Here is a 144179-nt window from a genome sequence, read left to right on the forward strand (position 1 = left end):
ATTATTTGGATAAAAATTCATAAGTCATCAAGATTCAATTAAAAAAAAAATCACATTTGTTTAAAAAAAAACAAAAAGATTCACATTAATTACAATGTAAATGACGTATAATCATCTATACTAGAGTATATTCGTGCAAAATGCACGAGATATATATCACATAGTAAGATATTAAAATAAATACAGTGTAGGAAGTTTTTTTAAAAAGGAAAATTGTGGGGCTTATGCTAGCGTGTTTTCTGTGTGTTGTAACACCGTAGGGTTACTGGTAGAAAAATGGAGTAACCTGTATTATATTGAAATGGTAAACCCTTATTATACTTTTTGAGTAACCTTAACAAAGTAACCCCTAAAACACTGACATCATAACCCCTATATTATTAACTAAGTAAGCTCTATATTCGTAACGGGTTAACCATTATAACACTAACCGAGTAATGTCATAAAGTGGCCAGTCAAAAGTTAGTGAAATTATGGGGGGTGTTTCGGGGTTTTCTGATGTCCTGCGGGAGAGTTACAACACCGAGACTGGAACCGGCCGCCTGTACCTGCAAAATAACGGAGACTCCTGAGAGCTCCGCCTCCAACGGTCAAGTTAGTACCTGATTAAGGAGTAATTAATACGGAAATTAAAGTGGTTTAGTCTCTCTAGGTGAGAGTGTTTAAAGTATAATCCGTGTGCTATTAGAGTTCTCTCTCTTTTTCTCTCTCCTCTTAATGAGGATTAAGAGGAGTATTTATAGTCTTGAGAAGCGTGCCACTCTCTAGGTTTAGGGTAAACCTAGGGCTGACCGGGCCTCTAAACAGGATTGGGCCTTGGTGGCCGGTTTTCCCATTTGGCATGGGTGGACACGTGGCGTGTCTCGATTGGTCCGCAGAGGACGAGTCTGTAATTGACACGTGGCAGGCTCCTATTGGCCTACGTGAAGGACACGTGGCGGAACCTGGTTGGTCCACTTGTCAGACGGTGATTGGAGGATAAAAATCCCCTAATCATTTGCCCCTCACAGGTGGCACGTGACTGGTCACGTGTCGCCTGTGACAGGTGTCGCACGGTGATAGGCGACGGCCTGCTACAGGTGTCACCTTGCAAACGGCCGAGAGATTTTCCCGCCCAAATTTTGAATTTGGAAGCGACCCTTCGCCTTCTCACTTTGCCTATATAAGGAAGTGCTGACTTCGGTCATTTTCACATTTGAGAACTTTGCGAGAACATTCGGACCCCTGAACTTGCTCTGACATTTCGGACCTTTTCTGCCTACCGCCTGTTCTGACAAGCCGACTGCACCGGACTTCCAGAACTTCATCAACCGTCACTCGTTCAGGTAACTCAGTTCTCTTACTCTTAATTTTCTTTTTATTTTTTGAAATGGCACCACGGAAGCACACGACACGACCTAAGTTAGTGATCAGCCGGTCACCGGGGACGGCTGAATCTAGGACTAGGAGTGCCGCCTGCCCTTTTCTGGACCCATCTTTGCCCTTTATACAAAGTCCGACTGTATCTGTGTCTATGCAGAACGTGATGGCCAGAACAAAAAAGACTGCCATGATGTCAAACTCAGACGGCTCCTCCAAAAGGGTGCTCCTTAGTGAAACATCTGACCAGGCGCCAGATGTAGAATTGAAACGAGGCGGCTGCCAAGCCGACAGTTCTGAGAGAGGGGGCAAGGTGGTCCCTTCCCATCTTACCGTTGATAAGTCTAATTTTCCTCCTGCTCCTTCTAAGGGAGAGGAGGCGGGCCCCTCTGGGAGAAGGGAGAAGTCGTCCTCTTCGGGCTCGTCAGAGGACGAGTCCGAGTCCAGCTCTTCTGGCCACAGTTCTCCAGGCTCAGAAGAAAGAAATAGTCGCCTACAAGAGGCGAGGCTTTCTCATGCAGTTGAGAAAGGGGACAATTGGGCGGAGCCGTCCGCCTCTCACAGAGAGGAAAACACCCCCTAGTACTGCACGGTACCCCGGGGCCGGATCGCAACCATGCAAGACAAAGTGGAGAGCTTTATAGCTAACCACAGAATGGGCCCGGAGTTTTTACTGTTCGTGCCGGATCCAGAAGACACTGTCGTCTGGCCGGCTGGTACCAGCTATGATGACGGCTGCTTTGGCTGCTATGTGGCGGCCATCAAAGCTGGACTGCGCTTCCCATTACATCCGGCTGTTCAGCGGATTTTAGATGGGTATGATTTGGGGTTATGGCAGTTAGCCCCCAACTCTTGGGTAAACGTACTTGGCTATGTGGCCGGGTGCGAAATGTACGGGGTGGAGCCAAGCTTCGAGGCTTTCGCCCACATGAACTATCTCAGCCGGACCCCTAAGTCGGGCGGTACCGGCTGGTATCAATTAACAAGCCACAGGGGCTACCTCATGACGAGAGGTAAGGCGAACAAATGGAAGGATTGGCGGAACACCTTCCTTATCATCGAGGGTTCAGACACGGAGCTGAACAAACGCTTTAACAAGTGGAATAGGGATCCGCCTCTTCTCGCAGGCGGCCGCAGCATGCCGCCTGTTCCCCCAAAGGCTAAAAAAGAGATCCTAGACAAAGGACTCTTCAAAGTAGAGACTAGGGTGAACTCTACTTCAGGGGTACGAGAGCAAGTACCCCTGAACTGCGTCCCGAGCTTTAAGTGGCTCTATGACGAGTACTTTTTGGCCGCCTGTGGCCTCAGCAGTCGGTGCTCTAGAGGTAGCCGGCCTGACAAATACTCTGTTTTTTCACGCCTTGTTTACTTGAGATTTTTACTAACTTTGCTGTTTATTTTTTGCAGCTGACGCCATGAGCAAAATAACAGCATCCAAGACTGCAGCGACCATGTTGCGGGCCTCTCTCATGAAACAGTCCTGTACCGACTCCCCCAACAAGGGGGCACCCTTGGTAGGCCTCGAAACTCTTCCTCTTTTAGGAGTTGTTGTCTTATGCATATACTAACTTTTTTTTTTTTTTTTTTTTTTTTTTTTCAGTCGGGCACTCCAAGAGCTTCTTCCTCGCAACAGCCGGACCCCAAGGCCCGGAGGACGACTGTTGCAAGCTCTCCTGGGTCTTCCAGGAAAACAGTGGCGGCTGAAAAGCAGCCGGCCACTTCTTCAAAAACTCCGGCGGGGCCGCCTGGAAGTATGGACAATTACTTGTAAAAACTTTCACTTGCTTCCTTCTTGAGTAGGTCTAACTTGCTTTTTACGCTTGATGCAGCCGGCCCTCAGGAACCTGACTTGGTAGAGGTAGCCAAGTCCATGATCAAAGCAGTTCCTCCATCTGAAAGGGAGGCGGTCAGGGGTGTCGGCACCCTTGACCTTGATGGGATTGCAGGGGTCCTTGCTGAGGTATACTTAGCATTTTTTGTATTTGAGTTCCAGGACGCCTGTTATCTTGTTTGGAAACTGACGTCTGTTCCCTTTTTACTTAGGCCCTGCTCCGAGTGAACGGCCTTCGCAAGCCGCTTGATCGGAAAAACAAAGAGGTAAAGGCTGCAAAAGCTATGGCCGCCTCCAACTGTGATAAGGCAATGTTTCAAATTTCCCAAAATGAAGTTCTGACAATTGATATTCTTTATTATCAGGCGCAGGCTACCGCCGCTATCCGGGCCCAGTTAGAGGCGGCCCAGAAGAGGAACAGCGAGCTGGAGGCGACCGTCTCCAACCTCAAGGCCGAGCTTAAACCTCTCCGCCAAAAGATACTCTCATACGATGCCATGGAAAAATCCTTGGCCAACGTAAAAGAACGCCTGGTGACCCAGGAGAAGAGTCTAACCAAAGAGCTCTCGGAGAAGGCTGATCAAGAGAAAAGAGAGCTCACGGAGAAGGCTGAGCAAGAGAAGAGAGAGCTCGTCCGAGAGATGATTGAAGACTCTTCCCAGATCCAGCGCATGACCTGGAGCCGCCTCTTCCCCAGTGCCGACTTTGCCTCGTGGGAAAAAACGTACCGCCAGTGTTCTGAAATGTATAATCAAGAGATCCTGGCGGCTGCTGAGGACGAGGCGTTGGAGGAAGCCTTGGTTGAGGATGAGCCGGTTGTGGCGCTTGTGCCACTTGGGGGTAAGGTATCAACAAAGGATGCAGCTGAAGCCGAGTCTAGCAAGAAGAGTGTTGACCAGGCGGCAGCTGCTAATACCGAACTGCCCCCTTCTTAAGCTTAATGTATTCTTTCCACGGCCTGCGTGCCGTTTGCTTTGTATTTACCCGGCCAGGGGGCCGGGGTTCTGAATATTTTTATCTTCATTAATGAAATCATTTTTTGCTTGAAATTTGTCTAAGTGTTGAATATTTGATATTGCATTGTACACTATATCGACTGTTTTGCATGGCCGTTTGTAGACAGGTACGGATGGTCCGCCTATGCCCCTGGACGACTGGTTGTCTGTTTCCAAGCTGGGTGATCAGTCGGCCATTTATTCAATCGGTCTGACCAAGTAAATAGGATTACCTAGTCGCCAAGGAATTAAGTAGGATAACAAGCGGCGGGTACCGGTTGTTTCCCTTTATTGCCAATGTTGGCTTTCAACTCGTAATTTGTTAACCTAGCAAGAGTAGTGGTTGAGAGCCCCTGTTTGTTAAAAGCAGGCGGACGACTCATACCTTTTAGGCTCCATACTAAGTTCGAGTGACTATTAAGTTAACATAGGAGTTACTTAGTCTTCGTCACAATCTAGATTGAGTAGTAGAGGTACCAGGCGACGGAGGCCGGCTGATCCTCTTGATTTGCCAATGTTTGTTGGCTATTAACTAAATAGGTTACCTAGTAGGAATAGGGGTTTGAGTGCCCTTGTTTGTTTAAAACAGGCGGACGACTCAAACTTTTTAGGTTCCATACCAAGTTTGAAGGAGTGACTATGAGTTAACGTTGGAGTTACTCAGTCGCCGCCACTTTTGTTTGAGAAGTAGAGGTACCAGGCAGCGTAGGCCGGCTAGTCCCCTTGATTCGCCAATGTTTGTTGGCTATTAACTCAATAGGTACCCCCTGCACTTATCCCAAGTAATAGAGGCGGTCATCTGACTCAGATGTCAACTGCTACCACTGGTTTGGTTAGTGATAGAGTTATCCTTGTCTCAAAAACGGCTACGTGGTTGCCCTTGGGGACAGTCGTATAGGTGCCGTGTAATTAGTTTATAGAACAATGTTCCACCCAAAAGGGAGCTGCTCTCTGCGACGAATTTCATCCGGAGGGATGCCGTCGGACGCCTGCTATGATGTTGGGACAGGTCGTATTAGTTTTGTAAATTGATCAGGTGACTTGGCGCCTGGTCTGATCATTCGGCCTGTGGCCTTGGTAAGTTCTTGGTGAACGTAGGTGCTAAGTAAAAGAAGGGTAGCCGCCTGTTAGGCAAAGGGTCGGCCAGGCCCTAATCTTTTTAGCTAAGTATTGTGAGTAAAATACTCAATGGAGAGTAGCCGACTGTAAAGGAACAGACGGCATGCCCCTCTGAAGATGAGTGAAAAACTCAATGGAGAGTAGCCGACTGTAAAGGTACAGACGGCATGCCCCTCTGAAGATAGGGTGAAAAACTCAATGGAGAGTAGCCGACTGTAAAGGTACAGACGGCATGCCCCTCTGAAGATAGAAAATTGAATAGTAAGTGCAAACTTTATTAAGTAGCTCTTTACTTTACATCATTCAGAAGAAATATTTTTTAAGGTTATCTACATTCCAAGTTCGAGGCAACGGTTGTCCATCTGGTGTTTCCAGACGGTAGGTACCGTCCCTGACTTCCTCATAGATTCGGTAGGGTCCTTCCCAGTTGGGAGTTAGTTTGCCAGACTCATTAGCCCTACCAACTGCTTCCATTTTTCTAAGTACAAAGTCCCCTACTTTGAGTGGACGCCTGTGTACTTTTTTGTTGTATGATCTAGTCATTCTCAGGCGATAGATCTCATGGCGCAAAACAGCATTGCCCCTCTTTTCAGGAAGTGAGTCTAATGCCAGGCGCATGGCTTCCCAGTTTGCCTCTTCGTCATATAGCATTACTCGAAGAGTCGGCTCGTAGTGTTCTATTGGAAGGACAGCTTCCGCACCATAAGTTAGGAGGAATGGAGTTTCTCCAGCCGCCCCTTTTTTAGTCGTCCTAATGGCCCAGAGAACATGTGGTAGTTCATCCGCCCATAGGCCGCCTGCTCGTTCAATCTTTTTCTTCAGACCGTCTGAGATGATTTTATTAAAGGCTTCTACCTGGCCGTTTGCTTGTGGACGGCCGACAGATGCAAAGTAGTTTGCAATTCCTTGGTCACCCAACCAGCTTTTGAGAACAGGCGTCTCAAATTGGGGACCATTATCAAAAACCATAGACATGGGAACCCCAAACCGAGTGATGACGTTTTTCCAAATGAATGAAATTACATCTTTCGTCTTTATTCCCTTTACAGCCTCCGCCTCTACCCATTTAGTGAAGTAGTCAACGGCAACAAGTATATACCTTCTGCCGCCTGTAGCAGGCGTATATGGACCCAGAATGTCCATGCCCCACTTAGCAAACGGTAGTGGGCTATGAATGGTAGTGAGGTCAGTAGCCGGACGGTGAATTAATTTGCCAAACCTTTGGCACTTGTCACATTTTTTCACCATCTCCATAGCATCAGCTTCTAAGGTAGGCCAGAAGTAGCCCTGGCGCCTTGCCCGTTGAGCAAGCGTCCTTCCACCTATATGTGAAGCACAGTAACCAGAGTGGAGATCGTCTAGTATCTCTCGTCCCTTTTCTGGAGTAACGCACTTTAAGAAGGGTTGTAGGTACCCCCTTTTGTGAAGTTCTCCCTTTATCATTTCAAAATTGGTGGCTCGTCTTTTCAGTGCTGCCGCCTGTTGATGATCATCCGGCAGTGTACCGTTTGTCAGATATGCCCTGATTGAATCCATCCAGGTTGAGCTTCTGTCTAGGATTCCAATAGGGTTTTCCTCGATGCTTCTCTTCTCCATTACTTCCCAAAAAACAGTTCGGGGAGTATCGGAGGAGGCGGATGATGCTAATTTTGACAGTGCATCTGCCTGGTTGTTTTCTGATCTCGGCACTTGGATCAGATGGAAATCCTCAAGGGAGCCGACTGCTTGTCGGACCGCCTGTAAATACTTGATCATGGCCGGATGGGTTGCTTCGTATTCGCCATTGTACTGACTTACTATCAATTGTGAATCAGAACAGGCGTCTATTTTTCTTGCCCCTGCCGCCTTGCACATGCGGATCCCGGCTAGTAAAGCTTCATATTCTGCCTCATTGTTTGAAGCCTGAAAACTGAAGCGTAGAGCATACTCGAACCTGTCGCCCTCTGGAGATTGACATACGACGCCTGCTCCACAACCATTTGAAGTAGAGCTTCCGTCCACATATACCTTCCAGACTTGGTCTGGAACTTGAGAGTCAAGAGGACGAGTCATCTCTACAATAAAGTCAGCAAAGGCTTGCCCCTTCACTGCTTTTCTAGGCTCGAAAGTAACTTCGAGGCTCTGAATTTCTATGGCCCATTTGATCATTCGTCCTGATGACTCCATGACAGTAAGGGGCCGCTTGATTGGTTGGTCGGTATACACGACGACTGCTTGATTCAAACCTTGCCTTTTTCTTAATTGCCTGGAAAAAGTATAGGCATTTGTCGCCTGATCGGCTTAGGAATCTCCCCAAGGCCGCCAGACAACCTGTTAATTTCTGAACCTCTCGGACGGTACGGGGCGACTGCATGTCGATGACCGCCTGCACCTTCTCAGGGTTCGCCTCTATTCCTCTCTGATTGATAAGGAATCCGAGAAATTTCCCAGACTCAACTCCAAATACACATTTCTTGGGATTGAGCATGACATGGTGCCGCCTGAGTGTGGCGAAAGTTTCTCGGAGGTCCGTCAGATGATCTTTCTGAAGTTTAGTCTTGACAATCATATCATCAATATATGCCTCAACATTTCTCCCAATTTGATCAAAGAACACTGTGTTTATCATTCGTTGGAAGGTAGCCGGGGCATTCTTAAGACCAAACGGCATGACAGTGTAACAGTATAACCCCTGATCAGTGACGAAGGCCGTCTTCTCCTGATCTTTCTTCCACAAAGGAATTTGATGGAAACCAGAGTAGGCGTCCATAAGGCTCATCAAAGCATGGCCGGCTGTTGAGTCGACCAGGCTATCAATTTTAGGCAGAGGGTAACTGTCTTTGGGGCACGCCTTATTCAAGTCTGTGTAGTCTACACACATTCGCCAGGTACCATTCGGCTTTTTAACAAGAACCACATTTGCAACCCAGTCTGGGAAGTAACATTGCCGAATGAACCCTGCATCAAGTAATTTTTTAACTTCGGCGGCTGCCGCCTGACTTCTTTCTTCGCCATGGTTCCGCTTCTTTTGCCGTACCGGCTTCTTTTTCGGATCCACAGCGAGTTTATGTACTTCCAGATCAGGACTAATGCCTGGCATTTCATGGACTTCAAATGCAAAGATGTCCTTGTATTCTTTCAATAGGGTGTGAAAGTCGTCACCAAGGTTTCTCAGAGCAGTCGTCCCAACTTTGACTGTTCGGTCAGGACGTGAGTCGTCTAAGATCAGGTCCGCATGCTCACCAGCCGGCTGAGGGCGGAACTCATCCGGTCGCTCCTCTGCCAATGATTGCTATTTTCTTGCTTTTCTTGCGGACTCTTTCTGGGACGCCTTTCTCTTTTTGTCGCCTGTTTCTTGAACAGGCGCACTCTCCTTGACATTGTCAAGGTCTGTTTTTTCTCCACTTGACCCAGTGGCCATAACAGTGGGCTTGACATCCGAGAGATAGCACTCTCGGGCCATCCTCTGATCTCCCCTTAGGGAGCCGACTGTTCCATTATCCCTCTCAAACTTAAGCAGCATAAGAGACGGGATTATAACAGCTTTGGAATTATTCAGGGTTGGTCGACCCAGAATCATGTTGTAGGCCGAGAGTTCCTCTACTACTAGGAACCGGACTACCATGTGTCGTCCTTCCCCTTTTTCGCCCAGGCGAATGGGTAGATCTACTCGTCCCAGTGGGTGGACGACTCCTCCTCCAAACCCTATTAAAGGGTGAGAGGCCGGATGTATGCAGTCCGTCTGATATTTCAGTTTTGACAGACATTTGCTGCTGATGAGATCTGAGGAGCTCCCGGTATCTATGAGGATTCGGCCAACTCTCTGGTTGGCCACTTTACATTCAATAACGAGAGGGTCGTCATGCGGCCCCCTTACCCCTCCTAGATCCTCTTCAGTGATGACAATCTCAGGAAATGTATATTTGGACGGCCGTTCTTGGTGAACGGAATTTACATCTAACCGCCTTATATTATCTTTGTTGCCCCTAATAGTGGGGCCACCTCCTGAGAAGCCGCCTGCAATGGTGTAGACGACTGCATCATCTGTATCGGAGCTGTCGGCCTGTTGATTCTTTTTTGCCGACTGCTTTTTGGAGGAAGTGTTCCCCGTAGATTTCTTGACATAAGTGTCAAGATCACCTTGCTCAGCCAAGCGGTCTAGGTACCGCATGAGACTGATGCAGTCATTGGTGTGATGACCAACGTCATCATGATAAGCACAGATTTTGTCTTGGTTCCGATTGTTTGCAGAACCCTTCATGGGGACCGGCTTCTCAATTGAGAACCGTCCCTTTATTTCTTTTAGGATAAACTGGTTATCTTTGTTAAACACATACTTTGGGGAGTATGGTTTGAATTCTTTTTTCTTCTTCTGGGCCGGCTGTTTAGAGGAATCGGCCGCCCAGACCTCTTTTCTTTTCTCCTCTTTGTTAGACGACTGTTTCTGTCGTCCTTCTCTTTTGTCGAACCTTTTCCCGTCCGACTGTTTTATCGTACACAGATCAGTCGCCTGTATATAGGCTTCTGCTTCAATCAAGGCCTCTTGAAGAGTCGCCACCCTTTTTCGAACTAAGTCAAATTTGAAGGTAGACCCGTCTTTGAGACCTCTAAAAAAGTCAGTATAAGCTACCTCATCCAGTAACCCTTGAATCTGTATTCTCATCAGGTTGAACCGCCTGATGTAAGAACGAAGCCCTTCCTTCTCGCCCTGCTGAATTGTTCCCAAATCAAGGGTCGTTTTCTTTGCAGGGATGTTCATGGCGAAGTTGGAGGCAAATAAGTAAGCAAGCGTCCTGAAGCTGTTTACACAACCAGTCGGCAGGTTGCCGAACCATTGCTGTGCGATTCCCTTGAGAGTCGCTGGGAAACACTTGCACCAAGTGGGATCATCCAACCCTTGAAGGTACATCAGGTTGGTGAATGCCATCAGATGGTCTTCGGGGTTAGTAGTGCCGTCATAGGCGCCTACTAGTACATTTTTTACTTTGGCCGGCTGAGCGGCTTCAGTAATTTCCTTGGAGAAGGCCGACGGCTGTTCACCAAGTCTAAGCAACCGTAGCTGCCAGTCCATAGGTTGGACGTTTTTTGCTGCAGGTCCGCCAAATGGAGGTGGCTGCATAAAATACTGTTGTTGCGGTACAAACGGTGGGTTTGGTACCGCCTGGTCGCTATGAAAGCCTGACTGACGGGAGGTGCCGCCTGACTGACTCTCATGATACAACTGGGTATGCCTCATCGAGGTATTTTGTAAACTTTCTTGAAAATTTGAAGTAGAGGCCGACTCTGACAGTCGGTCACTCTTCTTCTGTTCTAACAGCAGACGAGCGTCTGTGTATGTTTTCTTCGACCCGTCCGCCTGAATGTGACGAACAGGTTTCCTATTTCCCGTAGGATAACGGAATTTTGTGAAATCAAGAGCAAGTGGCTCCCGCTTCTTGGATTTAGGATGAGGAGTCGCCTCTCGCCCTTGAACTGGCTTCCTCTTCAGTGAAGTGGAAGGTTTTTTGGCCGACTGCTCTCTGACTGAAGCAGGCGGCTTTTTGTTGATCAACTCTTGAATCTCTCCCTTGAAGTCCCTCATGAAGGTCATGAGTTCGTTCCTTGTGATGGGAGCAGACCCATCAGTCGGCTGTTGCCGAGCAGGCGGTGCGCCTGCTGGCTCGCTTCCTGTTTGAAGATGCTCCCGTTCCCTCCTTTCGGTATGACGGGTACGTCGGGCCCTTAGGGTCCCGTCTGGAGCTGTATGAGTTTCCACTTCAAATTCACTTTCAGTGTCATGGTCCGACTGAACTTGAGGGTCGTTTAGGGGACGCCTCTCTTCAGGAGTCGGTACAGACTTGGATGCCATCTCAGAAGTACTGTCCCCACAGACGGCGCCAAAATGTTTCGGGGTTTTCTGATGTCCTGCGGGAGAGTTACAACACCGAGACTGGAACCGGCCGCCTGTACCTGCAAAATAACGGAGACTCCTGAGAGCTCCGCCTCCAACGGTCAAGTTAGTACCTGATTAAGGAGTAATTAATACGGAAATTAAAGTGGTTTAGTCTCTCTAGGTGAGAGTGTTTAAAGTATAATCCGTGTGCTATTAGAGTTCTCTCTCTTTTTCTCTCTCCTCTTAATGAGGATTAAGAGGAGTATTTATAGTCTTGAGAAGCGTGCCACTCTCTAGGTTTAGGGTAAACCTAGGGCTGACCGGGCCTCTAAACAGGATTGGGCCTTGGTGGCCGGTTTTCCCATTTGGCATGGGTGGACACGTGGCGTGTCTCGATTGGTCCGCAGAGGACGAGTCTGTAATTGACACGTGGCAGGCTCCTATTGGCCTACGTGAAGGACACGTGGCGGAACCTGGTTGGTCCACTTGTCAGACGGTGATTGGAGGATAAAAATCCCCTAATCAGGGGGTATATTATTTTTAAAAATAAATAAAAATGCCTATAATTTTAAGATTAAAGTTTTCAAGAGTTGGGATGATACAAAATTAAAAAATGAAACATGCAATTATAATATAAATTCCTTCCAATATTGTGTTATAAAAAATTAGTGTGTATATTTGTAATATTAAGTAAAGTGGGTAGTTCCATCAAAAATTTTAAAGTAAAGTGGGTAGTTTATGTATTAACTTTTTTATAAGATGAAAAAACATAATAAATATGCTTGTAGTTGAAATGTTCAAAAAATGTGCAATTATATTTGGAGATATATATTGTATTGTAAAATAGTACAGTAAAAGCGAAAGTGATTTATTTATTTATCTAAAATTTAGAGAAGTGGAAGTTATTGACAGCCAAAAAAAAAAAGAAAAAAAGAAAAAGAAAAAGAAAAGGTAGGGTAGTTATTTTCCAAAAAAAAAAAAAATTTCCAAAAAAAAAAAAAAAAAAAAAAGAGAAAAAGGAATGAAACAAAAAAAAAAAAGTGCACCAAATTATAGGAATGGGGTTTTGGAGTGATGTGGTTATGTGTTGGGAAAAAAACTCTACAGTTATATATTAGATACACTACAAAAAGATGAAATTACAGTTGTTTAACAAAAGATAAAATTACACTTTATTATAGAATAAAAGATAAAATTACATTTCACTATGAATTTTATTTTTTTTATTATTAAAAAAAGAGAAATTATGCTTGTATTTATTTTCCCTATTTTGTACAATAGGAACCTTGAATGCCAAGCCTTCTTTTCTCCATTAGCTATAAGAATAACGACATAACAGAAAAAATACACCAAGAAAAGAAAAAAAACAGAGGAAAACATAAAGAAAATGGAGAAATCACAATTGTTGTCTTCTTTAATTAATGCTGAATTCGACACTGGAATGCAAGGCAAAACCCAACAAAAGGCGTATTTTTGTGTTAAATGTGGCGGAAATACAATTTCGGAAATAGAAGTGGAAGCAGAGCATAAAGATCACAGAGTTTTTAGAACAAAGAAGAATACTTATAAGTATTGCTACACAAAACAAGATATACTGAGTTTAGGGTCTGATATTTTGGATGCTTCTAAGATTCAATGTTACATCGTTAATAGTACTATATTATATTAAATCAAGATCATCTAAGAAGCAAGATCATAATTTGATTGGAATTCCTGGGAGTTGTATTACTTGTGGATATGGCATTGGCACTTGTTCATTGTTCTGTTCGATTATGTGCAAAGTAGAGTGCAGTAAAGATTGGGAAGAACTCGATACGACGCGGGTTATCATGGAGCAACAAAATGTGGGTGATTCTTTGAGGAAGAAGGTGAATTAGGAGTCTGCAGTACAACCATTACATGAAATAAAATAAAGGAAATTTTGCAAAAAAAAAACAACATTTTAAATCTTATTTTTTGCATATAACCACCTTTTAAAAAAAATGTTACAAAAGACCACAAATTTTAAAATTTTTGTTGCAAATTACCACTATTTCAATGTAAAACAATTGATAAATTTGGCTTAAAAAGTGGTATTTTGCAATAAAAAATTTAAAATTGGTGGTCTTTTGCAACATTTTTTTAAAAAGGTGGTTATATGCAAAAAAAAAAAAAAAAAAAAAAAAAAAAAAACAAGATTTAAAAAATGATTTTTTGCAAAATTTCCTAATATAAAATAGATCCACTTAATAATCATCAATAATAAAAAAAGAAAGTCATAAAGGAAATGAAAATCAAACAAGGATCGCGTGGTGGAACTTCACTTATAGCAAGCTAGATACTAAATTTGTATAATACCATAATAATGCACTCATGTTTGGGACAGTGCAAAGGAGTAAGGAGGTGCATGAAAGTCATTGATCAAAACAAAATCCAAATTAACATGTTTTCCCAGCAAATCCGAGGAGGTTTGGGATGTAATTTAGATTACATTTACTAATTTGAATTCAGTTCAATTCAAAAATATTAAGTAGTTCACTTCAAAGTCAAGTACAATTTACTTCAGTTCAAAACAATGTGGCCTTTCTTATCTTCCAAATGTTGCTGTCAATTAACAATACACACATCAAACACTCCAAAAGCAGTATCATAAACTCAACCATATAATAATTAGTTATAATACTGTGAGATGAAATGTACATACAGAAAGGCATTCCCTGTATTTCTCTGCATACCACCTGAAAATTTAAGATACCCATATCATAAAAACTGGGAAATTATTGAATTCAAGCAATTTTTCCCATTAATTTATACAAATATGAAAAGGGGTTCTTAATTTGACCCCAGTTTGATTAGCTAATATGCTCTTAACTAGGTTAAACCCCGTGTAAATGCACGGTTGTTGAATAATTATGATAATAATATAATTATATAAAAATTAATGAATCGATTCATCAGGTATTAAAGTGCATGAAATATGTTAAAACAATTAAAACATGTGAGAGAAAATATTTATAGTTATAATGTGCAAATTGATATTTTAGGAAGTTTATTTTAGATTTTATAAAAAAAAAATAAAAAAAAGGTCATAATCTAAATGCAATCTTTATTTTTATATAATAACGATTTTATTTAGAAAGTAATTTTGGCGGGAATTTTTTTAATAATATGTTGCCAAGTGTTTCTACGGATTCGCTTTTAGTAGTATGTAATTGATTTGTTCTATATTAGGCAATTAGAAGAAATAGATGAGTAAAAAATATCACCTGTTGAAGAAACTAAAATCAGTAATTAAAATAATAAATTAAAGAAAAATCAGTTAGTGTAGGCGTATGGAGAGAGAAATGGAGAATTGAGCTTCAATAATGGAGAGAGAAAGGGGCTGAGCCGAGCCTATGTTTTGGAAGCTCGCCGAGCGTCCTTTGAGACAAACGAGCTCGAGCCGAGCTTTTTTTTTTTGAACGCTGAGCCGAGCTTCCTTTAAGACAAACAAGTTCGAGCTGAATTAAAAAAAAAAAGTTTTTCTATATAATAATCTTGTTATTTTCATTTTTTTTACGTTATACAGGTACAGACAGCTGTACTATACTTGGTACAGAAAATTTATTTATTTTTGGTGAAAGAGAGGGGCAAGCCCCAAAGAAAACAAACCAAACCAAACCAAACACAAAACAAAAAAAAAAAACAGAAAGCAAAACAAAGCGAAAACAAAGCAAAAAAAAAAAAAACTAAGTTAAAACTAAGCTCTCCCTAAAGGAACAAGCCTAGCTCTAGCAACTCCACTTAAATCCTCCAATAAAACGGCCTGAAGATTCCGGGGGACCACTTCAAAAATCACTATCTTCCGATCCGAGTTGACACCAAAGTTAACTAACCAGTATGCCGCCCGATTAGCTTCCCTATAGCAGTGACTAATCGTCACACTCTAACCTTCACGAGCCAAGATAGATTTGCATTGCCGAATGATGTGAATATAAGGGGAAGTAGGAGGACAAGGGTCCACCAACAAGCGAACTACAGTCTCTGAATCAATGGATAATTGAACTTTTCTATGCCCACCATTCCAAGCCACCACAAGGCCACGCATAACTCCAAGAAGCTCAGCTTTCGTATTCGAACAAATCCCACAATTAGAAGCAAACAATTCAAAAAGCTCGCCCCCACTACCTCTGATCAAGCCATCAGCACCAGCTTTGCCCGGATTTCCTCATGAAGCACCATCAGTATTGAGCCTAACCCATCCCTCACGAGGAATCATCCACATGATGAAAATCTCTTCTCGTCTTTGATTCTTCTCTGTATCAAAATTGAGAGGGTTCACCATTGCCCTGTTAATGTCACCTACTCTTGCCATAATGAAAGAAATATGGTCAAAAGGAATATCCACATCTCGAGCAAAGCACCTTTCATTTCTCCATCTCCATAGCCACCAACAAGTGACAATAAATGCTGAAAGAACGTGTAAATGTTTTGTAAAGTACATACAATTGTTTTGTAAAGAACATCAAGTTTTATGTTTTTTTTTTGTTTAAATATCTAAAAGACATATGTAATATTGATAAACATGATAATATTATGTAATGAACATTATTTATACTACCCACTTTAATTTGAAGATAAAATTCAAAGAACATTTCACAATAAGCAATGAACATTATGACATAAATAAAAGTACATGGAACTGACAATCAAATAACATGGACATATGCTGACAATCAAATAACTTGGACATATTTTTTTTCACTCTTTTTTGGGGCAAATATGTTCTTTTCGCTCTATGTATATGTTTCAATACAATTCTCCTTTTACCAAAAAAAAACTAAAAAACAAAAAAAAACAAAAAACAAAATTGGAAAAAGGTGATTATAAAGCTCATAAACCGAAGAAAAAAAGAAAAAAAAAACAAACACCATAAATGCAGACTCTAATAAGCAGCAGCGAGCTCGGCATCTTGGGCGAGCTTCTATGCTCTGCTCTTTCCGAGCTCAGAAGCTCGACTATAACCCTAATTTCAGGGGCGGATCTATTAAGGTGCACAGTGAGTCACGTGACTCACCAGCACAGGAAAAAAAAAATCTAAGAGACCGCCTATTACAGATAGGGGGTCTCTTTGTTGCTTCTATTTGAGATTAGCCCACTGTCAGTTTTTTAAATATCAAAGAGACCGCCTATTAAAATATCAGATAGGTGGTCTCTTTGTTGCTTCTCTTGCCACCACGTCATTAGAGACCTGTTCTCTAGATAACATGTCTCTTTTTGTCAGCCATTGAATTAGAATAATTTATTGCGCTGCTTTTATTAAAGAGACCTGTTATATTTGATAACCGGTCTCTTAAGTTATCTTACTTTTTTTAAATAATTCTTGTTTTTAAGTAAAAAAAATCATAAAGTTAGTTTAATGTAATACTTTTATAGTATGTATTTTCATATCCTATTTTTGGATTGAAATCATTTTGGTGAAATATAAATTTTATTTTTTTTATATATAATTTTTGGATTGAAACAAGTGATCAATTATTGATGGTGACTCATAAGTTCGAAAATCCTAGATCCGCCACTGTCTAATTTCCCAAAAAAAAAAAAAAAAAAAAAAAAAAAAAAAAACTATAAATAGACTCTAAAACATGAGCTTCCCTAGTTTTCTTACAAATTCATTCACACCACCTTCCCTTGTTTTCTTTCTTGCTAAACAATGTCAAATTGGTCTGATCTTCTACGACCACTTTCCCGAGAAATCTTTGCCAAGCTCCCTGAAAATCCTGAAGATAAGGGAAATTTCAAGCTAGTGTGCCGTAATTAGTGCCTTTCATGTTACCTCCAAAGTGGCTTTCACAGGGTCACACCCCTGTCTCCATGCCCTCTCATAGGTAATTTGTGTTATTAATATTCCCTCCTTTCCTTATACTTTGCTCGGGACTGTAACATTGGGTTGCTTATTTGATAATAATGTAGCATGTTTTCCTATTCCTATGTATTTATCGGCATTTATTTGTTATCTTTGACAATTGACATTGTATTCAATCTAGATTATGCAGGGGACCTATTGTGATCCGACAACGCGGTTTCAAAGTCCAAAGCTCGAGTATACAACCCGTTAAGCTCCTATCGGCCAGTAGAGAACCTACACAAAGAGAAAGGATTAGCTAGCCCCGGGGTGATCCAGGGATAACCAAAATTTTGTCAAGTAGACCTGTCTGCTATCGGCAAACAAGGTCACTTGGGGGAAAAACGGAGTTTTTTCGCTCCCACCTTTTTTTTAAGTAGACTTGGTCTGCTTACGGAGTTACGGCACACAAGGTCACTTGGGGGAAAAACAGAGTTTTTTCCCTCCAAAATTTTTGTCAAGTAGACCTTGTCTGCTATCGGCAAACAAGGTCACTTGGGGGGGGGGGAACGGAGTTTTTTCGCTCCCACCTTTTTGTCAAGCAGACCTTGTCTGCTATCGGCAAACAAGGTCACTTGGGGGGGAGGGAAACAGAGTTTTTTCGCTCCCACCTTTTTGTCAAGTAGACCTTGTCTGCTATCGGCAAACAAGGTCACTTGGGGGGAAAAAACGGAGTTTTTTTCGCTCCCATTTTTTTTTTTTAACTAGACCTTGTCTGCTTACGACACACAAGGTCACTTGCATGAGACCCCCTCCCTAGAGGAGGACAAGCCACCCAGGCGGGAGATTCTGCTCCTGAAGAATTTGTTGCATCAATGCAACCATTTCCTCCTTTCGGGTGGCGTAATCAGGAAATTGAGTTACGGGCGGCCCGCGCCGGGGCCTCTTCTTTGGTCTTGCCTCCTCTGATGGACCACCTGGCTGCCCATCCTCATCGTCGGGAATCAGATACGGATTCTCAAAGGATCCCGGTGGGATACTGGACCCCCCGGGGGGGAAACGGAGTTTTTTCGCCCCAAAATTTTTGTCAAGTAGACCTTGTCTGCTATCGGCAAACAAGGTCACTTGGGGGGAGGGGAAAAACGGAGATTTTCGCTCCCACCTTTTTGTCAAGCAGACCTTGTCTGCTATCGGCAAACAAGGCCAGTTGGGGGGGGGGAACGGAGTTTTTTCGCTCCCAAACGGAGTTTTATCTCCGAGAGTTAAATACAACGGTAAGAGTATACAAACCAAGAAATTTCAATATAATGTTAAATTACAACTTCCAAGAAGTCATCCTAAATATTACAGTACATAATTTCGGAAATACGCTCGACAGAGTACAAGAAACATTATAATTATACCAAATCTGTTTGTATTACACTTCAATTCTGGAAAAAGAAAGCCTGAACATATCATCATATTTAGGGATGGAAATATTCAAACCCAGATTCCTAAATGAGAAGTAGAACCCAAAGTTTGTTCAATATCCTAAAGTGAGAACGTCGATCTATAATCAAACGTCCTTACTTGAGGGGCTAGTTGTATGGGATGATAAGTGAAACAGACCGACATCTTCATAAATATGGATATGAACCCAGCATCACTGTTAAATAGGCTGATATGTTCCATAAAGCAGACATATCGGCTTGTCGGTACTCGGCACGTGGCAACAATAGCTTGACACTTGGCAAGAAAAGCTTTGCATGCTTTGTAGCCACCTGTCATGAGATTTATTATAAATAGTAGGTTAAACTTCATTAATGGTAAGCATTTATTAGTCTCTCTCTCGCTCTCTAAATCTCTTTCTCTCTCTTATTTCTCTTTCTTAAACGCTTTCTGTTTTTGTCATCAGAGTGGTTATCCCCGGATCACCCCGAGACTAGCTAATCCTTTCTCTTTGTGTAGGTTCTCTTCTGGCCGATAGGAGCTTAACGGGTTGTATACTCGAGCTTTGGACATTGGAACCGGGTTGTCGGATCCTTGCAGGAACACCTATAATGACTGATGAGATCATTGAGACGCTTCCTTCTTCAAACAATCTGGAAGGCTGTAGTTTACAAAAGCGTACACAGAAGGGTGATTCTGTTTATGCTAATATGAGGAAGAGAGGCAGAAAAGGAGTTTCCAAAAGAGCGCCTTTAATGTAATCTAGAGTAGTAATGTAATGTAGAGTATAGATTAGCGATGTGATTAGAGTGATTAGGATTATAGTTGCTTTGAAGAGCTAACTTGAAAGCTAACCTAACTGATTTTGATCGTTGCATGATTTGGATCGTCAAGAGCAATGCAGTATCTTTTTATGGAATCATATTTCAACTATCACTGCTGTATTATTGTACAAATTACAAAAGAAATGGACTGTTTTCTTGCTAATTTAAATTGGCTTGTTCTAAGGCTGGACTTTTGCGAGTATTTTAGACTTATGGTATATACTCAACTATGGTAGAATTTGTTATATATACCAATGGATAAATTACCCAGGTGTACTGTACACCCAGTTGTACAGAACAAGTTCTCCAACTATGGAATTGCCATGTCTTTGCCTTTGAAATTCTATGCCGGTAGAAGTTGCCGTGTCATGATTCCGGGAGCAACCAAGCTCACATCTAGTAAGGAAAGATCCTCTTCTCTTCTGCTAACGAAATTAAGGTGATGGGTGTTCTGTGGTCATTGTCTGACTTAAGGATGCATCTCTCCGTTTGTGACTTGGTGTAGGATTGAAAGAAGGGATACTCTAAAATAATACGAGTACAAGCTATCTCAGTAAGGCATTTTGTTCATAAAGAAGAAATAGTGCAAAGAGTAAAGAAAACTAGATAGAGAAGAAATGAAGGGAAATCACATGTTGAGGGGTTATGCCACCATTTATAACGTACATTAACTCTGAGCATAGTTACTTAATTGCTAACTCCCCCTTGAACCTTATACAATTCACTAATCTCTGCTCAACCAAAACAATCGATTATACATGAAAGTGGTACATGTTAGCTACATTTGGAAAGTGAGAAAAGGAAAACTATATTACAATTTAATTTTGGTACGCAATGACACAATTTTACATAACATTGGTTGATAACAATATATCTGTATATGTATTCGCGTCTATTCAATAATCACATTATACAAAGATACAATTAATTCATATCCTCCTCATCCAATGTTGGCTTCGTGATGGGGATTGACCATCTTCCTAAATGGGCAGTATAATTCATGCATCGAATAATGCCTTTTCCACTTGGTCCATCCGGGAAGTCAATGACGCTAATACTACCTTCATCAAGATGGAACGACCCTAGCCACTGTTTCGATAAATTTAGACAATGCGTCATCAGTGCAATGTGAAGAGTCGGATGTCCGACAACAACCACCACTTCTGAAGAACCGGATAATTCATCTAATAGAGTTTGCCATACTTTTCTTGTCTGATCCCATACAGGACTAAAATTTGGTACGAGTTTTGAATCGACAACTGCTCCTGTAATTAACGGAGGAAGAGAAGGAAATTAGAAACTGTAAAATTTCTGTTGCATGACTTGCATTGCAGCCCTCATTTTTTTTTTTTTTTTTTTTTTTGGCCTTCATTTTCTTTTATGGATGCTTACTTGTTTTAACTGGCCAAGAATGGTTTCCACAGCAAGGTCCTTCATCTCTTTAACATCCACATGTTGGGGTACACTATCAACTCCTAAGCTCTCTGCAGCTTCTTGAATCTAATTAAAAGAATCAGATCGAGGTAAGTAGTTGCATCTCTTAAATGCAGAATAAAATCTAATACATGTAATGACGTCAAGAAAGATGAAATTGAGATAATGGCCTCGAAAACTTCGATCAGCTTACCTTGGATATGATTTGTGCTGCCTCCATTGAGGCCTTTCCAGGGCTGCTAACTACTGTATCCACTTTCAAATCAAGAAGTAGCTCTGCAGTTTTCTGTAACTGTTATCATTCAAGAATCAGTTTATGTAACAAGCATAGATAAACACCTGACATAAGGCAATCAAGTTTGAGTCACCTGAATACGGCCAAGCGCACTCAAAGGTTGATTCCCTAAAAGAGAGAGATTAGCCTGTCGAAAAAATTACCTGAAGTTCAGAACTAAATTTTCAGAAAAGACCTACAAAAGTTGTAAGAGACTAGACATCTTTAAATTTAATCAACTATGATGAAATTTCAGGGTGAAACAGAACAAAATTTGATGATTTAAAGATTTAGAACCCTTCTCTACACCTCCCAAGAAAATATGCATATGAACACGCAATTAGTATTTGCTTCTTAATCGCCAGGTCAGCTGATATATTATATACTATCTTGTAGCCTTTTTCCAAACATCATATCTAGAAAACCATATTACAAGCATTTACTTGAATCACAATAAATTTATGAATAGCTTTAAGTTCAACTGCATGGAATCCATACGAACTTAGGTATATCCTTGTTTATAATGATGAGAAACAGATGCACAGATATACATAGTAAGTTACTTGCGCACCTCCTCATTGTTCACTAATGATCCATGAGAAACTAGGATGATGCGCTTATTGGCTTTCCGACCTGCAGAACTTCCAGCAGCAATAGGTGAATTAGGAGTCTGCAGTACAACCATTACATGTCATAAAATAAAATAGATCCACTTAATAATCATCAATGATGAAGAAGAGCTTCATCAAGGAAATGACAATTAAACAATGCTTACATGGTGGAACTTCACTGGTAGCATTCTAGATACTAAATTTTATAATACCGCGTACGAATAATAATGCACTCATGTTTCAGACAGTGCAAAGGAGAAAGGATTGCATGAAAGTCATTGCTTAAAACAAAACCCAAATTAACATGTTTCTCCAGCAATTCTGATGAGCTTTGAGATGTATTTTAGATTACTTTTACTAATTTGGATTCAGTTCAATTCAAAAATATTAATTATATCAGTTCAACTAAATTAAATTAAAGGGGGTTTAAAAAAAAATTAAATTGAAGGGCAAAAAGTGAGGTCAGATCAGGTCAGTTCACTTTAGTTTGATTCAGTTCAATGCATCTTATGCTTACATTCAATTACATTCCAGTTTAGAAAAGTTAAGTACAATTTACTTCAGTTCAAAACAATACAGTCTTTCTTAAATTTGACATTTGCCACAATACTACTAGACCTAATGAGATTCAAGGGGATTTACTGCTTTCCTTGGCATTTTTTTGCCCAAATGTCCATCACAAAGCCCAAGGCGTTCAAAGCTTGCTGGAGGCAAAGGATGAAAGACTGGAGAAATGTGACGATTTCATATAGCAATTTACTAAATACTTCCTTGTTGTTTTTAACAAGCCAAACAGTTAGCAATAAGAGAAAATAAAGCATGTTCTAGACAATATGTCAAGTAAAACGTCAATTACTTACTGAACTACAAACAAAAGGCTCACTGACCAAAGGTATTTAAACTAGAATTAAGAGCCATAGCAGTCAAATGTAAGGCTTCTGTACCTGATTTAAACGATTAAGGCAGATATATGGAGACTTGTCCTCTGCCTGAGGAATGAAATCTAACACACTCACACCACAGTTGCTCTGAAGTAAAACTCTGAAATACTCAGTTCCTAATCCTAATAAGAGAAAAAGACATGACAAGAATTTAGATAACATGCGTATGTATATCTGAACATCACACAAGAAAATAAAAATTTACCGATTGCTGTTGCAACAAGAGCTTGATTCACTGCATTGTGAGCAACAATAAGTACTGACTTGCTTTCATGAGCTAAAATTCTGTCCCAACAGCTTCTGGCACGTGTCCACAACTCCCTGACTGGATAATGACCATCTATGACAAAGTTTGGAGCATCTAGCTTCCATTGACGAAATGCAGTACCGAATTTCTCCTCCCCCTCATGTTTTAAGAGCCCCTACAGACAATCAAATGCATCAATAACTGGAGTTACAGGATCATGACAATCCAAATTTTATTGAAGGTTCCATCTACTTAAACTGGAAAGTCAAACTCAACTTGAAAAGAATACAGGTCTATTTCCCTCAGGTCAACATCTGGGACCATAGGCTCCTTACGGTTACCCCAAATAATTTCAGCTGTTCGCTTTGATCTAGTCAGAGGACTGCAGCAACAAAATAAATAGCAGTCAGGAAATAACCTCAAACTGAGAGCAGAAAAATGGCAAAAAAATTGTGGTTGTTCAGATTTTGGGACAATATCATTTAACAAATTCCATGTTGCTTCTGATATTACACCTCAAGCCTCATAGCCAAAATGATTTCTATTGATAAAAAGGCAAAAGACGGGAAGCCTATGTCCTCAAAATTTTGACTTTATCGCTGGCCATATCCCATCATTTACTGTCTTTGTGGCACTCACTATAGCTTTGACCTCAGAATTAACCAATCACCACCTAAACAACCTATGCTTATTACCACCGCATTACTCAAAGTCTCAAACAGTTCATTCAAAGTCTAAAATACCTTCATCAAAATTCTCAAAGATTCAAACACTTCTTATCAGAGATTAAGCTCGTGGAACTTCTGTAAAATCCAGATTTAACCCTCATACCATAATACACACAACACACCTTGTACCCAAATTTGAACAAGGGTGACTTTGACTTTCACGGTCAATCATAATTTCTACCTTTCAACCAAGCAGCCACTCCACCCCCCCCCCCAAGACGTGCATGTTTGGAAATGTACGAAGCAGTTTACACACATGCCATGTTGTATTGCAGCCAGACAGGAAACAGGATCCAAAAACCGTTGGAAGCAATACTAATGCCTGCTCCTAAGATCCGTTCATCAGCAATATTAGCTATCCAACCAATCATTGATTTGAAGAGTAACAAGAACAAAATTACCCTATCTACATATCCAAATCCATTTCTAGATCAAAACCAAAATCACAAAATTCAATATCGCGTAAAGTAGGAGCATTAGTTTTCCTGTCAATGACTGGTCTAAGTGCAACATCACTGAGACATTGCGGTTTCATTCTTATGATAGTGTTGTGAGCCTGTTTGGTATTTTTGGATGCATCAATATGAGTGAAATGGCTAATATGTGTGCCGTAAGTCTACTTCTGGATTTGGGATACTTCATCAATGGAGGCGTTTTTTTGTTGCTATGATCTGTTGCTGTTCAGTACTTGACTAGTCTGGATCTGGGACGATATACATTCCGACAGTGGCAGACTATCAAGCTACAGCTAATGCATACCCTTGCACCCCACAGTACTTATCCTAGCCAAGTTTTAAAAATTGTTAAGGTGCGTTATTGATGAGCAGAACTTAACCAACAGTGTTTTAGCATTATGGAAAAAGGGAGTATGATTAGGCGAACATGTGTTTTTAAAAGCAAAGGGATCAACTAAGGGCCTGACACAATCTCTTTGGATAGGATCTATGCTTTGTAGATCTAATAGAGCTGACCTAGTTATGATTCATATGAGCTGAGATAGTCAAGATGCAGTTCCAAACCAGTACTATGTTGACTCAATCAGAGTTGCTTAGAATGGATAGGTTAGCACACTTAGGTTACTCCTCCCCGAAGTTAGCCTCACTGACTTTCAAATTTAAGTCTTTTCATGCCCTAGATAAATAGAATCAAATTTGCAATATTAGACAGTTCATGCATAATTGACTAAATTAGGCTTCCTTTCTTATAGATACTTACAGCTGTATATAAGGTTACATGATAGATACTGAAGAATGAAGAAAAGTTTACAAAAGGGGTAGAAGTTTGCAAGGTGTTCAAGCGCAGTGGTATAACACACTATACAGTTTGAGAAGGCTACTAAAACAACAGGACCTTAGTCCCTCGTCAAATATGAAAAATATTCTTTGACCATCTATAAAACCACAAAATTCAAAATCGCTTCAGATTCTGACTACATTTACACCCCAGTGAACACTTTGCACTTGCAACAAACTTCCACTAATCATTGTCCACCAAGTTTATCTATTGTCTCATAAAGTATTGAAATTAGTTGAATTTACTTTCGAGGATGAGGTATCAAAACAACCACTCAGCATTTCAAATTATGCCCCCATATAATAGTCACATGTATAGTTTTAGAATGTAAGAAAACAATTGTCATCTTAAAAAAAAATAGTACTTGGTAGTTAGTAATACAATTGTTCATGATTAAATTTCCCAAAATAACCCAAATTTGACAGAGTTGTAAAAAGAGTATACAAAATACACACTCAAGACAATAACTCTTATTAAATAACCATTAAGCAATCTAGATCATCAGGGATAGTAACAATACTACAATAATTTCCATTTTCCAACCCAACACGATTACTCAATTCGTGGCTGTTATTCAAGTCACTTAGTCATCTGTATTCGGACTGCAGTAAAATCATACCATTCTACTATCTGGAACGTGATTTTAAAATCAATTACTAGTTTGCTACTCCCTCTACCCCATTTACTTGCAACATTTTAATTGGATATGCTTGCCCATGCACAAATTTGACCGTCAATATCTTTTATTATATAATTATAAAAAGTTTATATTAAGAGACTATACATTAAAATAGACTCAACAATATCTTACATAACTGAATTGGCTTTCATATAATAGCTAAAAAAGATGGTCAGAGTGAAAGTGTGAATAGGGTAAAAAGTCAAAATGTTGCGAGTAGTTTGCGACGGAGAGAGTTCTACACATGAACTTACTCAACTCAGCCTACACTTCAGTCAAAGCATTACTTGAAGAATACATATATTTCCCATATAATTCTAAACCCTGAAATTCTAATTTTCGAACATTATAACATAAAATCAACGAAATCCATAAGATCGAAAAATTAACCAAGAAAATGGAATTAAATACCTAGTAAAGCAGACATCAAAGGAATCATCGAGAAGCATCTGGCGAGAAGTTTCAGCTTGAGCTTCACCCTTAGTAGTAAGAACAGAGAAATTCGAGCTACCTTGAATTCTTCCCTCAGCATTCCACGTACTCTGTCCATGTCTCACCAACACCACCCTCTTCGCCGGAAAATCCGACCAAGATTCTGGTTCTATCTCTTCCAAAACTGCATCATTTACGGAGGAAGATGATCGAATTATCGAGAATTTAGGGTTCAATGCTGAAGAAATTCTACATTGGGAAGATTTTGGTATGATCAAAAAGGAAGAAGGTGAAATGGCGAGCATTTGATGGTGTGGAATAGAAAATTAGGGATTTGTTTTTGATTAATTTTGGCGCTAAATTGGGGTTTTTTGTTGGTTTTTTTTTTTTTTTTTTTTGGAAGTGTTGTTGCGGTTTTTTTTTAAATCGTATGGTTAGTTGGTTACCAATGTCGCTCAACGTTATCCTTAATTTTTGTATCATATGGATATGAATATTTCAGGGGAAAAAAAACGGATTTCCCTTACTGTCCATCCATGTAGGATTGGTACCAGGTTCGTTAATTTCTTTTTTATTATTAGTTTAGTAAAGAACCGCTAACGGTATAAACCGCTAACACCTTTAGTGGTTATAATAAGTAAATAGCTATTACCACTAGCAATTTTATTTTTTTTAAAAAAAATTAACCTATAAAACGCTAATGCCAGTAGCAATTTATATCTGTAAACCGCAAAATCTAAAACCGCAAATGGCATTAGCAGTTTGAACCTGTGAATTTGTCAAAGTACACAATAGTTATCTCCAATATAAATATGAAGCTGTAAAAATCCACAAGGCACTAATATAAATCCGTGACAAATCTGAAGGATTCATATCTTCGTCGTGTACAAATACTAGATATATAAATGTGTCAAAAAAAGGGATCAAATTATGGAGATAATTAAGGGCATGTTCTCATTGACTGAACTCAGCTGAACTGAACTGAACTGAATTGAGCTGAACTGAACTGAACTGAACTGAGCTGAACTGAACTGAGCTGAGCTGAACTGAACTGAACTGAACTGAACTGAATATTTTATAAGAGAACAAAATTAGGAGCTGAACTGAACTGAACTGAACTGAACTGAATTGAACTGAACTTAATTTCAACGTATGAGAACAGGCCCTAAGGGCCTTTCTCATACGTTTATTTTCAGTTCAGTTCAGCTCATTTCAGTTCAGTTCAGTTCAGTTCAGTTCAGCTCCTAATTTCCTTCTCTTATAAAATATTCATTTCAGTTCAGTTCAATTCAATTCAGTTCAGTTCAGTTCAGCTTAGCTCAGTTCAGTTCAGCTGAGTTTAGTCTATGAGAACAGGCTGGAGTTTGTACATTTGGGTCGTCGTCATATCATAACTAGAGGTACTAACAATCTTTGGGCTAGTAAAATAGACCAAAACCCAATTGGACGGATCCTATAAGGTCACACAAATAGCCTAGGTTGAGCATTAGAGGACGAGGCCCATGACGGGCCTCATCACTCTAGGTGGGCAACCATAGGGATAAATAAGGAGAGTTTTGGGTTTCATGACCTAGTCTAATTATAATAGTATTATAAATAGACTAGATGGCTAGGGTTTGAACATAACATTCTGTGATTAATTTGATCAATCCCTAATTAGCAAACACGAAACCTAACCCTCTCAAACTCCTCTATCTCTCTCTCTCTCTCTTTCTCTCTCCTCGGCACCGGTTCGTGGTGGTGGTGGTTCGAGCGGTGGTCGATAGTCCGTTAAAGGTTGTGATTGTGGTTCTTCCCCTTCACTCGATCAATCTTGTATTGGTGGACGGCTCGTTCGAAGCTCGTGGACTAAGTAGAGGAGCAACGCTTGGGGCTCTATTCTCTCCTTGATTTGCTTGTTAAATAGCTTCGTGGAATTTACGCTTCAAAGGTATAATTATGTGTCTTGTGTGTTATGCATGTGATCTTGGTATTAGGTACTTTATGAATATTATTCATGTTTTCCGCACTATAATACCTATAAAATCCTACAAAACCAACAAAAAATGCCTTCATCCAAGACATATAAAAAGACAAAGATCATAGCAAAGAGCCAAAGAGTATCCGGTTTAATATATACATAAAAAAAAGTCAATATGCATTTCTCCAACACAAACTAAACATAATTTAATCAAAACCTGAGCAAAATGTTATTTACATATAAGTTAAGACCAAAAAATCGCTTCTAGCTATCTAACACCTATGATACACGTTGCTTCTTTGAAGTATGTTCTGATGATCCAAATGCAGATTCATTAACCTATGTAATGGGTTAAAATAGTAGAACTCGAGGTGCATGATCGTCTCATGTAGGTTAATGGCAGTTGAGGAGTACAAGATTGAGGAGGAGAAGACTCATAATTCAAAGAGAATGGAGATGGGGTAGGTGTAGTATGTGGTGATATGAGAGAAGTAGGTGAGGTAGGATGTTGAAGAAGAGAAGTAGTAGTAGCAGGAGGGGCAGAAGCAAAAGAAAGAGTGGCAGTAGTAAAACAAGGAGTAGCAGTAGCAGCAAAAGCAGTAGGAGTGGCATTGTCATTAACAATAGGAATGTCAATGGCATTAACAATAGGAGTGGCAGCACTAGAAGTAGCAGTTTTAGTAGGAATAGGAGCGGAACCTACATCATGCAGCATGTATGCTTTGCCAATCAAGTTTATGCAAGGTCTCGGTGCAGGAACTTGCCAAACTTTGCAGGGTGTGCAATGCCAACTCCAAAGCTTTGTAATTAGGCAAAACGAGCTCCTTTCATCACACCATTGAAGCACTTAGACATATTTGTGGTTCGAATACCGTATCTAAAACCACCATCATGATGGATTAACCACTTATACAATGGCTTCTCTGCCAACCATTCACGTGCTTCCAAGTTCAATGCACCAATCCTGTTAAATTGGTATATGAACTTATTCTTTTGACGTGCATCCGCAACACGACCAAGCAGGTTTTTCAAGTGAGCATTCTTAAATTTGGAGTTGAAATCGGAGGCTAGATGACGAATACAAAATCTATGATGAGCATGTGGTTCTTCCCATCCATTGCCCAACGCGGTCATTATTTTCAAAATCGAGGCATGCCTATCTGAAATGACACAAAGACCCTCTCTTTGAGTGATAAATTGTCGTATGCATAACATGAACCATTCCCATGCATCACCCGTCTCACCTTCAACAATGGCAAAAGCAAGATCGAGGAAACAACTATAAATTAGCATCTGTGGACATGTCAATTAGAAGTGTCCCCTTGTCTTTTCCATAAAGATGGGTGCCATCAATGGTAATGAGTGGCCGACAATGGTTAAAACCATCAATAGATGGCTTAAAAGCCCAAAAGACTCTCTGGAACACATGAGTGGAAGGGTCTAATATTGGTGTCGTACACCGATGAACCATTGTACCCTCATTTGACTCTTTTAAAGCTTGCATAAATTTGGGTAACTCTTCATATGATTCATCCCAATCCTCAAAAATAGTAGTGATTGCCTTGTGCTTGGCTAACCAAGCCCTCTTGTATGTTATGGTATATATAAATCGATCTTTTATAACTTGCACTATAGCACAAATTTTCAGCTCGTATGAGATAAAGTATAACACCACACTCAAAATGGTCAATATTATTAACGGCTATTTCACCAAATGCCACTAATTACTTACAAAATTCACCAAATGTCATCAAGGTTTTCAAAATTCACCAAATGCCATCGAGCTTTTAAAAATTCACCAAATGCCATTAATGACTAACGGTCGTTAACTCCGTTAGTCATTAAGATTAAATCTTGACAAGTGTCATAATATGATTGGTTCATTTTAATTATTTATTTTAATTAATAAAAATAATTTTTTTTTTCTTCATTTCCGTGGTAAAAATTACTCGGGTATAGTTTTGAGGGTCATTTTGACCCATGAACACAAATTAAGCTCGGAATTGACAAAAAAAATAACGTAAATGCTCCGTTTTGTGTGTTGAAAATATTTCGTTTAGCGTGTCGTTATTTTTTAACCATCAAAATTGATCGGATAAGGTTTTGGGGGTCATTTTGACTCTTTATGAATAAAAATTAAGATCAGAATTGACAAAAAAAAATAGCATAAATGCTCCATTTTATGTGTTGAAATATATTTCGATTAGCGTGTCGTTATTTTTTAACCATCAAAATTGATTGGGTAAGGTTTTGGGGGTCATTTTGATCCTTTATGGTAACAAATTAAGCTCGGAATTGACTAAAAAATAACATATATGCCCCGTTTTGTATGTCGATAAAGTAATTTTTTTCGAAAAAATGCGAAACGGGGTATTTACGTTTTTTAGCCAATTTCGAGTTTAATTTGTACCCACAAAGAGTCAAAATGACCCCCAAAACCTTATTAGAACAATATTCATCACAAAAATCGAAAAAAAATATTATTTTTATTCATTAAAATGAATAATGATTGTGTATTAATTTTAAAAAGTAACGGTATTTGGTGAAATAATTTTCCAAAGTAATGGCATTTGGTGAAATAACAATTACATTAACGGAAAACTTACGTCCATATGCTATTAGTGGCACGAGGTGTCATTGTATTATTTGTCAGTGGTATTTGGTGAATTTTGAAAATTTTGATGGCATTTGGTGAATTTTGTAAGTACTTAATGGTATTTGGTGAAATGGTCGTATTATTGATTTTACCTACACTTTTGCTTGCATGAGGTCTTCGTACTTCACAACTCCAAATGTGGGAAGTTCTGGTAACTTGCATTGATTGCACGCAACCTCCAAGGACATTTGCACTTTTCCTTTCTTATGCACTCAACATATTTTTTAGGTTGCACTTCCTTCACTCGAAAAGTTTGATTTTTGGTTATAGAGTATTGTTTAACGGCGTCTTTTAACTGCTACAAAGTATCAAACTCTTGACCAACTTTAAACTCACCCTGAAGAGAAAATTTGTTTTTCCCCGACCAAGTTCTCCCAGAATCAAGCACTTTTGGGTCTAAATCTAGAACATTGTTAAAATCCTGTGTTGGTGCACTTTCCTTAATAAGAATCTCACTAGCTTCTCTCACATCATCATCTTCACCCTCATCACTATCCACCATAACATCATCACCTAGCATATCTAGCTCGGGGTGTAATGAATTATAATCACTAAAGGAAGCAAAGCCTGTATGAGGTGAGGGAGTTAGAGAAGTCACATTCGATAAATGATCATCAGTAAGCATTCTTGTAGATGATACCCTCCCTTCATTAGGAATTCTTCCCGGCGAGTTTGAGACCATTCCTGATAAAGATTGAACGGCAGGTAAAGAACCCGTGTTATCCGCCACACTTGCTTGCTTGGGAACCAATTCTATATACAACTGAATATTAGACATTGAATATTGTCTTACAGTATCCCACATGTTCTTTAATGAGCTATCACCATTCAATCGAATGACTACATATGAGTTGTGTATAGGATACCTCATTCTAATCTTAAACTCAAAATATCGAGAATCACACCTGCAACTTCATATATCTTACTCATAATCTCCGAGAAACACATAGAACTACTAACAAGTAAAAATCTATTCTCCCCACCAATATATGACACGTCACCTCCTGTTTCTACAAGTTCCCCGCGCATAAAACAGAGTAGAGGGAAATTTGACATCTCCATATTCTAAATAAAAAATCCAGCATGCAATTTAAAATTATAACTTGATAACCAACTTAAGAATACATTAAGTGAAGAATTACTGCATGCAATGATATTGTTTGAAGAAGCCAAATTACTAGAATAGAGGTCGCACATGAACAAATTTCACCACTCCAGTAAAGTATCAAATTTTACTCATAAAAACATTGCATTATCACCATGAAATTTTAGAAATTTATGCTCATACATACACCTAGTATTAAATTAATTTAGGAATTAAACTACAACATACATGATAAATGAAAAATAAAAATAAAAAGGAAAATTATGGCTAACCTCTCACAATTGATGGTAGAAATATACAATTAGGACAAATTATGGGCACCGAGCCGCTGCCGTGAAGGTCGTATGGACGTCGCCGTGAACCGTTGTCGTGGTGGTCATATCTGGTGGTCGTTGTGGAGTTTGGGTGATCAGCTCTCCTTTTTTGTTTTTGTTCTTCGTACTTCCTCCATTTTTATTTAGTTGACGCGTTTGATTTAGGCACATATATTAAGGAGAGCAGAGAGAGTGAGAGAGAATTATAAAGCAAGTGGGATAGCTTGAAAATACAAGGTAAAAAACTTACCCCAAAAGAAAACGTGTCAACTAAAAAAATTCCTAAAAAGGAATGTGTCAATTGAAAAAAAACGAAGGTAACATAATATAATATATCAGAAGCAATTACAAACAATATTATAAGTGAGTGTGAGATAACATTATAAGTGAGATATTATTTAATTAGGTAAGAATTGCTAATGGTGTTAAGGGCTCATATTTAAGATTTGCTAATGGTGTCAGTGGTTCTTTGCTTAACTAAATAATAAATAAATAAATAAATAAAAACGAACCTTGTAGCGGTCCTACGTGGATACTGTTTTAAAATAACGTAGTTGGGGAATTAGTTTATAATTAAACAATTTCTACGAAAATCGTTCGAGAAAAAAAATTATTAAATAACTATTGCTAAAATAAAAGTGGTGGTTGTTATGATAATATCTAAATATGGATGACTATTATCCCATGTACAATCTAGAATATTTTAGAGTTGGGTATTTGGTCTTATCCATTGATGGAACCCTAGGAAATGTACATTATATATATCCCGTACTAGATGGAATATGAAATACAACGTAACAATCTTCCCTCATCTCTCTTTATTTTCTCTTCCATATTTAACACGTTATCAGCACCATTACTAGTCAACTGAGTAGGATTACCAAACATTTATCTAGAATCCCATATTATTATTATCATGTAAGTATGATCGCATCCCATAACAATTATAATTTAACATTTATCTACTTTTACATGCTTATTTATTGGAATACCAACATATATAACGAATACAGAGCATGATGTAGAATTTAAGGTTCCATTCTTATTTTTCTCCATGCTAACGTTCTCATCTTCTATTTCGTTCTTATTTATGCATGATTTGTATCAGGTTTATTTATGCATGATTATAACGTTTAATACATATTTTTGAATACTATTTATATATACTTATCTTTTAATATTATTTTGTATAGTGAAAAATGTCGAACCTTGCCAAGCTCGAATTTGTGGCCCTTGATATTACCGGAAAGAATTATTTATCATGGGTGTTAGATGCTGAAATACACCTAGATGCTAAAGGGCTTGGTGAAACAATAAAAGAGGCTAATAAGGCAACACCTCAAGATAAGGCTAAAGCCATGATTTTTCTTCGCCATCACCTCCATGAAGGGCTCAAAAATGAATATTTAACTGTGAAAGACCCACAAATCCTTTGGAGTAATCTAAAGGAAAAGTATGACCACCAAAAAAACAGTGATACTCCCTAGAGCTCATTATGAATGGTTAAATTTGAGATTGCAAGATTTTAAATCTGTTAGTGAATATAACTCAGCTATGTTTAAAATAACTTCTCAATTGAAATTATGTGGAGAAAATATTACTGATGCAGAAATGCTTGAAAAGACATACTCCACTTTCCATGCTAATAATATTGTCTTGCAGACACAATATAGAGAAATAGGTTTTAAAAAATATTCTGAATTAATATCTTGTCTTCTTGTGGCTGAGCAAAATAACGAGCTGTTAATGAAAAATCATGAATCACGTCCTACTGGCTCTACTCCATTCCCTGAAGCGAATGTGACAACCCATAACGGGAAAGAAACTAAAAACAGATACCATTCCAGCAGTAGTGGTCGAGGTAGAGGTCGAGGTCGTGGCCGGGGTCGTGGACGTGGATATGGTAGAGGTCGTGGAGGTCATTTCACAAACTCACATTCCCACCAGAAGTGGGAACGTAGGGATGAAAAAGAGAAAAGTGATAACAATATATGTTACCGTTGTGGAGGAAAAGGTCATTGGTCTCGGGTTTGTAGAACTCCAAAGCATCTTATTGAACTTTACCAAGAATCATTGAAGAAAGGAAAGAAAGTTGAGGCAAACCTTGTTCTTGAAAATAGTGAAGGTGATTTTGATTTTGACAATGCCAATCAATTTGATGTTGGTAATTTCCTTACTTCCCCGGAAGGGAATAATTTTGATTTTGGCAGTCAACTCATTTAGAAGTTGTCGATTTCTTCACTGCCTCAGAAGGAAATAATTAAAATTATATTGTTTTATGTCAGTTTTAAGTATTAGACTTATGTTTGCTTATTCTAGTGATTTATTTAAGTTTATTTCTTTCGTTGCAATAAGGATTTTTGCTTTATAAATTTATGAACTATTTAAGTGTTTTTATTGATTTATTTGTTTTATCATCTTTATTTTTATGCTTAATATTTTGACATGTATTTTATTTCATGAAGAACATGGATATTACTCAAGTTCAATTTGCTATGAATGGTGAAGAATTATGTCTTGCTGACAGTGCAACTACACATACAATACTTAAAAATAAAAGTCTTGCTGACAGTGCAACTACACATACAATACTTAAAAATAAAAAATATTTCTCTCATTTGATGATGAAAATGATTAATGTAAGTACCATATCAGGTAGTACAAATATCATTGAGGGCTCCGGAAGAGCCACTATAAAGTTGCCTTGGGGAACTGAAATTAAAATAATTGATGCTTTATACTCCCCATTGTCTCAAAGAAATTTATTAAGTTTTAAGGATATTCGCAACAATGGTTATCATATTGAGACAATCAATGAAGAAAATAACGAATTCCTTCAAATCACAAATATAACTCAAGGCTCAAAACATGTTTTAGAGAAACTACCTACATTCTCTAGTGGTTTGTACTACACAAAAATCAATGCTATTGAAGCTCATGCTATAGTAAACCAGAAGTTTACTGATGATTTTGTTATTTGGCATGACCGGTTAGGCCATCCCGGTTCAATATTGATGCGAAAAATAATTACGAATTCATGTGGACATTCTTTGAAGAGCCAGCAGATTCTTCATAATAATTTTTCATGTGTAGCTTGCTCGGAAGGCAAGTTGATTATTCGCCCATCACCAGCTAAAATTAATTTTGAATCAATTAGTTTTCTGGAACGTATACAAGGAGATATTTGTGGGCCCATACATCCCCCATGTGGACCATTTAGATATTTTATGGTTTTAATTGATGCATCAACTAGATGGTCACATGTGTCTTTGTTATCAACTCGTAACCTGGCGTTTGCGAGATTACTTGCCCAATTGATTAAGTTACGGGCACATTTTCCAGATACTCCCATTAAGACTATTCGGCTTGACAATGCTGGTGAATTTACATCTCAAGCTTTTAATGATTATTGCATGTCCATTCGGATAAATGTTGAACATCCTGTAGCACATGTTCATACACAAAACGGTCTAGCAGAGTCATTAATAAAACGTATTCAGTTAATTGCTAGACCATTGCTTATGAAATCCAATCTCCCAATTTCTGTTTGGGGACATGTTATATTACATGCAACAGCACTAATTCGCATTAGGCCAACAAGTTATCACAAGTTCTCCCCATTACAATTGGTTTATGGTCAGGAACCAAATATTTCCCATCTAAGAATTTTTGGATGTGCGGTTTATGTTCCAATAGCTCCACCACAACGCACTAAGATGGGTCCTCAAAGGAGGATGGGGATATATGTTGGGTTTGAATCCCCGTCAATAATTAAATATCTTGAGCCTACAACAGGGGATTTGATTTCGGTTCCATGTAATTCCAGACATGATATAATTTATTGAAATTTCTTCATTATCAAGTACCTGAATTTCTTCTTGTATCATGTCTAAAGTCTCTTCTGGAGATCCTTCGGAAATTATTTCTTCAATTTGACCATAATCAATCAATACTCCTTTTCTTTTCCGAGGATTCTTATCTTTGGAACCTATTGGTCTTCCACGTTTTTGGCGTGGTTTAGACTCATTAGCAATTTTATTTTGTCCTTCCGGGACATCTATTTTAAATGGAGCATTAACAGCTGGAATATGTGACTTGGTCACTCTTTTTGGGTCAGCAAACGAGTCTGGCAATTGATTCGCTAAACTTTGTAAATGAATTATCTTTTGAACTTCCAGTTCACATTGTTTAGTTCGAGGATCAAGATAGGATAATGATAATTCATTCCATTTAATTTCATTTTCCAGCTCTCTCTTTTCTCCCCCTAATGTTGGGAAAAGTGACTCGTTAAAATGACAATCTGCAAAACGAGCCGTAAATCGTCGATGATGTTTTTGCATGCAATGTAGCATTAGATGTTATGGATAATAATGAGGATCATGAACCAAAATCCATTGAAGAATGTAGACAAAGAAATGATTGGCCAAAATGGAAAGAAGCAATTGAAGCAGAATTAAAATCTCTTGGAAAAAGAGAAGTATTCGGACCTATAGTCCGTACACCTGAAGGTGTAAAGCCAGTGGGATATAAATGGGTCTTTGTGCGAAAGAGAAATGAAAAGGGTGAAGTTGTAAGATATAAGGCACGCTTAGTTGCACAAGGATTCTCACAAAGACCTGGTATTGATTATGAGGAGACATATTCTCCTGTGGTGGATGAAACTACTTTTAGATTTTTGATTAGTCTGGCAATAAGAGAAGGACCTGACTTACGTTTGATGGATGTAGTCACAGCTTATTTATATGGCCCACTGGATAATGACATTTACATGAAGCTCCCAGAAGGATTCAAGCTGCCGGAAGCAGAAAAATCTAGTTCTCGAGAACATTTTTGTATTAAACTGAACAAATCTCTTTATGGATTGAAACAATCTGGGCATATGTGGTATAACCGTCTAAGTGAGTATTTGTTGAAAGAAGGTTATAAGAATGATCCTATCAGCCCATGTATTTTTATAAAGAAATTTGGATTAGGATTTGTTATAATTGCAGTGTATGTTGATGATTTGAATATCATTGGAACTCCTGAAGAGATTTCAGTGACTGTCAATTATTTAAAGAAAGAGTTCGAAATGAAAGATCTAGGAAAGAAAAAATTCTGCTTGGGGTTACAAATAGAGCACCTAGAAAATGGAATCCTTGTGCATCAATCAACATACATAGAAAAGGTTCTTAAAAGATTTTCTTTGGATACAGCACATCCATTGAGCAACCCTATGGTTGTAAGATCACTTGAAGTAGAGAAAGATCCATTCCGACCTCGGGAAAATGATGAAGAAATTCTTGGTCCTGAAGTACCGTATCTTAGTGCAATTGGAGCACTAATGTACCTTGCAAGTCATACACGACCTGATATATCATTTTCAGTTAATTTATTAGCAAGGTTTAGTTCATGTCCAACCCGAAGGCATTGGAATGGGATTAAACATTTACTTCGTTACCTTCAAAGTATGAAGGATATGGGTTTATTTTTCCCAAAGTTGTCCAAAGAAAATTTGATTGGTTTTGCAGATGCAGGTTATTTATCTGATCCTCATAATGGTCGGTCACAAACTGGATATGTGTTCACATATGGTGGTACTGCCATTTCTTGGCGTTCTATGAAACAAACCATTGCAGCTACTTCTTCCAATCATTATGAGATTTTAGCAATTCACGAGGCTAGTCGTGAATGTGTATGGTTAAGGTCGGTAGTTCAACATATAAAAGAAGTTTGTGGTTTATCATCTGGGAAAGAGGCACCAACAATTTTATATGAGGATAACGCTGCTTGTATTGCTCAACTTAAGGAAGGATACATCAAAGGCGACAGAACAAAACACATCTTACCCAAATTTTTCTTCACTCATGATCTTCAGAAGAATGGAGATATAAATGTATTGCAGATTCGTTCAAGTGAGAATTTAGCAGACTTATTTACTAAGGCTCTTTCGACAGCAACATTCAAAAAGTTAGCTTACGGCATTGGATTACGTCGTCTTAAAGATCTCAAGTGATGTAGTCATGAGGGGGAGTTAATGCGCGCTGCACTCTTTTTTCCTTAACCATGGTTTTTTCCCACTGGGTTTTCATGGTAAGGTTTTTAACGAGGCAGCATCTTATGCGCATTATAGTGTATTATTTTGTACAGGTTTTGTAGTAAATGTTAATTATTGTTTTATTCAATATATAGTCATCCAAGGGGGAGTGTTATGATAATATCTAAATATGGATGACTATTATCCCATGTACAATCTAGAATATTCTAGAGTTGGGTATTTGGTCTTATCCATTGATGGAATCTTAGGAAATGTACATTATATATATCCCGTACTAGATGGAATATGAAATACAACGTAACAATCTTCCCTCATCTCTCTTTATTTTCTCTTCCATATTTAACAGTGGTGACACATTTTTATTTTTCATTATTTTTTATTTTTCGTTAACGCATTAATAATTTCTCTTTACAAAAACACTCTTTCATATGATTTGTCGCATATTGACTTTGTTGCACGATTTTAAAATATGTTTTAATTTTTTTTAATCGTGCACCGCACACTGTACGAGTACTGATCTAGTACAACGTACTTGTATTAAACTCTAGCCTCACAAAAAAATTCTTGATGTTTTACTTCTTACTTCATAGAAGTTAATTGCAGTAATTCGTTTATTTTTAAATATTGCAGCAATTGTCGTTTAAGAAAGTTATAAATGTTTTTTAAGGGTATATTGAGAGAAATTAACAAGAATCCATACAATGTACTACGAAGTATATTATTGTTAAAGGTGTACATCCTAGAAAAATAAACCAAAAAAAAAGAACTAGTACATGTATCAACCATTCAACAGAAAGCATACTAATATTGAAAATTTTGCCAACAGCTACCATTTAAATAACTACTTTTGACAACAATTACCATTTTTTTTAAAAAAAAAAACACAAAAAGTTTGAGTATCACTACCACATTCATTATTTCCGGCAAAAATCTCCGTTTTGGAGCATATTTTATAAAATTTTCCTCTAAAAAACCTAAATTAAATGACATTATTGCTCTACATTAACCTTAAATAGGATAATACACTTCAGTTGTCCCAAATCTCCCAATTTTGTAAAGCCCTCAAGTCAGTTTTTTGACCATAAACCATGATTTCAAAATTTTAATTGAGAAATTAAATCGACTATAATGCAAAATTAATTATAATTGACCTATAATTGTATTTGATTATCGAAATCTCTTGTTTTTAATACCACAATTGATTGAAAGTTTATAAATTAGGCTCTCAACCATAATTTTTAACTGGAAAATTAAATGTGGTAGTGCTACTCAAAGTTTTTGTGACTTTTTAGTGGTTTTTTAAAAAGAAAATTTTAAATGGTAGTTGTTCTCAAAAGTAGTCATTTAAATGAGTAAAATTTAATATCTGACCATTATTATTTAATTTCAAAAGTAGTCATTTAAATGAGTAAAATCTAAGTAGCCACTTATAATATAATATCTAATTTTTATAATCTAATACCTGATTTTTATAATCTAATGCTCCCTCCGTTTTAAATACTTGCTCCATTCTCCATGCGCGGAGTTTTAGGAGAAATTGAAGAAAGTAATAAAATATAGAGGTATTGGGGTAGTTGAGAGAATAAAAAAATTGTAAAAAACAAAAGTAGTAGAAGAATAGGAGGAGAGAGAGTATTATGTTGGGTTCATTAACTGTGAGAAATGATTTAAATATTGTAAAAGCTTTCCAAAAAAAGAAATACAGCAAGTATTTAAAAACGGCCGGAAAAGGAAAGTGGAGCAAGTATTTAAAAACGGAGGGAGTACCTGATAAGTAAAATCTAATATCTGACCATTATTATCTAATTTCTGACACTTTTAATCTAATTTATAATATTTATAATCTAATATCTGACTATTATTATCTAATTTCTGATAATTAAGATTTTTTTTCTTCAATTTTTTTTCCAGTTATATGAGGATTCGCGTGAATCCGTTCAACACAATACGTTGTGGCAAGAAGATACTATGATATATTGAGGTTCCAAAATCAGACCCGAAAAAGGAGCTTGTATACTTGGAAATTGTTATAATTCTCGTTCATGAAAAGGTTTAATTAGGGAAAAAATTGAGCTTTGTTGACGGTCTTTTCGAGTTGAGCTTCATTAGATCAACCGTGCATAATTTTCAAACTAGCTTTGCTCAATATATAATAATCCGTAACTAATACTCCGTACTAAAACAAAATATGTTGACATCATCTTTATCTAAATTAGTATACATGTTGCTTTCTCATAAAAAAATCTCCCGCCTAAGTACTTTAATGACATTATCTTTAGTTTTTTACTAGATTAACTTCGTGAGTAGCACAATTTTAAAATAAGAATTGAATTATAAACTTTGAACACGTACTGAAAGAAAATAACTTCCTCATTTTTCCTAACTAATTTCTAATTAAATATGAATATACAATTCCCGAAAGTGCATAATTTTCATGTTTAATTAAGAAATTTCAATTAAATTATATTATTAACTATTGTAAACATCTCGTAAATAACTAAATAGAGCATATATAATATGTAGAAAACCCAAAATTTAATATTTACAAATTCTAATGGAATATATTTTCAAATCTATGGTTAAATAGGGTAACTTAAAAAGGGAAAAAAAAATATGACATCATCATTGCATTTTGGAGGAAAAAAATAAATAAATAAGTGACACATAGACAATGATAATATCATCGGTTGTTATGTTGGTATATATAATATAAATAGATAGATTTTTTTTAAAAGCTGAACTACTCTATTTTTATTAATTTGAAAATTGTTTGTGAATTTTGACTAAAAATCAAATAGATGCTTCTACAAACTACTATACAAACTGTTAATTGTTGGAAGCTTAAAATTTTTGATGACATTGGATAACCTAGTATCACCTACTAACATGAGACTGAATGTGAGCAAGTATTTAATGTTTGATGAGCAATTCTGACAAAAAGCAAATACTACCTCTGATTTTATTATTTACAACAAAACAATATTACTTGTGAGATATAAAATATTTCTTTTGTTGTATAGTATATAACTGCAAGTAATTGAAATGAGCAGAGTTAAAAATGTATCCACTAAGGGGCCATAAGGCCGGTACAACCAAAAACTCCTGAGATATGAGCTCAGGAGCTAGCCTGGGCGATAAAAAGGGAAAACTCTAGGCGCATAGTCCCTATGTATTAAGGATGCAAATAGAATGACATTTTTGTAAATAATGAGAATCTGAATGTGAAAAATATGATAACAAAAAGTATCACTCATACATAATAGTACATAAAAATACTATTCAAATAACTTATACTTTAATGGTACATTATACATGTTTAGTAGTACACAAAAAGTACCACTATACTAAAATAAAAGAAAAAATGTACCACTGAATTCCACATTGTCTCCCTATGTGCATGCTAAATACATAGGCCCTATGCGCCTAAATGCGATAAAAAGCTCACATTCATCCCAAAGAGAAGCATTGCATTCATCCCAAAGAGAAGCATCTCAATGCGCATCGTTGGCCACTGGGTGTTCAACTTTCTCTTACCACATGCACTAGACATTCAGAATCATAAACTGCAACCCAACATATCACGAAAAACCAGCAAAAAATGCAGGCAACCTATCTCATACACGTTGATAGAACTATTAAAGCTCAGTCCGGCATCGATATTTACGAGTTTGGAGAATTGGAGTAAAATTCATCAAAACATCAATCAACAAAGGTTAAATACAATATTAATATAAAAATGAAACAAAAAGAAAACTCTTTTGAGTACGACCAGTGTATCAACTGAAGATCAACAAATTCATAATATTCAGAGCATTACAGGTTCGGTTAAAGGCTACTACAAAATTGAACCACAAGTTGTAAATTACTTCTATACCCAGCCACAGACAAATTACTCTTCCATTGCAAGATTTTCTTGTTGATTTGAAGTCTTGGGGACTTTGATCTTTGGTAAAACAAAAGAAGGGTCTTCTTTTCGAGTCATAGGATTGGAGACCAAGTCGATGCCATGTATTAGTTCGTTCTTTGCTCTCTCCCTCTCTCTGAGTGGGTTTCCCTTCATCCTGCAATAAAAAATATATATATTTATATATATGAAAATTAAAATAAAAAACAATTAAATAAAAACAATTTCTATACAAAAGAATGTACAAATTCCGACTTGTCTGCTCAAGTAGACACTGATATAGAAGAACGAGAACTGACCTCTTCTTGATATGACTCTCAGATCGCGATGTTCTGACTTTGTCAATAGTTTTAATTGCCTTCAAAGTATTCTCAGCAAGAGACCTGTCGTATCTTTCTGGCCTATTACGCTTCCTCTCAAATTCAAAAGTAGAGTCCTAGGGAACCAAATAAACACAGGCAAGATATAGCAACAGCATTAATAAACCATACAGAGAATATTGAAATTTACTGTAATAGTCAGTAAATACCAATTGCAACAACTATCATACCTGTGTCATATCCTTTCCATGCAATCTTCGGTAAGCTTTGGTCCACTGAACCTTGCGAGGATTCCTCTTCATTTTAAAGTTTTTGTGACATTTGGATCTACAAAATCTAAAAATCTGGGAAGGAAACAATTTGAAAAAGAAATAAGAAAATGAACCAAGTAGCAATAAGATAGCATTTTTAAGTAAACATGTAGTCCTTAGGGATTATAAATGAAATAGGTAGTCAGTGGGGCAGTTTTAATATAAAATGCATTTAATAGTATCACTTTGCAGTGATAAAAACTAAGCTTGAGAACTAATTTTCCATTCAGTAATAACTGTTTAAAATTAAAGTTTCTTATGCATAGTTTACGTGTTAGCCTAGTGAGGACAAAAACTCAAGAATCCCCCGAAGAGTACAACATCTTTATAGAGCTAAAGAGCAAACTCAGCGGCTTCACACCTTTGTGTTATTTCAACTATTCATTTACATTATGAAATTTAGAGCCAAGAGAAAGCGAGAAGCATTGACTAACACAGGCTAGTAGTCTACTACTTGGTAATAAATTAATTCAAAGTGATTAACACATAACAGCAATATTGTTCAGCTACACGATGCAATAGTAGCCAAGTTTTCTTTGATCAATTTCTGATCAAAGTTTAGCAGTGATCTTTGATCCTGCATCACTGGTATCAGAGCCACACTCCATTACAGTTCCAGTTGAATCAAAATTCTATTTATTCTTAGATTGAATCAGAACCACAGCAAGTTCTTTTAAGATTCTGGGCAATAAGGAATATACCCCCAAACTGTTTGATCAATTGTCAAGGTAAAACAATTTTTCAGAAATCTTTCTGGGTAATTTGCGTACATTCATAAAGATTGGTGCTGTTCTTAAGAAGAAACCAAACATGGAACAGCAAATCAAAGCATTGGAGAGCAGAATGAAAACTCAGGAGCAATAGAATTCTGAAATTTTGAAGAAAATGGATGACAAATTCTGGAGAATATAGACAAGTTTGTGGAACTATTCAAGTTGTTTCAGACAGTTATTACGACAGCTCTGGTTCAAAGAACAGCCCTTCAGCATCTTCTTTAAAAGACACGGCAATTGGTGACAGGGTCAATACTGACACACCCATAACAACCATGGAGCAGAATTATGACGGTGCCTTTAAAATAAATGAAATTACCTTGAGAATAAGGCAAATGTAACAAAAAAAAAAGTCAGCATCATTGAAATTACAGGCAACCTAATGATCTGATGTTGGAAACAATAGATCCAGAATGTGATGAAGATGTATACATGAAAGCTGTTCGGATACAAGAATGGTGACACATGCAATTCAGCGAATAATTGTTGAAAGAGAAATTTATGTTAAGAAGTTTGAATTTACATTCATCAGAAGAGTCAGGACCCCACCAATGCCGCCTCCTTCGTGTTTTCCTGTGGCAGCTATTATTCATTGGTTTCATATACCAGTTCTTCACTCGGCTATAACATAAGCTAAGGGACATTGATGTAACTGAATTTTAATACATCAATTGGCCTTTGTTCTGTTATAATCAGTTGTTGTAAGGTCTACAAATACTCCTTTAATTCTATTCATTCACAATATCATTAAAATTCCTTTGTGAATACTAACAAATCGTATAACATAACAACAACAACAACAAAACCTTAGTTCCAAAATGATTTATGGTCGGCTAACATGGATCGTCATAATAATAATACCTCCGTTACAAGTTATGTGCAACGATTTGACATAAAGCTGAGAGTGAAAATATCTAATCGTTGCAAATAACCTGTAACGGAGGTAGTAATAATAATTAAAAAAGTGGTAATACCTTAGCATCATTACGAACAAACTGAATTCCATGGCCGGGGTATATCTGGGAAGAACAGAACCAGCACTTTTCAATTCTCATTGCGAAGAACAATCAAAACACCCCACCTACAGAAAAGCAACCAAAAGAAAAGATTATTTCTTTATCACAAATAACACATATTCAGAATCATAATTATGTTTAACATCTCAAAACATTACAATGAAAGTGAGACCAAATGAAGAGAAATGGAGGCTGGGACTCTGTAAAAATATTAGGGTTTTGTAACTATTCATATATAGGGTTTTGGACCGTCTTAATGAAAAAAATAAAAATAAATAAATAAATTAAAGGGTTGTGCGATATATTAGCAACCAAATTTGATACGAAAAATCACATAATTTTAGGAATATTTTATTCAATAATCAAATTAGTCTCATAATTTTCTTTTATTTTGGTTATCTTAGAAATTAGAAGCAATAGCTGAGAATTTATAACCCTAGACTTAATTAAATTAGATTAGATGAAAGATAAACCCTAGATTGTGAAATTGATAGGATGATTGATAAAAAAAACAAACAACTTACCTCAGAAGCTGCTTCAATGGGATTCAACGAAGAACGTTGAGAGCGCTTTAATGGAGAACTGAGAGAGAGGTAGGTTTGGAGGCAGGAGGCCTTGTAGCCCTATTAGAAAGACATGACCCGCCACGATTATAAATGGGTTGATCCGTCTATTAAGTAAATGGGTCGGGTCTGTAACACAATAAATACAAGCACTCTTAAGAACAGTAAATGGGTCGGGTCTGTAACACAGTAAATTTCTTTGTAAAAGTTACAAACACTCTTAACTTTGATGACTAAGGGCTTGTTTGGCATTAGTTTTGGTTTTCAGTTTTCAGTTTTTTTTAAAACCAGAAACAAGAAACAAGAAAAAGGTGTTTCCACTTTTCTGTTGTCAGTTTTCAAAATTATTATAATTTTAAGGAAATTTTAGATTTTAACACCTCACAAAAACGCAAAAATTGATTTTAACACCAGATAAATTTCTACAAATTTGGTATTACCACCACTTAACTGATTCTGTTTAGGAATCCGTTAAGTGGGTCCATAAGCCACGTGTCGTGTTATTATTGGCCAAATAAAGAAAAAAAAAAAAAAACCTAAAACTACCCAGCCACTTCCACAACACCACCCCTGCGCCACCGCCGCCTTCTCCCCAACTCACCACAGCCCTCCCCGAAACCACCACCCGTGTCACACCACCACCCCCAACCCACCTGAACCCTCCCCTTCCTTTCCCGCAACCGTATCGCCCCCAAAAACCACCAAACCCAAAACCCTTGTTCCCCAAAACGGCCACGAATCTGGCCACAAATGGCCGAAATTAGCCGGTTTTTGGGATTAGTGGCCTTAACCAGCCGATTTCGGCCTTTTAAGGCCGGATTCGTGGCCGTTTAGGGGGACGAGGGTTTTGGGTTTGGTGGTTTTGGGAGCGTTACGGTTGCGGGAAAGGGAGGGGGAGGGTTCAGGTGGGTTGGGGGTGGTGGTGCGACACCGGTGGTGGTTTCGGGGAGGGCTGTGGTGAGTTGGGGGAAGGCGGCGGTGGCGCGGGGGTGGTGCTGTGGTGGTGGCTGGTAGTTTTAGGTTTTTTTTTTCTTTTTTTTTATTTTTTTAATTTCTCTTTTTTGTAACAAATAAAATACTGACACGTGTTACTGTGGGCCACACTTAACGGAATTTTTGGATGGAAACCGTTAAGCGGTGGTAATACCAATTTTTTGGAAATTTATCTGGTGTTAAAATCCTTTTTTTATGGGGGTGTTAAAATCAATTTTCTCGTTTTTGTGAGGTGTTAAAATCTAAAATAACCTAATTTTAATAAGTATATGTAACTTTTGATTCATTATGGGACACATATCATATACTTTTAGAAAACAAAAAACCAAAAAACAGAAAACCACAGCAATGCCAAACGAACCCTAAAATATTGAGTATAGTGTTAAACTAATGATAAATAATGAAGAGTACAGTGCATGACACAGGATTTAACTAGGTACAAATATTATATCTAGTCTAGTTTTAAAATAATGAAAGATTAGCAATAAAATTAAGAAAAATTGGTCTCAACACTCTGAACTATGACTTAAGTGCACCCTGCATTATGAGTAGTAGCAAAAACACCACAAACTAATGAATTGGGTGTGCCTTTAATAAGTTTTCAGACCACCCTTCTCACCGAAGCCGGTGAATTAAATTTTTATATATTGTCAAATTAATTGTCTTAATGCAATTATTTTAATTATCATAAAAACGTGAACAAGAAAAATATTTAATTTGGTAATCACTATTCATTGGTTCTAGTTTTCGAGTTTAGTATTTTATTAACTCTAAGGGTCTGTTCTCATTATTGACTGAACTGAACTGAGCTGAATTGAACTAAATATTATATAAAAGGAAATTAGGAGCTGAACTGAACTGAACTGAAAATAAACGTATGAGAACAGACCCTTAAACTTTTAGTTGTCACAAATTGTGTCATGTACTTTGTATATGTCTTGGAATGCAAAAAAATTCCCTCAACTTGGATCCAATCATCGTGGAATTCATTAAAATATGGTCAGGTCTAGGGATGGTAATGGGTCCTAAACCCGACCCAGACCCGGTTGGACCCGATCCGTATTTTAGGGTCTGGGTCCTTAAATTTTAGACCCGATGGATCTGGGTTGGGTCTAGGTCTAAGTTTGATGGTGTAATACCCCGTATTTTTATGTATTTTTATAAAGTATTTAAGTATTAATAAAATGTATTGTCAAGGGTTCAAGTATTTTAATTAAATATTCTAAAGGGTTAAAGTATTTAAAATATAAAGTTTTATAAAAGTAAAAAATGTTTTGGGCCAAACGTTTATTAATTATTGGGCAATGTAAATTATTCCTACATACTCTTATTAGAATAACCCATTCCAAAACCCATAACTTAAGCCCTACCCCTTAACTCAAGCCCACATTTTTATAAGCCCAAATTTAACCCTACGCTCTCTACTCTATAAATACCCCATGAATCCCCAAAAATTTCCCACACAAAAAAAGGTTAGTCTTATTTTCTCTCTCCTTTGTTTTATTAATTTGTGTAATTATAATTATCGATTTATGGATTTTGATTTTATTGTTTGAAATTAATTTAATTAGTATCAAATTGTATTTTGATGATTAAACTTTATAATTTTCAGATTTTGTAAATTTTATAATCTAGGGTTTTTAATTATTGAAAATCATGATTTTAGGGTTTTAATGAAGGAAAAATTGCTCCCATTAATCTGAACTTTGCCTCATCCGCCGAAATTAATCCCAACTTCAGTTTATTATCTATCACTCCCAACTTTGGGGGGTATTAATTTTCGTTGCACCCAAATGACTTTCAACCGGTCAATCAGGTAAACATGTGTGAATTAATTTTTTTTGCACACGTGTCAATATGTAATTGGTTGAAAAAAAAAGAAAAAAAAAAGAAAAGAAAAATGTAAAAAAAAAAAAAATCCTAAAACCAAACCCAGCCACCCCATAGCAGCCCGCTGCCACCAACGATCACCCCGCAGCAACCCACGACCAACCCACGAACACCGTTCCCCTCGAGCGCCGGTCGCCGCCCAATCATCCTTCCCCTCTCCTAGTGTCGACGCCCAACGTTCGCGTTGGCCCGACCACCTCCCCTTTCCCCTTTAAATCACCCACCACGAAATTCAACTAAATCTTTCAAATTCCAACCCCCAAATCCCAAACCCTAACCCTAACTTTCAATTTCTGGCAGTAGGAGGCTAGAGCGGAGAGAGAGAAAAGGAACAACATCGGAGGCTACGGCTGCGGTGAAGGGAGATGGCGGCTCGTTGATTTCCGGCGATTGGAGGTTATTTAAGGTGTTTTTTCGAGGGGGAGGGGGAGGGGTTATGAGTGGTTTTACGGGGAAAGGGGAGGGTCATCGGGGCGGTGCAGTCACCAAGGGAGGGAAAGGGGGTCTGAGTGGCATCCGACGTTCGAGGGGACGGGGGTAGGGTTGGCCGTGGGTTGCAGCGGCTGGTTGTGGGTGGTTGGATTGGTGATTCTGTTTTTTTTTTTGTTTTTAAAAAAAAAAAAATTAAGTCAATCATACGCTGACACGTGGCTAGGTAACCTGCTACATCAGGTTAGATGACCTGTTGGGTGCAACGAAAATTAATACCCCCCAAAGTTCGGTGCAATAGATAATAAACGAAAGTTGGGATTATTTTCGGCGGACGAGGCAAAGTTCAGATTAATGGGAGCAATTTTTCCTTTAATGAATAATTGATTTAGGGATTTTATAGTAATGATGTTTTGAATTTTTGGTGATTATAACTACTAATTAGTTTAACTTAATTCCAGATTATTTTGAACACGTAAATTCATGTTTTAAATATTAGATTTCCGTTCGTTAATATTAATCCCGTTTTAATCTCGATCAGGGTATAAACTCCTCCGATTTTGATAAAAAAAAGTAGTGTTTTTCGAGTGGAAACAACGTTTTAAGAAAGAATCACTACCTTTGATAGTGAGCACCACCCTCCCGTGGCCAAATTCAGCTTCTAAATACGATTTTCGAGCAGTTTTTGATTTTTAACGAAGTTTTTTTTTTTTTATGCTTTAAATTTTATGTTTGAGTTTAAAAGGGGTAAGAGATAATTTAATGTTTCTATGGATAATTTAAGTATAAAGATGTATTTTGATGAAGTTTTAAAGGATTTTTTATTAGTTTAAAATGTTGGAATTTTATTTAAAGTAGTATAATTGTGATTTTTAATAAAAGGGTGTGATTATCCATTAAAAAGGAGTTTAATTAGGGATTTTTAAATAGTTTTCAGATTATTATAAGTTATTTAAAGTGAGTTTAAGTTGCTGGAAATTGTGTATACAAGGGTAATTAATATAGTATTATTGTCCCTTTATGTAGGAGACTTGGTTCGAGAATTGTTGTAGAGTACTCGGTTATTTTAACAGCTTATTTGAGGTACGTACGCGTACTTAGCATATTTTGATGATGTAGAATCATGCTAGGTTTGATTTCAATCACTTACAAGTAGTATCATGCTAAGGTTTATGTATGGAATTGTGAATTTATGGTGTTTGTGATTGAATTGTGAAGCATGAATTATTTGTGATGGTTATGGATTGGAAAACTATATTTTGGGCATGTTGGGTTTGAACCACATTTTTATTTATGGCATGTTATAAGGCATGATTAATTAAACTACATGTTTAATTATGTTTGGAATATTGAAAAGGAATTTTATTATGGTTTAAATAATTTTTATTGATGCTTTAAACATGAGGAAGGAGCTATATAAGTGTCTATGTACACAAGGAATAAATTGTATGTTGGTGCCTTTGTGCACCTAAGGTGTTTTTAACACCGAGGGATAGGATTTTTGGCGCTTTATGCGTTTAAGGTGTCTTTGACACTGAGATAGAATTAAAAAGGGTTCAACATTAAATAATATGTGGTCACTACTTATTCAAGAATTAAATTGGTATGTTTGTTTGATTGAATAATTATTGTTGATTGACTTATTATGCTTTGAGAGTCATCACTAAGTATAATAATACGTAAATAACGTAAAGTGAAAGAGATTACGCACCAAAACTCTTGGAACGTATATACCTTGAGTATGAATAATGGGGGGAGTTATGGGGTTTTATATTTAACCATAACTTCTAATGGAGTACAGGACACTGTATATTCCTTTTTTTTATTTATTATTATGCGCAGGAATTCCGCCACCTTTGAATGGTTTTGTCGCTGGCATGGTTAGCTCCCGTGTCAGTTAACCTTAAATTTATTTGGGGGAGGTTAGGAGGTGGAAACCCGTTCGATGCGTAATCAACGCAAAATGAATTAATTAGTGTCTAGTCATTGTGTCTTGTTGATTGGTGTGTATGCTTATGAACAGGTGCAATGAGGTAAGTGTGTGTTGATAGGTGAAAGCATGTTAGTGTGTCTAATTTACGCTTATGTACTCTGCTTTGCTGATTGTGTGTGTTTGTGTATTTGGCCATGTCTTTACTTTGGCCCTACGACGACCCATTTTCTAATGGCGAGTAGTGAGGACAAGTAGAGAGGAGGTTTTCAGGTGATGAAGCATATTCATGAATGGGCGTGGGTGAAGAGCGAATCATGCTAGTTTCTATAAGTATATGATGTGTTTAACGCTTTAATTATTTATGATATTATTATCATGCATGACTAACGCAAAAGTTTTAAAGTCGGTTTGGTTTTAATAAGGGCCTACAATGGTTCCAAGTTGTAGGTAGGGCTGGCAATCGGATCAGGTCGGGTTCGTGTTCGGGTCAGCTGATTTCGGGTCAACTACCCCTTGACCTGAACCTGATCCATTTAACATTTCGGGTTAAAAACCTCAACCTGAACCTGAATTTTTCGGGTTCGGGTCAACCTGAAAATGACCTGATTTGACCCAAAACTTTTTTAGGTCTTAAAAAAGGTTGATTTATTTGGGTTGGGTCAACCCATCCAATCTGATTTATTCATTCAAAAGATTATTTTTTTTTTGCAGTTCATTCAATTGCATTTTAAATTCTCAAGCAAAACAGAGATTCAAACCCAAACAAAATTGTCTAACAAAACTACTTAATAGATTACAAACCAAGTAGTCTACTTAACAAATTACAAATTGAATATCAAAAGCTATAGTGATTTAAATAAAATCTTCAATTCTCTTGGTTATGCCCACCCTCCATAGTGGAATGAATCTTCTCCTCTCTGTAAAGAAAGATGGATTTGAGTAGTCGCAACTTGCTGCCATAAAAAATAACACAAACAATAATTAAGAACAAAATTTCGTATGTAAAACCGTACAAATACAACTATTGATATTAATTAGCATGATAAATTCGTATAAAAACATGCAAAACAACAATTAACAACAGAAATCATAACAAATCAACAACAATTTAAATAAAATAACAACTATTATTAGCATATAAAACTGTACTTTAGCATGACCAAACTGTATTTTTCATAAAACAAATACATATAAAACAACAAATACCTTGAAATGATGAAGTAGATGTTGAGAAGAAGGTGAAGTGTTTAGCAGGAAGCATAGATTGATGAAAATCCAAGGATTAGAGAGGAATTTAGGGGATGAAAAAGATTAGAGTGTAGTTTAGGGATTTAAGAAAGAGAAATTTTAAGAGAGAGAAAGGGTGAGAAGCGGCTGAGTGAAGTGAAAAAGAAAGGAGAAGTTTAGGGTTTTTGGTTTTATTAGGTTGGCTCATTTCGATTTGGGCTGTAAGTTTTCTTTGGGTTTTTTTATATATAAATAGATATTTTTGTTAACTTAAATGAGTTTGGGTTACCTATAATGATCTGTTTTTTTTTTTTCGGGTTATATGGGTCATTTTCGAGTTAGGATTTCCAACCTTAACCTAACCCATTTAAAAATCAGGTCGGGTTCGTGTCAACCCATTTAAGTTTTCGGGTCGAAAACCTCAACCCTAACCCGCTATTTTCAGGTCGGGTTCGGGTCGTGTTTTCGGGTCGGGTCAGATTTTGCCAGCCCTAGTTGTAGGATGGTTTTATTTTACTTCGTTTGACTTTGGTTTTGACTTTACTTTCGTTGGTTGACTTTTCAAGTTGACTTGTTTTGAACGGTTTTGAAGTTAGTCTTCCGCTGTGTGTCTTTGATGGTTGCCTTAGCCATTTTCACGATGGCGGTAATATCTTAGATATTCCTATTTAAATTTTTAAATAGGGAAAAACATGTATTTTGAAAGAAAGGAATTTCTAGGGTGTTACAAATGGGCCGGATTTGGGTCTGGGTTTACACTTTTTTTACCCAGATCCGACCCATGGACCCGTTTTAATTTTTATTTTTTTATTTAAAAAAAATGTATATTAGACATACTATTATTAAAATAAACCACTTAATTAGATATATTAGATTAGTAATATAGTACGTAATTAGAGGTTGAGAAGATATATTTTAGAGAAAGTACGTCACCAAAACAACAAGCAACCAAGAATCTTAGTTTTTAAGTTTTTTTTCATGCATTGTCTTTACTTTTTAATAAACAAATCATTTGTGTATAAAAAATATGAACAATTTTTTAATATGCATCTTTTATTATATTAGGTAGTAGTATAGTTATAAATTTATAATATATATATATATATATATATATATATATAAATATATAAATTATGCATATTAAAAAATTGGACCCGTTTTAGACCTGAGACCCACTAGACCCGATGGATTTGGGTCTCATTTTTTTAGACCCGGTGGGTCTGGGTCGGATCTAAATCCACCTCTAAAATTTTGGGTCCGGGTCCCAGTGGACCCGACCAAGACCCGACCCATTGCCATCCCTAATCAGATCCCACAATTTTGGTCCAATCATCAATTGAAGTTCTTAAACTTTAGCAATTAAATATGAATAGGTCCCTAAACTTTGGTGAGTCATTGTACTAGCCACAAATGAAGACCCATTGGTGGTTGAGGGACCAAATTTAGCCACTTAAAACTTTTGGTACCAAATCCAAACTTCTGGCAAAGTTTAGGGACTGTATTTTGGATTTACTCGTATTAGATTTAATGTTAGTTGTCATATAGCTAGTGAGGTAATAAACTAATAACCAAGTTGCGTCAATGTTAGTTGTTGTAAATGAATAGAACTTGAATGAAGTAGATACATTCGATCGAACAACTAATGTTTTCTCTCTTTAGCTTCCTTTTCCTCTATCAAAGGTCATCAAGGGTTTCCCTCCTTGCTTAGGTAAAGAGGCCTTGGGAGCCTTACTCTGGGGATTAGTAGGCTTTCTTCCTCAAATTGTTTTTTCTTTACAGGTGTTCAATCTTCGAGTTCCTCGTTTTTGTTCTGTCCTGTTCCTGTCTTTTTTCCTCTTTATTTAGTTTTGTTTTCTTTAAGTTTTGCTTTGTGTCTGTAATGGACTCAAATCAAGACATGGATGGTGTTAGAAGCTCTGAAGGAAAGGAAAGTGCAATCAATCTGATTAATATTCCTATTGATCTAGATGATGCAAGTATAAAAAAATTTGGATATAGTTATGGACCTACAGAATCTTCTGATATGGATAAGGTCGTTCCATTGAATGTTCCATTGAATGTTCTTCCTAAGAAATCCTTTAGGGAGGCAGTTCAATCTTCATCTCAATGGTTCTCATCTGAAGCCAGAAAAATTGTAATTACCTCTACGGAATGGGAGGATGATGTTTTCTCAACTCCTGATCCATCAAAGGCAGTCTCCTTTGAGAAGGAAACTTTAAACAAGCTTAGGAAACCTTGGACACTTACCCCTATGGGTAAATGTTTGGGAATTTCAGTTCGTCCATCGTTTATAACACAACGTGTTAGAGCTATGTGGAGACCCAAATGATCCCTTGAGGTTATTGACCTAGGAAAATATGTCTATCTTTTTCGCTTTTCAATCCAAGACGACTATTAAAGAGCCCTTCTTGGAGGCCCTTGGTTCATCTTAGATCATTATTTAATGATCACTAAATGGAAACCTAATTTCCGTCCTTCCATGAATCCGTTTGGTTCTATGACTGTATGGATCCGTTTTCCGGAATTACTAGTTGAATACTATGATAAGGAGGCTCTTTTTGATATTGCAAAATTAGCCGGGAATCCCCTAAGGGTTGATTACGCTACAGATCATTTAACAAGACCAAGGTACGCAAGGGTCTGTATTAATATTGATCTTACCCTTCCTTTGGTTACAAATGTTTGGGTTGGAAATATTTGACAATGTATCGAATATGAAAATATTCATACTTTATGCTTTCTTTGTGGAAAGATTGGTCATACTAAAGAAAAATGCAACCAAAAGCAAACTAGCATTGAAACTAATGCTTTTATTGACAAAGGAAAAAGCATTATGCCAACTTCCTTTATTCAACCAAATGGGAAGACTTTAGAAGATAATTCCTTCCACCCAAAATCCTAGGGTCAATGTTTCCAACTCAAATGCTGAATATGGTCCTTGGACTATAGTGTCAAAGAAAAAAAGGCCTAGCCAATCCAAATCTCTAACTAATGCCTCTTCTTCTAAAACCCCATTTATAGCTCCTGTTAACTCCAAGCCCAGACAAAACTCTCAGACCAGTCCTATATATTAAGCCCAGATAAATCTCTCAGCCCATTACCATTTCTAAGCCCAACCCAACGACAAAAAATAATCACCCCAATAATGAGTCTAATAACTCTACCAAAAATAGAGCTTCTTCAAACTCTTTTGCTCTGTTGGATACCGCCACCATTTCCTCCCCAAATCAAAATTTAGATCTTATTTTATTAGAAGGCAATGATGAGTTAAACTTTGAAAATTGCAAAAGCAATCCCACAGATCCCTCTTCTAATCTTCTATTCCCACACACTTCTCCTTCCCCTTCTTTTCTCCCTCCCAAAAGATCTCCTTCGCCATTTGGCACTTCCTCACTCGAGTACAACAATGGCAACCCATGCAAACCCTTCAAATTCCCCTATTTTAAACCCCAATTCAGAGTTCATTTATTCACAGACAAACCAAAACACAGAATTAAACAACAAGGAAATTGAGAATTATGGAAAAAAGCAAGGCGAAGCTAACGCCGGTCCGCCCACCACGGCGGCCGGTGAGGGTTTTTTAGAGGGAAACTCAGTCGACCAGTCAGAGACTAGCGCTCAATTCCCCCCTAATCTCTATCCCGCTCTCATCTTATTCAAGGGGAGCTAATTATTTCGGCGTCTCCTCTGGCAATGAGGATGCCATCATCCCCCTTCCAGCATCCTCCACCTCCTCAATCCCTCTTTCCGTTCTACAATCATATGACCCCGGCCCAAATTCAGGAACTAGTTCAATCCCCTCCTCAAACTCCATCTCCAATGCAATGGTCATCGACCATACCTCCGATCCCCCAATTTCGACACCTCTGCTATGGTCGTCGATCGAATCACCTCCATCTCCGGACAAAATTCAGCTAATGTACAACACTCTTCTTCAAATCAACTCCCTTTTAACAAACCTGAACAGCCTCCGCCCTTAATCACCGTCTCCCCCACCCCCACCTCCTCCAACCTCCCAGCCTCTTCGCCCTTGGTACCAGCAGTAAGTCCCTTGGCCGAATTACCCTATCCACAACCTTGTTCCTCCTCCAAACTATCCCCCAATAATCAATCTCTCTTCGGCAAACAGCGAACAAGACTTAGAAAGTCCAAATCACTATATGAAAGTGTTTCAGATTCGAAAAGGAGTGGTGGGACTCTAAATCGATGTCAACTTCTGGGAGACAACGAATACCATAAGGGAACTGAACTCGATGGTCATCCCACTCAAAATGCACGATGTAGTGATGATGGATCGTGTGGAAACATGGAAATCTTGGGATAAATTTGATCCCCTTTTCTGCAATGGAAAGCCGATCCCTCCTTTTCCAGACCTTGATATGAAGATCGTTATGTAGAATGTTCGAGGTGCTACACGGAATGAATTTATTCCTCATGCTTGGGAGGTAATTTCTACACATAAACCTAGTATTTTCATTTGGTTAGAAACTAAGAGTGATGGTATTAGGGTTGACCAAGTCTCCAAGCTTTTGGGATTTGACAAATATGAATTTGTAAAGCCGAATGGCCTTAGGGGCGGTATTTGGTTACTTTATAAGAATGAAATTGAACTGGTAGACTATATAGAGGGTCATACTAGGAATTATTTTCATGCTCTATTTAAATTCTCACTTGAGAGTAAAGAGTTCTGGTTACTGCTGTGCATGCTCCATCTTCTATGACACTCCATGGCTATTTTTAGGTGACCTTAATGAGGTCACAAAACCATCAGAAAAACTGGGAGGTCTCAAGTTTAGAGCTACTCAGTGCTCTGACTTAAACAAACTTGCGGATGCTGCTTGCATGGTTGATTTTGGGTTTTCGGGCAACCCTTTCACTTGGCATAATGCTAGAGAGGATCTTGACATTATTCAGGAACGTTTGGATAGAGTAATGGGGAACCCAAGCTGGTTGAACACCTATCCAAACTCTAAGGTATCTCATCTTGCTAGAACATATTTAGATCATTGCCCTATTTTAATTATTGTCTTTGATAATTGTGTTGGAGGTCCCTATCCCTTTAGATGTAAAGCTGCTTGGTTGGAACATCCTGAGTTAAAAGATTTCTTTTTGCACAATTGGAATGTTCGCAATTTAGATTTCTTAAAGGGTAGAGATGAATTTTTGTCTAATATTAAAACCTGGAACCATAATGTTTTTGGTAACATAACTAGACAAAAAAAAAAGGTTAATTGCTAGAATTAATGGAATTCAGATTTATTTAGCAAAAAGATACTCTACTTTTCTTGTTTCTCTTGAAAAAGACCTTCTTTTTGAATTGCATCACATCTATAAATTGGAAAGGATCATTTATGCTCAGAAATCTGGTCTTAATTGGTGGGAAAATGCTAATTGGAATACTAAGTATTTTCACCTAATGGCTAATATTAAAAAAAACTAGGGGAAAAGTTTTGACTTTGCAAGATAATGATGGTCTTTGGATTACTGATATGAGCTCTTTGAAGAATATGGCTAGGGATTATTTTATTAATGTCTTCAAAAATAACTCAATTTGATTTACATTCCCTAAAGTCTTTTCCATTACCCTAAAAATATAGATATTTGTTCTGCCCCTTTATTTACTTCTCCTCCTTCTTCTGATGAAATCAAACTCCTCCTTTTCCAAATGGACCCTATTAAATCTCCTGGCCCTGATGGCATCCAACCAATTTTCCTGCAAAGAAATTGGAATGCCCTGGGACCATCTATCACTGATTTTATTTCTGATTGTTTTGACAAAGGTTCTATTCCCCTTTCTATTAATAATTCTTACATTTCTCTTATTCCCAAATGTGATTATCATGTTTCTATGAAAGATTTTAGACCCATTGGGCTATGCAACTCTATTTATAAACTTTTAACTAAATGTATTTCTAATAGGCTTAAACCTATCATGAATGACCTCATAAGTCCCTTTCAGTCAAGTTTTATTCCAAATAGATCTATAGAGGAAAATATTATAATTATAAAAGAAGTAGTTCACCATTTTAATAAGGCTTCTAAAAAAGCTAACTTGATGGCTTTAAAAATAGACCTAACTAAGGCCTTCGATAGTCTTGAATGGGATTTCATTAAGGACATCCTTTTAAGCATTAATCTCCCTAGTAATTTAGTTAATCTTATTTTAAGTTGTATTTGTTCTCCTAAGATTTCTCCTCTTTGGAATGGTGAAATTACTGAGTCTTTTTCGCCATCTAGAGGAATTAGACAAGGTGATCCTTTATCTCCTTATATTTTTGTCCTTTGTCTTGACCGTCTCTCTTGCATGATTCAAGATAAAGTCAATAATGGTAATTGGAAACCAATGAAAATTGCTAAGGATGTCAATATTTCTCATTTATTCTATGTTGATGATGTTTTCCTTTTTGGAAAGGCATCTCCTCACAACATAGAAGTAATGATGGAAGTTCTGGATCAATTTCAAAATATTTCAGGTCTTTCCATAAATGTCCTTAAATCTTCAGCTATTTTCCCTAAGAAAATGAATTATAATGTTAGAAAGTCCATTTGTGAAATATGTAATATCACCAATACCACTAATTTTGGTAAGTACCTTGACATTATTGTAACACCCTAGAAATTCCTTTCCTTAAATTACCTCTTTTACCCTTTTAAAAATACAGAATAGGAATATCTAAGACATTACCGCCACCGTGAAAACGGTTAAGGCAAACATCAAAGATACACAGCGAAAGACTTAAAATCAAAACCATTCAAAATAAGTCAACTTAAAAGTCAACAAATGAAAGTAAAGTTTAAAACCAAAACAAACGAAGTCAATTAAAATCAAACTACAACTTGGAACCATTAAAGGCCCTTATTCAAACCAAACCAAATCCAAATCCAAATCCAAATCATTGCGTTATTCCACATATAAAATAACACCATAAATATTCAATGCATAAAACACATCGTAAACTAATATAAACTAGCATGATTCGCTCTTTACTCATGCCCCGTAATGAATATGCTTCAATATCTGAAAAGCTTATCTCTACTTGCTTCCACTACTCTCCATTAAAAATGGGTCATCATAGAGCCAAGATAAAGACATGGCCAAAACACACAAACACACAAACACACACAATCAGCAAAGCTGAGGATATAAGCGTAAATAAACACACTAACATGCTTTCACCTATCAACACACACTTACCTCAATGCACCTATTTACAAACACACACAACATTAAACAAGACACATTAACTAGACACTAAATAATTCATTTAGCGTTGAATACACATCGAACGGGTTTCCAACTATACCTCCCCCAAATAAATTGAGGTTAACACTAGGCGAAAATTGCTAATGGCCACCGGTTGAAAACCCCCCATTGCCACCGGTTTTGAACCGGTGGTCATTTGGGGGGTGGCAATAAAGCATCGCATGGCCACCGGTTCAAAACCGGTGGCAATAGTCTTCATGGCCACCGGTTAACCGGTGGTAATAATAATTATGGCCACCGGTTAACCGGTGGCAATAAAAAATGGCGCGGTTTTTTTTTTGTTGCTGAAGGCTGACTATTGCCACCGGTTTGAACCGGTAAACCGGTGGCAATAAAAGGATCTAAATTTTTTTTTTCCCTGCAATTATTCCTGCAACTGATCCTGCTATAATATTCTGCCATATTATTGCTATATATTCTGCCATAATATAATGATTATTTATTATCATAACAAGAATTAAAAATATATATTTAGACTTTTATAATTAAAAACCAAATGCAATACAACAAATTAAATAAAGTGTGATATATAAATAAATTCAAATAATACTAATAACTAGTCAATATTGTAGTTTAAAAGTTAATAATTAACAAAGTATAAATTCAAAATGATGCCACATTTACAAATTGAAGGTGATGAAAGATGCCAACATGTCTCGAACTTCATTAAGCTCCTTGCTTGTTAACGGATCTCCCTTTTGCACCTTGCAAAACTTGGAATATATATAAATTATGTTAGAATAAATTAAATTAATATGTAAAAAATTAAATACTTGGGAAAATTAAAAACAGTCGCATTTTCATCCAAAATAGCCAAAATAAGGCCTATTTGACTTCTACTTGCCCATTTTCTACATTTTTAAACAAATGACCAAGTTCTTTCTCATAACATGTCAATTATACTTAGTTATAGGTGGCTAAGCCTTGAAATCACAGAAAAAAGGCATTTTACTAAGTTTAAGGTCGCATTTTCATCCAAAATAGTCAAAATAAGGCCTATTTGACTTCAACTTCAAGTACACATCGTGAATATACCATTCATATAGTGAACAAATGCATGTTTCCAAAGTGTCCTTATCACTCCAACCTAACCCATCCTTGAATGTCTACTCTCACTAGTGAATGTATGTCAACTTTCCAATTTTAAGGAAAATCCAGCAGCACTTCCCCCCAGTTCTCCAAGTACAAGATGTAGATAATTACTTACCCACATATGTACCCAGAGAACATGGAGAAGAAATGGACAACCAAGATGTTCCTTAAAATCGAAAAAAAGACATACATTCACCACCTAAGTGAGAGTAAACATTCAAGAACAATCCTAACCGGGGACTATTCAAGACTTTCTCCTAATGAGAAAGCCTTGAACGGGTATCCAGGCATATGATGATGCAAACATTCAACATATTATTGTAATTATTTATTATTAAACAAGACACAACTTGTAATATCATGAACAAACTTTTATCAAATAGATAAATAGAAAGAAATATATATAGCTCCATAAAGTTTATAGTTCATACCAATATAGCAAGTATAATGGATGTAATGTCTCGAACTTCCCACTTGAATAGCTAATAAACTTGTGCTTTACTACATATGAATCTACAAAAATAAAAAATAAAACAACAAAATAAAAGTTAGTAATTTTGTCAAGAACTATAAAACAACCTAAAATTACATCAACGCTTGCTATATTTATGTATTTTAAAGGTACTAATTAAGCCAACCAAATTCTGAGGTAATATAACTCTGAATCCCTACTAAAGCTTCTGATAAACCCGGGTATCTCATCAACGCTTCAACCATAAAAAATCTAGGTTCAAAGGAAATACAACAGTAAGCAACAACAAAAAAAACAAAGCCTTAATTGTATGGGTTGGTTACATGAAAAACTATCTCATTTGGTCATCCACAAAGATTCACTTCCTCCAATCAATTCATCCTTGAAGATTATTATCATGAATCTGCTCTACCCTAGTCAACACTTGACAAAGAAACTCACGATCTGCAGCCTCATTATCAAGGGAGCTCTTGTAAAAATATCAATAATCATTTTACACTGACCACCCAGCACACACATTATACTCCATCATGTGTTAATAACTAAGTGTAACATATTAACATAAAACTCCTTATTGTCTTGGTCTCATATGGTTCATGTAGAAGAGCTATGGACTAACTAAAGAAAAAGGCACTTGTGTACAGTAACTTAATATCTATGGATCTTTTTCATCTTCTCATCCGATTATATCTCCATTCTAAACCACAGCCACAAGGATTCTGGCACCAAATATAACCATTTTATAACATTATATAATATGCAATGTACAAATATTTCAAATCAGTGTTTAATTTTTCTCTTCGGCTATTGTACAAACCTGCTCTCTTTATCTCTCCTCAACTGCTTAAAAATATCAAATGTAAATATATTTCCCTTTGCTCTCTCTTTCTTCTTCTATAATATGCATATAAATATATGTAAAAATAAAAACCGGAGCCATAATATTCATCCCAAAGAAAGAACACTTTCTATCATTGGAAGCTCTTCTAGAAACCAAGTCTCTTAGATCACTTGAAATCCTTATATCAAGGTTGTAAGAGCAAGTCAACACTTCTAAATGCATGGTAGATTCCATTGCTTAATAAATAGTAAGGTGTCTGACTTGGATTTGGTATACGTTTAATTTTTTTATCAATAAAAGAATATAACTTGTGAATCTAAGAACAGCTCAAGGATTGAAGAGAAACTAGACTGAACAAGAATTTTGTGCCGCAAAGTGAAGCAACATGTATAGAATATAGAGTATATTTGGTACTACTTTACAACAGGGCCAGGAAGATGTAGGCTTGATCCCATAATTTACTGGAGTTACTCACACTGAAGGTCTGGGAGTTGCTTCTCCAAATCACAAAACAGCAGCATTCATCATAGTATCATACATTTTATACTTGAAGCATTCATCAAACATCCAACAACAAAAGAAAGCCAGAAATTCAGAAAAAATTACGAAAAATAAACCAAAAAATTATAAAAAAAAAAGCCAGAAAATTCCGAAAAATAAACCAAAAAATTACCTATTTCATGAACAATTAATCAATTTCTTGCAAGTTTAAGATGCATTCTCTCAACTTTTAACCCTACCAACAACAAAAAAAACCCAGAAATTCAGAGAAAATTACCAGAAAAATAAGCCTAAATTTCGGACGGTAGCTGTGGGATGGTGGTGCGGTGGCTGTGGGATGGTGGTGCGGTGGCTGTGGCGTCAGTGCTGACAGGTGGTGGACGGACCACGCACCTGGTCAGTGGTGGAGGAAGCTCCCTCGAAAATTCGAATTTTGCTCCTCCCCGTGGCTGCTTGCTGCTTTGCTCAGTGGTGGAGGAGGTTCGGAGGGAGTGCGGATGATAGAACAATGTATACTACAAGAGGGGGGGTGAATTGTAGTGTATGTAGACTATGGTAAATTTTGCGGAATTAAATCTACTACTAAGAGAAAAGACACTGAGATAGGCAATGAATAAATTCACTATGTAAAAATGATTTACAATCACTAATACGTTGCCTAGACTCAAGTTCCGTGAGGAACTCAAGTTACCCAACTGTGATCCCTCAATCACAGTTTCTCACACTTTGTGATTCTACTCCGAATCACTTGTACAGTGTAAACAACTCTCTCAAGTCTCACACTTTACAACTCTCACAACCCAAACCCAATTACACAATGATTACAAGTATTTCCTAAAGAACTTAAGAGACTAAGGATGGAAGGAACTTCTCGTTTTAAACACTTTGAAACTCTACGCTCAGAATACTTAAAATTGTTTTTCCACACTTTCAAAAAGCCACGTTGATCTATTTTTATAGGGAGATTATCCAAGCTTCTATCATTTTTCTACTTCCCCCTCAATCCCACGTTCACCTATATTGGGAAGTTGGGATGTAAGTGGAGGAAGTTGAGAAACATGATTTCACTAACTTGACTCCCAAGTCCAACGTGCATCCTGTTTTTAAGCAAACAGAATTTTACCAAGTCAAAATCAGTTTAAAAGAATATTTATTAAAAAGATAAATATTTATTTATTAAAAAGATATTTAAACAATTAATTAATTTAAAATAAATTTATCTTTTAAATTAAAGAATTATTTAGATTTTATTTATTTATAAAATAAATCTTTTCAACTGATTTTATCCCAATATTTTCAAACTGATTTTATCTCTTCCTTAAATTAAGGATTTTGAAAACTGTCAAAAACTTTTCTGAGTCATCCGTCAAGTTCCTTCAGGAACTTCAGGTTCCTTCAGGAACTTCAGGTTCCTTCAGGAACTTCAGGTTCCTTCAGGAACTTCGAGTTTCTTCTTAGTTCCTTCCAACACTTTTGTTTCTTAAGTTCGTACACTGAGTAACTAAGTATATAGAGTCGTGAGGATATCTTGAAAGCTTGCATTCATCGTCAAGTCTTCCAAACTTTGTTGTTCCTACTCCGGAACATATTACTTCAAACCTGAATCTTCTGCTTAACCAAGACTCTTTAAACATCATTAGTCAGAGTTTGTTTTATGTAAGTCAATCATCAAAATATAAGGTAGTCAATTCAACAATATTCCCCCTTTTTGATGATGACAAACAAAAACAAACTCGGTTAAAACAAAATAATCATCCAGGCAAATGTCGTAACCATTAACTGAATAAACTAATTATATAAACAAAACAGTAAAATAAACTAAGTATTAAGAAGTCTGCATCATTCATGAAATTAATAAATTATGAAATTTATACCTTTGTTTAAACGATGAAGACTTGAAGAGGAGTCGGTTTGAGTCCAGCTTTCTGAGTTTGTTCTTCTCTTCCCCCTTTTGACATTATCAAAATGATAGAAAGAGCATGCTATATATAGTACTAAACTACGGAGGGAGTAGTAAATCTGAATTCATGAACGATTAAGCATGCGCACACAGTTCATATGCAACCAAAATGAGAATGTCAATTCCAAAGAGAAAACTGAGCCAGTTCCATTAGTACAAGCCGAAAGAAAAAAAATTGTGCTAGATAAAACAGAAAATAAAAATTAAAACAAAAACATCAATGTTCAATATAAATTGCAAAAGAGGCTAAGTGATGTAAGGTTAGGCTGAGGGTGTTGTGGAGGTTGTTTAGGTTTGGGCGAGGGTAGATATTCACGAAATGCAGTAAAGCCAAATGGAGAGAAACTAAGTAGGTCAGGATAAGGAACTTGGGGATGTTTCTTTTGAAAAAGGAACATGGTGGTTAGGAATGTCATTGGGATTTTTGTCCTCTGAGTCAGATTGATGAATTAAGTGTATGTGAACTTCATCCCTTCTTCGCCATCATATCCTTTGTCTCCTTCTGTTCCTCAATCTCCTTAAACTTTTTCCCTCATTACTTCCTCTGTATTTCGCTTTTTTTTTTTTTTTTTTTTTTTTTTTTTTTTATACACCATCAACTTCCTCTTCTAACTCATCTTCTCCCTCACAAAGATCATCCCCACTTTTGGCCTCATCTTCTTCAACAATATTTGATTCCCCCTCAGTTTGTTCCCTCGGATTTTTAACAAAAAAATGTTACACCATTTTCTACTTTATGACTCAAGGTGGATGATCATTAATGCAGGGAAATTAATTTGCATTGTATTGGCTAAGAAGAAGATAATTGAAGGTGGGTTTTGATTGGGTTGTTACGGTAGGGTTTTTATGGAGGTTTGGTGGTAATTTGAAGAGGTGAAGGTGGATGGTTTTGGTGAACTGATGGTTTTAGGTGACTTGAATTTAGGTGGAGTGAATGTGGGTTGAGTGTATGGGGAGAGAGGGAATTATGGAGTAGTGGTATTGATGTGATGTGACGGTTTAGGTTTATGGAGAAGTGGGTTTGGGAAAATTGTGGGTGATAATTTATTTTGCAATCATAACAAACAATAACTTAACAAAAATAAAAAATTAAACAAGGATAAAAAAAAATTAAAGGATTAATAAAGATAATGAAGATGAAAATAAGATAAAGAAAAAATAAGATAAGAACAAATATTTTTGTATTTTTGAATAGGAAGAATAATAATAAAAAAAATAGAAAAAGATAACAATAAGAAAATTACAAAAATAAAAAGATAAATAAAAATGGAAAATAACGAAAGAAAATTTCCAGTAAATTACGTGAGGTGATCTACTAGTTGACATGTACAGAGGTTTGTAACTTTAGCAAAAGGAACTTGGAAACAACATGGCTCAATTTGTCTTCTTCATCGACATAATCATATGATCACACACAAAATAGAATTGCACACTCTTTCATTGCAAGATTCAAGATTATGTTTTTCACACCAAGGTTATATATAGCAATGCTCAGTCGTTTCACTAAGACATACCTTGGGGTTCCAAGAAGAACTGCTCAATTCAGCTTTATCATTCCGAGTTCCAATCGCATCTTTTCGAATTTTTCTCTACTCAAAGGCTTTGTTAGAATGTCAGCAATTTGATATTCAGTTTGTACAAATTCTAATTTAATAGAGCCTTTTTCCACATTGTCTTTTAGAAAGTGATGCCTAACATGAATATGCTTTACACGTGAATGATGTACTGGATCTTTTGAGATGCAAATAGCACTAGTATTATCACAGTATATAGGAACACATTCTAAAATTATGCCAAAATCACGCAACTGTTGCTTTATCCATATTAATTGGGAGCAACATGCAGCAGCAGCTACATATTCTGCTTCAGCAGTGGATAGAGCAACAATGTTTTGTTTCTTGGAACTCCAAGAAACTGGACAAGAGCCTAAGAATTGAACCATACCTGACGTGCTCTTGCGATTTACTAAGTCTCCGGCATAATCTGCATCAGCAAATCCTTTGAGATCGAATGTATCACTTAGTGGGTAGAATAAACTCAAGTCTGCCGTTCCTTTAAGATATCTCAGTATTCTTTTTACGGCAGTTAGATGCGACTCTTTTGGATTTGATTGGAACCTAGCACAAAGACCAACACTAAAAGAAATGTCAGGTCTACTTGCAGTTAAATATAATAAGGAACCAATCATACCTCTGTACATTGTCTGGTCCACACAAGTTCCTGAGGGATCTTCGTCTAATCTAGAGTTAGTTCCCATAGGAGTGTGGTTAGTCTTTGCGTTGTCAAGGTTATACTTTTTCAGGAGTTCCTTGACATATTTTTGCTGATGTATAAATATTCCTGATTCTGTTTGTTTGATCTGCAGTCCTAAAAAGAAATTGAGTTCCCCCATCATGTTCATTTGGAACTCACTACACATCAAGTCAGCAAAGTACTTGCACAAAGATTCGTTAGTTGCACCAAATATAATATCATCAACATAGATCTGTACAACTAAAAGATGAGTTCCTTTAGATTTTAAAAACAAAGTTTTATCAATTTTTCCTCGTTTAAAATCATTTTCCAAAAGGAACTTAGACAATCTTTCATACCATGCTCTTGGAGCTTGTTTTAGTCCGTAGAGAGCCTTATCAAGTTTAAAAACATGGTTTGGAAAATTTGGATTCTCGAATCCAGGGGGTTGATCGACGTAAACTGTTTCTTTTAATAAACCATTCAAAAACGCACACTTTACGTCCATCTGATACAGTTTAAAACCCATAAAAGCAGCAAAAGATATTAAAATTCTAATAGCCTCAAGTCTAGCAACAGGAGCAAATGTTTCCTCAAAATCAATACCCTCCTGTTGGTTATATCCCTTTACAACCAACCTAGCCTTATTTCGTACAATTGTACCATATTCATCAAGTTTGTTTCGAAAGACCCATTTTAAGCCTATGACCTTTTTATCTAGTGGCTTAGGTTCAAGATGCCATACCTGATTTCTTTCGAATTCATTGAGTTCCTCTTGCATGGCTATAATCCAGTCAGGGTCTTCTAAGGCTTCTTTGTGGTTGCGAGGTTCCAAAGTAGATAGAAAAGCATTGAAGGCACAGAAGTTCCTCATTTGCGATCTAGTCTGAGTTCCTTTGCATAAGTCACTGATAATTTTGTCCAGTGGGTGTGACTTTTGGTGCTTCCAAGGTTTGGGCTGGAAGGTTTGGATAGGAACTCGACTATTCTGATTTCCTGAGCCTGTTGCTTCTTCTTCAGTGATTTCCTCTTGTGTTATTGGTTCCTCGGCAGGTTCTTCATTCTGAGGCTGTTCTCTCGAAGGAACTTCAGTCTGTATGTCGAGTTCCTTCTCTGGATTTTCATGATTTTCATTTAATCGAGTTGGCTGCTTATTTGGAATTACTGCATCTTCTTCTTGTTCTTGAGGACGTACTAGACCAATTTCAAAGTCATAGTCCTCATGTTCCTGTGTACATGGAAGTGGATTAGTTTCATCAAATATAACATGCACACTTTCCTCAACACACATAGTGCGTTTATTGTAAACTCTATACGCTTTACTGTTAGTAGCATATCCAAGAAATACGGCTTCATCACTTCTTTCATCGAATTTTCCTATGTTCCTTTTACCATTATTATGCACAAAACATTTACAACCAAATGCTCTCAGATGAGATATATTCGGTTTTCTGCCTTTCATAAGTTCATAGGGTGTCTTATTTAATATAGGCCTTAGCATGACACGATTTATAATATAACAGGCTGTATTCACGGCTTCTGCCCAGAAGTTCCTTGGAAGATCGCTGGCTATTAACATGGTTCGAGCCATGTCTTCTAAGGTTCTGTTCTTCCTTTCCACAACTCCATTTTGCTGTGGAGTTCTTGGAGCTGAGAAATTATGACTTAAGCCTTGTTCCCTGCATAAATCATCAAATTTAAAATTCTCAAATTCAGTGCCATGATCAGATCTAAGGTGTATCAGTTGATGTCCGGTGGACTTTTGAATTCTCCTGAAAAATGTGACAAACTCATCAAAAGTCTCATCTTTGCTAGACATAAAAATTACCCATGTGAATCTAGAATAATCATCAACAATTACTAAGACATACTTCTTTCCACTTCTACTTTGAATCCTCATAGGACCACACAAATCCATATGAATTAACTCTAAAGGTTTCGTGGAACTCACCATTTTCTTGGATTTAAAGGATGATCTGACCTGTTTTCCTTTCACACAAGCATCACAAATTTTGTCACATAGGAACTTGATTGAAGGAAGTCCCTCTACCAAGTTCCTTGTTCTTAATTTATCAATCAAAGAGAAACTTGCATGACCAAAACGTTTATGCCACAGTAAAGGATCATCCTCAATGATACTGAGGCAAGTTAAGTTGTTCCTCGGAACTGTATTGAGATCCACTGTATAAGTGTTCCCTTTTCGAGTTCCTTCCAGCAAAACTTTCCCAGTGTCATTCTGAATGATGCTACATTTTTCAGAATCAAAACTTACTGAGTTTCCTTTATCACAAAATTGTGATATGCTTAATAAGCTGTGTTTGAGGCCCTCGACTAAAAAAACGTTATCAATAGCTTGGGAACTTGACCTTCCAACTTTTCCTACGGCAACAATGCTGCCTTTCTTATTATAACCAAAGGTCACAGTTCCTCCTGTATAGGCCGTCAGTGAGAGAAATCTTGATTCATCTCCTGTCATGTGCTTGGAACAACCACTATCGAGGTACCATTGGTTGTTCCCCCTCACTACGACCTGCAAAAGAAACTAAGGGTTAGATTAAGGAACCCCATCTTTCATGGGTTCCTTCGTTGATACAGCAGACTCATTTTTCTTTTGCCATACATAAACTATATTTTTAGTGGACTTAAGTTCCTTTCTTTTGCATTCAGTATCTTTGTGTCCTGACTTGCCACAGAAGGAACACACAGTCTCACTAGGAAGTTCCACATAGTTTTTCTTTTTACTACTACTCTTCTTTTTGTGGTTGAAACCCAAACCTTCTGTCCTTCTGGTTTGAGCTTCAAGTATCCACTTTGGAACTCCCATGTGGATTACACTCTCATTGTTTCTTGCTCTTTCTAGATCCTTTTCAAGGAACTCATTTTTGTCTTTAGTAACCTGCAATTCTTTTTTCAAATTTTCAAGATCATCATTAAAGGTTACTAAAGGCAATTGAAGAGCATTATTAGAATCAATGTTAGTGCATAGCAATTTATACTGAGTCAATTCAACAGCGGAGGTGGTGGATGGTGGTGCGGTGGCTGTGGCGTCACTGGTGGTAGGGTTTGGATGCAATTAGATTTCGTTGTTGCAGCGGCTCGAAGGTTTGGTCGAAATAAAACAGTGAAGCTAATAAGAGAATGGGGAAAGAGAAGAAGAAGGGGCGCGGTTTTGTATTTTTTTAAATATTGCCACCGGTTCAAAACCGGTGGCCTTGATCATTATTGCCATGGGTTCAGTCGAACTGGTGGCAATACTATTTTCCTTCTGCGCGGCCATTTGTTAAACCACCGGTTTACAAAAACTGGTGGCCTTTAAGCGTTGGCCATGTCAATTTTTCTACTAGTGTAACTAACACGGGAGCTAACCGTGCAAGCGACAAAACCACTTAAAGGTGGCAGAATTCCTGCGCATAATAATAAATAAGAAGGAATGTACATCGTCCTGTACTCCATTAGAAGTTATGGTTAAATATAAAACCCCATAACTCCCCCCATTGTTCATACTCAAGGTATATACGTTCCAAGAGTTTTGGTGCGTAATCTCTTTCACTTTACGTTATTTACATGTTATTAGACTTGGTGATGACTCTCAAAGCATAATAAATCAATCAACAATAATTATTCAATCAACCAAACATACCAATTTAATTCTTGAATAATTAGTGACCACATATTATTTAATGTTGAGCCCCTTTTAATTCTACCACAGTGTCAAAGACACCTTAAACGCACAAAGCGCCAAAAATCCTATCACTCGGTGTTAAAAACACCTTAAGTGCACAAAGGCACCAACATACAATTTATTCCTCGTGTACATAGACACTTATATAGCTCCTTCCTCATGCTTAAAGCATCAATAAAAATTATATGAACCATAATAAAATTCCTTTTTAATATTCCAAGCCAAATTAAACATATAGTTTAATTAAACATGATTCTATCATGCCATAAATAAAAGTATAGTCCATATAATCATGCCAAAAATATAATTTTCCAATCCATAAACCATCACGAATAATTCATGCTTCACAATCCAATCACCAACACCAATACTTCACAATTTCATACATAAACCTTAGCATGTTACTACTTGTAATTGATTGAAATCAAGCCTAGCATGATTCTACATCATCAAATTATGCTAAGTACGCGAACGTACCTCAAATAAGCTATTAAAATAACCAAGTACTCTACAACAATTCTCGAACTAAGTCTCCTACATAAAGGGACAATAATACTATATTAATTACCATTGTATACACAATTTCCAGCAACTTAAACTCACTTTAAATAACTTAAAATAATCTGAAAATTATTTTAAAACCCCTAATTAAACTCATTTTTAATGGGTAATCACACCCTTTTATTAAAATCACAATTATACTAGTTTAAATAAAATTCTAGCATTTTAAACTAATCAAAAACCCTTTAAAACTTCATCAAAATACTTCTTTATACTTAAATTATCCATAGGAACATTAAATTATCTCTTACCCCTTTAAAACTCAAGGATAAAATTTAAAATATAAAAAAAAAACTTCGTTAAATATCAAAAACTGCCCAAAAATCATATTCAGAGGCTGAATTTGGGCACGAGAGGGTGGTGCACATTACCAAAGGTAGTGATTCTTTCTTAGAACGTTGTTTTCACATGAAAAATACTACTTTTTTTTTTATCAAAATCGGAGGAGTTTAGAACCTGATCGGGATTAAAACGGGATTAATATTAACGAACGGAAATCTAATAATTAAAACACGAATTTACGTGTTCAAAATAATCTGGAATTAAGTTAAACTAATTAGTAGTTATAATCACCAAAATTTCAAAACATCATTACTATAAAAGCCCTAAATCAATTGTTCGTAAAAACCCTAAAATCATGATTTTCAATAATTAAAAATCATAGGTTATAAAATTTACAAAATCTCAAAATTATTACATTTATAAAATATGAAATTATAAAGTTTAATCATCGAAATACAATTTGATGCTAATTAAATTAATTTCAAACAATAAAATCAAAACCCATAAATCAATAATTATAATTACACAAATCTAATATATAATTGTAGAGTTTTTTTTCCAACTTTTATTTACAACACTTTAATTCTTGAATGGAGCAATTCTAAGCATTCTAATTTTTTTTTTTGATTTTTTTTTTGATAACTTCTTCTCCAACTTCCACTTTTTTTTGGAGGAAAATAACTACCTTATCTTTTTTTTTGTCAATAACTTTTAATTCTCTAAATTTTAGATACAAAAATAAATAAACAATTCACTTTCACTTTTACTATTTTACAATACAATATATATCTCCACATATAATTCACTGTAGCACTCAAAATCCCAACATTTCACTTTTTTTTAAACTCTACGTACTAAAATTTCACTTTGTTTTACGACTATTTTTTTGGTACATAGTATAATATATGTCATGCATTACCACGAGTATACAGTTTCGTTATCAACCATTCACTATAGTACTATAAATCTTCAAGCCTTCAATTATATGCATTTTTTAGGGACTACCCTCCAAACGTTTTCCGTTTCTTTAATCATCAAAAGCAAAAAAAAAAAATGTACAACACGTTTTTGTGGAACTAGCCTCAGCGAATAACTACTTGCAACAGAACAAAGTATGTAACTCCTAGAGCAAGACACTAACTCATATGACACTAACCAAGTAACACGAGTAACCCCTATAACACTGAATGGGTAACCTCTATAACTTTGAAAAGGTTAACTTCAAAATAGCATTGCGTGACCACCGACATAAAAGAGTAAGACCCTATTTTTTTGATCTTCTAAGCAATTAAAGCATTGAATATCATATTTCAGCATAGCACAGCAGGTGTCATCACATAATTAATACGATTATTAAAAAAGCTAATTAGGGTTTAACAGAACCGACCAATCCAAAACCGACCATTACAGCTCAAGTCTAAATTACAACATCAAAATCAACTTTTTATATTTTAAATAAATTTTTTCTTATATATCCCGTGCATTTTGCACGGGTACACTCTAGTTAATAAAACAAAGGAGAAAGAAAATAAGACTAACCTTTTTGTGTGGGAATTTTTTTTTGGGGATTCATGGGATATTTATAGAGTAGAGAGTGTAGGGTTAAATTTGGGCTTATAAAAATATGGGCTTGAGTTATGGGATAGGGATTAAGTTATGGGTTTTGGAATGGGTTATTCCAATAAGAGTATGTAGGAATAATTTACATTGCCCAATAATTAATAAAAGTTTGGCCCAAAATATATTTTACTTTTATAAAACCTTATATTTAAAATATTTTAACCCTTTAAAATATTTAATTAAAATACTTGAGCCCTTAACAATACATTTTATTAATACTTAAATACTTTATAAAAATACATAAAAATACGGGGTATTACAATTATGATATCCCATAAAAGATTGAATCTTCTTTATTAATTTCCCCTTTTAGATAAGACTTGTTCTAAGATTATAGGTTGGCAAGCTAAACTTTTAAATATGGCTGGAAGATCAACTCTTATTAAATCGGTTTTGAATTCTTATCCTGTTTATTGTATGCAAACCAATGTTCTCCCTAAGGCTGTCCTTTCTGATCTTCAAAAACATTATAAACAATTCCTTTGGAACAGGGTTAATAGGACTAGATTCATTCCTAGAACCAATTGGAAGGTAGTCTGTGATCCGATGGCCAAGGGAGGTTTAGGAATTAGAGACCTTAGTAGATGGAACCTTTTGTTTATGGCTAAATTAGGATGGAAGATTTTAACTCAGGGTCATAAATTATGGGTAAAAATTCTTGTTAATACATACTTAAAATATTCTAACTTGCTAGATTATATTGTCAAACCTTCTGACTCTATAACCTGGAAAGACATTATGGCTGGAAGAGATATTTTAAAGAAAGGATTAATTATCAACATAGGTGATGGGGAAGATACCTCCCTTTGGTATCACCATTGGATAGGTGACTGTCCTATTTACCTAATTCCTAATGTTTCTATTCCTGATTCAAAAGGGAACTGGCGAGTCTCTAATATTATTAGAAATAATGACTGGTATTTAAATGATGTCTTACACATGTTACCTTCATATTTATGCTCTTTAATCCTTGCTTATCCTCTGCCCAAACTTGTTTAGGTTAATGATAGATTAAAATGGACTTTAGATAAATCAGGATCCTTTTCCATTAAATCAGCCTATAGTTCTACTCTCCTTCCTAACAACCTAAATTCTACTTTCCTTTCTTCCTTTTCTTGGAAAAATATGTGGAAAATTAGAGTTCCTTATAAATACAAGATGCTCCTCTGGAATCTTGTTAGAGAAATTCTGCCCGTGGGTTCTATTCTCAGAAAGAGAATCCCTTTTTTTGATCCCATGTGTATGAGGTGTGAATATCACTTAGAAGACACTGTTCATGTCTTCGGAGACTGTCCCAACTCTTGTGTCTTTTGGTCTCTTATTTTCAAACAATTTGCTTATTTAAAAATTGATCTGCAGAAGTTCTACAATAGCAACCTCTCAGATTGGTTATCTTTTAACCTTGCAAATGTTTCCACTTGGAGGATTATTTTTACAGTTGGTATTTGGCATATTTGGTCTGCTAGAAATATGGCAGTTTTTGAGAAGAAAATGCTTCTTATCCAATCTACATTTAACAAGTTCCTTTTTTATTATCACTTCTCTTTGACTTTAACTCAGGGCACCATAGATAGGCCTTCCTGTTCTTCCAACAATTCTTCAAGAATGTGGGCTCCACCTCAGAAGGGATACCACAAATTGAACACTGATGGTTCATGGATCAATGTTGACAATGCTGGAGGTAGGGGTGTTATGAGGTGTGAGAAGGGGATTTGGGTCTCTGGCTATGCAATGAAATTTAATGCAATGACTGTTGCCTCAGCTGAACTCATGGCTATCAGGGAGGGGCTTTTGAGAGCTTGGAGCAAAAACATCAAATTTCTTGAACTTGAGACATATGTTGATGCACTAACTAAGATGCTCAAGGATCCAAAGTCTTTTGAGGATGGTGATTTAGGCAATTTAATTCGAGATGTTGCTTCCCTTTTGGAAAGGGATTGGACTGTTCAGATTTTCCATACTAGTAGATCTGTCAATTTGGTTGCTGATAAGCTTGCTTATATGGGAAGGACTAAGTTCAAGGCTGGAGAATGTGTTCCCTTTACATACCCTCCAGCTGACTGCTTCGACCTCTATGCTACTGAAATACCTGATATGGTTCCCTAGCTTCCTGTCTTTTCTGTTCAAGTCAGTAGCTCCTTTTGCTAACCTTAGTCTTCTGAAGATCTTACTTACTACTAGTCAGCTGCTGCAGTGTATTAGCTCTAATTCTCTTAGCCTAATTTTATACTATGGCTCATATGCTTGTAACTCAAAACTTAATCACTTTCTGTACTTGCATAAGTACTCTGAGTGGTTCTCTTTTGCTCTGAGGGCTTTTGCCTTCAGTAACTCTAAGATATAATATAATATATGGGGTTCCCTTTTGTGTTAAAAAAAAGTTGTTGTAAATAAGATACTTGAGTAAAAAAGTAAACCATTTTGAACTTTTTAGTCCATTAGAAACCAGTCTACCACCCAAAGAAAATGACGAAAGGGAGACATAAAGATACCAACACTAATTTCCATTTTTAGAATAGATTGCTCACAAACTTTTATTTTTTAGTATTGTCAAACCATTATAAAGGATTAATACTCGTTACATTTAAAATTTTGGAGGAAGTACATGTATACAACTGACTTGTTATGTTAGAAATGTGTTGTCAAGGATTTTATCTCATTATACAAGTACATTGATATGATATATGCTTGTTGATTATGGTCCAATAACTATCCTCATCGTATAACGGTGGTAATTTGGTTCTAGATATCCTTCATATCGGGAGATGATACACATAGACTAAGCCTACATAGATATCCACCATCTTTTTGACAACACTTCCTTCATAACAAATATAAGGGCCGGAGTTAAGAGCGGTAAAATTTTAATGAAATCCACAATTATTGAAAAAAGAGGGAAATTTAACGCTCAAATTTGGTGAAATTTTTTGGTGTTGAAATTTGACAAAAGTTTAATCTCAACTTCAATTTTCAATTTAGTTTGTTAAATTTTAAGCAACCATCAATGGCTATTGAAGTTGAAGATATTCTCAAAGCTGTTAGAATAGGAGCCAAGCAACATTCATCTTCTTGTTGTCATAAGTAATCTAAATTTGAGGTAATTTAAAAACAAAATACAAATTACTAACTTGAAAATTGCTAATTAAACCATAACTACCATAGTTTAAATGGTTGTAAGTCAAATCTGATAGAGTTTGATGCAGTTGAAGAACTAGATTTGCAATGAATTGTAATTGATTATACTTAAAGTTTGGTGGTGATAATTGTAAATTAGTGATTTAATACACCGTAGTTGAAGATAAGGATTATTAGAGTATTGATTTATAATGGTTGGTCAAATCTAGATTAATGTATTTTGGCTTAGCAAAATATTTTTTATAAAATGTGTTGCAATTATGTTAGTGTCACACGAATTTTTGTAGCATCAATTTGATTAATGTTGGTATAATTGTATGATATTTGGTATTATTAAGAAATATATTTATATGAGCTGCATAAGCTATCAAATGTTTTGTGATAATTGTAGAGAATTTATATCTTAATGGATAATCTTAATGGCAATTTGTATTGAAAAGGACAATGTGTTATTATTATATGATCTTTATGAAGTTTCTAAAGGAGAGTGAGGAGGAAAAGGTAGATCTGCAGATCTCCAAATAGCACACGCCCCACAAGTTGTAATGGGGTGTGAGGAGGAGAGGGAGGGGGGTCAGTCGATGGTGGAGATGGGTTATGGGTGGGGGGTTTGGAGTGGTGACTCGAGTGGGGGAGAAGAGATGCTCGTGGAGAGGGGATGCTCGTGGAGAGGGGGTAATTGGCTAGTGGAGGTGATTGTGGTTTTTTTTATTTATAAATTAATTTAATTGTTAAATATTTAATTAAGTTAAAGGTAGAAAATATATGGGAAATTAGAGGGTAATTGAGTGAATTAGTACTTATTGGTTGTCTTCGTCTAAAAAAATTTACAATTAGGTTTTAACTCAAAAAATATATTTTTAAGGTTTTTCTGACAAAAAGTTACAATAATAGGTTTTTTGTAATAAAATTTTCTAATAATAAAAAACAATATTGTAATCATAAAATAAACTACTAATGATACAAATATCATTTATATATAATCATATTAGACTTGAATGGAGCTTTTTAGACAAGACTGAAACTTTAATGGAACTTTATTAAACCTTCTTTGACTCGACTATAATTTATTAAAAGTTATTAAACTCATTAAATTTGATAAAATCCTATCGGAATTTATTTAAACTAAATAGACCTAAAACTTATTTAATTAATAAAGGTGAGCCAAACGCACCATAAATTCTGTAATAACTCAGAGTTGTCCAATGGATTCTACTTTACATTGTAATTATTGTCTCGGTTATTGTGTTCGAAATCTTCTTTATTTGTGTGCAAAAATTGCTCAGATTAATAACACAAAGTTTTATATGTAGCTGGCCACACCATGTAGCCAGAATTACTTGATTAGGGGCTACTTGGTCGGTCAGGGGTTACTCAGTCATGGGTTGCTCGATCAGGGGTTATTTGATTGGTGTTTTGGTGTGTATTAGCCAACCACACAAAAAACAAGTTGTTTTCTATTTGTAGTTGTAAAATATTATATTGATTTTGGGAGGAATAGGTATCTTTACATTAATATTATTTTTTTAACATAAAAGATCGATATGAAATTTTTGGAATGATATATAATTGTAATTATTGTGGACCAAAGTCTATACCTGCACAATTAACATATTGTTAAACATAATGACCCTAATTTTAACATGGTATCAGAGTCAAATTCAACCTATTTTTGTTCCATAACAATGGCAATGAGAAATCAATTTCGATCTTCCACAATTATTGTTATCAAATGATAATTATTTTACTATACATATGGGTTATCTTCCATCAATTTTCAGTCATCCTCATGATACAAACTAAAAAACGAATTGAAGGCTTGAAGCAATTTCAATTCTTTGCTCTGTGCTCATCGAATCGTTTAGATGTAAATCAGTTTTTGTTTTTTTTAAAATTTTTTTTTTCTGGTTTTGATAATGAATTGAAGCAATTTTTAATTGTATTTTATACACAAGTTGATCTGTTTATACTATTGAAAATCTGTTAATAATCGTTTAAAGGTAAATCTATTTTGATGATATGTTAATTACATAATCTGTTAATTTTTAATAGTATTTTAAAGGTAAATCTGTTTTGATAATGAATTGATAATCGTTTAAAGGTAAATCTATTTTGATAATCTATTAATTACATAATAGTCATAATTATTGATGAATTGTATACACTTTGATTTGTTTATACTACTTTGTATCTAAGCAATTTTTTTTGAAGGTCGAAATTCTAGATAAAAAAATAGTTCTAGATAATTTTATTTTTTTTTATATAATTTTCACATTATTAAGGGCCCTTTTTTCGATTTGGAACAGAGCCCCTAAAATCATTGCTACGACCCTGGTATGCATAGACTATGTCTATGTGTACCATTTCCGCTTCAAATTTGCTCACAATCTTCGGAAATTAGATTATTTCCGACCCTTTTTCTTTAATTTGATTTAGATTTTTGTTTTGCTTTACATTTTGTTTTGTTTTGTTCTCTCCATCTGCGAGAGTCTGTCCCAATTTTCTTGGATTTTGATTTTCATCTATGGATGAGAATTTTAATTTTAGGGTTCTTATAATAATTGGGAAGGTGATTTGGATTCCTATGGGTATGAGATTTGTCATCAACTGGTTGATCAAAATATCAGCGCAGATTGCGGAGGTCTCAACTTGAAAAGATGCATAGATATCGAAAATCATTGCTCGCATCAAGCTTGAAGCGGTGGAGTATGAGCTATGCCAAATATGCAAATTAGTTATGATTTTGATTATAAAAGTTAGGAAAATTTGAAAATTACCACTAACTATTGTTGCCAAAATTAAAGATACTACCTCAAGTTTTTTATTTATTTATTAATTTTTTTTTTAAATTTTACCACCTAGTTTTTTCCAAAAGTTTTCAAATTCCCACTTTTTGTGTGACATGACGTCATCATGGGCGCACACTTCCATTTTCCCTCTCTCTTCCCTTGTTTTCCCTCTTTCTTCCCACGATTTCCTTCCAATTTCATCTTTAAATTTGATTTCAAATACAAAAATTTCGCAAATCTAATATATATATATAAAGGGGAGTTTTTTCCCGAGTTTTTAGAGAACCACGTATGATCTAATTTTCTCACCGCGCCATGTAGGATTATAAATCTTAGTAGTAGCCAATTAAATAAGAGATTATTAATTTCTTTTAGAATTAAATAATTTAAATGCCATGTAAGCAAAATTGGCGAATGAAATTTTTAAGTTTAAATTAATTAAATATTATATATTATCTTTTAATATTAGGAATTTTATCTAAATATATAACAAATTTTAGGCTCATAAATACAAAAAAAAACATTATTTAAAAAAAATCAAACAAACCGTGCATCGCACGGGCTTCATCTAGTTAGGTTATAGTTGCTACAATCTAACCTACAACGAAACAAATTAAGTAGTTTAATTAGGGTTTGGGTAATCAATTGGGGGGTTTTTACTCAATTCAAAAAATTAGGGTTTATGAATTGATTAATTTACTTTTGGAAAAAACTAGGTGGTAATTTTTTTTTTTAAAACTTGAGGTGGTATTTTCAATTTTTGCAACAATAGTTGGTGATAATCATCAAATTTTCCTAAAAGTTATGATATATTCTCTAAATCTGTGGTTTACAAATCTTTATTTTTTTACGGGTACAAATCGTTATTATTGTAGATGCCGTATGACTATTATTTAATGATATTATTACTTCCTGTTCAAAAAAAAAGGGGTTAGAATAGAACCTAGTTCTTGTGTTTCTCTTGGTTGTACTTGTACCATTCCAAAAAAATAAAAAATAAAAAATAATAAAAAAAAAGGTTAAAGAATAAAAATCACAAAAAAGAAGAAGAGGGGTTTAGTAGAGGGTTTTGCGGTCAAGCATACATCTGCTAAGCAAACAACAATGGCAGCAGCTTCAATCGGCGGAAGATCTACATTCATACGCACAATTTGCAAGAAGAAAACTCCATTTTCAATTCCATCTTCTTCTTTTCCTCGATTCTCCATTAATTCATCTCCTCCAATCTTCCTTCGTCGTACTCCAATCTCCCCTTCCCCCTTTCCTTCTTCATTCAGGTACTCCTCTCAATCTCTCTCTAACTTTCTCTCTCCAATTCCATTGAATTCTGACATTGTATGATATTTTCTTTGTTAGAGTTCGCCGTGAATTATGCTCGCTTATTCCTGCTTATAGCGCCATTGCTTCGGCTTGCCTTGTTTCCAGGCTTCCTGATGGACTTGATTCCTCTGCTGAATGTAAGTCATTTGTATCGGTATTCGATTTCGTTGATGTCGTTTTTCAGTGATTGGATCTAGCATTCTGGTTAATTGATTGTTTTGATTATGATTTAGTGATTATTGATTAAGTACATTGGTGATTGTAGTGAATTTGGCTGAATGAAGTTTCGGTAAGTTTTCGGGTGTATTGTATTGACTAGGTTTATGACCGGTAACACTCGGGTTGTAATGTTGTATTGATTTAGGGAAGGAAAATATGGAAAAATGAGTATTTAATAGGGAATGTGACATTGAATTCATATAGCTCCGAGTAGCATTGAGCAACCTATTAAGCAGTTTTTGAGGATTGAATTTAGTTAGTTAATAGTTCTCATCATTTTCTGCACCCTTAATTATGTTTAAATGAAATCTTGAATTAAAATGGAGGGAGTAATTATCATGTCCTCAGTGACATTTGCATACATATAGGAATGCCTTTTTATCGCAGATAGAAGGCAGTGACTTAGCTGCGCATAGTACCAAAATTGCCAAGTCTTTGATGATGCTTATCTATTTAAAATGTGTATGGAAGGTGCTTTTTTCTGTGTAGGCGGGAAGTTATCAAACCATCTTAACTATATTGTAGATTGTTCGAATCACTACTACTCCTACTACTCCCAATGTATATAATTTCACACAAATGTATATTCTTCATTATGCGTCATTGGTGTATAGAGTGAAAATGTTGATCTTCCTTATAGTTCAATTTAAAGAAACAGAAGGAAAGAACTAGAACTTCTGTTATCTTTTTTATTGGTCGCAAAAGGATTGGATTTAATCACCATTTTGTGGTCTCAACAACCTCCCGCCATCAATTTCTCTCATTGCCATTACTTCTCCATCTCTTGTTCTCAATCTTATATCACCATGCCGAAGCTCAATTTCTCCTTTCCTCTCTTCCACAGCTCCACCACTTTATTCTCTTCCACCTCCTCTCCATTATTGCATCAACACGCCCATCTCATATTGTCACCATTTGCCACCTCTACCTTGGACAATAACTGCTCAAATTTCAACTATACAGGCCATTGATGTGATGAATTGGTCTATATTCCAATTTTTGGTGGTTGGAGATGGCCAAAAGTTTCAGAATAAGTCTGACCACCAGGTGGCTATATGTAAGGCATCTCTGACATGAGAAAAAAGGTCCATTTGTGTACAATTAGGAATACCCTTTGTCAGACATAGACGGTGTCTTAGTTTCACACAGTGTCAAGATTGCAACTCTTTGATGGTGATCATCTGTTTCTTGTGTATGGAAGAATGGAAGGTTCCTTCTTTATAGGCAGGATGTTATTAAACCATTTTTATTTTTTCTGCTAATTGCTATAAGCACTACTCAATTATTTTCTCCAATGCACAAAACTTCAGGCGAATGTATATCCTCCATTATGTCCCATTAAAGCTGTAGAGGGAAATGTTGATGTTCTGTTTAATTCATGATAGAAATCAAGGAAAAGAACTAGAAAACAATTCTGTTTTCTTTTTTGTTGGTAGGCAGAAGGATTGGATTTAATCTTCATTTGTGTTTGTTTGGTTGTCAAATATTGGTAAAAATAAATATACCTATCCTCTCATCACCAGCTACCCTTTAGCATCAACAATCTCATCACCTCCAATTCCTTTAGTTGCCATTGCTTCTCCATCCCAATCTTGTATCATCATGCTTAAGCTCAATTGCTCCTTCTCTCTTTTACCACTTTCTTCTCTCCTGCCCCAGCTCCATCTCATGTTTAATCACTCTCCATCTCGTAGCTTGGACAATAACCTCTCAGATTTTAACTATACAAGCCACTGATATGATGAATGGTCTAAATTCCGATCTTTGGTGGTTGGAGATGGACAAAAGTTCCAATATTTGGCGGCCAAGTCTGACTATCAAGTGGCTAAATCTAAGCCATCATTGACACAATATAAAGGTTCGTTGATTGTTGCCCTCTATTCTGTTCCAGGTCTTGGTTGGATGCAATGGTGTTGAGGACGTGAGGTGTGAATTGCTGTCTAAGTGTATTCCTAGAAGACACGCAAGTGGTGAGAGTGGGGGGTTTCGTGTGGAGGGAATGTAGTGATGTTGCTTGGTCCTTGGTGTTCTGGGACTGGGAAGAGGGTTTTTTAGGTTGGGATTGCTAACAAAAGGTGTCATGGTGGGAATTTGGATGGCAGTTCCTCCGGATGACTGTGCACTTGGTATTTCAGTGGCTTTGGCATTGTGGTAATATGTGACAGTATAGTGTGTAAGCAAAAATTAAATTTGGGGTGTCCATGTCCCCGGGAATGGTGGGAAAATCAACAATAAGGTATTTGGGGTAACGGGCAACTCTGTTCATGGAAACTGGAGAACGGAAACAAATATGAAAAACGTGAGCAAACAGCAAGAGGTTAAAGAGCAGTTCCTTTTCTCTTAATCAAAGACCCCAACCAAACAGATCCTTTATCTGTTGTGCAAAGTGACTATTTTTTTTTCTTTCTCAAACACTTTCATCATATATGCTATTTACTGATTCATAAAAAAATCATAGCTTTGTGATTCACCTTTGTTATTTTCTCTTTTTATAACAGTACCTCTGTTATTTTCTCGTTTTATTGTCCACTCCATTCACAAGTTTTGTGATTCACAGCTTTGGATCTTGGGTGATTATCTTTTTTTTTTTTTTTTTTTTTTTTCCTTTTCTGTTTGGCTGTGTAAAGGAATCCTACTGTGCCTGTTGGGGATCTTTCCCAAGTTTATAGCTTAATACTAAGCCCTAGAACACTCTAAGTTCCATTTTTTTTTAATGCTGTGGCGGGATTATGAAGGGAGAGTTACCTAATCTTAGTTGGAGCAGCTGGTCACGGCTACATGCATCCACTGGTTGCAATTTTTTGGGTGTGCTTAACACTATATTTGGGAAACAATAATGAAGAGAAAGTGAAGGGAAAGAAAAAGAGGAAAAAGAAATTGTGGGGTGGGGTTAGGAAACTAGGGAACGGAAATACTAACTTTCCATTTTCTTTTCAAATCTCTCCAACAATGAACGGATTTGGTTTATTAAAAAGGGTATGGATCCCTTTATTTCCTTTCCCTTCCTTGTCCAAATAAGGGAAGATATGTACTCATCTTTTTGTCCAAGCATGGTGTAGGTTTTGAAAGATTTGCATATTTGTAATTGTGACTTTCCATCATGTAGTCATACAGTCACGCAGTCATACCTTCGTCTCAGTCAGTTTGATAATCCTGTTATGTACATTAAGAGTTGTACTCTGTTATTTAATGAGTAAAAGCTTTCATGCTCTATTTATCTGATTACGATGCAAAGCCATAATACCTGTCCTTTATGGAAAGATGCTATTGCATTTAGGTCTCATCTAACTATCTATTTGATTGAAAATTGGGATCACTGGTTTGTCCTTAATTTTTCTCATTTATGTTGAGGTCAATCAATCAAACAAAGCCTTAATCCCATAAGTAGGGTTGGCTACATGAACCAATAGTGATTTTTCCGTGTAGTCATCGACAAAATTCTTCCTCCTCCATTCCTTACGATCCAATGCCTCATCCTCATGCAAATCCATATACTTCATATCCTTCCTAACTCCTTCCAACTAAGTCACTTTCGGTCTCCTTCTCCCTCGTTTAACCTCTTCATGGTCCCACTCTTCCACTCTTCGTACCGATGCACCATCAGGTCTCCCTCCGCCTTAGATGCCCAAACCAACGTAGACGATTTTTCCTTAGTTTTTCTGCAATGCCTACCACGCCTACTTTCTTGCGAATAAACTCATTTTTTATCCTATCTCTTAGAGTGTTCCTGCACATCCACCTTAACATGTGCATAACATGTGCATTTCTATAACCTCCATCTTTTTAATGTGCTCCTTCTTAGAAGCCCTAACACTCAGTACCATAGAGCAGAGCAACACTAGTCTTATGGCAGTCCTGTAGAATTTTCCCTTCAACTATAAGGGAATGTTTCGGTCACATAACACTCCCGTGGCCGCTCTCCATTTAAGCCACTCCAACTTAATCATGTAGGCCACGTCTTGATCAATGTCATCATTTTTCTGGATGATCGACCCAAGATATTTTAAACATTCACTCACGGTCAAGTCCTTTCCATCCAAACTCACCACATCATCGCTTGTCCCCTCTGAGTACCAAAGCACCAAAGAAACAAACCAAATATTCAGTCTTACTCAAACTTAGCTTTAACCCTCTAGATTCCAACCTTTGCCTCCATTGCTCCAATCTACCAAAATGATTTCATCCGCAAACAACATACACCATGGAACCTCATCTTGAATTGGTCTGGTTACTTCATCCAGAACCGTTGCTAAAATTTATCTTAGCTTGGCCATCATTAATGAAAGAATTGAAGGGAAGAGGAAGATGATTTTGTTTAATAAACTGTAATTGCAGAACAATACGAAGTATTCAAGCTTTCAAGAGGCTTGATTCTCTCTCAAATAACAAGCTAGTCGCTAAACACATTCTCATCAATATTCAACACAACTTCTCTGCCTTTCCCTAACTAACTAACAACCTTTTTCTTTCAGGCTATTATCAACTTATTAAGATTTAAGAAGTATGCCTACCTTGCAGATTGATGCTTAGAGTTACCAGCCTCTCAGATTACCACCCTGCCCTGTCTTCCTGTACCACATTGGCTTGTGTGTGTGTGTGTGTGTGTGTGTGTGTGTGTGTGTGTGTGTGTGTGTGTTTGTGTGTGTGTGTGTGTGTGTTGTGTGTTGTGTGTTGTGTGTGTGTGTGTGTGTGTGTGTGTGTGTAGTGTGTGTGTGTAGTGTGTGTGTGTTGTGTGTGTGTGTGTGCGTGCGTGCGCGCGTGCGTTTGCGTGTGTGCGTGTGAAACAGCTTTGTTAGTTTTGAATAACATACTAGAACTAAGATGACGAATGTATTATCAGTAGCTCACATGAATTTGTGTTCTGCTACTTGTCCATATATTGAAATCTAGTCTGGAATAGAAAAAAAGCCCCAACACTTTCTTTGAAATTGAGATTGACACTTTTGAATCTGTTGGTTTTACAAGATTTATCATCTGTGGCTGTCAGTGGAAGAACCTACAAGTTTACAGGACTACAGAATACTTAGTAGTCTTAGTGCTGATATAATCTCAAGTTGGGTCCATATTTTTGCCTGGTATTACAACCTCGCAACGCGATGTTTGAAACTGTACCATCTTTCTTTCAACACCAGCAAGCTCACGACCATTTAACATTACGAATGGCAAGATTTAAAGTGTTTTACTTTGGCAGTGATATTGCTTATTTTCTGGCCTTGTGTTTAATCACAGCTTCTGCCTAAGATGTTTTATGAGGAAGTAAATGCTTTGTTATATCAGTGCCATACTATCCAGGATAATATTGGGAATTAGGTGTTGAAATTACTATAGATTTTGGATTTTTATTTTTATTTTTTGTGGTGTGGAGAGAACCACAAGCAACTAATGTAGGCGGTATTATCACCCCCTAAGACTTTTAACTAATTAAGCTAGTTGAAATCCATTTAATATTTACTCTAATATTTACTCTCAGTAAGTGCTATAGTGTGCAATTGGACATTGCTATACCCCTTTCACTGTTTGAACACCAGTTTATTGTAGCATGGCTACTTTAGCTTCGTTTGCATGCACATTATCTCTTCTTTTTAGAGTTTTGCATTACTGGAAGTGTTTAATGTACTATCACCAATATATTATATTGACTTGCCAACTTTAATTAAAATGGCTGTATTTTATTCCTAACAGGTAGATTTGCCAACTATGTCAGTCCCATCTAGAAGCAGACTAGTCAACTGGGTGCTCCCTTCTGCAAGTAAAGGAGCTCTTTCTTTTCTTCTATTCTAGTTGTACTAAGGTATCTTTTATATGGCCTTTTGATGTTATTGTTTACTATGAAAATTAAATTTTAGCTTAGAAATATATTCTGACAAGCTATTAGGTAGTGAGCATTTATGTATACAGTCCAATTTGGCACAACAAATGTCATTTGAAGATAGAGACTTTACCAAATGTCAAGCCAAATTATATTTTTGAGCTTCCACTGCTTTTCTTTATGGATTAAACCTCTTGCGAATAATGTTTATTGAAGAAGTCAGTAATTTTCTTTCCATTTAACTATTTACCTTGTTTTGATGGATCAATTTGAGTAGCTTTTTTCTGAGTTGTTTCTTTGCAAGCTAGTTAGAGTACTGGTTCAGACATGGGTTTGGAACTTTGACACTTCATTTAGGACCATAAACATAGATGGTTTTTATAGTATAGCCTAGCCCTACCCCTGGACATATACCCACTTCTATCAATATCAAATGTTGTGATCCCAAGGTAAGGATTATAACAAACGTGAACAAAATATACTCCTAAAAGCAGTGATGTAAAGTTGTAAACCACGTGCCCCTAGTTAATAATCAGCTTAGTGGATGCGGCATTTTCAGCTGTGAGAAGTTTGAAAGAACTGTTGCATTGAGTTGTACTTACAATGTGACTTAGGATTCGTGAATCATATGGGGATAGATGCTTTTGCCTGGCAGCAAATCTCTGCTTTCACATTGGATTTGATTTAAGTTGTTTGATATGTTGTGTCTTGGAGCCCATCTAGAAATTTACTAATGTTGTCTAGACTATTGAAAGTAGGCTCCGCTGAATTGTTCTAGTATTTAGGCGATGAAGCTCAATAATGTTATCCTAATTATTGTGTTGCTCAAGGAGATTGCATCAGAGCTGATTACCATTAGGTTGCTTGAGACTTAAGAGCATGAATGACAGTGGGCCATGCTGTCACTTCCCCAAATCCTTGGTCTAGACTCAGCCCAAGCCCCGTGGCTAACATCTTTGCGCCTTATGCTTGGCCGTGCCAAATTCATGCTTACGTACCTGCTCAGCCCAGTGGATTCACTAGAGCTGATAATGACATTTGAGGCCTGATAAGGAAATCTTAGTTTAGCTTGTAGTAATTGTGAAGTCAGTATGTAGAACCCAATCAAACAATGCAAGAAAATGAGAGAATTGATAATAACGTCAAAATCTGATTATAGATTCTATATGGCAATGTAGAAATTGGCACAGGTTAATTTACAAAGTGTAGACATCTTTTATATTCTTTCTTATATAAATTATATACTAGTATTTATATTTTTAATTTTGATTCTGCTGATTTTATTATTAGAAATTTAGAACTAGGCAAAATTTCATCTAGCACTCGTAAGTTTATTTTATTATTATTATTTTTTTAAAAACCTATTATTGCTTCATTACTGTCTTTTTTGCTTCAAGGGTATTTTTGTCTGTTTACAATGTGTTTAATACCCAACATGTTTAGTATTTACATATTTTCATAGTACAATATTTTAATAAATCTTAGCTGATTTAAATTTGCCATAACTAAGCTACTATCAATGTCAGGAAGGACTGCTATCATATTATAGCAAATAAGCAAGTACTTTTTGGATTGACTATATTATACACATTTGCTTAAGTATTAGATTCTGAGCATCTGCAAAATCATAATGTTATCGGTTTTTCCTGTCCAAAAATAATTTTCATATTATTTCTAATCATTAAAAGACAAGAATATATATAATTACTGATTTTTGTTTCTCATCTGCTCCATTAATTTCATTAGAGGTATTTATGATTTCAAACAAGGATTGTTTTTTAATTTTTGAAATTGCAGCTACTTTTTTTTTTTCCAAACATCTATATGGCTGTTTATGTATTATTAAGTATATTTTTGTTTATGGATAGTTATATATTACTAGTATTAATTTTTTTTGTACTTGGATCTGCCTCTAGCTTTGTGCAACAGTGCTTTGGAGTGTAGTGAACGATTGAAAGCTTTAATTAATGCAATTAAGTACATGTTCATTAGAAGCATTGTTCAAGTGTCTGAAAAATAATGCTGTAAAGTTAACTTTCGCAATTAAAGATATATCATAATTTCCCTTAAAGACCATTTATTTCGTAAAGTTGATATAGATTTTAAAAATTGGTCGTCTTAGAATATAGTACTTCGTAGAAGTTTATCGTTATGTGACTACATTTATATTGGAATTATGCAAATGAAAGTAGTTATAAGCAAGTCTGTAGTACACTTATCTTAGTTTTCGAAATTGTTACTATCTTCTTGGGTAATAGAATAGGGAGTAATATGTAAGTTGTTCTTGTTAAATGGTTTGTGTATAGGATATAATGTATATGATTGTCTTTTAACAGTCATGAATGATTGAGGTGGTAAAATCATTTTATCACTCTATTTAGGGATTCTGGGAGGGTTAGGGTAAACGGTTGTTGTTTTATGGCTGTCATGTTAAATGTGTGTTCGGCAGTCCGGCTAGGGTTAAAAAAATGTAATTATTTGTTGATGTATTATATAATGCTTCATTCATGAGCGATTAGTCATGCTTATGAAGTAATTAGTAATTCAGAGTAATTAAAAAATGATTATGTACACTAGAGACAATCATAGATGTAAAATTCAGGGTCTCGTCAACTTAGCTATCTAGTACATTCAAGATTCAATGAAATAGTGTAAGTAACAATCAGATTTTTAATAAGAAATTTGACTTGGTTGATCATTTATGGTGTATTAAAGGGTAGGGACTAGATTAGTTTACTCACGTTCTCTAATCAAGGTTTTTAGCCTTGGGGACCAAACCTTTTTTTTCATTCTAGCATCTGTATTACAAGCCTATTAACCATTATTATGAAATTAAATTGTTCCGTCCGAAATTAATTTACTAGTGTATGATTTCAATTTTTAAATGAATATCCTTTTATGATAGTTGTATCCTTCCTATCCTCCTCTCATTTTAGTTAAGATCATTTTATTTTAGGCCGTATGTTAAATTTTACGAATAAATCCAAAATAGTGTATGTCAGTATTATTTTCATAAGGAGAATAATTTATTTTATTTGTTAGTTGATTCATAAGACTTTAGGTGGGCATTAGGAAATGATTTTATAGCTTGCTACTGCATAAATCTCTGCTAATAATGACACTTGAATTTTAGTTTGACAATCTCAAAATTTAAAATTAAGAAAACTCACATGTTTGTACAATAAAATATACAAAGTATTTGTTTAGTTTAATTTGGTTAAGTTATGCAACGACAAATGAGAATTAGCAAATTGATTAATTAAAGGATGCTATTTGTGTCTAGAGTGTTAACTACAGGGCTAACATGCCAGATTGACTGCAACTTTTTAAATCTATATATTTATTTACAAATTAAAACCAGTTCAACTAATTAAGTCATAAGATTATATTTAATATCGTTATTTAATAAATCCTGTACCTTAATTATAATATGTGTCCCAGTATATGACTCTTAAATAAAGTATTAGAAATTTAATGCTAGATGGTTTGACATTCCTAACCACCAAACACTGAAAGCACTTGCTGATTTCCTGCCCTTTGTGAGCTTTGGTATCTGATTATTTGTCTTATTTGAAGCAAGACCAGAAATTTCTATATTACACCAAAGTTTATAGTCTTATGTACTGGGTCTAGTTCAATAATGTCAAGTGCAGTTTGCACTGGTATAAACTGCACTGGGACATCTATCTTTTTACTTACCTTCGTCTGTAATCACGGTCACATAGTTACTCCGTCTAGGGTACTATTTTAGGTTCCCGTCACGATTAAGGTACCCAATATGTGACTTCTTAAGTAATTAATGTGACTCTTTGTGAATTACATTGTAATCTTGGTTGAAAAGTTGGAATTTCTGATAATTAATTTCAAATAGAAAGAATACTACTGTATAATACAACCAGGAATTTTAAACCATAAAATTTAAGTACATTTTACACCAATGGTTGAATAATGACTAAATGAAGACCGTGGGATTGACAGAATAGCACCTGTGGGAAAATGAACTTAATTTTACAGATTAATTATTAATTTTTGTTTCTAAGCCTTAATTTGTACCCTCTTTTAAATTTTTTTTTTAATTGTTTAATAATTAAAATTTGTTTCCCTTCAAATATCTCTCCTTAGTATAGGAGGAAGGAAGCTAGCAGCTTGGCATTAAATTCGATTATAACAGTTGGCCACTGACAGTTTGAAGATTCTTCTCTCTCTCCGGCCTGCCCACTAGCAACATGTGTTTCATTAATTTATTTATTGTCCCATGATATGTTTTCACATTATTTTACTTGAATGCATCAAAATTCTTTTTACCCCTTTGGCTTCTTTTATTTACTTTCTCCGTTCCTTTTTAATTACTACTTAGGGAATACACGGTATTTTAAGATGAGAGAGAAAAAAAGGGGTCTCATGTGATTAGAAGAGGTGCCTTGGGGTCACCAGTTGGGGTTCAGGTTAGGTCTAGTCAGGCTAGGTTTAGTCGGTTTGAGTCATGCTAGATGATTGTGTTTATGTGGATCAAAGTTCGATTCGGATTAAGTCAAGTCTAGTTTAGTGGAGTGAGTGTTTGACACCTCTAGAGAATATGAGAGAATCATTGTAATAAATTTGCAACTTTTGGGGAAAAAAAAGTGATTTTCAAAAGGGAAACTACAAGTATGAATTGCAAGATGTTATTCAGAACTTTTTATGTGGATATATTTTGTTTTTGCTATAGTGTGAAGATTTTAAAACTATTCACAAATTATGGTGGGCGTATAAATGGCTGTCAACATGAGTTGTAAAATGCGAGAGGGAGTGCTTGTCAACTTCCTGTTCTCTTATTTTGGTGGATCCTTTTGTGTACTTGGGTTAAATTTATTTGATCTCTTGCAAGTGTTGCTTATGCACAGACCATCAAATGCTATTTCTGTTCCATCTCTTTCGTTCTTGGTTTTTGGTTTTTTGTCACTTGTACTATAGTGGAAAGGTTAGCGTTAGTTTCTCTCTTAGCTGTTGAGGAGTCCTCTTTGTGCCTCATCTACGTTTCTCACGCTGTTGCGTCTAACAGGCTAGTATGTAGTTATCGACTTATCAGGTTTAGGGCTAGGAGAAATGAATGTAAGTCCGCTAGCTAGGATTTAGCACAATGTGATAATTATACATGGACGAAGGGAGTATATTATTAACACGTGTTTAATTAATGGCGTATTGGGGATAATACTACTATTTTTTTTTTACTATTTATTTATTTTTATGGTACAAAGGGAAACTTGAGGAGGAAGGTAAAGGGAAACCCTCAAGTGATGAATCCCATGAAGTTTAGTGCCTACTTTATAAATATGAGGTGAGAGCGATACTACTACACCTCAATCGGGATAAAAATACTATTGATATACTCTATACATTACTGCTACTTCTGTAAATCTTTCAAAGTTGCGCTGAGATTTTTGAAGTTTATCAAAAGAGATCTTTGAGTGCACTTCTATTTTGACAGCAATGCTTTACCAAAACAATTCCAACCCTAAGACTCATCCGTAGTGGAGTAGTTAATGTGTTCCTAGCTCGACCTATTTCTTAAAATTGGGATTTACTTCTCTAGGAAATTGCCTCAGCCAATGATTTTGGTACATAGCTTAATGTATAGGCGTATAGGCCGCATTAGAAGTTAAAATGTCTACTATAGCTAAAACTGTGTGCTTATCTTTGCTATACAGTTGGGATTTAGGCAATTTACAAGAAATTGGTTTTTGTGCTTTGTAGTAAATATAGAGACGGCAATCAGGTCGGTTGTATTGGATTCAGGTTGAGTCATGTTTAGTGGATCGTTTAGATCGATTCGATTCAATTTGATTCTGATGGGATCATATCATGTTATATTACCAATATGCTTAATATGTTATAATTATCATTTTTATATGAGTCATTTTTTATCAGAAATGTTCAAATAATTTGAACCAATTTAAATAAGGCCTAGTGCTTTGATTGAGAAGTTTCCTTATATTGATGGAAGTTTCGCCATATGTGAAAAATTTTAGTGATTGAAGTTTATATTAATTGAGAAGCTTCCTTATAGTGAAGGAAATTCATCCTCTTATACAGTTATACCATTATTGAGAGCTAAAGGCTGTAGAGAGGTAATTTCGATTAGGGCTAGTTTGGCTCAGTCCAATTATAAGCATATATTTAGATATTAAAAATTGTCGATTATCAAATACTTCGTAGTTTATTGTGATCATGAACCGATATTTGTCAGTTTGTCACATTTTTTTAGATGTTGAGTTGGTTTAGGCTAGATCAATTTTCATTAGGATCAATCAAGTTAAATAATTCGGGAAAACTTAAATTTAACTCAACTGATATAGATCGACCAAACCGAAGAATCAAGTAATCCTTTACAATCATTCAAGTTACACAAAAATATAATTATTACGAGTAGAATCATAAAGCTTTAAAAAGATTCAAGGGATCAAACACTCAACAACCATGGCATTAGTTTCCTGGAATGTTTGGATCTTTTGTCTTAATGAGCACCAAAAATACCAGGCACTCTTAATTTTCTATTTCAATAAATAAATTCTTGTGCACTTAATTAAACACAAAATTTTCCAATTATAAATTATGACCAAAATCAGATAATATAGACCTTGTTATAAATTTCCACTGTACTTCCAACATGATAATTGAGGGACAACCTCCCATTGTAGAGCTTTAATTTGGGGGTCCATACCAGTCGAGTTGCCTCTTATTTTTTGTGGCCCACACTCTTTAGAAAATAATACTCCGTAATTTTTTTCCTTTTTATTTATATTTTGATTTTGCTATATCTGTGTAAATTGTATGCATGATACTTTTTTATTGGTGATTTATACTTAAGATATATACTGGTTCATAATAATTCGACATCTTTGTAAAGTATTAATAATCAAAATTGTGTATGCATAAGTGAAAGTCAAACTGTCGTAATAATAAAAAAAAAAAAAAAAAAAAATCAAAATACGATTAAGCAACTACTCGTATGTTACAATCTACGGAATACATATGAAGGTATATTGAGGATTTTTGTTTTATGATATAGACAAGATTGAATGATTTGAATCTTAGATTGAATGGTATGAGAATGTCATCCTAAAACTTGGTCAAGAAATTAAGTTTACATAGAAAGAGAAAAACAAATTTTTTAGCAAATAATTGAAATACACTAAAAATGGGTCTTTTCTCTGTTTTCCCTAGCAAATCTTTCTCCCCATGCTCTCACAATCCATTCATAATAGAATCAATCTTTGGATGAGTAGTTTTACATGGGTGGTTGTCGTTTTTTGACAACATAACACCTGCGTTTTCATCATCATTTCTTGGCCCTTTTCTCCTACTTTCTCCCTCTTTTTCTCTTTGCTTTGCTAATTTATTTATTTATTTGTTATATAAAAGTTTATATTTATTTAATTTACTTTTACACAATAATATTCTTCACTTTAGTTCAAAAAAAAAAAAAAAATCTTCACTTTTATATTTATCCTTTTATGGCCAGGGCTTTTTTTGGCTTTACAACCATTTTTTCTAAATTATAAATGAATATTTGGAGGTTGATTTTGTTCAAATAATACTAAGCATGATTTGGTTCTCTCCTAATTCTTTATGAACTAGAAATTATAGAAGTCAAAATATTACTATTATACTTCTTTATCTGTTGGAAAAAAGTTGATTTGATAAAGTTGTGTATGAAAGTCTCCTAAAACTAATTGTAAGATCGGAGTTTTATTAATATAGGAGGTCTAACGCGCGCGATGTGCATAATATGGTTAGTCTTTTGAGAAGAGTAATTGCAGTTGTATGCTTATTGCTGATGCTTTATGACTATGTATATGGTATTTTGTTATAATTATTTGCAAATTTTGTCCATGATTAAGGTTTACATATTTCTAATGTATATAACAATTTTGAAAAAATCTCTAATTTTTAAAAGCTAGGGAAAATACTCTAACTAAGCTACTACAAACTGCAAGTATTCTGTAACATTTAAATAATTCAATGTAAATATTATTTATTAGTACAAATTAATATTGGAAGAAAAAAAAAAATTATTATCCTTCCACGGTAGGAAATATACTCTAACTAAGCTACTACAAAAGTACAAGTATTCATAACATCTAAGTATTTATTAGTACAAATTAATATTGGAAGAAAACAAACTATTACCGTTCCACATATACTAATCTAGTTAGGTATTAATATCTTCTTATCGTTTTTTTTAATTAGGGGCAAATTGGTAAATAAACATATTGAGGGATATATTTGTCTTTTAGTACAAATAAATATTGGAAGAAAACAAACTATTAGTATTCCACATATACTAATCTAGTTAGATACTAATATCTTCTTACCTTTTTTTTAATTGGGGCAAATTGGTAAGCAAATATTTTGAGAGATATAATTGTCTTCACAGTTCACACTATTCATAAGAGCATTCTCATACTTTTTATAAGGTAGGGATATGAGTACATTTCTTTTAATGTCTTACTATAAGTTTAGGTGTAATACATTATTTTATCAACATATACTTCGTACATCGATACTATAGTAGTACACACTAGATTTAAACCCGTGTGATGCACATATTTTATTCATAATTAAACATAATATTTAATATTTAATCGAAATAACATAATATAATATTAATAAACTTATTTTTTAATCTTATACAATTAAGGTTCAAACATATACATACAAATTTTAAATCTTCCAGCCTTCCATCATTATTTGTAAATCAATTGTTGATTGCTGACTGTGCCAATTGATCAGTTGCATAATTAGAACCCCCCCCCCACCCCCGAATTGCAATCACTGTTCATCGCATTCAACAATTTCATGGTGTTCAAATTCTAAAATATGCTTCTTTGCATGCAAAAGTTTTACGTTTATTTTACTGGAATTTTTTTACATCGAAAAAAGCATTATATTAATCATAAAACAAATTACACACTAAAACATTAGGGGTAGGACCATACAATCTTTTTCTATTGGGGAACCAAATGCTTTTGGAGGAACAAGATGCTCTTGTCTTAGAGCCATTCATCCTACAAAATAAGGAGTTAGGGCCTGTTCTCATACGTTTATTTTCAGTTCAGCTCAGTTCATTTCAGCTCCTAATTTCCTTCTCTTATAAAATATTCATTTCAGTTCAGCTCAGTTCAGTTCAGTTCAGCTCAACTCAGCTAATTTCAATCTATTACAACAGGCCCTTAGTAATAATGGAGGGGGTTTTACTTCTTTGACAAACAATTTTCCTTCTAACTGTGGAGCGATGGGAAGAGGAAAAAATCTTAAACATCTGAGAGGAGCATGGTTTGGGGTTCGTAGTAGACTTCAACTGGGACACGCTTGGTGCATCGCATCAACATACTTCCACATGATGACGCATGAGTGACTATACCTATAGTCGGGTCTTCTTGCGTCAAGATTTGAGTTTTTTCACACATGCCCTTCTAAAGGGGGGTGATTAATCTTCATTGGTGTAGAAACTTCTTGAGTTTCAACGCTATCCTTCTTTGGAGGATCAAGTACTCAAATGTTGTTCTGGGAAAAACAATAGTAGAGTAGTGTCCGTCCCTTGGATGCCATCCCATACATTGTCAGGGTGAGATGCATATAGGAATCAATTCGTTTTTCGGTTTGAAAACCGATAACTTGACCCTGTAAGATTTGTTTTTTTTACTCCCTCCGTTTTTAAATACTTGCTTCATTTCTCTTGGACACGCATGCCGATGCTAAACTTTAATCACTAATATCTTTAATTATCAATAAGTATAAATTCTAACAATTGAAAATTAATAATCTATTCATTGAGATGATTCCAACAAGTACCCACAAGACTATATTTTTTCTTATGTATAAATCATAAACATTAGTCAAAGTAGGACAAATGAATAGTGCAAAAAATAGAAATGGAGCAAGTATTTAAAAACAGAGGGAGTATTTTTTCTTCTCAAGTTGACTTCAAATCAGAAATATTATCCATAGCATGGGCCTTTCACCTTGATCGGAGGGGTTTACCTTACCTTCCAAATTCAAAAATTGCCAACAACATTCATTTTCACTTTGGTGTCATATTTTACACCAATACATCTACGGACACACCCATTTTCATGACCATCTCCTTCTTTCCCAACTTTCTTTTTTCTCCTTCCTTCTGTGACCGAACAAAGTCTCTAAACCTCTCATCCTCTATTGTAACCACAAGTGCATCATCAACAAATTTTTGAGACCAACCCGATTTAGAGGTCACCTCCTTGAGTTTTTGTTGAAACTCTTTGTTGTTGGGATCAATCCTAATTGCTTTCAAAAGATCCATGAAAGCTAAGTCGGGTTTGTTTAGCTCTAAAGCTGCTTCTGCTCTTCTAAAGTAAGCTTTCACTTTTGAGTTTTCATAATACAACACCGCCGAGCACAATTGACCAGGCCAACTTTGTCAAAGTTCCTCTCTTTGACATAACATGCCCCCAAGTTCATATTAAGAGACACAACAAGGCTCGAAAAAAATGATTTATTATCATCATCATTACAAACTAGGACAAAGGACAAGATCCTAAGTGCAAAATAGTATTTTGCAATGGCTAAAACCATATTACTCTGCTTGTACAACTAGTTATCCTCATCTTTTAAACTCCTAACAAATTTCAAAATACCAAAAGGATTCTCCAATTCCCCAACTATATTCTCTAACTTATGAGAAGAGAAATACTCCTCTTCAAACTGAGCAAAACACAAATCTCCCCTAAGTTCTTCAAACACATCCATATAGTACTTGAAATAAGAATAGAAAAACAAGGAACAACACTAGCAGCTAGAAATTTAATGCCATAAAGAGCAAATAATATGCTTCCATACATTGAACAAAATAAGGGACCATAAGCCCATAAACCTTTAACTGAAGAAATTAACAACACTAAACACTTCCCACAAGGTTAACAAGCCACAGAACCTTCTATAATTGACCAAAAAAAGAAGATACTTGCCGGCGAAATGAGGTTGAAGCTTAATGGAGGTGGAGGTCGTCGGTATAAGGTTGACTTGGCTCCGCTTCCTCTTCACCGCCGGTGGAACCGTAAGAGACTTAGGCTATGTTTGGATAACAAAAAATGGAACGAAAGGAAGGGAAGAGAAAGGGAGGGAGACAAAGTTCCTTGTTTGGATAATATGTTGGGGGAGGGAAGGGAAGGGGAGGGGGAGGGAGGGATCCATTTTCCCTCCTCCTTTAATGAAGACCATTCCTTTAAAATTGGAGAGATTTAGAGGGAAAATGGAGCTCATCATTTCCTCTAATTTCCCTTCCTTCCCCTTCCTCCTATTTCCCTCCTTTCCATTTCCCTTCTAATTTGTTATCCAAACATAGCATTAAAGAGGTGGGAAGCTCGACCACGACAAGAGACGAGAATTTGAATCAGGGAAGATTCACCCACAAAATAAAGGAAAATTATGGGGGTGCTCGCCGAAGAGCTGGTCGCGGCACCGGAACTCTGACGAGACCCTAGGTTTCCAACAGTGGCTTTGTTTTGGAGGAGGAGAGAGAACGAAGAGTTTGGAGGAGAGAAAAAGCTGTTTTGATTAGTATTTTATTTATTTTACCGGATTTAAAGTGGTGATAAAACTTATTAGATATGATAAATTTTGTTAACATAAAACTAAATCTTTTACGGTGTGTTTGGATTGAAGGAAATGGAGGGAAATGAAGGGAAGGGAAATAGAGAGATGAGATATCTTTCATTTGGATAACAAATGAGGAAAGAAGGGAATTGGAGGGATTAGATTGCAAGAAATTTATCCCTCCAACCAAAGAGAGATTTGGAAGGAAAACTCGCCATTTTTCCTTCCCCTCCCTTTATCTCCCCTTCTCCTCTCCTCCCTCCCCTTCTTTTCCTTCCCCTTTATTTATCCAAACACAATGTTAGTCAAATAAATGATGACTTTTTTTTTGCTAGAAAAAGAGAAGGATCTATTTTTAGTTTCAATGATTTTTTCTTATTTTTTATATAATCCAAAATTGATATTTTTTTTATATATAATTGAATGTGATTTCATATTATTTTTTATTAGTATTTTTTTAAAAAATATTTTATTATAATCACTTTTTACATTTCATTATTGTTTTTATCTAATTCAATTTTTTTTCTTTAATTCTATTTTTTAAGTTTAATAGTATATGTATATATACAAAATATAATAAATTGTTTCTTTTATGTTAGACAAAATTTTCAATTTTTAAAGATACTATTTTATTTTTATAATAAATTTAAACCTTTAATTTTAATCCTACATGGCATTTTAAAAGTTAAAATAATAATCCTACGTGACATAATCCTATACGTAATGCTAAAAAAAATACTAATTCTACATGGCGCTCTAATAATTTTACAAAAAAATAATTAAAATCTTACGTGGCTCTCTAAAATCTTGGGAAAAAACTCTTCCTTTATATATATACTAGTTTTGTGCTCGGGCGAGGTCTAGATGGGTGATAAAATTTTAAAATAATTTTTTGTTTGAATGTTCATTAATATGGTCATGTAATTCTTATCAATTATAATTATATAATAGTGTACTTTTTGTAGTGTTGTTTGTAAATAGATATTTATTATTATTGACTTGAAATTATTGTTAGTGAATTTAGATTTTTTTTTGCTGAAATGAAAGTATTTTTACCAAACCAAAATTATTTTTAGTGATTGAAACTTATTTTTACTGATTCTCTATTATTTTTAATTAAATCAATATATTATAAAAGGATCCTACATGGCATTTCCAATTTTAGGATGGAAATAAAATCGGGTTATAAGATATTTATTTAACGTTATGATTAATTTTGTATCTATGAAATATTATAATTATTCTAATAATAAAATCCTACACAATATTTTTATCTTAAAAATCTATCTAAAAATCACTTATTTAGCATCATATGTGTGACAATAATACATTAATACCTATTTGTTGCCTACGACAGTTGGGCAAAAATTGGAATACCAAGTGCTCGTACCTTGGTTGGGAGCGAGACCGGCTTTATTTAGTAGTGATATAATATGGTATGATATTAGATTATTCCATCTCTTTGTTATACTATGAGATGCAATAATTAAAGTTCTTTCTTTTTCTAAAAAAAATATATTGATAGTTAATTAGTTATAGACATGTGTGTAAATGTTTGATTCCCTAAATTTTGGGATTGTTTTTATGAATCTTATCACCTTGAAAGCATTAATATATATCTAAATTTTAAAAAATTTGTACCAGTAAAGATCAATAAATTCAGATAAAGATATACGAATTATAAAGTGATAAATTGATACCTTTGATAATGAGAATGTTTATGTACTAGTATAACCCCACTTTTAATTTGTTCATCTTGCTATCCTGTCATGCAAGTAGTAAGGTACACCTTTCTTTTAATTTTTATTTATTTATTTTTCCTTAACCAAGTTGATATGGAATTTGAAAGAGGAGAAAAGAACAAGAGCTAAGAAGTAAAAGATAGGGACCATTATTTGACTCAACCTTTTTATTTATTTACATGCTTATTTATTTATGCATAATATTTAATGATTTGATTTCTAACTTACAACCATATATATTTGGGTACATTGTATTGATAAAATAGTAACTGTCAATTAAGCAAAAAAAAAGCTAATATTTCAAGTAGTACTCCTTTATCGTGTAAACATTGTTATCATGATATAATCATCATTAGCATCACCTTCTTCCTCTTCAAAAAAGGTAGGCAAATAAAAGGTTAGTACCTCATTTTCACTTATGATTAAGAGTGACAAAGATGGTTTTGGTTTAATCTTGTGGGGTCAACTTTTACGGTTACAATTGAAAAATATGTGTCAAATGAAATTATTAATGTGCCTAAAATGACTATGAACATGATTGTTGCTTCCTCTTATTATTAATACGTCAAATTTTAATTGCTCCAATTTGACCTTTTAAAGTAACTTTTCACCCATCTGTTTGAAAAAGTTGGGATCAATTATTTACTTTGAGTACCTTCTCTACTAGCTTTCCTTTACAATCAACCTAATAATCTATACTGAAAATGAGATGAAAATAGATTCATTGAATATTAAGTTGTGTTGATACTTGTAGTAGTAGAAGGTTTATTAATGCTACTTACCTATGTAGTATATTATGTATCTTAGGGTAAATACAATCCAAATAATGAATAAGATTATTAAACATATGCTTTTGATAGTAGGACATGTCTGAGAAAACATTAGTTCTGTTAATAGTTATGAATCATATCACAAGAAAACAAGAAAACCTTTATATATAGATTTGTCTCGATGTAATTAAATATATTTACTGTTAAATTTATGCAATAGTAAATACGAGTTTGAAACTACAAATAATTCAAGTAAAAAGGAACGAAAAAAAGTACTTCATTAACACGTATAAAAAGGTTCAATGGGTCTACAAATGTACTTAAGGGTACTAAAAATGGTCAAAACAATGCTCTCAATCTGGCACATATACAACTAACACAAGTAATTAAGATGACTTACTACCTCCGTTATATATTAGTTGCAACTTTGGGATAATACATATGTAACTAATATGTAACGAGGTAGTACATAGTATAAGCACATGTCGTAAGCATCATTTTAGATATAAAGTACCGAGTATAAGTGCATGAAATAATTTGTACAACCCGGGTAAATAGGCTAAAATTTAGACATTAGCTCTCCTAGAAAATTTAATTAGTTGAACTAAACCAAACAACTTCAAATTCATTTTTTACTATAGAGTATAAATTAACACAAATAATTTAAACTTATAAAACTCAAAAAATATTCTGTTATTGGTCCCCTCCATTTCTTTTTAAAAATATAGATAAGCTGAACTGGCAGACTCAAGGATCCCCTTCAACCTTCTATTCCCTTTCCTTCCATAATACTACAAATTTACAGATTTTAAGGTGCAATACATATCATAATAAATACATTTACATGGTGTTTGTCAGAATTCCTTGGATCTCCTTTCCTTCTTTCTTGTAATCAAATTAATATCACTCCCCTTTTTTGCTCATCAAAACTCTAACTCCTCCACCTAAAATTACTCCTAAATTTCATAAATAAATTCTTGAAATCCATCTTTTGTTTTTTACTCTCATTTCATCAAATTGTGCAAAGATGAGAGACATGGTAACATGTTTTAGCGAACACGCGGTCCGGATATCCGAAACGACGTGTTCGAGTTACATAAACCAAGATCACCAACCGGGCCTCCTATCGAATCTGAATCCCACCCCTTCTGTTCCAAATGCTGTGATTTTTCTCTATAAAGCCGTCCTTCTTCCTGAACAAAAGCAGTTCATGATTACAGTAACTTGGTGTAGGAACCCGCTCGGCCAGGGCGGTCTTAACATAAACTTTGGTGATGACCCTTCTTCAGCCTCTTTCAAGCTCAACACATTTTCTCGCCTTTTTCGTAAGAAGAAAGGCCAGAAATCGCTCGAGGTAGACTCTTTAAAGGTGGATATATACTGGGATCTCTCGTCTGCAACATACCATTCCGGGCCTGAACCAGTAGACGGCTACTACGTAGTCGTAGTAGTTAACTCCGAACTGACCTTAGCTCTTGGTGACCTCGCTCATGAAGCCGTCACCAAGAGACTAAAAACTGACAGTTCGTTGCTGTCAAAATCAGTACAGCTCGTTTCTCGCAGAGAACATTACTCAGGAAACGCTCTCTACTCTACCAAAGCTCAGTTCTGTGATTCAGGTATAAGTCATGAGATAATGATCCGATGTAGCGAAGATCACGAGAGGCTTAAGCAGCCTGTTCTGTATGTAAGTATTGACAAGCGGACAGTGATCAAAGTTAGGAGGTTGCAGTGGAACTTCAGAGGCAATCAGACCGTGTTCGTTGACGGGTTGCTTGTTGATCTGATGTGGGATGTTCATGACTGGTTTTTCAATCCACTTTCAGGGTCTGCAGTATTTATGTTCAAGACTAGAAGTGGGGGTGAAAGTAGGCTTTGGTTGGAAGAAAAATTGGTACAAAAAGATCAAGAAAGAGTGGAGTTTTCTTTGCTCATATATGCTAGTAAGAGTTCTTAGAAAATAAATCTTAGTTTAAATTTGTTCTTATTTTTATTCATCTTAATTCAACTTTAGTTTTTGTTTGGTTGTATGTAATTGCTGCTGATAAAGAGGAAGTAAATACATAAGAAAAAAAAAATGATTATTTTAGAATGCCTCCGGTTTAATTTTTGTGCTGTATAGGGAGGCAAGACGAACTATGATGTAAACGGGTTTTGATCCCAATCTTGGAAGTGTTATGAAATGCATTGATTTGAGTCTTTTATGAATGTTTCTTGAAAATTGATCTAGTCTTTATGTGAGCAAATGAATAACATTATATTATCAGGTTAAAGTAATTTAATGACAAGCTATTAGAAGGATTAGTTTAACTAATCATTTAGTAGTATTCTATTATTAACAATTAGGAAAGCAATGATGAAAAAGCAGTATTTAAAGTAAAAAGTGAGAAGGATTGTAGGAATTAGATGCCAAAATGGGCAGCAGGGGAGGTCCAAAAAGATCTCATACAAGAGTAACAGCTGAAATTGCTTTATGCAGTTTTTTGCAAATAGCTTTGTCCTTTTACTGTCTTTCTTTTTTCTTTTTTTTTTCCCTTTTTTTTTGGGGAGGGAAGTGGGGGTAATTTGAGAATTCAACCATGGTATTTACTGATTTTGTCCACTTTTTGAATTTTTATTTAAAATTTTATTTTGGCAGTAATAAATCAATTACAATAAGTCGTTCAACATTTTGAAATTTTAACAATCAACTTTAATCATATTCTGAGAGTGAGGAGGAGAGTGAGGGATAGCTCAAGTGGTTAGAGCTTCCCTCCTGATTCTAGGAGGTCCTGGGATTGATTCTCACCCCCGCCCTCGTGGCTCTCTAAACACCAAAAAAAAAATATTCTGAGAGTGAGGAACAGCTCAAGTGGTTAGAGCTTTCCTCCCGATTGCAAGAGATCTTAAGATCAATTCTCACCACCGCCTTTATGCTCTAAAAAAATAAATTAAAAAAAAAAAACCTTTAATCATATTCTCGAGCACAATTTTAAATCCATAAATTAACTTCGTTAAGATTGAAATGTTTGTAAAATAAATTAGCTCATATTGAATTGGAATACCCATTTTCTCAGCTACAAAATAAAGGCCGACAAAATTGAGAAAATGACACTAATATGAAAATAATTAAGAGAACAACAACCCTAAAAATCTAATTAAGAGAATCACATCAACAAAAATGTTGATGTTTCCCCAAAAGTGTAGATGACTACTTTTGGCTTGCCCTTTATCTCGAAGTTTGGTAATGACAATATAACCAACTCATAAAGATTGGATCAAGATTGTATAGTTAATGGTCTCAAATGAATAAAAAGGTGGACTAGAGGCCCGCAACTAAAGAAAGGAGTCCCAAATAATGAGACCATGCTAGATTAGAGGTCAATAATTAAGTGAGTTCTGTACTTATTAAATTAGTCTCATTTAGGATAGATAATCTTGTAATTTAAGAGATAGTAAATGCATTTTAGGAGTTGGATTATTCTATCTTATTGTGTGAAATGAAGAATATTTCTCCTCCATATCAATGCAAAGAGAAAGGGGATCAAAGGTGCAAACTAATCCATGAAGCTTACTATCATCTTGCTATCATCTCATCAAACTCTTTTATTTCTCACCTATTTGAGCAAGTTTAATCCCAAGTCTTAAGACTTGGAGTGACATCATCATAATGAGTCTAAAGACTTATGCTTAAGAGTTTTTTCATTTTTCTTCTTAAATCTCAAGCAAGTATGTTTCAAGACTCAATTTAACACTTGAGATTGGGACCCACCTCACTTTTATTTTTATTATTATTTTTTTATAACACTTTTCTACATACAAATATACAATATGTCATATATTTGAGTCTTAAGGCTAAAGTGATAAATTTGTACAAGTCTTAGAGAGTCTTGATAAGAATTTGATATCATCATTTTCAATGAGGACCACCAAAAATGATGTCACATCCAACTCTTAAGACTTGGGGCTAAACTTGCTCTTATCTCATTTTTTCTATCATCATAAGAAGAAGGAACAAGGATTTACAGGGAGAGGAGGAGGCATAGAGAGAAGTAGAAAAAAGATAAGGTCACACAAGGGTCAACTTCAAATGATCATAATTTTTTTTTTCTTTCTAGTTAAGAGTTTTAATCATAATAATAATCCTAATTCTTTTTTTTTTTTTGGGGTGAATCAAATTATTTTAATCAAACGATATTTTTTGATTGATTTTCTGTTATATTTTCTCTTTGAAGTTACTAATGTTTGTAAATAAAAACTTATTTTATTGAAATGAAATAATTTTTAAGGAATACCACCTCCGTTTTTTTAGTTGACACGTTTTGACTTTAGCACTATTCACACACTCCCCCTTGATCATATTTTGTGATTTATATCAGCTTTTTATAATTTTTGCTTATTGGTAACCATAGATATTAACGTTAAGATTTGCGCTTTGACAAACGTGACTAAAGAAACGTGTCAACTAATAAGAAACGGAGGAAGTATTAAGTGAAGTAGTAAGCGTAATATAGTTTAATAATATCGATCTTGCTAACGAGCGCCCCGGGGCGTTAGTTAAGGATAAATTATATTGGTTGAAATGGTATAAAGTTAGGAATTCATGACAAAATCACACGTCGTTCGGTGTAATTAATGTTAATTTTACTCTAATATTTGCACTTTAATTCTCTTATCTAACGCCCCGAGGACGCTCATTAGTTTTTGCCTAATAATATTATAGGAAGTATGTGGTTTAATTGGTTATACACATTAATTTTGTTATATTTCTTTTTGTAATTTACTCCCTCCGCCCTTTATTGATAGTCCCTTATAGACAATTTTCATGGGAATTAATAAACTTATAAGTATGTAGTATAATACATTGGAAAGGTAAATTTACATTGGATATGCAAAAAAGTAGAGAGAAAAAGTAATAAAAGTACTTAGAAAAGCAAAATTTATATAAAAAGGTTAAATTTGCACTAATATTGTTGCAAATTGAGAGAATATTGATAAAAAAAATAATAATACTAATGGTACTTGAAAAAAGCGAATAATACTATCATTTTGGGACTTTAAATTGGTCATAAGAGACTATCAAAGTATCAATAAGGGACAGAGGGAGTATTATGTAAGACAGTGATCTATATTATCATTACATATATAGGTTGGCGATTCGATAACTTATAAAAGGCTATATTATTATTGGATATAGGGTAAGTCTTATATGTGGCTAGTCATATGGTGTGACCCCATTGATTTATAAGAGTAATATTCATTTATATATATGAGTAAACTCATTTTTTCATAAGAGTAGCTCTTCATGTTGTCTATAAAAGTAACCCAAATTCATTATACGAGTAAAATCAAGTAATTTAGAAATAAGTAACTCCATTTGTTCATCCAAGCTAAGTAATCCATTTTCTTTTGTTTTAAAAAAAATGAAAGAATAATTCCACTATTTAAGAGAGTAACTCCTTTTTATCATTTAAGTAACTTACATACATTAAGGTAATTCCATTTGCTCATCACCGTAATCCCCTATAACTTAATTCATTGTCTTATGTTTGATTATGTGAAGTGATCACATTATGTTGCTAGCCACATATAAGAATTTATGAAATATATATGTAGATGAATTGCATCTAAATAGGATTCTACATCTTACCATTAAAATAAAACCTAAGAAGATTTTTTTTTTTTGGTGTTTTAGAAAGCCACATGGGCGAGGTGAGAATCGATCTCAAGATCTCCTGGAACCGGAAGGAAAGCTCTAACCACTTGAGCTATCCCTCACTTTCAACCCACAAAGATATTGTATAGGGCCAAAACTAGTTGTATTGAATGAAATATTGGAAACTATTAAAGCTCTCACTACTCACAGAATTGATGGATCGGAGAAAAACAGAAGAAAAGTTGGAGTCAATTAGGCAGAATTTCATCGAATGATGTTGTTTATTTATAACGTACGTACGTGCAGTTGATTACGTACCTTGAACGTTAGGGGATTTATATAATCTGCAAATAAAACTTTATGAATCCAAATTTAATGAAATATTTGTGCAGTCGGAATAATAAATACAGAGTACTCCGTATGTGGCAGTGTATTTTTTGTGTTGCTGGTTACATCGTGTAATTGACTGATAGTATTCTGATACGTACGGACCGAATAATTCCTTACCGATCAAGTAATTTTTGACTAAATAACCCCTGATTAAGTAACTTTGATCACATATTGTGTCCAATTACGTATGAAAACTTTGTGTATATGAATGTGGATACGATTAAATCATCAAACTGTTTGCTTAAACTTCTTGCAGCTCACAGTGACTTATTAATTTGTAGCGCGTGGTTCGTCAGAAAAGATTCTAAAGATTACTCTGTAAAAAAAAGAGAAAAAAACAAAATTTTGCATGAATTCTTAACTTTAATTTGCTCATCAACAAATCAACAATCTTCTGATATTATTAATTAATTGAAAGGAGTATTTATTTTGGTTGGAAAACCATAGATCCAATTTGTAATAATAATAGTATCGACTTAGGGTCTGTTCACATTTACTTAATTTCAGTTCAATTCAGTTCAGTTCAGCTCTAATCAGTTCAGTTCAGCTCCAATCAGTTCAGTTCAGTTCAATTCAATTCAGTTCAACTCTTAATTTTCCTCTCTCATAAAATATTCATTTCAGCTCAATTCAGTTCAGTTCAGTTCAGCTCCAATCAGTTCTGTTCAGTTCAGCTCAGTTCAGTAAATGTGAACAGGCCCTTAAAGATAATATATATATATATATATATATATATATATATATATATATATATACGGGGTGGTTCCGCTGAAAACAAGGATTATGCTAAAAACAAGGCTTAAGCTGAAAACAACAAATCTCAACCATTCAATATTATCACAAAAGATCAGACGGTTTAAAATCCCTAAGATCTTTCCAACCTTACATATAATCAAGTTAATCGTTTTAAGGTCACTACATACTAAAATTAGGTAACTTTATCTAAATTTGCTACATTTACATAAGGTCACTATACATAAAAATAAAGTCACTATATATAAAAATAACGTAACTATATCAATTTTCACGATATTTACACAAAGGTCATTATATACAAAAATAAGGTAATTATATCAAATTTGACAACATTTTTACATAAAGGTCACTATGTACAAAAATAAGATAACTATATCAACTTTGAGTTGTTGACTCCAATTACATAAAGGTCACTATGTACAGAAATAAGGTAATTATTTCGACTTTGAGTTTTTTACTCCATTTACATAAAGGTCACTGTATATAAAAATTAGGTAACTATATCAATTCTAACAACATTTACATAAAAATTGCTATATACAAAAATAGGCTGACTGAAACAAATTTTACAACGTATCCATGATGCTAAGGACATTATATACAAAAATAAGGTAGCTATATATAAACTTGGGATATTTATATCAATTTGACACCATTTACCCAGAGGTCACTATATACAAAAAAAAAAAGCTAACTATGGGCTTGTTTGGTTGATGTAGGAAGTAAATTCCCATGGGAAACTCTAATTCATGGGAAATTACTTCCTTTATTAAAATTCCTAGGAATTACATAAATATGTTTGGTTGTCATGTGGGAATTTATAAATCATGGGAATTGTGAATGACCAAGGGAGGGGTGGGTAAGTAACTTCCCATGTTTTGTGGGAAGTGAAAATTCCCATGAATTGTGACTTCCCCCATTTTTGTTTTTTCATATCAACCAAACAACATACCTAAAAGGAAATTCATGGGAATTTTGAGTGCCCATGAAAACTAAAGGCAACCAAACAAGCCCTATATTAAAGTATAACAATTTTGACGATATTCACACAAAGCCACAAAGGTCACTATATATAGAAACAAGGTTACAACCATTTACCCAAAGGTCACTATATCACCACATGCCAAACTATATGTAAGCCTATCAGGCTATCACTCAAGTAGCTCCACCTCAATTGCACAACTAGCTGCAACCATTAGCTCGCCAACGTACGTACCAAATCTCGACCGCTGCACCACTGACCAAACACCAATCCGAGCTGCAGTAACTCCCGAACCACACCACGAGCAACTGCCTAAGCAAACACCATCAATTGTGGCAATTAATAGGAAAAGAATATAAAAATTCTAATTGCAAAACCAAGAAACCAAATATGATGCATAAATGGCAAAATAAACAACCACATGATGTTCTTTTGATAACAACCACGTGATTGAAACAACTTTGGATGTTTCATTTACATTTCAACGAGACAAAAGCTGAGACTTGTATTCCAACAACCAAAGTCGGGCTTTCAAATTGTAAATCAGTTATAGTCGCATCTCACACCCACACAACAACCACCAATTGCTCCACCAATTTGCCACCAAAGCCCGACTCCAACATCACCAATTCGACCTCCAACAACCAACATTTCAATCACGTGACGATTAAATTCCACTAATATGCATACAGATTATATGCAAAAATTACAAAATTAAACAATGACAACAGAGTTAAGTGCAAAAATTACTCATAGAAACCTAATTAACTAAAATCAATCAGAGTTAAACAAAATACCATTCAAACCTACAACTATGAAAATGAAAATGAAAATGTAGTTGATACTCAAAAATTCAAATCAAGTTGATAATTAAAAAAAAAAGGCAAATTACAAAATTAAAAAAAAATCAGAAACAAAAAACTAAAAAAATATACAAATCATAAACCAAAAACTTGAAAAATTACTCAGAAACAATGGTATAACGAAATTATGAAAAAAAAACCTCAAAAAACAACAATTATGAAGAAAATACAAAAATAAAAAAAAAGTAAAAAAAAATTACTCAAATCGAAAACGAAAAACTCAAAAACAAAATTACTCAAAACACACCGATTTGGAGCTAAAATTTCAAGTTCAATCTACAAAAAAATACGCATGAAACTCGGAATACTAAATTCATAAAGCTAAATTAAGTACCTCAAATCAAGAAAACTAGCGACATTAATCAAATAAAATAAAATTTAACTGAATTACTCACATGATAATAGATGTAGAGCTGAGAAATTGATGAAGAATCGAAGTAATTGAAAGTGAGTATGGATTTTGCACAAGAATTGAGAAAGTAAGAGAGAGAAAGTATGAGGAAAGAGAATAGAACGTGGAAAATGAAGGAGGAGAGAGAGAAAGTATAGATACTCTGTATTTAGCATGAAAATAGAGGAGAAAATCTCAACTGTTAGATTTGCTGAGTTAGTGTAGATTGCAATCTAATGGTCTTAATTGCCCGTTTTCAGTTTTCAGCCATAGGATTGTTTTCACGTGATCCACACTATATATATATATATATATATATATATATATATATATATATATATATATATATATATATATATATATATATATATATATAACAATCAAACATTATTATCAATTATTGATTTTAGGAGAACGCCTAATAAGACCAATATACATGTTACATGTAAAGGAAGATTATGTTTGAGTTGAAGAGTCAATCATATTCATAAGAGATGCGATCATAGTTATATACTACCTTCATTTCTTATAATATGCAATAAAGATGTATTATTTGTGAGATAAAAAAAAACTTTTATTACAAATAATAAGAAACTAAGGTGGTAAAAATAGGTGATATTTAGACTAATTAAATATTGTTCGAATTATTTGCATGCATGCTACATAGCCAACATTTATGATATATTCAATCTTTATATATTTCTCTTGCATGCTACGAATACTCTATATTAATTTAATCAAGTGTTCATATTCTTACATGTATCTGGGTGTAAAAAAGTATTTTTTTTTAATCATTTGAAGATTAAAAAACAAGGAGCAAACAAATACCTTTTGATGCACCTAACAGTAGCTAGCTAGGTGCAACCGATTGCGTTTAAAAACTTCCGGCTTTGTCAAATTTATTTCAATATGATCTTTTTTTATATCTGTCTTGAGCAATGATTGTAATAGATGAAATAACTTCAACCATTTGAATGATTTGATGAAATTTGATGATTGACTATAAGCATATATAGTGTATATGATCTAGTTTTCTTTGAATTTAATGGTGTTGTTACTGAGGTCCACCATGGATGGATGCCCTAACTGACAAGCTAGCTAGCAGCATCATATTCAAATTTAATGTCATGTGATATCAGAATTGCTGCTTTGCTTTCGACTCTACGTACGTACCATGATTTGTTACTTTTAATCCAATAATGTGATGTGTATATATATATATATATATATATATGCTTTGGATTCAATTCCTTTTTAAAAAATAAAGTTGTTACTTATAGTAATGATTTAAATGTGGTGTCATTAAATTGTAGTGGAAGAAAAATTTTGAGGCTAGCTAGCTAATTGTGGACTACCCAAAAAAGAAAACAAAAAAAAAGAAAGAAAGATGATAAGGTAGTAGATAAACATACAATTATTATTGTTGCAATTAGAGAAAGCGTCAATCATTGACAAGTTCGGAGGAAAGAGTTAATAGTCGTCAATCTGACTTGTTTATTATTTACCAATAGGTTAAATATTTGTATACAATCTAAAATATATAAAATGGAACAATCTTTATAAAAGATATATTATTATACCGTTGTGGTAATCATTACATAAAACTATTAAAGTGATTGAAACGTTCAATATAATTACGTTGAAAATTACTTTCAAGGAGGATCTCCATTAGATCAAGCCAAAACTGAGAACTAGCTACTAAAAGCCTAAGGGGGCGTTTGGTTCGCGTATTATAGGTATTAGGTATGAGTTTAGAATAACCAAAACCCATGTCATATGTTTGTTTGTCAAAAATATGATTTATAAACCCATACCTCAAGCCCATATGGCATGGGGTTTAGAAACCTTGGGGGGGGGAGGGGGGGTGGGTGGGTTTGGCTCATTCCATTCCTTTAGGTATCAAATATATGAAATTAAGGGGATGATATTTCATTTCAGAATTGAACCAAACACGTGGTATTAAGTATCAAGTTCCAACCCGATACCACCTTAATCATATTCCTGATTCCAAACCTATACCACTCTGTGAACCAAACGCCCCCTAAAAGAATCACGTAGAATACATTCTAGCAAGCGATCTAGCATCAATATTATTGTTTGAGAAGTAAACTCACTTCATCTTTGAGAAATAAAGAGAAAAACTCTTATTACAAATCTTTTGCCATAATTACACCAATATTTATATTGTATGTTTACACACAGAAAAGAAAAAAAGATGCTAGAGTTTGGTAGTTTGTTACAATGCATTGTCTTTCTGAAAACCTACTAAGGGTCTGTTCACAATTACTTAATTTCATTTCAGTTCAGCTTCAATCAGTTCAGTTTAGCTCCAATTATTTCAGTTCAGTTCACTTTATTTTAGCTCATAATTTCCATCTCTAATAAAATATTTAGTTTAGTTCAGTTCAGTTCAGTTTAGTTCAGCTCAGTTTAGTAAATATGAACATGCCCTAAGTAGTTATCAACTGATTAATGTCTGCTTGTTATGATATCACAGTCTATCATGAAAAATCTCATGACCAATTTTGTTTTGTTTATTTTGTTTTTTATTTTTTATAAAGTAAAATATAGAAAAACTTAGAAACATCTTCTCACAAGATTGAAATTTCTTGACCAATTATAGAAGCTAATACTAAGCTTTGTAAGATTGTAACCTTTGTTGAGCTAGGTAAATGCTGATAACTAAAAATAATAATAATAATAATAATAATAATAATAATAATAATAATAATAATAATAAAAAAAGAAAAAAAAAAGAGAGAGAGAGAGAGAGAGCTTCATTTTCACCTGGACCAACTGTTGTCAAGTGAATTGGGCCCTATTATCTCAAATGGGCTAGTTCCCAGTCCAAAATGTAGCTTGAATGTTGTCTCATAAAAAGGATCATGTCTTTATTACAAAGTACTCCGTATAATATAAAGGTTGTTCCATCTTAGGGCCTAATTGTAACCTAAATGCTCCCTTATAAAGTCTGAATCCCTTTTGGCATTTGAAAGGTAGTTGTTGTACCTATACAATAATAAAAACACAAACTTTTAAAAAAAATCTGTTACAAAGATAGCTAAAAGTAATTAAAAGTTACCTATGAAATGAATAAAAGTTACCCCAATATGCATAAAAGTAACCCAATTCAAATAAAAATTATCTACACTTTATTAATAAAGAATCACATTTTAAATGACTAAAAATCAATTATTAGTGATTGAATGTAATTAAATTACCTTTATAAAACTTTTTTTGTTGTCTATTTATATAAAAATTGTATAATGTTTAAAGTTACCCAAAAACAGGCAAAAAGTTACCCTAAAATTAGCTAAAAATTACCCTTATACTGCTCGATGTACACTAATATTAGTGTAAACCGGATGTATACAAAAGTTTTTGTAATAAAAAATATGAAACCTAACCTTTTGAGCATTGGTCGGTGGTGTAGTGATGATTGGAGATTTGGAGCTCACTTGATAGGAAAGACCTCGTGTTTGATCCCTCAAAATAAAAATTAGAAGATGACTAGAACTTAACTACCAAGAACTGACCCTTCCTCACCCCCCCCCCCCCAAAAAAAAAAAAAAAAAATCCTAAAGATGAAACCTAACCTAGCCTTCTGATTAAGTATAGGTATGTCGGGTTTAAACTCTCACATAAAATGTTATGTAGTCCTTGGTTTGAATGGAGGATTGTTGGGGTATGCAACTCAAGTATCATATGGAATTGAAAGAATAATGGAAGTGATGACTTGCTTATAAGTGTTTATTTACTCCATTTATATGAGGCCTATTGAAAGGGTGGTCAAAAACAAATCCATACTGAATAAGCCCAAAGTGAAAAACTTTTTCCGTTTCTTATTATTATGTGCAACAAATAGATATTATTTGTGAGATATAAAATATTCTTTTGTTGCACATAATAAGAAACGAAGGTAGTATATAATACTTCCTCCGTTTCTATTTAGTTGACGCGTTTGATTTAGACACATATATTAAGGAGAGGAGAGAGTGAGAGATAACGAAAAACCAAATGGGATAGCTGGTAAATGCAAGGTAAAAAATTTATTTCAAAAAGGAAACGTGTCAACTATTTACCCCAAAAAAGAAACGTGTCAACTAAAAAAAAACTTCCTAAAAAGAAATACGTGTTTAATAAAAAGAAACGAAGGTAATATTGACGTAGAGTTGATTGGGACCCAACAACATTGTCCTAAAACCTGTGTGGTACTCCAAAATTTTACTTCTACTAAAAACTCAAATAAATAAAAAGATTTTGTTAGACAAGATTGACCTTATCATATACTTCCTCCATTTTTTTAAGTTCTTATTGAGACTTTTTGCATTTTAATTTGATCTATTTTGACTAGCGTTTATAAATTTTGTACTTATATTAAAAAAATATAAGTTGAACTTATTGAAATCGTCTCAACACTTTCAATGAATTTATTATTAAATTCAATTATTATATTTTATACATAGTCACAATAGGGCACATAAAATAAAATAAAATAAAATAAAGGAGAAAGTATGAAATTTACAACCAAAAAAAAAAAAAAAAACTACAAATGTATTTTATGAAAATATATCAATATTTATGTCTATAGAAAGATTATGACATTTTTTTTAATAATATTTTTTTATTTGTAATTTATTAATAGTGCATATGAATATGTCATTTTTTTTGAGAAAATGAATATGTCATTTAATACATTAAAAAAAATTATTTTCATTAATAACACAAACTAGGACACTGAAATTCTTGCAAAATCACATACATATCCATTATCATTCCCTCAATTTAAGACCGTTAAACGATTTTTTTTTTTTTCTGTTGATTGTATTTTGAGATGTCATACTGACCTGACCCATACAAAAGGTCATTTGTTTCGAGCTGTAATAGACCTTATTTGACCAAAGAAATTTAGTATCCAAATCCAATTATGTAACTGACTTGAACTCAACTCAACACTGATTTGACCAAACCTGAACTTAAAGGTGGGCATCGTGCAGTGCCAGGTCACCGCAGGCCGTGCCTACATTTTAGCGGGTCGTTCTGTGCCGGCTGTCGGACCACCAGTTGACACACCCCAGCCCACGACACAGCCCACGTGTTTGGCGTTCGATGTCGGGCCGGTCACCGTGCCGCCCATGTATATATATATTTGAATAACTTTTAAAATGGGCATACTATTTAAATAGTTTAATTAGTTTGTGTTTAAAGAGCTACGCGGGGTGAAAATCGATCCCAATATCTCTTGAAATCGGGAGGGAAACTCTAACTTCTTAAGCTATCCCTCACTCTCAATAATTTTATTAATTTATGTTTATGTTATTTTATTATTATATTATTGTTGTTGTTATTTTTAACATTCTTATTTTTATTATTATAGTTCTTTATTATTTATGTTATTTTTATAATTAATTTATTTAAAGCGGAAAATGAGTAGCCGTTTTACACGAGCTGTGTTGTGCTTGGCGTATCACATGTCGTGCTGGGTCGTGCCTGGCCATGCCAAGTACCGTGCTGGTTGGCCGAGCTGTGGGCCAAAGTACTGTGCCGCCCACGCGTTCGTGCTGTGCCGAATTTTCAAAATTGTGTTCACGACACGACCCACGGACCACTACTCGGTTATCGTGCTTGTGCCGTGCCATTCTCGTGTTGAGCCCGTGCCGCCTGTAGGCCAGCCCGACCCATGCCTAACTCTACTTGAACTCAAAACCTGACACAAAGTTGACTCGATTGGAACTCAGTCCGACTTGAAATTGACCTGAAAAATAGCTATTTAATCTGATATGTCTTAAGCAGATCTAATATTAACTTGACCTGATGTTAATCTGACATGATTTCAAATTAATTTTTTTTTTTTTTACTTTAACATAAGTACTTCGATTCGTGTAAATGTTTGTTTCATTATTCGTTAAGAACTTTCTTTCTTTAATTTCTTATATTATTTAAACATAACCCGACTATATGTGGCTATCATCTAACAATTAGTCATTAATTCATTAGTTATCGTCTCACTAAATCATCAATAATTTGATTTTAATTTAGCTTAAAAATAGAACTAATACAAGGTCTAATCTAATTAATTAAAAACTAATAAGTATCCGTGAAATGATACGAAAATAACACATAAACAACCAGATATTGACCAAACAATAAGGTAATAATTCAAATAATGTTCAGGTTATTAAAAAATGACCTTATTTGAAAATTGAATTTAGTCGATTCAATCCAATTTCAATCAAACCTGAAAAGGATCTAAATTGGAATCGAATTGGAATTATTGATCCAATACTGAATCAATCTTAGAGCCTGTTCTCATTAACTGAACTCAGTTGAACTAAACTGAACTGAGCTGAGCTGAACTGAACTGAAATAAATATTTTATAAGAGAAGGAAATTAGGAGCTAAACTGAACTGAATTGAACTGAACTAAACTGAGCTGAACTGAACTGAACTGAATTTCAACGTATGAGAACAAGCCCCTATTCTAATCAAACTGAACTGAATTTTAACGTATGAGAACATGCCCTTATTCTAATCAAACTGAACTAAAATGAAATCGGCTAAACCAGAATCAACCCTATCCAAAGTGATCAGATTTAAAATTAACCTAGTTACTCCGTGTTAAACCCAATATCAATGTAGCTCAATAGAATTTGAAGCGATTTAAAGTTGACCTAATCCATGAAAAATCAACCTTGACTTAACAGATTTTGACCCAAAATTATTGATCCGACCCAAATTGATGCGGATTAAAATATTAACCTTGACCCGAACATACCCAATCCAATCAGACCGACCCATCGTGGGTCTATGTCAATACAAATTTCATCTAGTTACTAAATAGTTGAATTCGTATCCTCCAATTTGTACCAGTGGAAGGCTAGCTTACATGAAGAATAGACAACATTTGCAATAATCTTGGTTAAGTGGCAGACAAGAATTTGTCAAATCAGTCAATGAGGACATTCATGAGTACGCTTTATTAAGACAATGTCAAGAAAGTGAGTTAATCTATCATGACATGTTCAGGAAGGCACACACCTTACAGCAGCCACACATGAAATCTATGATTTTACACCTGCAAATTTCACAGATAATCTGTACTGTATTTACATACATGTTGTACTTATTGACCTGATTAGGTAATTAACACAAAGTAAAGTGTTAATTTAAATGTTACGGAGTACTATTGAGCATTTTCCAGCTCTATTAGGGTTATTAAAAGTTGTACAGAAACTACAATCTTCATTACTGCTAACAATTTTCTCGTTATTTCGACCGTAATTTAATTTATATATTAATTGCAACTTTGGGATATTAATTGTGAGATATAAAATATTCCAAAGTTGCAACTAATACTTAAAGGAGTTAGTACTTTCTTTACTACCCTTAAATGTATCAATTTACTCAATGTAACTTTTTTTTTTTTAATTATTGAAAGAAACTACAAGTACTCCTTTAACGTTTTAATTAAGTGTTACACTTTGACCGATACATATTTTAGGTAATTTAATTGACTTAAAAAAAATAAGCAGAGCTTTTTCCGTGTGATGGCCAGCTAACACTTGATCAGTAATTCCTGACCGAATAATCCTCAAGTAACCCCTGATCGAGTATCACCTCAATTAACTCATGACCGAACCCTTCAAGTATGTAACCCCTTGAGTAACCCCTCAAGTAACCCCTGACCAAGTTACTCCTAACCTAACCCCTTAAGTAACCCCTGATTGAGAAAATTGAATAACCCCGATCACATATAAAAATATGTGTAAAATAAGAGGTAAGTGGGATAATTGGAATATAAAAAAATAAAATTAAAGATAGTGGAGTTAAATATTGTTTATTGAAAAGTAATGAATGTAATTGAAAATAAATAATTAAAAAAAGCAGTGTTAGGTTTAGCTAAGCTAGGGACCGACCATGAGAGGAGAAATATATAATTATTAAAAAGTAGCTTTTTGTTAAAAAAAAAATACAACATTTATTAAAATACGGCCAATCGACTGTATTTAGTAAGTGTAATACTTGTTAAAATACGAAGGGAGTATTAACTTTTTTGTAATTAAGGCAAACTACTAAAATTAACTTTTGATAAATCATAACCAATTAACTTTAAAGGACGAGAGTAGTCATCATGTACTCATGTATCCAACAGTTAAACCATAAGACGGACAAAGGGCCTGTTTTGATTGGCTGAACTAAATTGAACTTATTGAAGCTGAATTGAAATGAACTGAACTGAATATTTTATGAGAGAAGGAAACTAAGAACTGAACTTAACTGAACTTATTGAATTTGAAATGAACTTATTGAATCTGAACTGAACTGAAAATAAGATGAAGATAACATGTCCTAATTGAAGCTGAATTGGATTAAAAATAAGCTTAAAAAAAAAAAAAAAAAAGAGACCTAAAAGAGGCGAACAACGCATACAGAACTATAGTCCTATAGAAGGGAGCCATGATTATCATAACATAAAGGCGATAAAGCTAAAAGGCAAAACAAAAGTAAAAAGTCGTACGAAAAACATGATAAATTATCATATGCCTGCATTATAATGATGAACATGAAAGGGGATGCACGTAATTATACCATGCAAATTAAATCTCACATCTATGATGTAAGATTAAAACATAACAAACAAACAAAAACATCTAATTAATCCCACTTGAAACACCACATTAATTACTTGGATTGATCTGAACGACATCTTTATGTCTAATTAAGCTTCAGCTTCCGGTGGTGGTGACGGTAGTGGGTGTAGCCTAATTAAGCCGATGGCTCGGCCGCGGCGGTGTCCGAAGGCTTGATGGGCTTGGCAAGGACAATAGGAAAATCTAGCAAGATGACCTTGTCAATTGCTACAGAAAATGTGGCAGAAAACTCAACATGCTTAGGATGAGCCAAGAATGTAGCGTAATCTTCTTTGTTGTTGAATGCCATCAAGAATGAGTGTGTAAACCCTTGCCTAAGCATTTCATGGCTCTCCAAATCTTGTCCCCTACACATTAGGTATGATTTACCAAATTAAATTTACCACCCAATGTAATTATTTAGAGAATTCCATAATATTTAGAAAACTACAACCTCGGATCCATCTCAGAAAGTTAATCATCTATGTGTAGTGACTTTTTTGTAAGACAATCACTATCTAAACATGATTGAGGGAGTAGTATGTCCATCTCATACTATACCATATATTTATTTCGAGTTTTTGAGTAAAGGAAAATAGATTTTATGTGTATTTAATCACATTAATATCAATTTATTTTAGACCAGTCTAAAATATTATTACACTTATTGATACTAATAAGATTAGACTAAAAAAAAAGTATTATTAATAAGATGACATAGGTTTTATTATATATTGGAGAAATCTCTTACACGAGTCCCATAAAATTTGATCTCTATACCTCAACCTGGCCTTAGTGGTTCTTAATGGTATAATATGATTAATTTTAAAAGAAACTAGAAAGTAGACTCATAAAAAATGTCATTTTGATCATTAATAAGATACTTTTTTTTTTATAAAAGTAATGATTCTCTTTGACAATTGATCTAGATTGAGATGCTTGTTAGCATTTGTCTTGTTAATAAGACTATATGGTAAAAAGACCCAATAAAATTAGGGATCGATAAAGTACTATACTCATTATTTAAGGAGTGATTCATGTAAGTAATGTATGTTAAAAATAGCAAGTTATAGTGAAAAAGACTTACCATTCAAAGGACTTAACTTCGTCAATAACCGAGACAAGATCTTTCATGCCTTTGATAATGTCTTCCACAACAACTCCTTCCTTAAACTTTGCCACCACCAAATGTTTGAACTCGGCCATTATTAATCTACCTTCACACTACTAACTCAAGCTCTAAAATATAACGCACCAAGAAATATTTTTGGTACTATAACAACTAACCTAGAGTATGTATTTATACACAAATAAAAAAATATATTTTATTATTTTAAAAAAAAAATCATGAACTGTCCTTGTAACATGGCTATTGACCCAATTGACCCTTTAGCCCATGACCCATTTAAGCTCATTTTTGGCTGGCAACAACTTTCCAACAAATACATGCAGTTCTAAAAGAGACACAAAATATTAGAATATGGTACATATGATTGTATTTTTTTAATTTTTTGTCGAAATTGAGACCAACGCAATTGTGTAAACCTAACAATACAATGAAGTGTCCCAACTCTTAAAGTCTTAGTATTTTTTTGCACGTGGTTTGGGGTTGCTTATAAAAAGCTGTTGAAATTAAAAGTAAATCGATTTAAACGTCTGTTTTTTTTTTTTTTTTTTTTTTTTGTTTTATTTATTTCAGCTGTAATAAATTCATATAAGTTCAATTAGGTTTAGTTACAGAAAAATAAGTTTAGGAAAGACCGAAAGAGTCATCTAAGTATAAATTACACCTAAATAAGTTTTAGTTTTAATAAGTTTAAATAAATAAAATCAGGTAAATAAAACATATTTTTATTAAAGATTTACGGATTAGCTAGATATATTTTTCTTTGTATAAAAAAAAAGCATTACCTCCGATATTGTTGACACCGTTTGACTTTTACACTATTCACACACTAACTTTGACTTGCTTTTGTGATTTATAAATATAATAAAATATAGTCATGTAATGTAGGATTTATTTGAATCGTCTCGATATATATTTTATTAATATCCACTTTTTGATAATTTTACAATGTTGATAATTAGAGATATTAAGTGTTAAAAATATTTGTTCACAAACGTGGTAATGAAAATATCTCAACTAAACAAAACGGAGGTAGTACGTAGTATTTTCGATTGAAGTCAGGCCTTTGTCATCCTTTCTTGAATTAATCAAGTCATAATTGAGACTTTCAGAGTCACATAATGAAATAATTTTATTATTTGTTCTTACTATTTCAATCAAAATTACTATATCATCATCCTAATACTCGCATACTCCGTATTATTTTGTAGAGTTTATTGTTCTTTTTAAAAAAAAAAAAAATTGTTGTAGTTATGTGTCTCTTCAACGATCTCTGGAATTCAAGTATCATGGATTCATGGTTATATGGGGTACGGATGTCGTACCGGCTCTAATTCCTTACTAACAATCCTCAAATTTTAAGTATCATGGAATTCAAGTATCATGGATTCATGGTTATATGGGGTACGGATGTCGTACCGGCTCTAATTCAAGTATCACAGGAGGGCTGAGGTGCGAATCGAACCCAGGTTACTCTTAGGGTAGATGGTGGGACAAACCATCCCTCCACTCTATGACCCTCCACCAGCAGCCCTCAAAATAAGGTCATGTGAACAACACTCTTAATTATGTTTATGAGTCATGACCGAAGGAAGAATAAAAATTCTTTATTTATTATACGACTAGTAATTATTTAATTCTCACTTGACACTTTGATAGTCCTATTGAACCATATGAGTACTACCTTTATTACATAAATTAGGGCATGTTCTCATTGACTGAACTCAGCTGAACTGAACTGAACTGAACTGAATATTTTATAAGAGAAAGAAATTAGGAGTTGAGCTGAACTGAACTGAACTGAGCTGAATTGAATTGAGCTAAACTGAATTGAATTGAGCTGAACTGAATTAAATTAAGCTGAACTAAATTTCAACGTAAGAGAATAGACCCTAACTTCACTGTTGAAGAATATTTCCTCGAAATACCCCAAAGCTTGGATAGTTGACTTATCTTGACTGTAAATATATCCAATTGGGTAAAGGATTATTACAATCTACAACCTTTAATTTATATTCGTTCCTACTCAAAGCAACGATAGATTTGAATTAAATTTTTTTTAAGGAGCGTTACATTTTTTAAGGGATCAATGAAACACACTAGTCTTTTTTTTTTTTTTTTTTTTTGTTTGAGGAAAGACAGTCATGGTTTCATAGGACGACCTTTGTTATTAAGGGATACTTTACCATTTTTTGTCATAACAAATATTTTAAAAAATAAAATAAAAACTTTATTTAGGGCATTGTAACTTTTGTAAGGGATTATATGATGAAAATGGCATTTTTCTTTTTAGTGGCTGGCATACCCTTTTCCCGACAAAATTAGAGAGTACTACGCGTATCTTTTTTGATTTCAAAATTTATTTCTTGTGGATTTGAGAATATTAATAATTGTTGTGATTTTGTACATTTAAATTATACATTCGTGTGGGGAATAAAAATAGATTGTCTTTTGAATTTATTAAAATGATATTGCTGTAAAGATTTGACAGACTTGACATACCCAAAACCGAAAGGCACTTGAAAGTTGAAACTAGAATGCATGCACAAGTAGTGCATAGTTAAGCTATATTGTACTCCCTCTATTTTTTTTATTTTTTTATTTTGAGTTGAGATTTTTCACTATTTATATATCATTATTGACTTAGATTTTTTTTTTACCAATATAATATATAAATATGACCATATAATATGTTGTTACTCGTTAGATTTGACATAATGTCCACTTTTATAAAATAATTTTTCATATTTTTTACTTATCTCATTAAAAATATTGATGGTCAAAGTCGTGTTTCTACAAATGTGTAAATTTGACTCTAACTTAAATAAATAAATAAACAAGATATACTATAATTTGATGGTAAGGTATATTTTCAAACATAATTTTTTATTTTATAATTTCAAAATATAAAATAAACAAGATCTTTGCGAGTACTAATATGTCGAACACGAAATTGTTCATGTGAAGCTAATTTAGGACATGTTCTCATACACTGAACTCAGCTGATTTGAACTGAACTGAACTGAAAAAAAACTGAACTGAAAACTGAACTGAAAATAAACTGAACAGAACTGAACTTATTAATTAGTGATTTTTAACTATGGATTAGTGATCTTTGATTATTTATTATTATACATATGTGTATATACAAATATACATACTAAAATATTTAAGAAAAATATACTATATAATTATAATATTTATGGAAAATATATTAAAAACATGAAACCCCAAAACATTTTAAAAACATATACTATTTATTAAAAAATAAAATATTATTATGACAAAAGAACACAAAACACTTTGTAAAAAAATAACACAATTAAAAAAAATAGAAAAAGAAAAAAAAAGTAAAAACTGGAACAAAATTATCGTTATAATAATAATAATAATAATAATAATAATAATAATAATATTATTATTATTATTATTATTATTGTCGTTGTAATAAGTGCTTAAAAGAATGAAATTTGGCTTTATATCATTAGCAATATCATTTGACATAAACTGAACAACTGAAAATAAACTGAACTGAACTGAACTTCAACGTATGAGAATAGGCCCTTAGTACTCCTTTTGTCCCCTTTTATTTGCACCATAACCCATTAAATATGAGAGCTTTATGAGTCATACTCATATGGTACAATCGTAAAAACATAAAGGGATACAGAGAGTAATCAAACAAGCCTTAAATATTAGGTCAAGTTTATTCAATAATTTGCTTTTTGAACAAGTTTTTACTTAGCTATATATTTCAACCCATTTCTACCCCTACTAATTCATTTGTTAACTTTGACTAGACGACTAATTATGGGACCCTTCTTCCATTTTTAAATAATTGCTTTATTTCTTTTGGGCTATTATCAATAAGTATACATTCTAACAATTGAAAATTAATAAACTATTTATTGAGATGATTCCAACAATTACCTATAAGAGTATAATTTTTCTTATGTATAAATTACAAACAATAGTCAAAGTTAAATAAATGAATAATGCAAAAAATAAAAATGGAGTAAGTATTTAATAATGAAGAGAGTATTTGGTACGGACGTTGAAAAAGGAATGAAAAGTAAATAAATAAAAAAGGAGAAATAAATCACTATACCCACACGGAGTACTTCTTTAGTTGTTTAAATTAAGCATACTCTAATCAAACTTCAATCCTCGAATTTTGTGATTAAGTATTTACCGATCAAACAACATTTTAAAATGAGAGGGACGAGAATAAGGCCAGGATCCCCACCTTCAAATTGTTATTATTGGAATTGAACCCTTAACCTACGTTGACGACTCGTACAATGTGAACAGTGGAAAGGTAATGGTGAATGGTGATGCCTGCAAGAATAGAGAGGGTTGGGCGCTAGATCGGACAGCCCACGTGTGAGGCGACTTGATTTCAGAGTTTGCGAAATTTCTAGTAATGTACATAAACTAAGGACAAATATATTTGATATTATTTCGTGTATATTTTAGGTGAACGAGTACTATTTTTTATGCTGCTGCATGACTCTCTGCAAGACTCCATCCGCAAGCTACGTAAGTCTTGTGTTGCTTTCTGAAGCCAATGACCCAAAAAGTCAATGGCATAACAGGGGCTACTACCAAACCTTAAAAGACTGACCCATCTGAGTGTAATTTTTATCTCCTCTCACAATCTAATTATTTTATTTTATTTTATTTTTTAAATGATAAAATGAAAATATAGTAACACAAAAATTAATGTATATGAGTAGAGATAAATTGAAATGTTAATCTTTAAGATTAATTGGGGTTTTTTTATTATTATTTTTTTGATGCAATGCTTTTGTATATATATAAATTGTTCGACGTGTACTGTAACAATTCCATTTGTAGGTAAATATTTCCTCCGTTCTATTCATATTGCAACAAGATGAAATTATGTATCCCAAAGCACATTTTATATGTTAAATATATATAATTGTGTAAGTGTAAAAATTATAAAAAATTGATATTGTGAAGGTATTTTATGAGACGAATCAAACAAGATTCCACATGACTATATTTTTCTTAACGTACTAATCATATTATATGGTCAAACAAGAGTGATGAATAATGCAAAAAGTTCATTATTGCAATATTAAATTATTTATAGAACGGAGGAAGCACTTTATAGTTATACTCCCTTAACTTTTGATTAATTACAAATTTACAACAATTTTTTTATTTTTCATCCATTTTTGTTTCTTAGTTTTTGATTAATTAAAAAATTTAGTTTCCTTTTTCATTTATTTTTGTTTATAATTACAACACTCTTTTATTTGACAAGAACCACAAACAATGTGTAGAGTCCGATCTAGATCTGATTTTGAACTTAAACCACGCTGAAGCAAACCAAATGATTCTAGTCCTATCCCTAGTAAAAAAATGTAATTGGTATACACTAGACCCTAGTGTAGGTAGGGGTACCTACACCCCCCCTTCAAACGACGTGTTTATCATGTTACCCACATATCCCATAACCTATTAACTGCAGTAACTACCCACCAAATCATTTTCTCTCTAAAACCTTCTTTTTTATTTCTCTAGACTTTCTCTCTCATCAAAACCAAAAAATCTGAACCAAAATTGCTTCAAAATACTACGAAATTGCTTTAAAATACTGCTAAATTGCTTCAAATGTATACATTTGCGAAGAAATTCAACAATCGCAACAACATTCACAGAAAGAGTAAGTAATTTTACTACAATTTTTTGTACGAACCCTAGTTTTTCTATTTTATTTTGAAATTACATGTTCGGAAACATAATCTAACTTGATTAGAACTATTTTATGCAAAAATCATTAAAATCTATTGTGTTTTGTGTTTTTTTTGTAGAACCGAAAAATATGTTTCAAAGTAGAGAGATAAAGAGAATGATGATTCAGAGAAGAATCTTGTTCGTTGAACACAACAAGGCAGATTCTGAAGAAACGTAAGTATTATTTAAATAACCTATTTAAACAAGAGTAGAAAAATTAAAAAAAAAAAAAACAACGAACAAAAGTCTCAAGTTGTAGATCTAGAACTTTTAAAAGATATTAAAAAGTCTTATGGTATAGATGTTAACATTTCTACGATTCCGAGGTAATATATGAACATATACTGAATTATAAATGTTCATTTGTATATTTGAATTTATTTGAGTTTATATGCCTAAATAAAAAAATGTTCATTTTTATGATACGTTATGCACATTTATGAAATGCATAAATATTCATTCATTTAAGTTGAGAAACTGACTTATTCATTCTATGAAACCTTTTGATCATTTATGAAATTCATAATGTTCATTTACATATAAAGTAATGTTCATTTTAAAATATATGTTAATATTGGTTCATTTCAGTTTACATATATATTTATATGCCTAAACGAATGTTCATTTCTTTTTACATTATGCACATGTATAATATTGATAATATTCATTTGTATGCACTAAAACTAATATCTTACAACCAATCTAGCTATATTGTAGTGATGTCCAAAGTTACACATTTGATATAAATTTGCACATGGAATTAAAGAATATGTAGTTGTTTTGGAGAAGATAAAATGGCTTAACAACGGTGATTATACAAACTGCGGAGTATACATTATGAAGCATATAGAAACCTTCGCTACTAAACTTAATGAGAGTTAGATTTGTGATTTGAAACCAAACACTGTAAAAGTGATAAATGTTCAATAATGTAAGATATATTGTTCATTTATAAAGCAGTATATATAATAATAATTAACATTTATTAATTCATTTTGTTCAACAGGTGGACCAAATTAGGAAGCAAGGATGCGGAACTGATGCTATTTGAAGAAAAACACTAACACTTTGTTTTAATAAGAAGAAATGGAAGGAAAAGAAGAGAAGAGAAATGAAGGGGATAAAATCTCTTGTTTGGGTAAAAGATTGGGGGAAGGAAGGGGAAGAAAAGAGAGGTCAGGGATCCATTTTCCCTCTCTCTATAATAACCATAATCTCTCCAAATTTGGAGAGATTTGGAGGGAAAATGGAGCTCACCTCCCCCTCCCTTTCTTTTCCCTTCCCTTCCTCCATTTTCCCTCCCCTTCTTTTCCTTCCTTCTTTGCTATCCAAACAAAGCGTAAATCTAGGTTAAATAGAAGATAAGCAAGAAAGTTTGCAAAGGAATAGTACATGTTATATGTTCATTTATGAATGTGTGTATATGTTCATTTATGAATGTGTATATGATTATATCTTATAAATAGTTTTATAGATGTTTTTTTTTTTGAAGGAAAATAGAGTTATAGATTTTATTTGTTAAAAGAATTATTGTAATTGATATTTCATTTTAATCTTTATTTGTATGAAAAAAAAAAATATTTTTTAGGTTTTATAAATTGGTTGTTGGTTCTTTACTTTTGTTCATTTTCAAATTGATAAATAATCATTTATATATGTTGAATTTAAAAAAACAATATACTAAAAAAGGTACTATATAGAAACAAATTCTTATGTCTTTAACACTTGAAGAACTTTGAACAAGAGCACCTTGATCATTTATTGGAACCGTGGGAGGAATAACTTAAACATTTGTTGATTGAACATTTCTGGAATGGGGTTTCAGCATTTCTCGATTGAAGTTTGAACAATCCCGAGTTGAAGTTTGAACAATGCCAAGAACTATGGTTGGAACAAAATAACCAGTTTGAGATTTTGTAGACGCATTAGTATGAATTGGAACTCTTGGAAAGTTGAGAATTAGTTTTAACACCAACAACACCTTTATTTGTAAAAACGTTAGAACAAGCTTGAACAACAAAAACACCTTCAACAACATTTAAATCCTTCGCCTGCAAAAAAAAGTTAATTGATGATCAATATTAAATCAATAAATGTTCAATTACAAATACTTATATAAATAGATTAGAAAACAAAACCCAAGAGATGAAATATTTAAATCACCAGATATGCTGGACTGAAGAGTGCTTCACTATAAGCCTACACTTATCATAACACTATTATTCCTACACCTATCATCTTTATAACTCTTACTACAACAAACAAATCTTTTAATAAAAAATGAATTGTCTTTTCTCCTCTTACTCTTCCCAATTCGAATTCCAAACCGTTCCTAAAAGCATATTCGTTATACATTTCAAAAGGTTCTTCTTCGGATTTAAATTGTTAATTCAGACTTAACTGATTCTTCATCAACAATATCACCCTTTTTTTTTCTATTGCACACATTATTAATATACAATTATAAGTGAACATAAAGGGTTTCAAAAATGATCAATAGTTAATACATAAAATGTTCAATAACGAAACTGCACATGTTCAATTTGAAATTTTTGAACACATAATATTATCATGAAAAAAATTGTAAAAACAAATGATCAATATGACATCGAAAATGAACATAAAATGTTCATCGTCATCACAACAGAGTATTAACAATCCAAAAATGTTCATCATCATCATAATCAAAATATCAAAATTGAAGCAATGAAAACATATAACACATAAATTGAAGCAACAAAATCGAGTACAAAATTATGTAGAAATAAACAAAACATCCACATAACACAGTATTGATAATCAAAAAGTACAAAATTATGATCATACATTGTTGAACAAACGAATCAATGAATCGAACTCCAGATGGAAACACACTTTCGCAATCACGTCGAAATCGGGCAGAGGAAGAATTAGACATTGATGATCAACAACGATTATCAAAATTGTAAAAAATAAACTGAAAAATTAGTATAAAAATCAAATGAAGAAGATGAATTGAGCAGAGAGAATGAAGGTACTACAATCAATTGAGGAGAGAGAAAATATATGGTTTGAAATCATATATATACATAGCTTGAATGATAAGAAAGGAAGGAATTAAATATGGATTTTTTTTAAAAAAAAAAAAAAAAAAAGGAATCAAAGTTGTTCGTAAGTGCTACCCACACTAGCTACAAAACGATGTAGTTTTGAGGGGGGTGTAGGTATTTTACCCTACACTAGGGTGTAGGGTAAAATTTTCATAAAAAATGAACCTGAACAACACTGAAGCCCAGACCCATGGTAAAAAATCAAATTGCTCTTGTCTGGTGTAGACACCTAAAAATGTCTCCCCAAAACCAAACCAGATGATGAACAACCTTTCACCGCCATTATTGGTCGGGTTCAGTATTTAATCCCGAGAGTGCTTAAAAAATCGTATTTGATTAAATTGATATTTTTGAAACAGTCCATGGATTAGTCTTGATGTTTGGTAAAAACATAGTTTTAATTTCAGCCCAAACTTATTATTTAATTTTAGCCCAAACCTTTTTTATTTTATTGTTTTATTATTTATTTTTGGCCCAAACCTTTTATTTATTTTTATTTGATTATTTTCTTATTTTAGCCCAAATGATAATAAGTCTGAAAAGGCCCGAAATTATCAATCGGCACTTAAAATGCCGAATGAAATTAGGGTTAAAAATGTATTTAGACGGAAAAGTGGGTTGGGAATTCCCGCGCCACGGCAAGTACCCACCGTGTCACGGGAATCAGTCCCGTCTGACGGTGGGATTTCCCGTGACACGGAAAATTTGACGTGACACAGGAAATTCTGTGTCTTTTCCGCGTAAACCCTTAACGCGTTTTCTTCCCCGTTTTCTGAAAATTTCCCGCGTCACACCAAAAATGCACCGTGTCACGGGAATGTTTCCCTTCTGACGGTGGGACTTCCCGTATCATGGTACAGTTTGCCGTGTCGCGGGATACTTTTTTAGGGTTTTTATCATTTTAGGGTTCCGTGTGCTCCCTCAGCACATTTTCTCTATAAATACCCCCTCATTTCTGATGAACGGGGCATCAATTAATTCTCTAGTTTTATTTTTTCTCTCTTCTATGCTTTAGCCTAAACACTAGCCTACCCTTCTCATTTCAAAATTCCTTCTTCAAGTGCTCAAAGGAGTTCATACTTTACTCGTGGTTCTGTCCTTAAGCCAAGGCGTGAAAGGTAGAACTGTTTGAGGGTTTGGCCCCAAATCAACTCTACTTTGTTTAATTTAATTTAATTGTTGTTTTATTATTATTTCCTTGAAGTTACTAACTCGTTTATTATTTTGTAGTTGCAAACAAACAGAATCAAAGTAAAAATTATGTTCCTTTTATTTCTATTATTTTTCTAACGATTTTATATTGTTAGAATTATTGTTAAATTGCTTCCAATATTAATGTTTATTCTATTATATTTTTATTGATCACCATATTGCATGTTTAAAGGGAATATGTAATTGAAAATCACGACTAATAAGATAATTTGGACAAATGGTTTAGGTTCCTTTTTAATCTTGTTGCTTAATTCAAGTGATCACAAATATTTTAGAATAATGTGTTGCATTAATATTCAACCAATTTAGCTTAATAATAGTTTGGAGCAAATTGAATATTTTGTTTGTATGCCTTTGAGATCACAGGAATGCTTTTCAATATAAGAATCGAGTAGAGGCCAATACGGGCGAATGTGACTCCATGACTTTCTTCGTACCATCATCCCCGATCCTCCTTTCGTGGTTCCGAACCATATTGAGTTAGTAATCTCATGGATTATGAATGGGGTGTAACCTTCACGGGTCAATCGTTGTTGCCTTCGTTGTCCCTTTATTCGTGGTTCCCTTAAATGATCCGTGAACGGTTTACAAGTTCCTTAAAAACTTGTTGGCGGTTCCCTACTTTGCTTTGTCCCTTATCGTAATGTCAATTCCCACTTCCTATGAGTGCCAATCATATTCACACATGCTTTAACGTAGGCGCACTTCGAACGACGCCTACAATTTGGCGACTCCACTGGGGAGGATTCTTGGTTATTTATCGATTTGAGTGATCGTTATTTAATTAAGACGAGTGGATGAGACTTGAAAGATTCTTGAAAAAATATTCCTGTGATTAATTTGGCATTTTTGCATCTGCATAGACGTTTTAACGTCGCATTCAGGTCTGTCCCGTAGGAAAAATTGAATAACTTGGTTGCGTACGAAGGAAAACAGCGCACCAGTCAGACCTTTTAACTGTCGTGCCACGGCAAAATCTGTCGTGTCACGGTACAGTGCACCGTCTGACGGTGCACAGTACCGCGGCACGGGAATTTTTGTCGTGTCACGGCAGTCCTAAAATCAGTCCGGTGGCTTATTTTCTCTTCTCACAGTCAACTTCCTTCGATTTTTCTGAAAAAACGTATGTGTTCTACATGCGTCTTAGCCCCGGGGGATTTAAGCTCTATCAACCCAAAAACGCTCATGGCAGTAAGGGTTCATCTGAGTCATTAAATCCACCCAAACCATGGAGTCGAGTTCGATTTCATCACGAACTCGCGGAGCCGCCCGTTGGCATACACTCTCAAGGGAGGCTGCCTTGCTAACGCGTCCAAACTCTTAACCATGGTACCCTTTTGACACCCAAAGCTTGACCAATAGTTGAACATAGATCTTGACTCTAGGTTGAGAAATTTTTTTTTCATCATCGTGCCTAAATGCTATGTGATTGTTTGGTGCTAACCTTCATGTGTTTACTCTTTTGTTTAACCCATGACCGAGGGTTTTTATTCTCACATAGTAATTAGTACGGACCTAAAATCGATTAAAATTTGGAAAAATTACAAAACTGACCTGGAACTGCGCACCGTGTCACGGCATGTTCTGCCGCGCCACGGTGAACAGTGTCGTGACACGGGGCTTTCTACCGTCTGACGGTAGATTGCACCGTGTCACGACAATCAGCACCGTGACACGGTGCCCAGGAAAAACGTCCTGTCAGTCTTTTTTCGGTTTTTGTGCGTACGTATGTGGATGCTGTGTCGAGTTTAGTGTCATGTCTAGCTATACGGTCAAAACACGCGTCCATAACCTCATTTAATCACTCACATATAGTGTTCACACACTTTTTCCCTTAGTCGTGCACTACTTTTTGACCGTATTTTAGGATAGTCTTGTTTTTGTGTCGTTTCTTTTTTTGGAGTAAGTCGGATGATATCCTCCCATATTTTTTTTAATAAAAATAAAAAAAAATCTTTTCCTTTTTTAAATCCGGATGGGTTAAGGTTAAGTTTGGTCATTAAAGGTGTGTTTGCACAGCACTTGGTCAAGAAGCAGGGGTAGATTGTTACGGTTCGATTCAATACCTCAACAACCTCTTATACCAAAGAGGCGTACACAGAAACCACCTCAATCATCTCCACAAGATCCATCTCCAGTCTACTTTCAACCAATGGCTACTAAGGAAGACATCGAGAACCTCAAAAAGACAATTGAAAAGTTGTCTAACATGATGCAAACACTCACCACTAGAGTCAGCACGGTAGAACAAGACAGTCAAAACAATGTCACTACCGCTGCAATGGACAAGATTAAGGAACAGATGAGCAAGATTTTTGAATAATTCACTTACGTGGAACAACCTGTCACCTCTTCGTCCATAAGGGACAAGCTTCCTGAGAAATTTTCCACTGCTGACATCCCCAAATTCAAGCCTACTGATAATCCGCTTTTCCATTTGAAGGCTTTTTCTGCAACTATGGCTCTTAAGGGAGTAGATGTGACACTCTTCCCTACAGTGTTCCCTCTTTCCTTGGAGCATGCTTTTCAACAATGGTTCTATTCTTTGCAATCCAAACATGTCGCGACCTGGGAGGATGTTGTTGAAAGCTTTATGACTCGTTACAAGTGTAACATTCAGGCCAAGACTTCTGAACGTGAACTCTCCATTCTCAAACAGAAAGAGAATGAGGGCTTCACCACTTACTTAAGCAGGTGGAGAGAAACAGTTGCGCTCTTGGTGGATCCCCCCAAAGAAAAGGAGATGGTTCGCTTGTTCATCGCCAATCTGACTCATAAGTACAAGCAACACTTGAAGTTTTTGCCTCTGAGTACCTTTGAAGCTCTATACGATATTGGAATCAATATCGAGGGCGAACTAATGAAGACTGCTGGTAGCAACAATAATAACAGCACTTGGAAAAACAAGAAGAACGACACTCCTTCTTCTTCGTCTTCTAAGCCCAATAATGCTACCAACAATATCAATATCAATGATGTGATAGCCCTTAATGCTCCTCCTTAAAGATTCCAAAGGCAAAGGAGGGTTTACACGCCTTTGGGAATGACTTATGATGCTGCTTATGACCGTTTGCATGGTCAAGGACTGATTATGCCAATTGGACCATTTTCAGAACCTCGACCAGAGAATAGGACCGCTAGCTATGACCCCAATGCTTATTGCAAGTTTCATCAAGGCAAGGGTCATAATAATGAGAAGTGTTGGAGGTTGAAGGATGCAATCTAAGACCTAATTGATGCTAATCAACTTCCTGTCCCTCCAAGGGGCAAGAAGCCTAACATTCAAACAGGTCCTCTTTCTGATGCTTTGACTATCATGGGAGACGAAGTCTCCTTTGATCCGACAATACTCATTCAACCTGTGAATGAACCTCTGCTGGAAGTTGTGTTTGTCTCGAGTTCTGAAGAAGTGAATGTAATTTGGGATAGTGACGATGAAGACGTCTATCTCAAGGATATAGCCTGTTCATCTCTTAGCACGAGTGAAGATGTTTGGGGGGACTTTGAGGTTAAGGTTCTCACCAGAAGTGGACGGTTGCAACAACCTAATCCACCTCCACCACAATCACATCTGATAGTTGATCCCATCGACCCTGTGAACAGCGATGTGGTCAAACAATTGCAAAAGACCATGGTGGAGATGAATGTGTGGAAGCTTTTGGCCACCTCCCATGAGCATCGAAAGGATGTGATGAATGCTCTGGTGAAAATAGGAGTTGATGATGACATGACTCCTCAAAGACTGGTCAACTTTCTCACTACTGAATTGCCAAGTACTAGCAATCTGTTTTCGTTTTCCGACAAGGATCTGCCCCCGGAAGGGGACCAACATAATAAGGCCTTACACCTCACTGTGGTGTGTAGGAAAATGAATGTTCCTATGAGCCTGGTTGATAATGGCTCTGCAATCAATGTGTGCCCACTCCGTACTGCAAATTAAAGAAGTTGGGCATAAAGAATGAAGAATTGACTGCCTCCACTCAAGGGATTCGCGCTTATGATAATACTCGCCGTCAAGCCGTGGGTACTATCATGCTGAACATAACCACTGGGGCCATTGAACGTCTCAAAGTTTCAGGTAGTAGACATTAAGGCCTCCTTCAATCTGTTGTTAGGACGCCCTTGGCTTCATGAGCTAAAGGCGATTCCATCATCGCTGCACCAGAAAGTGAAAGCCATAGTTGGAGGGGTTCCAATTACCATTGATGCCTCTCCTATGCGCATTCAAGTTATCGACACTCCTATCGTCCATGTCGAGCACGACAAAGAAGACGAAGATCTTTGGGGTTTTTCACTCGATGATGTTCTCGTGATTGAAGAAGAGGAAAAGTTCCATCTCGACTTCGATCCCTATTCAAACACCAATATCAATGCCATCCTAAAGAAGCAAGGTCATTTCCTTGGAATGACCCTTGGGCTCATAAAGAAAATGGTTGAATCTTGGGGCCATCCTGGTGCACTCAAGAAGGACACTTTTGGCTTGGGATTCAAGCCAACAAAAGAAGATGTGAAATAAGCTCTATTGAAGATGAAGGCTCGCAATAACGCTCGAATCATGAAGAAAGAAATGGCCATGGATCCATATCCATTAACACTTAATGGCCAGTACATCAAGGAAGGGGAAGATTTTCCGTGCTATGAATTCCCTGAACCATTTGTCCACGATGGGATGCGTGAACCAGGATTCGAGATGTTCCTCGATTGTGACTTTCTTGATGAAGACGAAGAGCTCTTCACAACTGAGAAACCAGATAGCCCAAGCTCTAATGATCTAGGAATCAACCTACTTTTTGGAATAAAAAAGAATGAGTCTAAGCCCGTCTGCAATGATAACGCCGAGCTCGTTCAGGCTGTCATAGAAAACAAGGATTTTGACCCCTCCGAGTTAATCGTCCAAGCTGATAATATTTCAAGGGGATGGCGCAAGACATTGAGGATCACTACGCCAAGTGGAGAGAAGTTGGAAATAACCGCTGACGAAGGTCCTATGTTTGATGAGTCTGAGTCGTCTGGGTCCGAGTCTGAGTCTAAGTCTGTAGACGAGTCCTTAGAGTCTGAGGCCGACCCTCTTTCTGCTATGGAGTTCAATCCTAAGTCTCTTGTTGAGTCCTCTCTTTCTAGTCCAAATAATTCCGGTGAGGTCGCAGCCGACCTTGCCCCTCTTGATGTATTAGCCAATGAATTCAATAAAATGAGTACCTTTGCTTACGATGCGTGTCATTCCCCTAGCCCTGATCAATATTGCTTTGCTAATGATAAAAATGACAAAGAAATAATAAAAGCAATGGAAGAACACGAAAATAAAACAGCAGTTATTGAAGATACAGAAACAGTTAACATTTCCAATGATACGACTGTTAAAGAAGTAAAAATTGGATTAACACTAAGTCAAGATGAACGCAAAGAGCTAATTAACTTGCTTAGTGAATTTGTTGATGTATTTTCTTGGTCATACCAAGATATGCCAGGAATTTACAGGGATATAGCTCAGCATACGATACCACTCATTCCAGGTATGAAGCCTGTCAAACAAAAGTTGCGCCGTATGAAACCGGATGTGGCTCTCAAAATCAAAGAAGAAATCAGAAAGCAGTTGGCCGCAGGTTTCATCAAAGTATCCAAGTATCCAGAATGGATAGCAAATGTGGTTCCAGTTCCAAAGAAGGATGGAAGGGTCAGAATGTGTGTTGATTACAGGGACCTCAATAAAGCAAGCCCGAAAGATGGGTTCCCTCTACCTCAGATTGACATTCTGGTCGATAACACAGCAAACCGTGCACTCCTATCATTCATGGACGGTTACTCTGGATATAATCAAGTATTGATGGCCGAAGAAGATATGGAGAAAACCACATTCATCACGCAATGGGGTACATATTGCTATACGGTAATGCCATTCGGGTTGAAAAACGCGGGTGCCACCTACCAAAGAGCAACTACAGCATTGTTACATGACATGATGCACAAAGAGGTGGAGGTCTATGTCGATGATATGATCGTTAAGTCTAAAGATCGCCTAAGACATACTATTGCACTTCGCAAGTTCTTTGAGAGACTCCATAAGTACAACATGAGATTAAATCCACCAAAATGTGCATTCGGAGTCACGTCAGGAAAATTACTTGGATACGTGATTAGTTCTCGAGGGATTAAAATAGATCATGGCCATGCCACCGCCTAATACGTGATTACAAAAGTAAAGGCGATCATGGCCATGCCACCGCCTAATAATGAGAAGGAGATTCGAGGTTTCATTTGAAGGTTGCAATATATAAGTAGGTTCATATCAAAGCTCACAGCGATATGTGAACCTATATTCAAGAAGCTCAAGAAAAATGTCCCAGTCACATGGGATGACGATTGCCAAACAGCTTTCTACAAAATCAAAGAGTACCTGGCAAACCCACCCGTGCTAGCGCCAGCAATACCTGACTTTCCTCTTCGACTCTACCTTACGGTGACAAGAGAAACGATGGGGGCAATGCTAGCACAAGAGATTGAAAGCAAGGAGAATGCAATCTACTACTTGAGTAAGAAGCTTCAAGGATATGAGACACGATACACACCACTTGAAAAATTGTGTCTCGCACTTGTATGGGCCGCACAGAAACTAAGACATTACATGCTCACTCATACAGTGCATGTCGTGTCCAAGATGGATCCTCTTAAATACTTGTTCGAAAAAGAAACACTCAATGGCAGATTATCAAGGTGGATAGTCAATCTTGCTCAGTTTGACTTGAAATTTGTACCACAAAAAGCCATCAAAGGTTCTGCGGTTTCTGACTTCTTAGCAGACTTTCCGCTAGAAGAAGTTGAGAAAGAAGAAGATGAGTATGATTTCCCTGACGAAGATTTACTCATGACCGAAGATGATAGCTGGACGCTCTATTTTGATGGAGCTTCAAACCAAAAAGGATGTGGTGTAGGAGTCTTGCTTGTATCACCCAATGAAGATCACATCCCGATTTCCATGAAGCTCGACTTTGATGTCACCAACAATGCCGCAGAATATGAAGCATGTATTTTGGGATTAGAAACAGCTGTCGCCTTGGGAATTAAGAAGCTCAAAATCTACGGTGATTCTTCACTAATCATTAACCAAATCTCCAAGAGATGGAAAGTGAGAAGTGAAAGTCTCGCTACGTATCAAGCTCATTTAGAAACTCTCACGAAGCAACTAGATGAAGTGGAATATACGTATTTGCCGAGAGAAGAAAACCAATTCGTCGACGCACTAGCTAAATTAGCATCAATGGTGCGAATTCCAACTGATACAATCAGAATTCCACTGACCATAGAAAGAAGGTATGAACCGGCTTATGTTCACGTACTCGACGATGAACAAGAACCACAAGAAGAAGATGAAGAGCCATGGTATACAGATATCCTTAACTATGTGACAAAAGGAGAATACCCTCCTAATACTGATAAAAGGGCACGCCGTGCTTTGAGGCTCCTGGCCTCACAGTATGTGCTCATCAGGGGAGAACTCCACAAGAGAACTGCAATAGGGAGAAATCTCTTATGCATAGCCAAGAAAGAAGCACATAAAACCATGCAAAACCTTCATGCCGGTATATGTGAAACGCACATGAATGCAAAGATGTTAGTCCAAAAGATTCAACGGCAAGATTATTATTGGACTGCTATGGAGAGAGATTGTCACGAATACGTCAAGAAATGTATGAAGTGTCAAGTCTACGCAAATTTACAGCATGTTCCACCTTCGCTTCTCTACACATATACTTCTCCATGGCCTTTCTCCACTTGGGGCATCGACATCATTGGAAAAATAACACCACCAGGACAAGGGGGGCATGAATTCATCCTCGTAGCAATCGGCTATTTCACCAAATGGGTCGAAGCTGCCTCATATGCTAAGCTGACGGCAAAACACGTAGCTCAATTCATTGAGAAAAATATCATATGCCGCTATGGGGTACCACATGAGATGATCAGTGATAATGGAACACATTTCCAAGCCGAATGCGCGGAATTATTACAGAAATATCATATCAAGCATCACAGATCATCACCTTACAGACCACAAACAAATGGTGCGGTCGAATCGGCCAATAAAAATGTGAAAAATATCATCGAACATTACAAGGACTGGCCAAGTAAGCTACATTTCGCCCTTTGGGGATATCGAACCTTTGTTCGTACATCAACGGGGGCAACCCCTTTCTCTTTGGTCTATGGAGTTGAAGCTGTACAACCAATTAAACTCGAAATCCCTTCTCTACGAATCGCATTGGAAAGCCAACTAGATGAAGTCGACTGGATTAAAGCTAGATATGATGAACTGGTCTTACTTGATGAAAAACGCTTGGCAGCTTTGCATCATGTCCAAACCTACCAACAGCGTATGGCACGACATTTTAATATAAAAGTCAAGACTAGGAACATCAAAGAGGGTGACCTGGTGCTTAAGGCACTTCGTAAAAATGTGTTAGATCCAAGAGGAAAATTCAGACCAAATTGGTCAGGCTCGTACATTGTTAAAGCCATCTTGTCTGGCGGAGCAGCGCAATTAGTAGACATGGACGGTAACGGTTTCCACAATTTAACCAACTTGGATCAACTCAAGAAATTCTATGCCTAGTCGCATGGGTTCATGACCTAATAGAGCTATGTTTGGCCTGATTCCTTTTTAGGATACGTAGGCAACCCCTCAAGGGGGCCCGGTCACTTTAAAAAATAAAAATCCTCCCTCCGTCGATCAAGTATACACGTCAGTTCAGCATTGCGTCACGACAAAAAAAAAAAGGGAATTGCCGTGATGCGGGAATTTGTAACGTGTCACGGGATTTTTCACTGTGACACGGTGGAATTTCAAGTTTTCCGATTTTTTTAGTGACGCATTCGTTGCGAATTCATTGTTTGTTCGAGGTTTTTATTTTCGTTCTTCCATTGCATCCGACTCCTTGACTCGGATAAATAAATAAATAAATGTCATTGTAATTTTTATTTAAGGCTGAAATAAATATACTATTATTGAAATAAATGTGACTACAATTATTGGCATCATACGCCTTATTTTAAATAAAAAATTATAAATCATAAAAGCAAAGCAATATTGATCTAATCCCTCTTCACTTTAGGAACCTCCTTCTCTTTTTCAATTAGGTCGGCCTTCACCATTAAAGTGTCTTTTGTAGCCCGAACCGTCACACCCCTAGTCGAACTTTCACCCCTTTCACCTTTCTTAAAATTCTTCGGTTGTTTCTCTCTATAGACCATCTTCTCTTTACCCTTCCCTTTCACATAACTCTTCCTTTTCGGCATTATAGGAGTCTTAAACTCAATCCCTTGTGTTCTTGGACCTAGACGATCTTTAGGAGGTGCTTTCTTGTTTCCAAGACGACTCTTCACATCAGACTTGCGTGATCCGAATCATTCCCTCCTACTTCTAGGGTTCAACCATGCCTTCTATGCACTAGATAAAGGAGGAGGAGCTTGGTCACTTGCAGAAACGATCCACAAAGGTCTTCCAATCCAGTAAGTCTCGTACTTGTGAACGTTACTTTCATGCAACGATACTTCACGAGGACTATCGTTATAGCGTGGAACTACTTGTTCAAGTCCATACTGCCGCATCAGTCGAGAAGGACAATAAAAGGTCAGTTTTGAGATACTAGGAACACGGCAATATGGAGTATCATTCGTGCCAACCATCCTAGTAAGCCTCCACCAAGGCACCACCCAACGAAAGGAAAATTCCCTCTTTGCAAAGAAATTTTTCCAGTCTTCATACGACATGTTCACAGAGTAATTCTTTTTCCTGCGAATTAGGTCGTTAGGGCCATATTTTTCAACATCGTCGGGGGCTTCAAATAATTCTAAACGCTCCATCAACTAAATCTGCGCCAAAAAAAAATCAGTCGTTAAAAAAAAAAATGTGCAAATTCCCGTGAGACGGCAGACTACACCGTGTCACGGCAGACACCCACCGTGACACGGTGCCTGTTTTGTGTCATGGGAGTTACTTGGAGCATATTTTTACCTGCAACAGTACCAGAGAGCCCTTCCTGATGGCTTTCCGGTCAGCTTTTGCTTCGTCAAAGCCACGAAATGTTTCTCCAAGGCACATAGGCATAGGAGATCTCCCAGATTCGACATGTTCAAGCACAGACGCTAGACAAGCATGTCCTACCCTACTGTTTGCAAATAAAAGCTTGCTAAACATGCAAAAAATATATACCCTTCTACGATATATGTGATAAGACTCAGAGATAGGGCGATTAAAATATAAATTTGCAAGTTTTTCTAAGTCTACCTCATTACCACATACAATTCTATTTAAATCTGGATCTGTTAGATTCAGATGGCGTTCAAAATCTTGGTAATAATATTCACGCAGGGTAGGCATGGCAATAAGATTTCTAGCAGGAAATCCAAAGATTGCACCGAATTCCTCCGGCAGGGAACAGATTTCATCATAATCAAACTTAAAACAATGTGTTTCTGGACTCCAATAATCTAATGATGCCCTAAGAAAATCATGCTCAATAGCTACATGTCGCAGGGCTAGTAAACCCCTGACATGAAATAATTCTAACTCTCTTTTTTCAGCATTGGTCAAAGAATAAGACCAGTCACGCAATGTATTATCAAAATTCTGAGACATGATTATTGAAATATGAAATTCTAATTATTTTGTGTTTCGTAATTATGCATATCATGAATATACTGGTCCTATTTTATAGCAAAAGCGCTCAGAACTTCTCAGAAATTATCTTTTTGTATACGCAAACCACACCGCTGTAGAATACGCGTACCGTGACACGGGAAATCCCGCTGTGTCACGGGAACTTTTACCGCGACACGACAGTTTTTGCCGTGACATGGTGTACAGTGCCGTGACACGGTGTACAGTGCCGCGTCACAGCACCCTACGCGTTTTCTTTGTTCATCTTTTCCCGTATCTATCCGGATTTTTTTTAGTATTTTATCTTCACCGTTTATTTTTCAGTTTTCTAAGAGTTTTATTCCTAATAAATTTCTCAACTTTTTTATTTTTATTATTATTATCTTTATCATCTCATTTTATTTTATTTATTTATTCATCACTTTAATATTTCATTTTTTTTTATCATTTTATTTACTTATTTATTCTATTTCTTTTTACTTGTCTTTTTATTTCTTTTTCTTTTGGGGAAGGTCGGTACCCTCCACTTACGTTTTTTGTCGCGTCATTAATAAATACACGATCACACACAATGAGTCTCAAGCTCACACTAACACACACTAATAAATACATAAACTGTGAATAATGTACAAAATGAGTCATAATAAATAAACAGTGTCAAGTGTCATCATAGTATGTACAAATAAAAACCCTTGGTCAAAAGTCTCTAGAACTAGAATCAGTATCATATCCACCCTGTGAATATGGGAACGGTGAGCCAAAGAGTCCCGCCATCATCCGAGTACGGGGAGTAGTGTCCCTACTAGTCCCTGTGACTCCAGTAGTAGTCAAACACAAGGCAGGACCCGTCCAACTGGCAAACGGTGTAGACAGACTCAAAGACACGGGAATCCTCAGTGAAGGCATCGTCCCATACATCGGAACTGAGAACAAGCCCGACACCGGTAGAGGAATCCTAGACAATGGAGCTGAAAATAAACCAGGATCCACGGGAGTCAAAACAGGCCCAAGCTCAGGCTGTGAAGGCTGTGAAAACGACTGTCGCTGCCCCTGACTCTGACCCGGAAAGCGCTGGGAAGACTGAGGCTGCTGCCACCGAGCCTTTTGAAACGGCTGAGTAATCTGAGGCTCTCGCTAAGACTGAGAATGCTGATGAATCCCAGGAGATCGTCTACCACGATCAAGCTCCTCCTCGTCCGAGCCTCTATGCCTCGAGCACGAGCGGGACCTCTGTTGCTCCAAAAAGATACAAAATTAAAAGGCGTCAACAAATGCAAAATAAAAACAAATGGTAGAAGTGAAAAAAAAATGAGGCTACCTCAAGAACATCGCTAGAACTGCTCCGACAACTCGCACCACGTCGAAGCTTGATGATGCAGTACTTCAGGGCGTCAACCAGCTTCATGAATCCCATCATCTCCGGGCGTTTAGGCTGAGGATAAAACAAAGAAAAAATCAGTAACAAGCGGTGATAAAAGGATGAACAATGCATCAAAGAAAACTTACCAGCTCAAAGACCTCGGGCAAAGACTCCTGCGCTTGTCTGTAACCCTCTGGCGCGTCAGCAATATGGTCCTTGTTAATACCAATCGGCCCCGGGTAGCGGACCGACTGAGGCGGAATCTCGATCCTCCTTACAGGGCGAATAGTCGTCTGAAAATATGATTGAATAATCAAGTTATTTGACTATTTAAAACAGAGACTAGTAACAAAGATCCTCAAAATAAATCATACCTCGGGAAGTTGGGGTGGAGGAGCCAGAGAGGGAAGCAAGTCATGCGCATAATCACCCTCCATGTGCACAAGCTCCTGCCAAGGAAAATTGTAGCGCTCTCCCCTGTTTATCAACTCCCTAATCAAGCGCGAGTCCAGCATCGACTCTGGTGGAGATGAGGGCACCACAAAGCGATCGCCGCTATGTTGACGAATGACACGCTCCCCCAAATGCCAGACAAAGCGTCCAGTACCAACCAAAATGGTGCGGTGCGCTGAAAGACGCAAGGCCTCAGGAAGATAAGTCATCCCGGCCCAAGGACGATACTGGACATCAATGGTAACCCGAAAACCATAAAAGTTGGCATGAAACACCGGAAACAACGTCAGAGGGAAAATAACAGGAAACAAAACTAATTCTTACGCCAACAGAAGAGGTGCCTCGGCGTAGTAGCCCACGCAGCGTAGGGACAGACTCCACCCGTGACTCTCCTCGATCACGCCAGCTGGCCCCGACAGGGAAATCATGAACCGCTCCACGACGCCGTCGAGGAGCCAAACCTGGGAAGTACTCGTAGAACCATAGCTGCAATGAAAAGTAGTCTTTGAGCACATGAGTCGAACAAATTAAAATGAAACAAGAAGAGAAAAATATCATCACCTCTACGACTCTCCACAGACCGTAAACAGTGATGAGAGACTCGTCGTTCAGCTGCCGACAGCTATGACGTAGCGATGAGAGATGGTCGGCGTATCCGAGGCTGGCCCAGCTATAGGATCCTATCTCACTGATCCTTACCAAAGAAGGAAGGTAGCAAAGGAGTGTGCGTGAACTCCTATCAGGAGAAAGAGTCATAGAGATCAGAATCAGAATGAAGATCCGCACTCGCTGCTCAGCCGATGTCTCCTCCATGTCGAAGCCACGAGCTAGAACTGAAGCCAGCTCCGATCGCCCGCTCCTAGGACCACCTTGAGACACTGGTCGGGTCCTGATATGCTGAACGATCGAACCTAACAAATCGGCTGCCTCAGCCGCTCCCCAAGACAGATCAGACATCTGAGCTACGACCCGGTCAGTGAAGCGCAGCCCGCTAATCATACTGAAGTCCAGAGGGGTCACTGTCATCTCCCCCCAAGTAAAATGAAAAGTGGTGGTAGTATCCCAAAAATACTCCAACAATGCTCGAACGACCGTCGCACCGCAACCCTAGGGGCTGCGAAATCCTACAACCGCCGTATATAAATCTACTAAACTAGCCGATTCCCACAGGGCGTTCGTAGCAGGATCCCTCGTAATGATCTGGTGAAGTCGAGGAATCAAATCTCCGGCTCTAGAATCGTGGTGGCGAAGCGTGCCGTCGACTATGCCGGAGAGTGGGCGATGAGAAACGTGGTTTTCACGGCAGAAAACCAACTGGTCGGGAGTCCACAGAGGTGGAACCCACACCTACCTCTACTCGTAGAAGCCCAAGGCTCAGACTCTAAGACATCGTCGTCCATGCCCTCGGGAATAGTGGGAGTGTCCTTCCGAAAAGCCTGACGTCGGCTGTGGGTGGAAAGATCGCGATCCCGTCGCCTAGGCATGCTATTATAAAAATAAAGATCTAAATGCTTAGCATCATTTCCTAAGTTATTTAGTTGTTTATCGCATTATACGCTAAATTTTTACCTCAAGGCTAAAAATTGGCAAAATTATGGAAGTATTTATAGTATTTAGTTTCTCCATGACAAACTAATACTATAGTTCTCCTAGCCGCATGATACTATGTTCTCCATGACAATATAGTACATACACGAAATATGTTTTGGAATTGCACAAAAATGATGAATCAACACTTCATGACATATTTTACAAGATCTACCACCAATATTTCACCATTTCAAGTGCAAAGAGGTAACATGAACAACAAGAACATCATTTCACAAAAAGTAGTACCCAAAAATGGTGATTTGCTCAATTCTCCATCAAATCATACAATTTCTGTCTCAAATTTCACACAAATACACATACAAGTAAACTCATGGCAAGAATTTCAACATAAAACCTCAAAATCAAAAATCCCCAAATTGATTACTAAAGGTTTTTTCATGAAATTACTCATTTGAGACAAATTCAAGACAAAATTGAGAGGAACTTACATGGATCCTTATAGGGGTTCGAATATGAGGAGTATAGCAAAAAAATTTGAAGTGAATTTGGTGAAAAATCGAGCAACAAAAGCTCGAAAATAACTCCAGCAACCCAGCTCACTCACCGCGACACGGGAAGCAGCGTCGCGACACGGTTGCTGTCTTACGTGTCACGGAGCCTCTAAGACAACGACGGAGCTCCGGCGACACCAGCGGCGACTTCAGGCGACAGTAACAGCTGTACAGTGGTAAGCAGCAACGAGCAACAGTAAGTTTCAGCGAAAAAAAAAAAAAAGAGAGAGATTTTCGCCGTGATACGGGAGGAAATCACTGTCCGACGGGAAAGCAGTTCCGAGCGACGGTGAAGCTCAGCGTGGCTCGGTGGTTTAAGCTGAAGGAAAAAGGAAAATGGAGAAAAGGGAATGCGGAAATGGCGAAAATGGCAGAAGAAGCTTTCATTTAAAGCAAGGAAAAGCATCCCGTATCCCGTGCAACGGGTCCTATTCCCATGTAACGGTCATATAATGTGTGGTGCGCATGCTTTGACTGGTCAAAGATGCCAATTGACTGGTTTTCAGCCGACAGGATTCCCGCGTCACGGGAGTTTGCTCTGCGACACGGGAATTGATCCCGTCTGACGGCAAAGTTTTACCATGTCGCGGGATGCTTCCACGTGGCACGGGGTTCAGAATATTCTTTTGCACTTTTTTCTAAGTTAGCAACGAATATTTCTGGTATTTTTTATCAAAGCTGCACAATTTTCCGCGCAAATTGGACAGTTATTTTTTCGCTGGAATTACGCGGAAAATTTTAACTGATACTTAAAGGGGACTAAAATTACCATTTTACCCCTAGCAAGCATCAAAGTCTATTTTTCGACACCTAATATGGTCGGATAATCGATTTGAAGGTGTGAATCATCTGCGGCCCACGTTCGGGGATAATCGAACCATCATACACTTGCAAATCTCAGCAATTACAGTAGTCGTCGGCTTTCCTCAAGCATGGAAAGCGTTATCGGTGGATTTTTCTTCAAGTATAGAAAACTGCCAAGTCGGCTTTCCTCAAGCATGGAAAGCGTTATCGGTGGATTTTTCTTCAAGTATAAAAAACCGCCAAGTCGGCTTTCCTCAAGCATGGAAAGCGTTATCGTGGATTTTTCTTCAAGTATAGAAAACCGCCAAATTCCTCTGTCGGCTTTTCTCAAGCATGGAAAGTATTATCCGGTTGGTTTCTTCAGGCTTAGAAAACTACCAAACTCTTCAGTCGGCTTTCCTCAGGCATGGAAAGCGTTTCAACAAATGTCACCTGGTGGATTCCTTCAAGCATAGGAAGCTGCCAAATTCGTTTGTCACCGATACACTGGTGCCAGATAGGTATTCTATCCTTTTACTCTCTTATCTGCGGAATTAACATTTTTCTGCAGGTATCGGCGTATACAGAGTGATTTAGGATCGCAGAACGTCTTAAATCATTCTCCGTCCCTATCGGCTACTTTGACTATCGTTTTCGAAACTGACGTTTCTACAAACTCAGTCAAAGTGGGGGCTTTTGTAGACACCTAAAAATGTCTCCCCAAAACCAAACCCGATGATGAACAACCTTTCACCGCTACTATTGGTCGGGTTCAGTATTTAATCCCGAGAGTGCTTAAAAAACCG

At 35.5% G+C, this 144179-nt stretch overlaps 7 protein-coding genes and 4 long non-coding RNA genes across 11 annotated transcripts; 5 read left to right on the forward strand and 6 right to left on the reverse strand.

Moving 5' to 3' along the window:
- Window positions 1–19824: 19824 nt before the first annotated feature.
- Window positions 19825–26529, reverse strand: LOC110738129 (probable 2-carboxy-D-arabinitol-1-phosphatase). Its single transcript, XM_021918494.1, has 9 exons — window positions 25829–26529; window positions 22994–23099; window positions 22676–22892; window positions 22474–22592; window positions 21490–21588; window positions 21013–21066; window positions 20838–20936; window positions 20604–20710; window positions 19825–20477 (listed from the first exon to the last, which is right to left on the reverse strand). The coding sequence occupies exons 1-9, from the start codon at window positions 26152–26154 to the stop codon at window positions 20135–20137; spliced, it is 1470 nt and encodes a 489-aa protein (XP_021774186.1). The 5' UTR covers window positions 26155–26529; the 3' UTR covers window positions 19825–20134.
- A 6554-nt stretch (window positions 26530–33083) lies between these two features.
- On the forward strand, window positions 33084–34107 carry LOC110738170. The gene is made up of 2 exons (XM_021918545.1): window positions 33084–33337; window positions 33423–34107. The coding sequence occupies exons 1-2, from the start codon at window positions 33084–33086 to the stop codon at window positions 34105–34107; spliced, it is 939 nt and encodes a 312-aa protein (XP_021774237.1).
- Window positions 34108–41629: 7522 nt separating this feature from the next.
- LOC110738130 (probable ribosome biogenesis protein RLP24) lies at window positions 41630–44893 on the reverse strand. Its single transcript, XM_021918495.1, has 5 exons — window positions 44770–44893; window positions 44204–44310; window positions 42376–42489; window positions 42125–42261; window positions 41630–41982 (listed from the first exon to the last, which is right to left on the reverse strand). The coding sequence occupies exons 2-5, from the start codon at window positions 44282–44284 to the stop codon at window positions 41811–41813; spliced, it is 504 nt and encodes a 167-aa protein (XP_021774187.1). The 5' UTR covers window positions 44285–44310; window positions 44770–44893; the 3' UTR covers window positions 41630–41810.
- A 5868-nt stretch (window positions 44894–50761) lies between these two features.
- Window positions 50762–51753, reverse strand: LOC110738088. Its single transcript, XR_002514552.1, has 2 exons — window positions 51260–51753; window positions 50762–51006 (listed from the first exon to the last, which is right to left on the reverse strand). It is a non-coding gene; the product is annotated as an uncharacterized LOC110738088 (long non-coding RNA).
- Window positions 51754–72912: 21159 nt separating this feature from the next.
- LOC110738171 lies at window positions 72913–73893 on the forward strand. The gene has a single exon (XM_021918546.1). It carries the CDS (start codon window positions 72913–72915, stop codon window positions 73891–73893), a length of 981 nt encoding a protein of 326 aa, XP_021774238.1.
- A 4476-nt stretch (window positions 73894–78369) lies between these two features.
- On the forward strand, window positions 78370–85296 carry LOC110738131. The gene is made up of 3 exons (XM_021918497.1): window positions 78370–78988; window positions 79068–79168; window positions 84933–85296. Exons 1-3 carry the CDS (start codon window positions 78816–78818, stop codon window positions 84962–84964), a joined length of 306 nt encoding a protein of 101 aa, XP_021774189.1. The 5' UTR covers window positions 78370–78815; the 3' UTR covers window positions 84965–85296.
- A 14557-nt stretch (window positions 85297–99853) lies between these two features.
- LOC110738132 lies at window positions 99854–101392 on the forward strand. Its single transcript, XM_021918498.1, has one exon. It carries the CDS (start codon window positions 100212–100214, stop codon window positions 101139–101141), a length of 930 nt encoding a protein of 309 aa, XP_021774190.1. The 5' UTR covers window positions 99854–100211; the 3' UTR covers window positions 101142–101392.
- A 5616-nt stretch (window positions 101393–107008) lies between these two features.
- Window positions 107009–108486, reverse strand: LOC110738089. The gene is made up of 2 exons (XR_002514553.1): window positions 108206–108486; window positions 107009–107259 (listed from the first exon to the last, which is right to left on the reverse strand). It is a non-coding gene; the product is annotated as an uncharacterized LOC110738089 (long non-coding RNA).
- Window positions 108487–116716: 8230 nt separating this feature from the next.
- On the reverse strand, window positions 116717–118128 carry LOC110738133 (stress-response A/B barrel domain-containing protein At5g22580-like). The gene is made up of 2 exons (XM_021918499.1): window positions 117919–118128; window positions 116717–117199 (listed from the first exon to the last, which is right to left on the reverse strand). The coding sequence occupies exons 1-2, from the start codon at window positions 118035–118037 to the stop codon at window positions 116968–116970; spliced, it is 351 nt and encodes a 116-aa protein (XP_021774191.1). The 5' UTR covers window positions 118038–118128; the 3' UTR covers window positions 116717–116967.
- Window positions 118129–123565: 5437 nt separating this feature from the next.
- On the forward strand, window positions 123566–123940 carry LOC110738090. The gene is made up of 2 exons (XR_002514554.1): window positions 123566–123649; window positions 123798–123940. It is a non-coding gene; the product is annotated as an uncharacterized LOC110738090 (long non-coding RNA).
- Window positions 123941–140087: 16147 nt separating this feature from the next.
- On the reverse strand, window positions 140088–140429 carry LOC110738091. The gene is made up of 3 exons (XR_002514555.1): window positions 140410–140429; window positions 140182–140328; window positions 140088–140107 (listed from the first exon to the last, which is right to left on the reverse strand). It is a non-coding gene; the product is annotated as an uncharacterized LOC110738091 (long non-coding RNA).
- Between the last annotated feature and the right edge of the window lie 3750 nt (window positions 140430–144179).

The sequence above is a fragment of the Chenopodium quinoa genome, unplaced genomic scaffold (genome assembly GCF_001683475.1).
Source record: "Chenopodium quinoa cultivar QQ74 unplaced genomic scaffold, ASM168347v1, whole genome shotgun sequence".
Lineage (NCBI taxonomy): Eukaryota > Viridiplantae > Streptophyta > Magnoliopsida > Caryophyllales > Amaranthaceae > Chenopodium > Chenopodium quinoa.

Coding starts and splice junctions, on each gene's coding strand:
- LOC110738129 (XM_021918494.1), bottom strand. CDS start 26,154: ATGCTCGCCATTTCACCTTCTTCCTTTTTGATCATACCAAAATCTTCC. Junction 23,100..25,828: donor TTTGATGTCTGCTTTACTAG/GTATTTAATTCC, acceptor TTGTTGCTGCAG/TCCTCTGACTAGATCAAAGC. Junction 20,711..20,837: donor CAGCACAAATCATATCCAAG/GTAAGCTGATCG, acceptor TCTTTTAATTAG/ATTCAAGAAGCTGCAGAGAG.
- LOC110738170 (XM_021918545.1), top strand. CDS start 33,084: ATGTCGAACCTTGCCAAGCTCGAATTTGTGGCCCTTGATATTACCGGA. Junction 33,338..33,422: donor TGGAGTAATCTAAAGGAAAA/GTATGACCACCA, acceptor TAAATCTGTTAG/TGAATATAACTCAGCTATGT.
- LOC110738133 (XM_021918499.1), bottom strand. CDS start 118,037: ATGGCCGAGTTCAAACATTTGGTGGTGGCAAAGTTTAAGGAAGGAGTT. Junction 117,200..117,918: donor GAAGTTAAGTCCTTTGAATG/GTAAGTCTTTTT, acceptor CCTAATGTGTAG/GGGACAAGATTTGGAGAGCC.
- LOC110738171 (XM_021918546.1), top strand. CDS start 72,913: ATGTGGAAAATTAGAGTTCCTTATAAATACAAGATGCTCCTCTGGAAT.
- LOC110738131 (XM_021918497.1), top strand. CDS start 78,816: ATGGCAGCAGCTTCAATCGGCGGAAGATCTACATTCATACGCACAATT. Junction 78,989..79,067: donor CCCTTTCCTTCTTCATTCAG/GTACTCCTCTCA, acceptor TTTCTTTGTTAG/AGTTCGCCGTGAATTATGCT. Junction 79,169..84,932: donor ACTTGATTCCTCTGCTGAAT/GTAAGTCATTTG, acceptor TATTCCTAACAG/GTAGATTTGCCAACTATGTC.
- LOC110738130 (XM_021918495.1), bottom strand. CDS start 44,284: ATGAGAATTGAAAAGTGCTGGTTCTGTTCTTCCCAGATATACCCCGGC. Junction 42,490..44,203: donor TTGTTCGTAATGATGCTAAG/GTATTACCACTT, acceptor TTTCCTTCCCAG/ATTTTTAGATTTTGTAGATC. Junction 41,983..42,124: donor GAGAGTCATATCAAGAAGAG/GTCAGTTCTCGT, acceptor TTTTTATTGCAG/GATGAAGGGAAACCCACTCA.
- LOC110738132 (XM_021918498.1), top strand. CDS start 100,212: ATGAGAGACATGGTAACATGTTTTAGCGAACACGCGGTCCGGATATCC.